Source organism: Epinephelus fuscoguttatus, linkage group LG6 (genome assembly GCF_011397635.1).
Source record: "Epinephelus fuscoguttatus linkage group LG6, E.fuscoguttatus.final_Chr_v1".
Taxonomy (NCBI): domain Eukaryota; kingdom Metazoa; phylum Chordata; class Actinopteri; order Perciformes; family Serranidae; genus Epinephelus; species Epinephelus fuscoguttatus.
Window position 1 is genome coordinate 23,580,181 of NC_064757.1, and position 109,418 is coordinate 23,689,598.

General features: G+C 41.4%; 4 protein-coding genes across 11 annotated transcripts; 1 reads left to right on the forward strand and 3 right to left on the reverse strand.

Annotated features, from left to right (window-relative positions):
- The first annotated feature begins 1,767 nt into the window (after positions 1-1,767).
- selenom (selenoprotein M) lies at positions 1,768-8,033 on the forward strand. The gene is made up of 5 exons (XM_049577771.1): positions 1,768-2,007; positions 4,709-4,744; positions 4,938-4,972; positions 5,093-5,171; positions 7,225-8,033. Exons 1-5 carry the CDS (start codon positions 1,912-1,914, stop codon positions 7,453-7,455), a joined length of 477 nt encoding a protein of 158 aa, XP_049433728.1. The 5' UTR covers positions 1,768-1,911; the 3' UTR covers positions 7,456-8,033.
- Positions 8,034-8,182: 149 nt separating this feature from the next.
- smtnb (smoothelin b) lies at positions 8,183-72,344 on the reverse strand. 7 transcript variants are annotated; one of them, XM_049577763.1, is made up of 21 exons: positions 71,967-72,344; positions 50,014-50,171; positions 47,706-47,784; positions 47,523-47,601; positions 45,618-45,697; positions 38,456-38,552; positions 31,752-32,458; positions 30,175-30,226; positions 27,638-28,243; positions 25,013-25,086; positions 16,956-17,141; positions 16,607-16,682; positions 16,347-16,388; positions 15,341-15,520; positions 15,037-15,099; positions 14,853-14,937; positions 14,585-14,761; positions 14,361-14,487; positions 14,030-14,181; positions 11,584-11,761; positions 9,708-9,846 (listed from the first exon to the last, which is right to left on the reverse strand). In XM_049577763.1, exons 1-20 carry the CDS (start codon positions 72,015-72,017, stop codon positions 11,614-11,616), a joined length of 3,219 nt encoding a protein of 1,072 aa, XP_049433720.1. In that variant the 5' UTR covers positions 72,018-72,344; the 3' UTR covers positions 9,708-9,846; positions 11,584-11,613. The 7 variants fall into 7 exon arrangements, with proteins under 7 accessions (XP_049433719.1, XP_049433721.1, XP_049433725.1 ...); XM_049577762.1 differs by lacking the exon at positions 11,584-11,761 and having other exon boundaries at positions 8,183-9,846; positions 71,967-72,343; XM_049577765.1 differs by lacking the exon at positions 16,347-16,388 and having other exon boundaries at positions 71,967-72,343.
- A 2,555-nt stretch (positions 72,345-74,899) lies between these two features.
- On the reverse strand, positions 74,900-87,490 carry trafd1 (TRAF-type zinc finger domain containing 1). The gene is made up of 12 exons (XM_049577770.1): positions 86,919-87,490; positions 85,703-85,751; positions 85,468-85,603; positions 84,526-84,579; positions 83,993-84,422; positions 82,684-82,980; positions 82,544-82,608; positions 80,261-80,521; positions 79,861-79,999; positions 77,705-77,921; positions 77,475-77,532; positions 74,900-76,029 (listed from the first exon to the last, which is right to left on the reverse strand). Exons 2-12 carry the CDS (start codon positions 85,735-85,737, stop codon positions 75,991-75,993), a joined length of 1,731 nt encoding a protein of 576 aa, XP_049433727.1. The 5' UTR covers positions 85,738-85,751; positions 86,919-87,490; the 3' UTR covers positions 74,900-75,990.
- A 5,092-nt stretch (positions 87,491-92,582) lies between these two features.
- Positions 92,583-104,355, reverse strand: mob1a (MOB kinase activator 1A). 2 transcript variants are annotated; one of them, XM_049579093.1, is made up of 6 exons: positions 104,161-104,355; positions 103,203-103,366; positions 102,797-102,890; positions 99,609-99,742; positions 97,980-98,143; positions 92,583-94,647 (listed from the first exon to the last, which is right to left on the reverse strand). In XM_049579093.1, exons 1-6 carry the CDS (start codon positions 104,172-104,174, stop codon positions 94,570-94,572), a joined length of 648 nt encoding a protein of 215 aa, XP_049435050.1. In that variant the 5' UTR covers positions 104,175-104,355; the 3' UTR covers positions 92,583-94,569. The 2 variants fall into 2 exon arrangements, with proteins under 2 accessions (XP_049435050.1, XP_049435049.1); XM_049579092.1 differs by having other exon boundaries at positions 103,203-103,369; positions 104,161-104,354.
- Between the last annotated feature and the right edge of the window lie 5,063 nt (positions 104,356-109,418).

Sequence of the window (109,418 nt, forward strand, 5' to 3'; positions counted from 1 at the left end):
GTCTCTGAAAAAAACATATAATGTCCAGTTTTTGTTTTAACTATGCCAGAGGTATTAGTTCAATTTTGTAGTAATTTATGAGGCATGCAGTGTTGCATATAGGCTTATTTATAAAGCACATTTCAGACAAAGGCAGTTTATACAGTGGCATGCAAAAGTTTGGGCACCCCTGGTCAAAATTGTGTTTACTGTTAATAGTTACATTAGTAGAACAACAAAAAAAGAGAAGGGCCTGAAGCAAAAGTTTGGGCACCCTGCATGGTCACTACTAAGTAGCGCCCCTTTTGACAGGTATCACAGCTTCAAAACACTTTTTGTAACCAGCTTGTGCCTCTTGAGGTCGTCCATTGTGGATTTGCTTACAAAATTTAACTGAATCCATTCTTTCCTCTACCCTTGAAAGTTTGCAACACAAGCCAAAAGCATAATTGATCCACCTCAGTGTTTAACTGTTAGACAGGTGTTTTTTTTCATGAAATTCTGCACCCCTTTTTCTCCAAACACACTTTTGCTCGTTGCTTCCAAAAAGTTCTATTTTAACTTCATCAGTCCACAGGACTTGTTTCCAAAGAGCATACAGCTTGTTTCGATGTTCTTTTGCAAACTTCTGACGCTGATTTTTGTGGTGAGGACACAGGAAAGGTTTTCCTTTGATGAGTCTTCCATGAAGGTCATGTTTGTGCAGGTATCACCGCACAGTAGAACAGTGCACCACCAGTCTGCTAAATCTTCCTGCAGGTCTTTTGCAGTCAAACGGGAGTTTTGATTTGCCTTCCTAACAATCCTAGAATCAGCTTTCTCAAAAAAATTGCTTGCAGACCTCAACTTGATGTCCACAGATCCTGTTACCTGACATTTCCAATTACATTACCAACTGAGGAAACAGCTACCTGAAAATGCTTTGCTTTTTTCTTGTAGTCTTCTCCTGCTTTGTGGGCATCAATTATTTTAGTTTTCAGAGTGCTAGACAGCTGTTTAGAGGAGCCCATGGCTGCTGATTGACAGGAAAAGGTTTCAGGAGTCAGAATATTTATAAAGCTTTGAAATTTGCATCACCTGGCCTTTCTTAGGGATAATTAAGGTCTGACACTGTTGTGAAAGTTGTCTGAGAGTGGTGCCCAAACTTTTGCATGGTCCCCCTTTACATTTTTTCCACTCAAACTTCGTGAAAAATAAAAAATAATACACTGATCTTGCTTAAAATCTTTAAAAGCATGTTTCATCTTTAACTGTGTGCCTTTTGGAGATCAGTTCATCTTCTACTTACTTAACTATTCACATTAAAATAAATTTTGAGCAGGGGTGCCCAAAACTTTTGCACACCACTGTAGATACAGTTTAAAAAAAGAAAAGAAAAATGCACATGTTCTGCTGCTATTTATGTATTTGAAACAGAATATAAATTTGAATATGATCATGTAGGATCTCATTAACCTCCAGATCATTTTACCATATTGTCTGCCACACATAGGCACTTGTGGTTATGCAGTAATGTTGTATGACCTTTATTACAGTAGCTATCAACATTATTTCTAAATATAAAACAACCCATCCGCCATCTTATGCTTGCAGCAACATAAGATAAATAAAGAGTTAAACAGGCGATATTTCATGTTAATGATTTTTATAAGGAGATTTCCTTGCGAGGATTAACCACAGATTGCACATCACATCTGAGGGACTGAATGTATCCTGATGGGGATCTCTCAGACAGCCAATGAGCGCCCTCTCCCCGCCTCCTTCTCTCTCCTCTGGGAGAAATATTTGACGTGGCAAGAGGTCCGGACGTGACATAGCTGCACATCATTTCTCCTCCTCTCCACAGCCGAGTTACGTTACTTACCTTCAGACGTCTGCAGGTACTGATACTGGAGCAGTCCTGGTCCACGATCTGAACCAGGAGGAGACGTAATGTGGCTGATCGTGTTGGCCAGTTTACTCCACTGTGCCTCGGCCTACGATGTGGATCTGAAGAAACTGGAGGGACTGGCGAAGGCGAGGGTGGAGGTAGGCTACAGTAACACGCTTCATATGTGATTGTATTTACAGTGACGGTGGGCCGAGGGTGTGTGTGTGCATTATCTGAGTCAGATTAGGATAAATATGTAAATGGATGCGTTTTATTCCTTTAATCTGCGTGCTGGGCGCGTGCGTGAGTGCTTTATCCAGGGGAGTATGTTGCTGTAAATTGGATGATCCATGCCTTTACAGTACACCCAACTAAACACACTTATTAAGACAATATTTCATGTAATAACCATCAAATCTGCAACAAAGTGACTCAGTTCTCACTCTTATATAAAGGGACAGAGGGCGTGTAACTGCAGGTCTGATTTCAGCACAAAAGTTTCTGTAACTCTACCCTCCTTTTTGTGAGATACTATGCACTCTCCCCCAGGGTGTCACCAAATCACCACCCTGAAGAAAAGCGTGTTATCTGTTGCTATTGTTGTGTTAGTCACACCTGCTACTCTATACCTGCGGCTCAGATTCCCACAAGAAGGAGGTTAGGCGTCCTTCCCAGGAGCCTATCTTGATTCTGTGCTCTCAGAGGATGCAACGCTACAGTGATACCAGGACATTAGAGAAACTTGCTGAAGTGGTTTTGAACAAGGAAACACTGCAGCCCCACAAGGAAAATATGCATAAAGACACATTTCAGTGGCCCAAATGTGTCAGTTATCTTATTCCTAATTCAGGTGATGTCCCATTTCTGAAGTATCAGTGGCGCCCCCAAGGCAGAGGGGGAAGGGGGCCCCAATGCAGTTGCTGCCTCCCCCTCGGCAAAAATAATTCAATCTGGAGAGACTTGTTCTGAGAGGAAATAATATTTATCTACATGTGCATATAAGTGTGAGAAATGTGAAAAGTCTTTGTCGATTAGACCCCATCGTGACGTCGTCTATTTCAGGAGGGTGGTAAAGACGTAGTAGATTAGGGATCCCCATGGAGTCTAGACACTGGTGGTGGTGATGACATGAGATGAAGAGGGAGCTGAGGATCTGGGTGTGAAGAGGAGTGGGATTTATGGAGCACATTCTGGGCTCTGGATAAGGTGACAGGAGCTGAATGTAGTAAATGAGGGTGTGACATGGAGATTGTGGCAAGTTTGATTGGCTAACCAGGAGAGGGAACACCCATAGTCAGCTGTTTAGTGGGAGTGGCAGGAGTGTGATAGAGAGAGAATTGTGGATGAATATGGCATAAAGAAAGTCTTCCTGACTGAACTTGCGCTGAACTTAATTTGGATTCCGATATTACTATCTTTAAGAGGCTGTGGCGCCCTCATTTCTGAAGCTATCGCAAAGTTAGTATCTTATGAAACTAGACAACCCAAGGCATCCATTGGTACCAACCACATTAGCATAGCTCATTGGAAAGAGGGCTAAACAGTGCTACAAATGTAGGCAAAATTTTGGCGAGGAAATAACTAGAATGACCATTTTCAAAGGGGTGCCTTGAACTCTCACCTCAAGATATCTGACTGAAAATAGGTACTGTGGGTATCCACGAGTGTCCTCTAAATCTAGTCCCTCAGATTGAAGCTGTTCGTCTTCTTAAGGAAAAGGACAACCAGCCTATATGATAAACAATTAATCACCAAACATGTACTTAAAGATACATAACTCATTAAATCAGGATTTTTGTGGAACTCAAAATGTTAACTGGGTTGGTATTAGTCTATGTACATCATATAATCTTACTATAATGATGAAAACTCTGTCTGTGGGTGTGTCTGTGTGTCTGTTCCACGTTTTTCTCCTCACTGACTTGGTCAATCCATGTGAAATTTGGCACAGTGGTAGAGGGTCATGGGAGGATGCGACTTAAGCAATATTACATCAACTGGCCAAAGGGGGGTGCTATAGCAACCGATTGAAATCGCAAACTTTGAATGGGCATATCTCATGCCCCATATGTCGTAGAGACATGAAACTTTGCAGAGAGATGCCTCTCCTCATGAGGAACTCATTTGCCTCAAGAACCCATAACTTCCGGTGATGCAGATTTCCCGCCATTTTGAATTTTTTGAAAAACACTAAAAATCAATCTGTCCTAGGAAGTTTGACCGATCTGCATGAAACTCGGTGAACATAATCTAGGGACCAATATCTAAAGTTCCCTCTTGGCAAGAGTTGGAAAACTTACTAAAACTGAGCTTCTATAAGGCAATGAATATTGCGGAGGGCGTGGCTCATCACATAAAGGTGTATAACATCTCAAGGGTTTCACCGATCACCACGCAACTTTGTAGGCAAATGACCACACATAATCTGAGGGGACCCCTCCATTATTGGCCCCATCACACAAAATGGGGGCGCTAGAGAGCTAATTTCTTATCTAGGTCGAACTGCCTAATGTTAATTTTTACTAAACTTGGACGATATGTAGAACAGGATGCCTCAACGTAACTGGAGAAATTTAACTCTAATTGTCAACTGGGTGGCGCTATAACAACAGAAAAATGCTTAAACATGGCTAAAATGCGACCAATCACTGTGGCTCCCCCTGTGGCCAGAAGTTTGGGGTTTTTTTTCTAATTTTTAGTATGACTAAGTCATGGTATGGTATGCTGTACTCAATGGGTATGGACTAGTTAGTAATATTAACTGTAAAATAATTCCTCTGTGAAACATTTCTGGGGCGCCACTGCAAAGTCTGAGAGCTGCTTGTAACAGTTTCCTCTATTTTATGTGTCTCCTCGCAGACCTGTGGTGGATGACAGCTGAACAGGCTCAGAGAGGTAAGTTCCCCTCTGCCATGTAATCAACAGGAACACGCTGAGAGCCAGTGTCAGCGGCAGACTGAAGCCTAATCCCTGTCAAAGTGTTCACTCAGACAGACATTTTACCTTTCATGTCTAGGGTTTCACACGATCCCCCACTGAATGCAGCCCTGAGTGAAATAACACTAATTCCCCCCTCCCCTGTCTGCAGGTCAAAGCCTTTGTGGTCCAGGACATTCCTCTTTAGTATCCTTTGACTCAAGCACACTGCTGCTGTTTGTTCTTAAATATGTCTCTTTTAAGTTGCACACTCTAAAAAGTTGAGTATTTTCTCTCCATGATATTCTTTGACCATGACTACCTCAGCCATAACCTGGTGATGAAACACATTCCTGGGGCCGACCCTGAGCTTGTCCTCCTGAACCACTACTTCGAAGAGCTGGATGTAAGTCTTCGTTTTGCAGTGTATTGTACTTGTTTTGCATTATATTCAAAAACCCATATGTAGACTTAGACTGTGATTATAGCATCTTTAATCTTTTTCAGGAATGTCTTAAATAACAAGAAAGTAGTGTACATCAGTAGAGAACAAACATACGTATCTGACAAGACAGTCCAGTTCAGGATATCTCTTACTCTCTTACCACCCAGACAGATGACAAAACTTTGCAAATCTATCTCTGTAATTCACAGAGCCATTACAAGATGGAGCTCAGTAAATAAACAAAATGTTGTTAATGTTGAAATCATGCCTCCTGAGTTTTGTCTGTAGTCATAGGCATATATTTTGGGGATAGGACACAGAGGACACGTCCTTCTCAGTATAATAGACCATGTACATTTGTCTGCCCGCAAATAAAAATATTAAGGCCTCAAAAGACTTTTATTTTGACAAAATTAAAGTGATTTGTGCTGTAAATTGATGCAGAAAAGGCACCAGAATGCAGGAAATTGAATGTTTGACACTCAAAAGTTCCTGCAGGACGACCCACAAACCCCCTGATTCATATGTGTATCTCTCAATGAAGAAACAAAACCTACACCCCTGTTAATTTTAGATAAAGATTTTTTTTGTGTGTGTGTGTAATGTGATGTTTGAAAGTATGTAATGTACAGAATTGTTTGTTAAACTTTGTGATAGGAAGGTTAGTTAACATCAGGTCATCAGCTAATGGGGATCCTAAAAAACTAAAGTAAATAATATGATATAATGAGACAACTGTGGTGTAAATCAGAGTCTGTGTTGTTTCAGCCATTCATTCCCAGAGTTATCATAGTGATCTGTAGAAGTCAGTGGGGTGAGGTCTTTCTAAACCAGTTATACAGTTAGCTTCATTTCACTTTGTTAAAAATTAAAGGCATAATAATGCTAACGGCATTCATTTTTTGGAGTCATGTATGTGTAGGACTCCATACTAAGCGGTAAACCCTCATCTGACTTTACATTTTAAAGCTGTTAATGGCAAATTTCTCATCAAATAGTTGCCAGTTCCGCCCCCAGACGCAGATTGGCCAATCATAACATAGCATTGGGCCGGCTCAGACCAGGGTCCAACAACAACACAGCTGTGCTCCATTGACTCTAATGCAATCTTTTTGAGATTTCCTTCATTTTCAGGCTGGTTTTGTGGATTTGGAGCTAAATGTTGTGCCTGGGGCACGTCGTTTATTAATGATACTCGTTACCTGGAGAGGCTGGAAAAAGATATACGTTTCTTCCCTGTTCCAAAACCACAATCAAACCCTGAAAAGTGTAGGGTTAGCTAGCTAGCTACTGAAGATATAACCTACTGAATGTATACACATGCTGCTTTTGCTTTTTAATGATTATAACAGTGAAACAAAGACCAACAGTGATCAGTGATATATCAATTACTCACCCTGTGTTACACTGACTTTGTGAAGAAAGTTTTTTTTTTTTTTTTGTATGTCTCCACAGTGAACAAGAAATCCAAAAACAGAAAAATCTTGATGAATTGAAGTTAGTTTAACTACAGTAAAACTATATCAAAACATCCATTTACAAACTCTTCAGCTCATGCAGTATTTATCCAAGTCTTATTTATGCAGCCGTATGCTCAGCACTTCCCAAACACATGCGTTTTCACTACAATCTTAGTATTAAAAACACAGTTTCATGCAAGGATTAGTAGTGTGCTTGGGTAAGCATGTTTGCCCAGGAGCACTACTCATATGGGACATTGATTAAAATAGAAAGGCTTCAGTAAAAATGCATGTTTGGGAAGGACTGAACATATGGCTGAATAAAAAAGACTTGGATTATACTGCACAAGCTGTGTGAGGGTTTGTAATGTAAATGTGGTCCCCTGCATCATTCATCAAGAATTTTCTGAGTGTCTGGATTCTTTATCGCAGAGAAGTTTTCTTTACGAATTCAACATAACACGGTGTCAGTAACTGATATACAATGATCTTTTTGTAGGTGAAGTATTCCCTTAAAATGGTATTATAATCTAACGTGCATGTGTCCTCCACAGCGGATTGCCCTGTCCGACATGACCCGCTCTGAGATCAACAAGTTGCTGGAGAAGCTCGGCTTCTACAAGAAGGCTGAACCTGAGGACGAGGTGCCCGAGGAGTTCCGCTTCTCCCCTGCCAAAGACAGCCCGTTTAAAGACGAGCCGCCATACAAATCCGCCACTGCCTCTGTTGCCACAGAAAACGCCTCTTCAGAGCCCAAAGCAGAAGCCAAGCATACTGATCTATAACCTGTCAGAGTGGAGAAAAGTAGGAATCTCACAGTACCATTAAAGCCCCAAAGCTGCTCCACGACCAGCTGGTTATTGCAGTTGATGACAGGAATGTTTGTCATTTCAAAATAAGACCAGCAGATCATGGATCAGTCCTTGGGCGAGGACACAATCTTAGCATCAGCAAAAGGCCTTTGAAAAGGTCCACAGTCTGAATTTGCACATATTGTTCTTGCTGTTTGTTCTTATTTTTTGCAGCGATAATAATCTAACAGGCTGCTTTGTGAGTGCTTTTCTACTCTCTGCGCAAAGACTGGACGTGTGTGTTTTATTTTGTGTTTTGGTCCATCATGTGTCAGCTGTCTTCAGAATGTTCGCTCCTCTTGAGTTCTCTTGTGTGTCTGATTGCTTCCTACCTACTGTGAAACTGAATGAAGCCTCAGACTGAAAACTGTGTGAATGGCCTGAGGCTGATGTTACATGTTCTGGTGGGTTGGACTGATGCACACAAGAGGACTCTAGTGGGAGCGTTGTAAAAAAAAAAGAAAAAAGAAAAAGAAGAATGAAATAATAAAAAAAAATCTCAAAATCTCATTCTTAGTCTTTGCTGTGTTGAATATTTATGTTCTCATGTTGTGTAAATCTGAGTATGAATGGAAGCATGTTTGACAGACTGAGTAATCTGATGTGGAAAATAAAATAGTGTTTCACAAGACAGTTCAGAGCAGTAATTCCAAACAAGCACTCATTTCTCAAATTTGTTTATTTTAATTCACATTTAACTGTGGTGCACAGAAACGTGAAATTATAACGTGTTTAAGCTCTTATGTACAGCACTCACTGCTCCATGGAAGATGTTTGTTTTTCAGCTGGCAGCGGTGGAATTATCCTCAAATAATTTCTCTAAATCTACTCAAACAGAGCTTTAAGAAATAAGTTTCATCAAGCTCATTCAGCTCTGGAACGATCTTAAAGGAATTTTAAATTTTTACAAGCGGAATAAACATTTTCATTTAAAAAATTTTCTTAGCTTCAAGTTGTAAAATATACAATTGGCGGTTACGTTCAGTCGTGATCATTCACGTTTAAAAGGAAAGCCGGCTTTCGCCGGGCCCGTTAACTCGACCAAAAAGTGACCCCAATTAGTTTGACAAAACATCGTGATAGCTTGAGCTTTAAAAAGCATCATGTACACACTAACAAAATAAAAAACAATATATTTTCAAAAAGAAAAAAAAAAATCTACTCAAGCATAAATAAGGAGCCCTCTAACAGAGCTGTGTGTGAGTGTGTTTGCAGGGCAAGTCAGTGATGCTGGCGGATGACGGTAGCTCTGTTATACATGTTATTTTGCACATATGCTGTCAGTCAAGCGCTAAGAAACATCAAGTATTGATACAATTCAGCTGTATGACATCAGACTACAACAAACTCCTCGTTTTCTTTCTACCTGAATAAAAAAGTGTTTTACTGCATGCATTTTTTGCTGCTAGAATAATATGATAATAATCTGAAACATGTTCTCAGTAGCACGGTAAAGTTCAGAAAGGTGACATTACTCATAACAACGTTGCATCCGTTTGAACAATTACGACAGAACATCCCTGTGCTCATGAATTAAATGGTAAATATGCTAACTGATAACATTAACATGAGAATAGTAATAACTTAATTAAAATACTTTAAGCAGCCAGAGTTTGGTAAAAATGAAAAAGTACCGAAATGAAAATCCATCTTAAGGTTGAGTGTATTTTTCTTCCTTTGTGGAATCACCCAAAGAAATGCGAGCAAATTACAGTACTTGTTACAAAAGTGTAGCAGAGAAATATGTAGGTATAAATAACTTAAAAAGGGGAAATACTATAAAAAATATTTCTTTTTTCTGTCTCGATGTGTTTTCAGTACACTAGCGTCGTGACACAATATCTGTGTGTTAAGTATGACCTGGCACAAACAGTACAAAAAATTAAGAGTAAAATTTTAAAGCTTATAAGGTTGTGTTATAAAAACTTTGGCGCTCTCTTGCTGGAGGAAGGTGGACTGTGTGTTAATGAAACAATGAATACACATCACCACTGCCAACACAGATAATAAGAAAACTGACACACACACACGCACACACACAATCCCCAACGTGTCCATCAGAGATGAGCAACTCTGTGACTCAGCCCGTCAGTGCGGAGGCAGTCATCAGGTGGCGATTGAGCTTAGGGAGAGGTTGGGAGAGGGAGGCGTCGAGGCTCACTGAGCACAGGTCAGAGGTCACAGGGCCGACCCATGGACATCTCGTATCGGCGCAGGTGGTTGACCAGAGACTGTACGTAGGTGAAGACGCATTTGGAGTCGGGTTTATTGCCCATGATCATCATGTCCTCCACTTCCAGCAGAGGCATGCAGTTGGCGTATGTCCTGAGGAACAGCATACAAGAGACAGTGTGTGTGAGAGAGAGAGCAGGATGAACAGACGGAAAGGTAGAGGACCAGAGATGGAAGAGAGAGGTGGATAATTCTCTTCAGATGTTCAGTCATTATTACTCAGATTTAATTGTCCATCAGGTGCTTTCGCATGGTTATTAACAAAAGTAATGGAGCAGCAATGGTAGATAAAAGCTAGCCTTATGCGCACACACACACACACACACACACACACACACACACACACACACACACACACACACACACTAGGGGTGTGCAATATTAATCGATCAAACTTTACTAGCCTCACTAGGCAGCTCCCGAAATATTAGTTGGTTGAATGTTACCCAGAGGACAATGGGAAGAGTTTAAATCGGTGAGACTAACTAGCAGCACAGTCATGAGTATAACCTGGACCTGTCTTTGTGTGTGTCAGTTTGCTCATGCATGACAGAGATACCGCATGAGTGTGCATTTTTGAATGAAAATTATTTGGGAGGTTAGATACACAGTAAATAAATAATATTATTAACGTGTATTTGGTGAGCTGCTGTCATGTTTTGTAGGCTAATGTGCAATGTTAATAATGCACAGTCCAAAATGCCACATTTTAGCGCATTTAAAATATGATTCAGTTATCGATAAATATAATGTATGATTTTAAATGGCTCTCATAATGTACACAATAATATTTTCTACCTATATTCAACCTTATAGATTAAATCAGGCTCAATTTGACTGTTTCTCGAAGTGTTTTCTTCCTTTTAGACGAGTCGACTAGTCTGTTTTTAAACTTCCAGAATGTCAGGAAAATTAGTTGTTAGGAACATCCCTAGTACGCACATACACACACCTCTGCACTGATGAACTCAAGCTCTTCCTTGTTGTGGTCATCTTCTACTTCTTTCATCCCTTCTTGTCTCTGTTTTCTCTAAAGCACTGTGTGTAAAACCCCTTAAAAGCTCTCTATAAATAAACTTCAGTAATGCAGCATGTTTCAATAAACACTTTTAGGAACAAAGACCTCACGTGTGAGCTATGCAAGGAGTGACCACAGGGTGGCATTACATCTCCACATACTGTAAACCCTCTGAGACATCCTACACAAAGAAAGTGTAAAGTAACAGGACAGCACACGGGTAAATCTCTCACACAATAAAGTAAATGTCAACGGCATCAACTTGTTTTTGTTATTTAACGAACTGTAGACTCGGGGTCATTGTGCACTTTACTATTACTTTGCCTCTAAAAGGCTTTACGAGCGTAAACAGCTGTAAATTCACACATGATAAAAAGTCAGTGGACGGTGCAGCCTTTTCCGTTCCCTGCTTTGTTTCCTAACTTCTCTGTTTGAAACATTGTGATGCAGCAGTTCCTTTTAAAGTGTTGAGCTGCAGATGGTCCTGGCTCTCCGCCTGGGCCATAGTCTCTGACTATGCAGAAATGCACACATGGACAGACAGACACACACATGCATACCATGTTTGGTACTTTGGACCTCGGTAGCTTCAGATTAACATGAAGGATCAAATGTCTAAAAGCAGCCAATAAAGGAGTTTTCTGACCCACCGCGTTTGATTTAAATCCTCACAGCTGCTTAAATCATGCAGTTACACACACACACACACACACACACACACACACGCACTCATACATACTCCCTTCACCCCATTAAGTCAGTCAGAACCAAAGTGAGGTTCCTTTGTACGGCAGGTTTGCCCCCTCTCTCACCATGGGTTCAGTTTTAGTTGCGGTGCAACTCTAGGAGGAGTTTTTGGTTTTAACCAGGCCCTTCGTCACCAGACCCCTGTAGAACTCCTGCAGGTACGTATACACACACTTCCAATCTGGCTCGCGCATCTTCACCATGTCGTCCACATCCAACAGCTGGGGACAGTCCACTAGTTTCCTGTGCCCGCACCCAGCAGGGGGAGGGGGTAGAGAGATGGGGGAGGATGAGGACAGGAAAGAAAGGCAGATCCAGACAGATAGAAACAAAGAAGAGGAGGAGGAGGAAGTACAGATAAGAAGAAGAGAGAACGAACAGGACAGAGATAGTGGACAAAGTATGGGAAAGAGAGGAAAGAAAAAAAACAGATAAAGCAGTGAGCAGCCAAATGAAAAAAGATTCAGGGTGAAGAGACAGAGGGAGAGAAATTACACAAAAATAAACAATAACATTACATTCTGTGTGTTCACAAACATATCCATGAGTTGACATGCTTCATGAACATCATGATACATACAATATGTGGCAAACACACACACAAGACAAAACAAAACGTCAAATGAGCAGGTGATGCTCATTTAGCCCTTTTGTTTGTTGTTGTTTTTTTCTGTGTGAATTTTGATCATTTCAATATGACTGGGTTCTGTCAGAGAAAATGAAAAAAACAACAAGGATTCTGCAAAAAACAAACAAACAAAAACACAACCATGTGGTGACTCTAAAAAACACACTGGTGAACAGGATGGAGTGTGTGTGGGTGTGTGTGTGTGTGTTGAGATTCCAGATAACAGCAAACTGCTGGGGAGTGCCTGGGGAAGTGAGTGATGGTGCAACACAAAGGTGGAAAGACGCGGGCTGTGGTTGGGTGACAGTCTGGTGTTGAGAGCATGAATAATATCAACATCATCAGCATGGACAGTAACCTACTGGGAGCATGTGAACACACACACACACACACACAAGTGGGTGGGGGGGCATCACAAGTGAGAATGGTGTGACGCAAGAGACATAAGAAAGAGAAGAAGGAGAGAGATTAGGAGTAAAAGAAGAAGGAGAATTGTTGGGGGCATAGCCGAAAGCTTGTCGTTTTTTTTTTTTTTAACCTGGTGGTTGTTTGGGAAGGGTTTGCTCATGGGTCTCTGGTTTAGAGCAGATGGAGTGTCACAGCAGTTACTCATAGTAGCGGACAGATGGAGAGTGGAGGTTTAGAGGTGGAGTAATTAGAGTAGTGGTAGCCTGGAGGTGGTTCGATACACCTGGGAGAGACAGGGACAGTTAACACTGGGACATCAGCTGAGGAACTTCCTCGAGTTTTCGGTCCGTCTCTGTGCTTTAGGTTCAAGTAGATGTCGACAAAGATTGGATTACAGAAGCGAATTTTCTCATAGGAACAAGAAAATGATGTGAAAAAGTCTGTTTGAAGTGAAGAAGGGGAATGTGTTGATTTGGAGAGCTGGCTTGGACTGTTTGAGTTTAATTGTGTATTCACTGCACAGCTGCCTTGGTCAGAAAATAGCGTCTGAGGAAAGCTCAGCCCGTAGTAGCTTCTGTTGGTTTCTTCACGTTCTTCACCAGGCTTAAAGAAGTATTTCACTACTGGAAACGAGGCTGTCTATGCAGCAGAAAGACACAAATACTTTGAACTTAATGCTACATGACCAAAGAAAAAGGGCTGTGACTAATAAAAGCTCCCGCAAGCTTGGCCATTTTTCCACAGGAAACAATATGGCAGTTGACTAGTAACAAAACTCAAATCACAGTTTAACGGTAAGCTAAAATAAGTTTCTATAAACCTCTGAGGGAAGACACAGGCCATGCAGTAAGAGAATCTAGTTTCACATTTTATCAGCACTGCTTAGCTGTACTGTTTGATCTCAGTATTTTCAGCCTTTGTTTTTACAATACAGGAAACAGTGACACCGCTTCTTGTTCACAGATTCTCATATACAGCCAAACAGTGCACTTAAATATGTGTCTGAAGTCATTTTAGGAAAGAAATAGGCAATACAGTCACAGAAACTTGGTTTATATTTGATTAGCACTGCCTAGTTTTACAGTTTGACTGGAGTTTGGTCTGAGTTTGAGTTTGAGAAAGAGAAAAAGGAGCAAGTCTCTCTCTCAAACCGCATCTACACTCTTTGTGGCTGTGGTGGCCGGCATAAGAAAATGCACAAGTACACTCTGTAGTTTGAGCGACAGCCCTAGAGTCAGTCAAGACGGGCAGGGAGATCTGGGCATTGGTAAGATCGAGGGAAATTTACCTCGGTTCCTTTACACATACTACCCACATTGTTATGATACAGTGTCCCTGTAACACAAATGAAGGCTCCTGCAGTCGATGTGGTCAGTTGATGCTCTGACTCGCAGTCAATCTTAACAACAATAACAGACCTGATGTGGTTAGTGGACATGTTACTGGGACAAACGTGTTTCCTCGAGTGTACTCACTCTGCAGTGCTGAAGGCCACCTCAAAGTTTTGCCTGCGGTTGCTCGGGCTCAGAGAGCTGTAGTCAAAGGATTCAGGGAAAAAGTTGTGCACCAGGGCACAAAATGCCATGCCGTTACTCCAGCTGGATGAAAAGTTCTGAATGTCGACGTGCTGAGAGAAGATAAACAGAACAGATATGGAGCCAGTGATGGATACATGATGGAAACATTTCCAAAGTAGGAAAATATTATCTCAGCCTATCTTGTCTTTATCATCAGGTACAACTTCACTGGCTGACATAAAAGATGAGCAGTAAACAAACGGTGGGTTGCTGTGGCTGCTTGGCTCACCTCATAAGAACGGGTCTTGGCACGGCACCAGTCGAGCAGCATCTGCTTGATGGAGTTCGCGTTGGGTACACCAAAGCTGGTGGAACGCTGGACCTTGTTTACCTTGGCCACCGCCTGATTTCCAGGGCTTAAAAAAGAAAAAAAAAAGTCAGGTTAATATTTACATGCTTTGACCTGCTCCTTTTTCCTTTCTTTGGTAGTAAGGCCTTGATGTTTATCCTTACCCGCCTCCCTCCTTCTCCAGCTTCTCTATCATGGCTTTGCGGGCCTGCATGGCAGAGGTCTTCGGCAGTGTCTGTGCCCTCATTAACTCCTTGCGCCGCTCTGCCTGCCTTCGCTCCACTGCGGCCAGCCCACTGCTGCCACTGCGAGACGATGTGTCGTCTTCCCGATCAAAAACACTGAGGCAGGGACACACAGAGCAAGTTAATTTGTGAAAGTGCAGGGATTTACAATTGAGTATAATTACTGTGCTGATGTTTCAGAACCTACCTGCCCACTTTTTTGCTTGTGTTGGAGGAGGAAGAGGATGATGTGGAAGAGCTGTAGCTGTATGACTTTGACTGGACTGTCCCTCCTAAGGTAGTAAACACATGGACACATGAAGGATGTTAGTGATGTAATGACTACACAGTATTGTAAGAGAGCCAGAGAGCAAATGAAAGTAATGACTCACTGTCGGTTTTCTGCACATAACTGGCCTCGACGACAGTGCTGCGTGTTGATCTGCTCCCATCATCTAAAAACACAAACACACATTTTAAATTATATACATATGGTACACATTCATTTAATGACTGTCAGTATCCTTATAATTAGATTTTCCATCTGCTTTTACTGTTTATTTCTTCCTTTTCCTCCCAAGGTGCCCTTTGTGCCGTCCAACTGTAAATAAGAACTGCCTCTTTGTTGACTTGAGTGATTAAATACAGGTTTAAACAAGGTTCAGAAATGCGTAGGAAAAGAACAGAAAAGACTACCAGATGAAGCGAAGCGGTCTGTCTTGGTGACTTGGCTGTGGCTGGAGCCATCCGCGGACTTCTCCACTTTCCTCATCACCACCTCTCCTGCTCCGACCCCAGTGCGGCCTTTCTGTGTTCGCTCTTCCCTCTGCTGCCGGAGCTCCTGCAGACGGGTCTCGCGCTCCTTTTCTCTTTGGTCTGGGGTGGAGGAGAGGAGAGGAGTTGAGAGGACAGAGGGGACAGAGAGGTGGAGAGATGATGTCAGTGGAAAAAGAGGAGGAGGAGGACAAAAGGTCCTAAACAAACTGACAGGACCTCATCTGACTGCCATAAAGATGGATTAAAACAGGGCTTCCAAATTTGAGGTGATACATTTCAGGATTTTTTCCACAGTACCGTAAAATTCCTCTGAACACACTAACACCCACAGGTGGGAGACTTGCAGGCGAGCCAGAGCTGTCAAGCAATATGTACTGCACAAACATGACAGATCAAAAAGAGCAAACGCACCCTGATCATCCCCTATGGAGGACTGTGCCAAGTTCAGCAATGTCCAGAACACTGATACCTGCAGCACTTCCTCCAGCTTTTACCTGAGAGTGTATTTAAACATACTGTGCAGACGTTTATTCTTAAACCCTCTGTTTTGCTCTGTCTGATATTTCTTTGCCTTTGTATGCCCCATGCCACTGAGTGCACTGAACTATTACAGATCTAGGAATCCAATTAGGAGGTTTAACTGTCAGCTCAATGCAACCAGATGCCTGGTGAAGACAAATGGTGGGTGCTCACTGCAAAACACAGAATACACTGAATGCAGCAAACGTCTCAGTAACACTGTTGCAGCATGTCGAGGTGAGTGTGAAACCAGGAGTCATGCACGTTAACAACAACTGTCAACATTATCCTTCATCATCCACCACAGAGATCTCACAGGTAAACTTGTTGTGGTTTGACAATGACAGGATGGTGCACACAAAAAGACAAACACAGGCAAGTATCAGTTGTTAATGCACACACCAACCTGCAATACCTATTTCCTCCTGAGTACATCCCAACATGGCCTCTGAGGGCAGAATGAATAGAAAGCATGTGGAAATTTCAAGTTTGTTTAAAGTTTGTAAAGTAAAAAAATCATAATCATAAGGGGAAAAAAGTAAATTAAAAGTCATCAGGCAGTTTGATGATATGAAAGACAGCAGTAGTCAAGACAAAATGAATGGAGCAAAAGCTTTCATGTGGTTGGGGTAACAGACAGGAGGTTGTTTATCTATCATCTGTTACCTCTCTTTCTCTTGCGAAGGTCTCTCATGGCTGCACGGATCATCTTCCTCTCCTCAAAGTCTTTTGACTCATCGAGCTGTGGACAGAAAAGAAAAAAAACACACAACGGAAACAATGAGATCATTCCTCACAAAAAGCCAAAGGGGCATGGCTCTAATTATGCACGCAGTTCTAACATAGCATTGTGAGAAACACACAACACAACCGGGCTGAGACTTTTCCAAATATTCTCTCACATAAGTGGTAAGATCTAGTGTTGATACATAAACCCTCTGAAGCTGCTGTATTTGTTACAAAGTGGTGCTTTCAAACCTAAATCACGCAGAATTAATACTTGGGTGTGAAGTACCATTTTATCGAGGAGCTCCTCATCCTCGATAGCAGCCAGCTGTTCGGCAGTCAGTTTTCCGGAGCGCTCATCTGTTTTGGTCTGAGTGCTGGAGCCGTTGGGGATGGCGGGGACATTACACACCACCTGGGCAGACGGTCCAGCTGAATACACCGGCTCAGAGGCCACGACGGGCTCTGTCTCCATCTGTGCACAACACATAACATAAAAGACACACAGCGACACACAGGGTTACATTAATTAGTTTCAATGCCTATTATTCATTGAAAAGAAAAGAAGTTGCGACCTTAGTTGGACATGTGCATCTCCATCTGAGAGCTCCTGCAGGAAGAATCCCCTAACCTGGAGCTCAGGCTTTTAAGTTGTACACTTATAAAACCAGGATGAGGGTTTAAAAAAACACAAGTAAACCTTGCTGACATTTAGGACGTAATAAGCGCAAGAGGATTTCGGTCAAACACACTGCAGCCATAATAGGCCTGAGTTTGTGCAGCAGGCTCCCTCTAATAATCTCTTTTTGTACCAGCTCACCACATCTCATCATTTCTTCCATCCCCTCCGCCTTCCAGCCGTGCCGGAGAGGGTGACAGTAAGCACATGAGAGCGAGAGCAGCCCTGCCAAGTTACTGTTAACGTAGTTCATGGAGTGTGACTGACACACTGAGTGTCTGAATGATACAGAGCTGCTGTGAAGCAAGAGTTTATGTGACAGGTACGGTACACCATTACGACTGGAAGATGGGAACAATGCATTAGCAGATATAAACTCTGAGGAGATGGTATGTGCACTACAGGAGGAGTGGTGAGCAAAGGAGCAAAAGGAAAGATTTAGGGAGCATGCTGTGGAGGAAGTGGAGCACCAACAGAGCAAACATGACATTATAGGTTGCTAAGGTAAACCTGGATATCTAGCAGCATATTTGCAGTGACCATAAACACCCCATAAATTTTTATTTCATGCAGTGTGAATGCCTGTGGCAGACTATGAGCACTAGCTGTGGCTTCACTGCTTTTGTTGTAACTGAGTCCAGGTCCACATATAGCTCAGACAGCTGGCACCGTCCCTATCCACAGTCGCCCAGTCCTCCTCCCCGCGGGCCGCAGCAGGAACAGGTCTCACTAGGGAGGGACAATGCCCAGCGCAGCCACAGTGCTGTGTGATCACGGGTGGTCACTAGTTTTAAGACTTTTCTGGACATGGGACAGACTGGACTGAGAGGCACTTGACCGACGAGGAATGTTTTTGGACACAACACAGCCAAACAAGGGCTCTGATTCAGGCAATGAGGGAATGTGAGTGGGGTGAGAAAATCCCAGATAACCTTAATGCTCGGGTTTAATTCAGCCTTAGGATACTTTTCAGCATCTGCGTCACTGTGGCATAAGCATGCTGTTTTGATTTAGCTGTTTGCTAATGAGAGAAGGGCTATTATCCGTCTGGAAACTGATTCATCACTTAGACCTGTAATACATTCTCCACCAGAAGAGCTCACATGAGAGAAACAGCTGATACTACACAAAGACATTGAGGAAAAACAGCCAGATAAGGTCACCCCTCATTATCACAATCATCAGGGCAACATTTAAGAGAAGTCCGTCACCTTTCCTGGAGCAGCTGATTGGCAGACCCAGCTGTCTGTGCAGGATTAGACAGGAATATGAACACTGGTCAGTTGAATAACCGGAGATAATGCCGCAAATACTCAATATCCCTCAAAATGTCAGCAGTGCACACAAACACACACAGGGCTTGTTGTGGGATTTCAAGAGCACGTAGAGCAAACACAGCCAAAGATGGTTATCCTGTCAGTCATGAAACTGTGCATTCATCTCTATAACGTTAATGTAAGTTTTATCACGAGTTAAATCTAAAGCCAGACAAGTTACTTCTCATTTATAGCTCCTTTTTCAAAAGCAACAATGCCAACTTCATGTCCCTGCCAAGGGGAACATTATGGATGATCTGAACATAGCAAACTACAGGCTAGGGACAGAGTTATTGTTATAAAGTGGTCATTTTTTCCTCCACAAGGAAGTTTAGCCACTCAACAGAGCACTTGCAGACACACATAAGAGCTAGCCAGGATCAGTAACACATGGTGTTAGAGGATTGGAATAGCTCTGTGACAGATTGCAATGGAGTAACACTATCTGTCAAAACTGACTGACAGCTGAGATGGTCCAATGTTTTTTTTAAAAAGAAGTGAGGACATAATGTGAGATGAAAATCAATGGAAAGCAAAGACAGATGGAACAGTGGGTCAACAAGTACGTGAGTGAGAACACAGAGTGTCACTGGCATGGCACGTAAAAGTGCTCATGGCCAGCTGATCCACGTGTGTTGTCAACACGGGAACAAAAGACATTCCTCACGCAGCTTATCTGAAGCAAAAAGGGTTCATTATCAGAACCAATAACAGGAGCAGTACCGTGCTGTCGCTGCAAGAAATGCTTGCCATCAAAGAGGGAGCAGAGAGGGAGCGGCAGATTGCAAAGGCTGGGGGGTGAGGGACAGGTGAAGGCTCTGGATTCTGAGGTGCGCTTGTCCCAGCAGATGCAGAGTCCGAGTCCTGGGGGCATGATGAAGGTTCCTGGGGTTCGCTTGATGGAATATCCGGGTGAATACTAGCTGGAGTGGACTGAGAGTCTTGGGGAGTGCTGGATGAAGTGTCATGTGGTGCTTCAAGTGCAGTGTCCTGGGGTGTGCAGGCTGCAGGATCACTGGATGATGTTTTGTTTTCACATATAGTTGGGCTTTCCTCAGTGGGCAGTTCGTGCAGTAAGGTATCAGATAGCCCCATGGCCTGGCACAAAGCTTCCACTTGCCTCACCAGCCTTTCTTGCTGAATCTTCAGCCTCAGGTTTTCCTCCTGCAGTCTGGCAAGGGCCTCTGCCAGAGGAGCCACCTGAGCTGCTGCCTCCTCCAGACGGGCATCTACTCTCTTACCGAAGGCCTGCAGGTCACAATGGATCTCCCCCACTGCACACTGTAATGTGTATTCAAATTCCCTTTTGCAAAACTGCTCCTCTTCATCCTCTGCCTCCTCCTGAGCAAACAGATCACCAATCACCTCCTCTAGGCCAGACTCAGCACAAGCACTATCTGGGCTGTCCAAAGCCTCTGGAGCCTGTGAGGCTGGGAGGAAGTCCAGGTCGACTCCAGGCATGACCAGACCAGCTACACTCAATGTCACACTTGCAAAAGTCCCTTTAAATCCACTTAAGTGTCCAAAAGACTCAAGTTGGGGTGTCAGATTGGAGAAATTAAAAGATTGTGGCCTCAGATGTGAGGGTGGAAGGTGTCCTCTCTGTCCGTCTGTCTACAGAGACCTTCCAAAACAATGCATGTTCTTTATACCCCCCAGCAAATCTCCCCTCTTCACTGGCCAACACCCTGACAGCCAATGAGCATGCAAGGAATCCTGTTTCCCAGGCAGCAGTAGCCCCACCCCCTTATTTCCAGGTGCCGTGGACATGTCTATTTATCTCCTACCCCACCCGTATTTCACTGAGCCAGTCAGTCCTGGGACACTGGTGGAGGCCTGGGGGGGAATGTTGGTGGCAACAATTTAGAAAACTCACCCCTCCCTCTTTCAGCTTTTTTTTTTTTTTATTTTGGAGCCGCTGTCCTTTACACCTCAGCTGGCAGGTGATGAAGGTTTAACGTGGCTCTCGGCCTGGACTGAGTGGAGTTCTCTCCCCATAAAATTGCTTTCTGACAAAACACAACTGCATCGTGACTACTAATAAGGTCAGTTATTTTGCATGACTGTGATTCAAGGCAGACATTTAGAGGGAAGATCACTCCATGAAGGACAAAGTGCCATGACACAGCAGACTGGGTGACCAGTTAGGGGGGAGTTCTCCGCAGCTCTGGGCGAGGATATCGCAGTCCTTACAAGATTTTGTTTTAGGCTTACTGACAAAGCTGCAGCTGCTGCTCATGTGAACGCTTCACATGCTTTTGTATTAAATTTAGAGCTCTCCAAGAGCTCTGACAGAAGATGCTGTTCATAGTGTAAGATGCTCAAGTACATCTTTTAAATGCTTGCTGAAGATTTAGTGGCATACTGCAGACTGCAGAGAAATCAAATGGTACTGTACATGCTGTAAAGCTGTAATTCTTGACAATACATCACAAGCATTAAACTGATTTTAAACAGTGCAGTGGGGAACACTGTGACAGAGACAGTGATCTCTCCTGGGATTTACAGGTAAGCAAAACTGTTCCCAAGAAGAATCTAGCCCTGAGTGAGAGTGGAGAGAAATGTGACTAGCAGCAGGGACAGTGGGTCAAAACCCAAGAAGGACATGGCTCCAGTCTTACCATGCACCGAAGCACGAACACACAAAGCAAAGTGATGTAGAAAGACATGGTGCATACACACACACACACACACACACAACAATGTTCTGCATGTATAAAGGTCTGTGCTTATCATTATTGTGGCACAAATGGATGTAGTAAAAATGTTATATCCTCTCACACTTGTATGTGACAGCGTCTGTGACCATTGTGAACCCCCTGCTGCTGTTTACAAGTTTCCAAAAATAATGTAGTGTAGCTTCCATCAGAGGTCAAAGATAAGCAATGCTGAGATTTCAGGCTGAAGACAACATCGCAATGTGGAGAATAAATAAATCTAAGTTGGCAATAAAACATTATGTAGACATTACGCTCACATCTTTTTCTCCCCACTTTGCACAGAGGTCTGCAGACCAGGCTTAAATCACATTCGACACATGTGAACTGATTATGTAACCAGCATGTGTCATGGATCGGCAGTATGTTAACAATGGAGTCCTTCTCCCTCTGTGTGACAGTGAGACAATCTGTCACTGACTACGAGTCCAGCAGCACTGTACCAGTGTGACCCAGAGCTCAGCAGTAATCTCTGTGACCACGGGAAAGAGACTGTCCTGTCATCACCCCGGTAATAAAGCTAAGGCATTATCTGTATTTGTATTCAAGGCCAAGGGACGGACGGTGAAGATGAGCAGGAACAGCTGCAATCACTCGGAGCAGGAGAGATCAATGATCAGCTGCTGGTCTCACCTGTCTGAAATGAAGTCTCATCACGACGCTGAAACACAACAAGCATCTTGACCTTGCCGTTAACTTAATATTACCTTAATAATAAATAACAAGGAGCAGCTCTATTGCTTTTACTCACATTTGTCCTTCATTGGTTTAGAGCCTTTCCACTGTTTATGTGATCTAAAATGTTTCTTTCCGTTGACTCTCCAATAGACTGTAATTTATAGGTATCCAGTGCAAGAGCTGATGCTATCAGCATCAACATGTTTTATTGGAATAATAAAAAAAAAAAACACTCCCAGACCACCCAAACACGCCCAGACCACCCAAACAGATCAGAGTCCCAGACAGGAACCACTGTGGTCAATAAACAACAATCAACAACACCAAACAGGAAGAGCTTATTAAAACTGACGTTACACCGCCTTCATATCTGCACACTTGTCTTCTTAATGAATACATTCACTAATGTGGAAAGGGTACTGATAAAAGCTACTTTAACATGAATCCTCCCCTGACATCACCTCCTCTCACATAACTGAACCAGAGAAAGTTCGACAGCAGGTGGTGTCTGGATCAGTCAGAAGGTAACTCAGTCACTCAGGCTAAATGTTTGGATGGTAAAACCAGAAATATCAGCTGAGTGACTAAATGTGTCCTTGTGGTTCATTAATAAAGACATTCATGTTGAGCCCTATACAATGATGATGCAGTTGTTTGGATGGCCATGTATGTGAGTCACAGCCTGGTGGTGCCATCATGACATCAGCAGGATAGTAACAGTTTAAAGGTATACTATACAGGATTGTTGGTGACTGTTCGGGAAACACACTCACAAGTGAGGGTTAAAGCCAGCACCAGATTTACTCTCATTTGGCGTTTTGCCTCACTATGTCTGCTTTTTTGGTACTGTGTCTCTTAAATGCCTGCTGCTTATGGTCTGGCATCTGCCCCAACCTCACCTGAGCACTGAACGTCCCGAACAGAGATAAGAAGAATATAAGAAAATACAGGCAGAAATACACCTCCACACACTTCCAGTGGGTCATAAGTGATGATGGAGAGGGGTTACTTCTGTATGAGTCTATACATTGTTTTGTTTTTTAGGACAGTCCTGCACAGTATATCTTTACGACTGAATTAATGATGGTGATACATTCCAAATTACACTGGTGGGTTGCTCCTAAACTGCATACATCTTTTTTAGAATATTTTAAATACATCATGTTTATTAATATCATACTTTAGTAGGGCTGTACCGAAAAGTCCGAAGCTCTATTCATAACATTGACATTCAAATTTTAAATTAACATTTGAAGGCTGAGCAGGATGACTTTTTTCTTCTTCTTTTTTTTTTTTTTTTTTTTTACATATCTGTTCTTTCTGTGTAAACCTGGTATATCTGCACTGTTGTAGATAAGGAATAGGGTCCGCTAATATTATTAGTTTCATACTATTTGCATTATTAGTTTCCAGTGGTGGCTGCGTAGGACTGTTACCAACTCACAATCCAAACATTTCCAATTACCTCAGAGCCCTGTACTGTCCAAAAGTCAACATTTATTACAAACATATTTTAATCTAACAAAATATTCTGCTTCAATACATCTTTGTTGGCGTTTAGCCTTTCAAAAACAACATTTTTCACTGCATTCAAAAAACTACCTGCTCATCGGATTGCTGCACACAAACACAGCATGCTCCTGTATCAACAGGGAGGTCTACAGGCAATTTACCAGCACCATAAATTACATTTATCTTTATTTATTAAAAAAAGTTGATTTAATAAAACCAAACTAACCCATTTAGTCTGATAAGTCACTTTTTTCAAATTGAAGATGTTGTTTGAGAATTTTTATGTGACGACTGACATTCTAGCTTCATTCAAAGACCTTAATAAAAACTTCAAATGTGAAAAGAAAGAAAGAAAAAAAAAAAAGACACCCAGTACAGCCCCATGTGTCAGCACACACACTAAGACATTACCTGCATGCCGCTATGGTAGTGTTGTACCAGCACTCAGTTCAGACACGTAAAAACCTCATCTCCTGCAGAATCTTTGTCCTCCTCCTGCAAAATCCTTTTTCTACTAGAAAGACTCTGCCATGGTGTCTTCATTCGTACCTGCCCCTGTGTTTGTGTGTCTCAAGGAGCGCCTAACTGTTGGTGACAGTCTCACCCCAACACCTTAAATTCCACCCCCAGCCTTGTGGAGCCTCCTCCAAACCCTAATTAACCAGATCCCTGATCCCATAACCAGATTACAGCTGCGTTCCACACGGGGTGAAATACACAGCCATTAAAAAAGTAAACAGGACACCCCATCTCCCCTCCTCACCCTCTCAATCCCCCACTCTCCATTCATGAGGACACTTCCTTTCATGGAGGAGTGAGGAGGTTAAGGAATGAGGCAACTGGGAGTCTGGCTGTTCTCTCTAACCCCAGAGGTCACTGTGCACAAATTAAGAGGCAAGAGTCAGATCCTAAGAAAAGACGCGATGAAGAACGTAAATCAACATGTGTTTCAATGCAGCCGGACAGTAATCAGTGCGCATGAAGACAGACAGGTGTGAATTGGGAAACATTTCCCAGATAAATCTCAGTAGGCACGGCCTGCGGAGAGAAAACGAGGAATGCCCCGAGCACCTCCCTCTCCCTCTCTCTCCTTCACATACCCTACAAGGACAGATGTGACTGGCTACCCACTCTGTGTTTGATAAACACTGTTCTTCCCTCCTCTCCCTCCTTTTCTCACACTCTGTCTGTCTTTCACTGTCCCGGCTCACTTGCTTTTCAGGCCTTTATAGGTGATTGCAGCGACAGGGACGCAGCGAAATCACAACGGAATTCAATTAAGTCAGCTGGGAATGAAATAGATGAAAACAAAACATTAATCTTTAATTGGAAGGAGCTGGGAATGTGGACTGGATGCATGTTTGGCAGGTTCTGTCCTCAGATTCTGCAAAGCCTCAATGTTGTAATCATTTCTCAGAAAATAATTTGCAAAAGCAGACTGTACCTTGATGGAGGATCCAGAGGAGAAGCTGGATGAGGAGATCTTGAACGGTGTAGCTCTGAGGCCAAGAGTCAGCTCTGAAACAGACACCGTAAAGGCACAAATTTATATAGATTTTAAGTATAAAATATTCAAATTCATGCAGATATAGTCGACAGCTGTGTGTTGAATAAGAACAAAGAAAGATCCTGGCGGGGCGTCGGTGGCTTAGTAGTAGAGCAGGCGCCCCATGTACAAGGCTGTTGCCGCAGCAGCCCGGGTTCGACTCCAGCCTGTGGCCCTTTGCTGCATGTCACTCCCTCTCTCTCTCCCCCTTTCACACTTGTCTATCCTATCAAATAAAGGCTAAAAATGCCCAAAAAATATCTTTAAAAAAAAAAAAAAAAAAAAAAAAGAAAGAAAGAAAGATCCTGGTATCCATATGCATATGTACGTGGTGGTCTTGCACTGTGTTGGTAATAGTCATTAGTCAGTTACATAAGCTGCCATAGTGTCATAAACAACACGGTCTCATGTCTAATGAAAGAAGATGTAGATGACGCCACCTATAACATAAACACCCCTCTTCATCTGCCTGTAAGAGTATGCACATGCACGCACCTTGTGACCTGTGGTAGACCCTCCCCCTCCCCACCCCTTCATTCCTCACACACGCGCGCACAAAAGCTATATCATAAAATACAGGATTGATGCACACCAGCGCAGCACAGTGTACATTTAAGAATCTGGGTAGGTGCTTTTGAGAGAAACTGGAGACACGATCCCAGCCTGCCTTCGCCGAGTGCGAGACAGGCCGGTTCCCAAAAAAGGAGCCCAAAACCATTAAAGCAAATTGAGCTGAAATTGGGCTGCCAGAATATGACTGGGGGGTTGTAAGAGGTGTAATCACACAGGTCCAGCTTGAGTCTTAAATAAACTGTTTGGTTTGGAGGTCCCGGTTGCTGGGAAGAGCTGAAACCTAAGATGTCTTGTTTGGACAGACAGTAACAGCAGCTGTAGCAGCTTTGCCTCTAAAACACACTGACATTTAAGCTATTATTGTTTTTCTTTCGTGCTATTAATTTATCCCTGCTGGTACTGTTTGCACAATGTACTGTGCTGAGTACGTACATGTACAGGAACAATGTGTTTTTAAACAAGACTGTCCCGCTGCTTAACGTGCCTATTAATTACCTGACAATACAGAAACTCACACCATCTAAGTATGCCTCGTTGAACACTTGCTGCGGTTCTCTTACACCGACAGTATGCCACATATTTTAGTAATTAAAAGTTACACGTACAGCAGATACTGTCAGTTTAACACAGACAGCCATGCATTAAACTATTTCAGGGGAGCGACCATGTTTTGATCAGCTGCAAAGTGACATTTATATATTTTCGTCTTCCAACAGCATCTGCTTAAAAATCAAGGGAAACTGTCTTGTTATTTTTAACTGGCGCCCTCGGGGCTGGCTTAGAGATTAAGGTACAGGGATGGGCACGAGTTATGTTTTCCCAGATTGAGTGATTGAATGAATTATTGGGGGGAGATCAATTCCTTGTGGAGGGATATCTATTTTCAATATGCATCTTAAAGAGCATGGAAGCAGTGATACTAACGCACAGGACAATATCTGACGCCTATTTTCAAAACAGTCAAAGTTACCATTTGATAGGTTATAAAGAATTTACTCACAATTTACAAAATTTTGTGACAAAAAGCATTAAATATTAGGTCTATAAGGTGTTGATCAAGAGGTGCAACATCCCTGGTTTGCGTCCGGCCCCTCAAGTCCTGTCATCTTTCTGCTGTTGACTCACTAATGTAGACATAAAATGCATGAGCACCTTTTTTGATAGTTCACAGCAGACAGAGACAGAAAACATGGAGGCAAAAGAGGGGAATGACGTGACGGCAGGTGACAGCTTCATTCACACAGGGGGATCTGACAGTGTCTAAAACTGGTAAAAAATAAAATTAAAAAAAAAAAAAAAAAGAAAAGATATTTGTCATTTAAATGACAAATTGAATGATGGGAAAAATTGTCATTTCAGATGAAAGAAGGGACAGAAAAAAATCTACATCATGGAACAAACCAAACACTGTCCTGTGTGGGCGAGCAGGCTCATTCAAATGCACTGTAACAGTATTACTATTCAGTCTGGCCTGAGACAGCCAATTATTGTTTCCTTTGTCCCAATATACTCGCTACTGTTGACTACTGACCTCACCCCCTCCACACTGCAGCAGCTTGCCCACTCTATAACAAATACCCTTTAGTACAATCACACTGCTTCATATTCAGCCCCAACATCTATCTCAACTCATCCACGCGCTTTGCTTGTCATCCTCCCACTTGTGACCGAGTCGTTGGTGCCGGTCACCTCCCACAGCGACTAGGATGCCATTGTGATCTAAGGGTTGATATTAAAGGAAAGTCATACAGTCTCTAAATTAAGATTAATGCTGCCTGAACACAGTGCGTACTGCATACTGTACTAACACCAGTCAATATAATCACCCTAAAAGCATGGTGTATTAAACAAATGCAGTCCTTAATTCATACTTTGTGAAATGCTGCATCATGTTAAAGTGAGTTATTTGACAGAGCTAGAGAGTGAGTGCTGTGCTGTTGGTGCTCCTACCTGTTCGCTGTCCCAGAGCATTAGTGGTGATGCGTGGTGCCATGTTGGTGATGGGTACGATGTTGCCCCGAGTGGAGGATGTGGAGGAGGTGGTGGTGCGCCCATCCTTGATCTCGATGGTGAGGAAAGTCTTCATGTCCGGGTCTGCCTCTCCCTGGGTGACCTGCTGTCCGGCTGCTCTCACTGGGGTCCCGTCTTCCTTTGAGTTGCTGGAGGCATGCTCATCTTTTTCAGCTGGATGCCTCGTCCCACCCATGGAGTTCTCCCATTGGCCAGCTGAGGACAGAGGTTTGTTAGGCCCGCCTCCCGGTTGAGGTGTGGCCTGACTTTGGGATGCGGCAGAGGTGTGAAATGTGGACTCCACACGTGGCCTTGCTGGCCTGTCTCCAGATGTGCTGAGGGATGCTGTTGTGTGTGTAAACAGCTCAGCCGCTCTGGAGAGATTCGTCTGGCCACTGCTGCTGGAGGTGGTCCCGTTCCTCAGAGGAGTTTTCTTCAAGCTTGGGACATTTGGGCTCTGGCTGGGCTCTGTGAACTTGCGCATTCGATCCCGCACAGAGTTGGTGCGGTTGAACTGTTCCAATATTACATCCTTCTTCTCAGGTGCTGTGAGGATGTAAAGCAGGAGGGGAGTTAATATCACAGAAAACACTAAACACAGCAGAGACACAGAGCCTAGATCTCTTCCAACATCCAGGCTGAATTTAGCACACTTAAAGTCTTGCTCTCATCATCTCCCCCTCCACCTCAAAAGCCCTCTACAAATCCCATTCCTCTTTTCCTCCTCTTTCTAGGTTTTGTTCCAGCCCCTTCATTTTGCTTGACTTAACCTCCCCCGTTTCACTGCCTTTCAGTTTCTAGTTTTTGGACTTTTCAGGACATGTTTCTCCCACTCATGGATATTTTTTCATTCTCTGATCCCTAATACTGTCAGATAAAGTGTACAAAGCTCAAGATTTGGCACGGACCCTCCAATGGAAAAAAACCCACCAGTGATTAGAGTAGAAGATATTCACTGAGGTCATCTTTACAAAGAAAAGAAGGATGTGCTCCTCGGTAGGAAAACCACAGTTTATAGTGGAGTGGACACAGAAAAGAGCACTGTCTGGCAGAAAGAGAGGAAATAGTGTACATTATAACAAACTCTCTTCCCAGCACTCTCTCCTGTGAGTGGTCCAATACAGTCATACTTATGGCTGTCTCCATATACTGCAGAACTGCAGCCTATGAACCGTCTGGTGTAGTATTATTACACACTTTCAAAGGTCCAGTGTGAAGGATTTCGGGGAATATATTGAAATAAATTAGTTTATAATCACCTGAAAATAAGAATTGGTGTGTTTTTATTACCTTAGAATGAGCCGTTTCTACATACATAGGGAGCGGATCCTCCTCCATGGAGTCTGCCATTATGCATTGCCATGTTTTTATAGTAGCCCAGAATGGACAAACCTAACACTGGCTCTAGATAGGGCCATTCGTATTTTCACGTCAGCCACCGTAGTTAGCAGCTCCTCTGTGAAACTGTTTTATTCAGTATTTTTTACAGTTTTAATCTCCTGGTATGTTTGTTTGAAGAGAAGGAGACCTCTGCTGACAATTCAGCTCCCAGTAAAACCTCCTGAACAATGAACACTAAAGGAATTCTAACCAGGAGAAGTTTCAGCTGGTTGCAGTCTGCAACCCTCACCACTAGATGTTACTAAATCCCCCTAAATCTTACACACTGTTCATTTAATGAACATGTCCATAAACTAAACTAAATGTATATATGGATATATTTGTAAAAGCATATAAGAGCTGCAAGTTATGGTAACTTATTAAAAATCAATTTAGTCAGTAAAAAATGCCCGTTGCAATTTTTTCAGAGCCAAGAGTACTGAAAATTGTCTCTTGTCTACCAAACAACAGTACTGACTCCAAACACATTAAATTGACAATGATTTGTAAGACAGAGAGGCAGCAAATCCTCCCATTTGAGAAGGTAGAACAGATGAAAGTTTGGATTTTTCTCTTAATCAATTGCAGATTGCAACCAGCTCAAACGTCTCCTGTGTACCAGCCCTGTTATCCCGGTTACAATTCCTTCAGTGTAAATTTTTAGGAGTTTTTTACAGATGTCTCTTTTTCTCCAAAACAAGAGGACTATGTAAAAACACTGAAAAAAGCAGTATCACTTTACAAATCAGTTTTTTTCCAACACTGTTCAGCTCTTTGCAGATGGGCCACTTGCCCAGCACTTGCTAATGTGAGCTCACCTTTTTTCTCTAATAACTGAATTACCCGCAGAGGTCTCCTCCTCTCCAAAACAAGCAGAGCTGGTGATTTAAACCATTAAAAACACTGAATAAAGCTGTTCTAAGTTAAAAAATGTGTTTTTCTGAAGCTGTTCCATATACGAGGACCCTCTCCCTATGTTAATTTCTGCAAATACAGCCCTGTAAATCCTAAAAACACACTGGACCTTTAAAAGATGATCAGAATCAATGTTGATTGATTTTCTCTTGATGAATGAGTGAGTTGGACTAGTTTCTTACCAGAGTCCTTTCCTTTGCCATGAGTAAGGGGCAGGGCACTGTTACCTGTCATCTAAAAAGAGGAAAAAATAAGAGACACGAGTGAACAATCAGCAGAGGAAATACAGGAGATTGAGGGTTAACGTGCACTGTGTCTAGATTGACAACCACAGAGCTGCTATACTGAACAGCTCCGTGTTTGACTGGGCAGCAATGCGCATTTATGACAGACTAGAGTCCGCATGGATGGCTGTGGTGACAACCACACACACACACACACACAATTCTAAATACAGAATCAACGGGTGGTGTTTTCATTATGTAACATTTGTGTTTGGAGTGAAGCACTGGGCCTCTGTTCTTTTTTTGGCAGTGGGGCCATGATGGGCCCCAGAGTGTTTACATTACTCTCAGGAGACTGAGCATCAGCGTATCTTGCAGGGAACAATAAAAGAAGTCCGGGGCCAGCCTTGGGTAAACACATTTAGAACAGGGACACGATGGCGTCACGGTGACCTGAGCCCCCTGAGACGGGAAACATTGCTCAACAGTTAATAGTCAGTGCAGAAACAGCTGCTGTATGTGTGTGTTTGTGTGTTCCCTGCACTGCGGGCTGAGGAGAGACAGAACCTCTGGCCCGTAACGCTGTCTATAGCTCTCTGACAGCAGGTGAGCCTGACACGCCGCTGAGGTGAAGCAGAGACACTCAGGTGCACGGTTTGTTTGTGTAGCCCAGTAACAAAAGTTAAACAGCATCCACCACGAGCTCAGCACGGAGTGTTTATGGATGCCGATGTGACCTGGGTGTCACTGAGGAATGGAGTGTCGGGGTTTCTTGTCAGGGATAATGAAACAAAAAAAAGGGAGAGCTTTAACTGTTGGTGCATGTGATCATGGCTCTGTGGCTCAACACCACACTCTAGTGGTGCTGTTGTTGCTGTTCAGCTGGCTCTAACTGATACAGATGGGGGACAAATTAAAAGGAAAAACCAACATGAGGTGTGTTACCAAAAGACTGGGGCTGAACAATATTAGCGGGAAAGATCAGTTTTACATACACCAACATACTTTTTTAATTCTCTGCAATGGAAGCGTAGCATATTTACGCAAATCTACAAACACCAGCAGTGTGAAAAGGTGCTGAGCGCCGCCACTTTTTACCCAGCTGACCAATCACAGTGGAGAATGAGTGCGACAAATAGCCTACCACAAAGACCCACAGTCACATCTTACAAGTACAGGTGCTGAACAACAACAATGGAGAAGACATATGTTAATATACTGTATACACACTGGTGTTTTCAGCTAAGAAAAACATGCTTCATGGACACAGACCCATATAAAATGATCATGGTGAGGTTTTTGTGGGGACCTGTACCAATCACAAAGTATTTTCTTAAGTATTTTCTGTGGAATTATGGTGTGTACGTCGTTTTCATACTCATCAAACAAGTCAGTGACCCCTCCTGCCCTGTCTGGAAGCTGCATTATGTTCCTCCACTCTTTGACTCTGGTTTTTCCTTTAATTTGTCACTTGCCTTTGTGCTCAGGGCTCAAATAAAACATCATTCATCTGATACAAAGACTGTATACATTACCGTTTGTTTCTGGAAGTCGTTCTTTCCCTTGGCGCTGCCGTTGAGCAGTCCATTTGCAGGATCTCTCCGGGATAAAAAGGCCCCATCTGGCTGCTCCTGGTCAATGATGCGGTCCTGGTTGGACTGAGCCTGAGTGTTGGCTGGACCTTGGTTTCTGCTCTCGGATTCTGAATCTGTGCTGCAAGTTGACCCACTTGTAGCGACCTCCGCCTCCTCAGCTGGACCTCTCTCCTCAGAGGACATACTTACACTTTGGTCAGATGTCCCAGAGTCAGTCCGTTTCCTTGACAACACACCAACGCTGTCTGAAGCCCCGGAGCCCAAACGGGGCCTGGCGCCAGAATCGGAGACATCTGAACCCAGTCTCTGTCTGACATGGGTCAGGGAGCTGACGCTTCGTTCTGATGCCCCAGAGCCTCGCCGACTGCGCTGAGAGGGACTCTGGCTTCTGTCTGAAGCTCCAGAGTCCAGCCGGGCTCTGTAGGCTGAGCCCACGCTCTTCTCTGAGGCCGCAGAATCCAGATTGGACCTAGAACGCACAGAGGCCCCACTGCGGTCTGAAGCTGAGGAGTCAGACCTTTGACGATGAGACAGGACCAGGTCCGGCTCCGTGGTCACAGCCTCTCTCTGAGGCTGGATCAGCAGAGGTCCGGGGCCATCGTCCTTCACCAGGTGATCAAGAACCAACACCATGCCTGAGTTGGAACCTGCGGCAGAAAACACAAATGACAGATGAGCAATAAATGCCTTTCTTGATAAAAATTCATTCTCATATTGATTCTGTTTTTCCTCTCACATCCGTAAAGTGAAGAGGGTGTTACTGTGTGTGAGCAAGTGAAACAGTAAGTGGTGACGTTTGAGATTGAAGTGATGGAAATGAAATACTTCTGGAGGCACGGAGGCCCCAATGGGAGGCCCGGCTCGAGAAATATCACTCAGGATCACAGAGGAGGCACGTGGAGACATGAGGGGATGTAGGCATTTCCTCCAGACTGGCCTCAGTTCCTGAGCAAGATTTGTGAGATTGAGTTGGTGGATGTGCGTCACACAGGGGTCACAGCTAAAGAGAGGGAGCATGTGGCTTAACCATAGGCGGTAAGCACTACTACAAGAAGTCGAGGAGGAAGTGGGGGTGAAATAGAGACTAGGACAAGTACTTCCCCTCCCCTCATCCAAGCTCCTTCACTGCTCCTTCTCTCCTCAGGAAACCACACTCCAAACAACACAGCGCAGCCCACATCCTCCCTCTGTGATAGTCTCTACCTCTCGCACCCCATGGTGCTCCTGGTGATGGAATATCTGAGGTTGTGAATGTACCGCAGATAAGGAAAACAGAGAAAACCAAGAGTGTATCAGTTTCCCACATCCCATATACACAGTAAGGCATGAAAACACTTCTGTATGCACCAACTCTACAACCAAATGGGGTTCACCAAGTATGCGTGTCTGTCATTTACAAACCAAATCAAAGAGTCTGACCGGCAGCCGCAGAAATCTCTTTCAACTTCTGACGAGGCAGGATCAAGGCGGACATTCGCTGCTTCATTTAAAGCAGCTCCTTTTTTTTTTTTTTTTTTTTTACACTTTCCCTATAGATTAGATTTCCAAGAAACAAAAATGAAACCTAGCTATATCAATATACGAACATGCACAAGACAAATAAAAATACATTAAAAATTAAATTACAAACGTGAAAAAAACATACATAAAAATAAGATATTTAAAAAAAAAAGAAAGTTTCTCCTGCAGCTAGTAATCACAGATATCCAATTTCATCCCATCACAATCATCTCCAAATTATCTGTCTCAGTATATTCTTTGCTAAACCTGCAAGCTCAAGATTATACTTTCTTTAGTAGTTGTTTCCACTTAATAGCACAGGTAATATTCCTGTAACACCATTCAATAACCATCATTAATAAATCTTAAATTGATAGTTAATAAAACTTATTTTACTGTTAAAAAAACAATAAAATGGTAAATGATAATGTTAACTATACTGCTATAATTTATGTTATTTTAACAGTTTATTGTTGCACACATTATAAAATGTTATGTACCACATTAAGTTTTGGTTGATGGTTAATCATTAGTTTGCAAACTGTCTATAAACATTATTTGAGTGGCCATTATACAATTGTAGTGTTTATAGATGTCGACACAGTACTTAATAAGCATTTAACCACAGCTGCAACTTTATAAAAGCCATCCAAATAATGTTTATGGACAGTTTATGAGCTAATTATTGATCACTAACAAATACATTGTATGGTATTTAAAATGTTAAAATGTGTGCAAGAAGAAACTGTTGACGTAACATAAATATCAACATTACTAATAATAAGTAAACAATTAATAAGAATTTTCTTGTTTTTTTTTTAGTTTTCTTTTAACTTAAGTTTAGTTTACTATCAATTTAGTATTTATTAATGGTGGTTATTGTTAAGTGTTACCATTGTTTTCTAGGAACATACTGTACATGCAGACAGTTTTTTTTAACCATTTATCAATACTTGGCCTACTTATATTTTTCCATGGTAGTGCCAGATCCAAAAAAAATGTTCTTTGGTTCTTTTGGAAAACAATAAGAAAAGTTTGGGCTTCATATTTCATCACGTTGATGAAATCTCTTACACTGTTCCCTTAGATTGTCCACATTTAAACAGCAGATCTTTTTTTACTGCACAACAGCTCCTAAAAAAAGATGCGGGTGAAACTGTGCACAATCACTTTATAAATGGCATCAACTTGTTGGTTAAACAGATGAGATGATTATGTAATGCCCTCTGAACAGAAAACGTGGTTATGATAATTAGGACAATAAATGGCTGCCACTCTCACATGTGACACTATGAACGGTCCACTACACAGCAGTGTCTATATCTAATGATGCACTCAGCCCAAACTCAATTACTGCTCAGCTGTAGTGAAAGCCAAAACACACCGCGTCTTCTACAAACGCTCACGATATTGTTCGTGTTGTTGCCTTCGGGGAGCTGTCATGTCCATTGTGTAGAGATTTCTGGGAAAATCCCTGTTGCTGCAGGGTAATGAGAGGCTTGCTTCTTTTAGACCTGAAATAGCTACAAAAGCAGCTTGTGCACTTTGCTGCCGGTCAATATATAGAGCACAAACAAAGGCCAGCCAAGGGTTTTCTTTATACTTCTTTCACACCAGAGCAATGACCCAAGGACAGCTCGTGTTTGTTGTCGCTGTGAACGGGTCAACACAGGTTTTAAGCATTCTGCTTGGCCTGCTGATGACCTGGGATTAACATGGGCTCATCGCATCTCTGCTTTGGTGTAACAGGTAGATAGAGAGGTTTCTACAGAGAAAAAATACTGTTAGTATAAAATCAAGTGCCTCATTCAAGCCGTTGGAGTAGCTTTTTCAAAATGTTACTATATAAGGAAAAGAAATATACACTAAGATGTAAATTTCAATAACTAGTTAATGCAATCAAAAAGGGGAATCTGGTTAAGCAAATTATTTTTAGATCATATGCCAGTGATTCCCAACCTTTCTGGGTTGTGACTAGGCTTGCAACGGTATACTGTTAAACCACATACCATGGTTTAAAAATTGATGGTTATGTTACTGTGTACATTTGCTTGTCTACAGTATTGGACAGAGAATCTTTCTTGTGCATCTCTTTTCCTCCTCAACTGCCTCTCAGACTTTTTATATATACTTTCATTCTGAAAAGTGGTATCAAGTTTCAATTATATATATGGTTTATTCAACCATAAATAACTTTCTGGTCATTGTTGCTGATAATACTGCGAAACCATGATGTTTTCTGAGACTGTTACCATATTGTAAAAATCTCATGCTGTTGCAAACCTACTAGTGACCCTTTTTAGTGGAGTGATGCCTGCTCTTGACCCTTTAGCCCCTTTTCCACCAAACACTTTCGGTATGGTACCTTTGGAACCAAAAGTAACCCTTCAGACATGGTACCTAGACCCGAGCGTTTCCACTGCAAACCGTCGCGGAGCATCGTTCCTTTGGGCTACGGCAACACTAAACCCCCGAGCTAGCCTTAGAAGGACTAAAGGACAGAGCAGTGAGTGACAACAACCTTGAATGTGGGCAGGGTTGTTGTCACTCATTGCTCTGTCCTTCTGTCCTTTAGTGTTGCCGTAGCCCAAAGGAACGATGCTCCGCGACGCTTTTTTTTTTTGAGGAGTGTGTGAGGATTAGAATATATGCAGTTCACATAACCAGGCTGTAAATAATACATATATATAAACGCTTGAAGATCCACTCATTACTAAAAGTGTATGTTATATAAAAACTAAAGTAATGATCAAAGGTGTACTGATGGATTCACATTGTCACCGCCGGCATTGAGTAACATTACGTTCCAAAAGTTGCCGGCAGTCAGCCCAGTAAATTAAGTCGTTTTTTTCTCCGACTACAGCTGCTGCAAGAGGCAGCAAAATATACTTTCATTTTATAGTTACAGTTTACTAATATATGTAAAAATCTCCTCGGTATGAACAGTGGTTACATGAGCCTCAACTCCAGCCACAACTCAGCCCTGAGCAGAGTGACAGTCCGCTACTAACCATTCAACAGACTGCAGTGTTCACAGCTCCACTTTTTAGTACCAGATCTGTGTGCTAGGTACCCCAACAGAGGAGGGACCAAAAATGGGGACGGTACAGAACGGTTCCATTGGTACCATCCACAACTTTTCACAGTGGAAACAGCAAAGGCAAAGGCAAAGGCGTACCGAACTGAACTGTATCGTACCATATTGCTCGGTGGAAACAGGGCTTTTGTTTCAGGTTACACATGTCTTTGAGCTGTGAGCAGTTCATGCAGTGTTATGTTTCCTGATCTGATTACATTACCTCCGCCATGGTTTTCGTATTGGTTTGTTTGATTGTTTGTTCGTCAGCAGGATTACAGAAAACCTCGATTATCGTGAAACTTGATGGAAGGGTGTGGGATGTGCCAAAGAGGAACCCAATAACTTTTGGAGCAGATGCAAATCATGGAGTGGATACACAAATTATTTTTCACTTTCATTAACACTGTGAGACAGGGTGTTGAGGTCTGTGCTTTCTGGGTGCCCTTCTAGTTTTAGTCATTTTTAGAGTCTTGAAGATGTAAAATTCTCTCACGACCCCTCCGATGTTTCTCATGATGTGAACTTCTGTGGTTCAGCAGTGACTTGGTGCCACAGTTGCAATCCAAGGTCTTGTGTGAATAACAACAACCTGCTATGCATGACTAGTGGCCTGGCATTAATAGTAATAAATGCTCTTGTGTTCAGTCCTTCATGTCCTTGTTGAAACTGGCATTAGTCTCAAACTTGAAGTTGAACAAGTTTCACTCTTCTGGGAACTCAAGGCACACAACACATTCCACTGAGAGTCTCTACAAACATTTCATTTCCTAAATCACAGCCTTACAAGGTACAGTTTGCGCTACAATACAGCTAGACACATGGTCATTGAGTTAAAGCTTGTAAATACAAGCTTTTTTGTGAGGTAGATGCATGTGTTTGTGCTGTGTTCAAAGACCAAAAAACCCGCCACTGACGGCCCAAGTCAATCTCTTATTTTCTGCCACTTTCACTCTGCTGAAGAGACAAACGGCCCTTCAAGAACTACCGGCCCACCCTGTCCTTTCCCAACCCTAAACGTCCGTTTCTTTCTTGATTGGTGTCCACTTTAAAGGCGTCTTCCTCCTTTGCTTTTCTTTATGGTGGTCTTTTTTTGTTCACCCGAGCTTCACCCTGGTTTAAATTGTAAGGCAGGGATAAATGAGGAACAGTGGGGAGTTTCTCCGCCAAGCCAACTGGTTCTGTTCTGGTATCAGCTTTATTTAGCAGAGGTGTGGCTGTTGGGTTTCCCTCTGTTGCTTCCCATAACCCCACCACCAACCCTAGGTCCATGAGAAGGACACTGTGAGCCAAGTCCAGGGCAGACCAGGCCACACAGAATGACACTGTTATGGCCGTTTGCCTCAGGGCCAAGTTTAGGTCAGCCAGGCTTAAATAAAAGAAGAAAAACACTTTAATCTCCAGCTAAGGATGGTCCAAGTTAAATTTGGTGTCCTATCTGAAGAGGATTGTCCAATTAAAAGTTTGTCCTGAAGGGGTTGAATCAGACAAGCTGTAGGTAGGTTTGTAACAGACTTGTCAATAATACACTTTTGTCATTTTACAAGCTATTCATGTGCAGCTCTGTGCCTGCAAAGCTTCAAGGATTTAACTGAACGAAGCACATTCATCCCCTCCTGAATGCCTGCATTCATACTGCTTTATTAATGGTTGGGCTAACAGAGTGGTTAATGAAATTACTTCACACTTAACCAAAAGTCATTGAGTCTATGGTTGTGGACTCCAAACAGTTAATAAAGTTAGACGAAGGCGCCTAAGCTGATATGACCTCCTGACCGCCATCTCAGGAGAACGGCTCCTTCAGCTGACTATTTTAACAGGCAGCGTAGAGGAAATTGCATCAAGACGGATGTTTGCTGTCACCTAAACGCAACAGAGGTGGTCAGTGTTGGCTCTGAGTTATAAGTTCTCCCCCAAACTTGACCTTTAGTTGAATGTTTACAGCATATAAAAGATTGTGTGTTTTAGAGATTCAAGAAAGGTATTGCTTAACATGATGTAAGTGTGTGTACACAGCATACAGTTGGTTACAAGACAGCAGCAGTTTGACTGAATGAATGTTTCTCACCTATTCTCTGCAGCTCTCTGCTTTGTTGTGTCTGCTGGCCGCTAAACTCCCGGATCTGAGATCTGATACGCTCACTGTGACTCTCTCGCTCTGTCTCCTGTAAGAAAGAAAAGAATGACACATGCTCAGTGCATTTCAATAAAGCTCCAGCTCTTTAATTTCTTAGATCACAATGACTTCATGTTTTTTGAGACAAACTGCTGACCCGTTCCTCTGATCAAAACCAGAGAGAAAACATCACTCCTTAGATCATGTGTTTGAGGTCAGCTGCTGATCACTACAGTGGTTTGTTGAAGGTTGAGGTCAAGTGCTCCAGCCATGATGAGCAACATGTTTGGCCAGCTGGAAAAGTAAAGATCTGTTATTTTTCCATTGTATGCATCTAAGAGCCCCGACACAGCAAGCCAACAGTTGGCCATTGGTAAGGGTTGGGTCATTGGTGAGCATCTGTTGGCCTAGTTTTTGCAGTGTGTACTGCACCATTGGCCTTCGTCAGCCCTTATCAGCTTTTATTCATCTGGTTCGGCACACTGAATTGGCGTCGAAGGTGGTAAAGCTCACTCTGATTCCCAGTTCAGCTCAGTGCACAAGGAAAGTAAACAAACAGCTTCAGTGAAGATGGAGTGATTGCAACAGATTTATTTGGCAAGATATTTTTTTTAGACAATGAGCTCTTTAGCAGAAATTGTTTGCACCTGTTTGTGTTATTGTTCACTAGCACATGTTACATGTCATTTGATCTTTCAACATCAGATTGTGTTGTTAATGTGCTAACTGTCAATCTAGCGTGTTGAATCCGTCCTGACTGTTTTCCGGTTTCCTCTCCCGCAAGTGAAGAACATTGGCTATGGTCTTTGTGGTGTGGTCAGTGCAACTTTTTGGCGGAGACATAGGCAATGTCGGGCAACACAACAGTCCATGTCTGGTTCAGGACTGTGTTATATCTCTGCTTTACAGTCTGACTTGACTTGGGCAGCTCCCACTTCTTCAAAACTACCCACAGCACAAAAACAGCTCTTTCTGCAGCACTCCAACTCAAACCTGCACGATAAGAGGAAAGTCGCAGCAGGGGGGAGATCTTGGAGGACAGGCAGGAGTATTTTGGCATATGGAGAGGAAATGGGAGAGGTGTAGAGGGGAGGACAGAGGGGGGAAAGATGAAGATGCCGGCACTACTGTTGGGCCTCTGGTGCCTGACCTTGAGCTGCTTCACGGGAGAATCAGCTGCACAAATAAGGCTCCTTGGAGCACGTGTGCACACACTTTAAATCACTCCCACACATATTTGTAATCCGCAACACTCTTTTCACAAACTTTTCTATTAAAGGGCAAAAACCTCGTATGTGTGGAGCTTTAGGTAGATTGCGTCATTCCAAAAGATGAACTGTATCATGGTACAAGATCTCTTTAAAGGTGTTTTATAAGAGACATCTGGATAAAGAACAGTCCAACAAAAGATTTGGGCGGATCCTGAAAAAACATACATGATGTGACCTTACAACTGAAAATATAATACCAGATTTACAGCCTACTATTACGGCAAAAAGCTCCTGAAAACACATTCACAGGCTTTCAAGCAAGCAAAGAAAGCACACACACCCAACCACACAATCGCACGCCACAATCAGTTGTCCATGTGTAAACTATGTTATCCAACTCAAGAGACGGACACAGTTGTCAGCAGCAGTTACTGAGTGAAAATCTTTTAAGTCACACCTTTTGTGTTTTGAGAAAAGGCTTTTAATCAATGCAGTGTGTGATCAGAGAAAGACCGAGCACAAAAGCCTGCTCAAGTTTAAACACAAGCTAGAGGTAGAGGTGAGAAAGGACTCAGAGCTTTCTGCTCTGTTGACTGTGACCTTCCCCACCTTGAGCAGATTACAGGGCAGAGCGACTCAATCACTGAGGAGAAAATGTAATCAGACACTGTCGCAGGAGACGGAAACACAAACAGAAAAGGTGAATCTGGAGTGGCACTGCTTAGGTTTTAAACAAAGACACCTTGCCATTAAACGGATCACGTAATGAAGTGATTAAAATACAAAGTAAAATACGAGAAGTTCTGTTGCTAAGTTAATGTGAATACCATTACTGCATTTCAACATACATTTGGAGCACGTGGTAACTTAAACAAAATCCGGGAAACAATTAAGTTGCTCATCATGCTAAATCCATCATGAATAGTACAACATATGCTAAATATGATACTCCTCTGTGGCATTTTTTTGGAGAGTATCGGAGCAAAATCAGCAGCTCAGTTCACATTCTCAGACAGAATCTGACGGCTGGCCAAACAGTAGCATAGTAAGCATAATTTTTGTGGTTTAAAATCAACACATTCTTGAAAGTCAGGGGGACACAAATAGGATTTTGAAATGTCACCCCTGTCCCCAGTGGAGATTACACCTCAGTTAAAATCCTCCAGGAAAGACAAAGAAGACTTTCAAAAAGGAGCTAGATAGCTGAAATAGTTGATGTGACATCATAGCAGTGTAAATCTACATAGAAGGTGCTCCAATGTCATTTTTTCCAAGCTTTCCACTCTTTCCATATGAGGCAAAAAACCCTGATGGCAGCACAAATTCTGGGACATAAAAAAAAGATTCTTCTCAGCTTTTCAAGCCAACCCTAAATGTTGCTCACAAATGCCCTTTTAATGAGTCATCAACGCGTCTGATGAGTTTGGAGGCCACAAACAGTCTCCTGCATCATCACAAAAGACTTGAAGGCACTATAGTGTAATAATGTGAGAGGTTACACACAAAGGCCACTCTCCTTCTGAGTGGAGTCACTCAATCAAAGAGTCACAGGGGGAGATAATTGTGTTTGAGCTATAAACACAATTAGAGAGGACAAGTCTTTCCTCACCCACCCCTCCTCTCCGTCCGCCGCTTCTACCAAGAGTCAGACAGACAGCCGTCATTTCACACAGCTCCCACTAAACCACAGGGAACATATTTCTCACAGACAGTGCGGCAGAGGGGAAAAAAGGGAAGATAAAGTGGAACTGGAGACGCAGAGCAGAGCTGCGGACCTTCTGCCAGCCACCATGCTGTCATTAGCGGCTTTCCTTTGGCCCTGACAGTGAGGACCTGACAGAGTGGAACCAACACTGACACCGTCCCACTCAGAACCACTCAACCCATGTGGCCTCAGGAGCCTGCTCGCCTTGGACTATAATTGCAAAAGCTCAGCTCCGTAAAAACACAAAAACAACTGTCCTGTCTTGTGACCACAGCGAGGCGTCGGCCATCTGGATTCCTCTGAACCCTCAACTCCACAAAAAACAACAACAATGAGGCTGAGGCACACACACCTCCTTCACCGACAGCTGACATCAGCTACAGATTAGCACGCCGGGTTTCAACGCTCCAGTTTTTCCATGGAAGTTAAATCCATCACTACGCTGGTAAGGTCAGACCATCTGAGGGTCTCCACGTGGACAAGAGAAAGAAACCTGGTGGCTCTTTTTCCATTACTGCAGCCTGAGGAACCACACACACTCGGCTTACCTCCAACAACTGAAATACAGTAGCTGGAATGAAGTAGCAATCATCTCGGTATCACACACACACACACACACACACACACACACACACACACACACTCAGTCAGTCTGGAGTGAGGCAACCCACAAAAAACTCTGCCCTGAGCCTCATTCCCATTTCCACTTACTGCACATCATCACATGCCAATCTAAGCCTGCTGCTGAGCTTTTTTTTTGTCTTTCAAAAAAGATCTACTGTACTTTTTTCTTTCAACATAACTCCTCTCCAAAGTCTGCAAAACCCTCTCTATTGCAAACGCCCGGCCCGATTTAAGACATTAAAACTCCTCTTTCCTCAGGTCTCTTCTTGCAACATGTTAATGATGAGATCAGAGAGCAAACAAAACTCTGTCTGGGCTGTAACACCCACCCACCAACAACAACAGCCTACCTGAGCTCTACCAACACACCTGGACGGCATGCAAACCTGCAGCCACAATTAGACAACTGACTGAGGTAAATCACTACATACATTCAAAGTGGTAAATCATCAAGAGAAGTCTTTAACTTTAAGTTATTTTGCTGCATTAGTTTCAGAATTTATCAACGCCCCTGTTTAACTTCAAGCTTCATTAAGGTGTCATCTACGTCCTCAGAGTTAGACTGTCAACTTAAATGAAAAAAAAAAGATAGCACACAGCAATAAAGCATTATGCACACAAACCTGAAAGGTAAACAGAGAGGCAGGTACGTCCCATTCTTCAGTCACACAGAAACAAGACAGAACTGATGATGAAAAATTGTTTAAATGGCCTCTCGGATTAAAAAGTATAAAGACAGTCAGAGAGGAGAGATTGGTCTGTGACACACGACAGCAGAGAAAATCTGAATGACATTTACCTTCTTTTCACTGACCCGACTGCCTCCTTCTCTCGCTCTCTCTCCCTCTCTCTCTCTCTGTCAGCAGTCACCCTCAAGGAGTCAGGACATCCGCTACTCTGACGCTTTACTCCCTCAGCCACATCACACACACTCACACACCCCACTGCCACCAACACCACATACACACACACACACACATAACACCGACAAGCCACTCCCTTGACTTCCCCTCCCTCCCATTCTGTCTCCAGTGGGATCTGACCCCCACCACACACACACACACACACACACACACACACACACACTTCTTACAGGTTAAAGGGCTGCCTGGTTGACACATTAACTTCTGACATACTCACTTTGTTTTGACCTATTTTTTCAGTCCTCTAACTGCTGTATTACTTTAGACAAGAGGGCGTATTTTACTGTAAGAAGCTCATTTAAATTATTGAATATTTTTTATCCTTTTTCCGACAGGCACACTCTCTGCTACATACATGTAATTAAAGTTTTTTTTTTAATAAACTGTTACAGTATGGTTTCCCTCAAATCACCAAAGGGAAACTTTTACTGTACGCCAGCTATCCTCGCGTGTCATTAAAACACGGCCATTAAACACAGTCATTGCCTCCTAATGGGTGTCGGACTCTGGTAAAAATTACGGCTTAAAATTCCATTTTAAGTTTTCGTTACTCGATTTCTGGAGCTGGTGTTTGTTTCAAGCTGCTGGCAGTGTACACATATTGCGTGTGTGTGTGTATACGTGTGTGTTTGGCTGCTGTGGAGGCCTATCTAGGACCTCCATCTGCCACGGGACAATCGCACGCAGCTCAAAGAGATCCGCTGCTGTGATGTGTGTGGAAGGAGCCCTGCTGCTGCTGGCTGATGTTGTTTTTGGCCACGTCCCCATTCCAGTGCAGACTATGGGCTGCTGAGGCACAGCTGGTGGGCTGCCTGACTGTCTGTCCCAATTCCCCCCCCCCCCACCCCCACCTCATCCTTACACCACCTGTACTGTAGCTCACAAGTTCACCGCCGTACAGCTCAGCTGTCTTACAGGAAGTGAGGTTAAAAAGGCTTGAATGTTAGAGCATCCTGTGACGCTTCCTATCTGAGGAGAACACACACACACCAACAGCACACAAGCAAAGCACAGGCTGCAACAGACAATGGAACAGATGCTTACAACCATTCATTTCTCCCACTTTAAGGCCCTCACACACCAAGCTGACCATCGGTCAATGGTCAACGTTGGGCCATCGGTGAGCATCCGTCGCCCTAGTCTGTAGGGTGTGTCCTGCACCATTGCCTATTGTCTACTTTTTTTGGCTGATTCAGCATGTTGAGTCAGCGACAGCAGAGCCCATTGGCGAATAAAGTTATTGTGATTGACAGTTCAGGTCAGTGCACAAGAATAGAAACAGAAGTGAGGAAAGTAAACAAAGAGCTAAAGTCAGGAGGGAGTGAGACCAACACAAACTTGTTACATAAGGTAATTATTTTTCTTTAACCACAAGCTCTTAAGCAAAAGCCTTTCACAATGTTTTGTGTTATCGTTCACTGGTGCACTGAAATATACTCTGTTTCGTCAACATTGTTGTTGATGTGCTAACTGGCTAACTAGCCGTGAAACACTCTTCTGGTTTCCCTTTTTGATTGATGATTATGGACTACTACTGTCTGCTGCTGTCACGCAGGCGCAGAACATATGTGCTGGGTGGCCATTACGCCATTAGGGCCTCTACGTCACAGGCAGGCTTTAACAGAAACCACCAAAACTCTGATAAGGCCACTGATTGTATTTTTCCTTAAAAGCATAGATAGCTGTTCCTCCATTCTTCATCACTCAAAAGGCTTGAGTTACAACAACCTTGACCACATACAGTAAGAATTAACTTTGTTTTCATCCACAGAAATTTCATCCACTGTAAACAGAGCATTTATAAAAAAAACAAAAAACAAAAAACCTGTGATCAAACACAGCTGATAAGATAACATCTGGCTCCTGGCAGGCTCTCCCAAACAGTTAAGCCTCATGTCATGTCTTCAGATCCTGTTCACTGCAACTACCATATAATTCAATCAGTTATGCTCAAAAAGATAAAAGTTTAGTTCAACTCTGAAAACACAGTCTGTTATCATCCACCAGAGGGCCGGCCAGCTGAGAGGAGACTGAAGTCTGGAGGTTTAGAGAGTGACTGAGGAGGGAGTCAGAAACATATGATGCTGGCCATCAGAACTATTTGATCAAATCAGATCAGATTAAATTTAAAGTCTTTAAGTTCTTTGAACCTTTCATCTCTTCACTCTAAATTTTAAATATCAGCATGCAACTGTCTCAAAGTGTTAAAGGCCGGACAGATAGACGTGCAAAATGACAGTGTCTGCGAGACAGCCCCTGTCAAAAACTATTTACTGCCTTCACTAAACACCAGGCTCAAAGTAAATTTTATCTTTCTGCTCATACTTGGCCAAACCTGAATGAGGATGTAAGAAACAAAAGCACATTCTTTGCTCCGTGGCAGCCAAAGCATGTGTTTTGTGTGTGTACGTGTGGTGTAGCCACATTCATGACACAGTGTGTGTGTGTGACTCAAGTCACAATGCTTCTTGTTGTTGTTTGCTGCATTCTTCATTGTGGCCGCAGAGAAACCTCAGTGGTCAATGTTGCCATGCAAACAAACTCCTCAAATTGGTCTGTGCTCGGGTTAATTTTTGCAAATGGAAGCTGACAGGAGTGAGTATTAGACTAGAGACAAGTTTTCCCATCAGCTGTAATGTCTATTTACTCACCCCGGTTCCCATGGTGCTCTGAGGCTCCACGCTCTCAGGCTCCCCGCAGCGACCCAGAGCTTTACCCCGCTCCACAGTCCCTAGAAATACAGGAGTGGTACGGTAATTAGAATGAAGTAAGCGACTCATTATCCCATCTGATGTCAAACATGTGGTCATTTGTGAAATTAGGAAAAGATCAAACACAGATGGGAGACAAGCTCAGGCGACAGAGGACAAGATTATTTGAGGTGTCCTGACATGGCCCCACAGGAGGAGGCTGCACCACAGAGTGACAGGGTCTTCACGCAGACCAGACAGCACTAAGGAATGACAGGAATCCACTATCTGATCCAGCATCATAGGTAGATCTGCCACAGCAACTATGGTGACCACAGATAGTCTGCTATCTCTCTCACCTGATTCCTGCATACACATTAACACTATGTATTCCTCCCCCAAAGTTCCCTTAAAAACTAGGTGGTAAATGAAAATGAAACTGGCAGCAATGGCCTTCACAGTAATTTTTTACCTGTAATTTGAGCGCCCTCATCAGGCCAATCAGTGCTGTCATTTTTTAACTGCCAGAATTTGAGGCCAAAACACATAATTTCTCTAAATGTCATCCAGATTGGAGTGGTGGTGTCCAGGATGTAACATCATACTTAAAATACAGAGTTACATTTTTTAAATTTTTTGGCTTACAGTGTCTTAATCTAATAAAGTCATGCCTTTAAGGACTGAGAGATGTGTGTTGCAAGTTTTCTCTCAATTAAAACATAATTACGGCCTCTAAAATTCTGATATTTTGACCTCTAAAGGAATACTTCACCCCCCAATGATCATTTGTATATCAGTTACTAACCCAGTGATACGGTGAATTTCTTAAGAAAACGAAAAATCCAAAAAGAGGAAATTCTTGATAAATTCAAGTCATAGGGGTACGTGGTTAAAGGCATTTGCACGCTGAGGCTGTTTTTTTATGGATGTGTTTTTTACATGTCATCCAAAAAGAATCATCACTCATAGAAACCTTGTACACTGATTCTGATGCGTTTTATTGTTCTATTTATTGTGAACATTTGCAATACGTGACAAAATGAAAAGACACATTTCCTCCTTTGCCTCTCTCCACTTGAGTATCTGTCTGTCATCACTCCCTCCCTGTCTTTTCTTTGACACCGCAGCTGCGTGAAGAGGCGGATCTGTCCTCCCTTTCTGTCTCCACATTCTGTGTGCGGTCCACATACTCCTCTTCATCATCATCCACCTGAATATTACTATCTGACCTGTTAAAAGTAGCTATCTGAGTTATGAGATGAGTCACATGCATCTTTGCTAAAACCTCAGCAAAAACAGTGCAGTGCAGCAGAAACACTACTGATACACATTCTCATGCATGGAAGAGTAAAGTTTCAGTGAAAACACATTCATTCGGGAGGTACTGAGCATACGACTGGATAAATGAGACTTAGACTACACTGCACAAGTTGTGTGAGATAATGACAGATGTTTTGATCTAGTTGTTAAACGCAGAGGCCCTTTGACTTTAATTCATCAAGAATTTTCTCCTTTTTTGGATTCTTCATTCACCGTGGAGACAGTCAGCATAACACAAGATGAGTTACTGATATACAAATAATCATTTGGGGTTAGCAGTATTCCTTTAAGAATTAATAAATGTGTGTCGCAAGTTTTCTGTCATCCATAACATAATGATGGCTTTTCAAATTCTGACATTTAGACCTTTAACTATGTCTTTACAGCACTGTCTTCACACTTATCACTTTAAGTCACAACTATGCCAGAACACAGTGACAAAAATCATAATCCTTAATGTTTTGGTACAGTCACACAGCTGGTGTCACATATGTGTTTTTCCAAGTTTCATGTGGTCTTATATTAAACAGACACAGCTGGACTCACCTTGCTGCTGTTCATCTCGGACTTGACGGATGGCTGCTCTGATCATCTTCCTCTCCTCGTACTCACTGGCAGCACGGAGCTTCACACAAAAACACACACACACACACACACACATTTTCAGTGCACACAGGATAAGCATGCAGCATAACCATATTTCATGATTTTTTGGCCGTTACTACTCACCATTTTCGTGAGCTCATCGATGTCCTGGATTGATTGCAGTTTTCGTGACAGCACGTCCAAGTTGTCACTGGATTCAGACCTGAGAGAAAGAGAGAGAGAGAGACAGTGAAGTTAATATATAATTGTCATTATGACTGACCATCAACTTGTCCTCATGCAGCAAGAGACAAACTGGGAAATTACGGCATCTTGAAATACCCAAATACAAATTGAGGACTTCGCTGACTTCACCCTGAGGCCTCTCTGTGCGTGTGAAAGGCAGCAGAAGACAATTCCAAGATAATTCATCAGAGAAATCGCTCCCAAATCGAGCGTGGAAAAAATGATACTCATAACAGATTTGACGGCAATGACACACAGTGCCTAAAAAAGGCAGCTCTCATCCTCCCCTCTTTTCAGCCTCATTTTTCTCCATTCACTGCTCACTCTTATGTTGGTTTCTATTACTCATACGCTCCTCCAGTGCTCTCATTATCTTCGCCTCCTCCAGTCGTTGGTATTAAAGGATGTGTGGCACGTCGGAATGGAATATTTCACATTCCACCACTGAGAGGCACGGGATAATGCAACTTTCAGACCGCTTCTGTGTGTGTGTGTGTGTGTGTGTGTGCATGTGTGTGTGTCTTTCTAGGTATGCTTTCTCTAGCAGCGTCAGTGAGGCCTTATTATTGTAACCAAAGTCTTCTGAGAGCAGCAGTGAATGGAAATGATTAGGCCCGGCCACTGGTATTAATGGGATCCGGTGACAGAGAGAGAGAGAACGACAGCAGGAGGTTGAGTATTCGCTTCACATCCAATCATGTTAAATCTTTGCTGTGCTCCAATCCAAGCATTAATTAATTAACACCTGTTACAAGGCTCAGTCCATCCTGACCTGCAGAGCTTATCTCATCCACACGGAGAATGAACTTAAGACCATCAAAGCCTTAAAGGTATATGACACAGGTTTTCATAAAAACGCATACACTCATACAAAAGTAATGTCTCTAAATCTTCACTTATGACCCACTAGAAGTGTGTGGCGTATTTATCTGCAGAGACTCTGCCCTCTGCCTGTATATTCTTATTTTTTTTATCATTTCGCTGTGTTCAGGATGTTTATGTGCGTGTAGCTTCCAGCCTAAACAGTGCACAGGTGAGGTGGGGACTTGGTGGCAACAAGATACCAGACGGTAAGCAGCATGCATCCAAGAGGAAACTACAAAAATCTCACACATAGCACAGAAAAAACACAAATATAGTGAGGCAAAATGGCAAGCAGACAGAGCAAGTTCTAAAATGAGAGTGAATCTGAGGTTGGCTTTCACTTTCACTGGTGAGCACTGAAGAAGAGGATGAAGAGTGACACAGAGTTGGCCCGTTTTCTGTGAGACAGTCAGGTGCTGGGAAATTAATATACATAAACTCTTGAAGATCTACTCATTACTAAAAGTCTATGTCATATAAAAACTAAAGTGATGGTCAAAGTTGTCACAGAAATTTAAGGTGAGTGGACTGATTCATGTCATCACTTCATGCATTGAGTAACATTACAAGTAAACATTCCACCTTAAAAGTTGCCGGCGAATCTTGTTGGTAAAACCTGCTCGATGTAAGTTTTGAAGGTTATATGTTGCAAATTGGAGCCAGAGCCAATCAGTTGTGATATGTTTGCCCAAGTTCATTAGAAAAAGCCTGTATTGATGACCCAAATTACATAAAACACCCCTAAAAATAGTTTAATATCTTTATCTAACAGTATTAGTAAAAGTAACATGAGGTTTGATGACGACTTACAGTCCACTAAGCCTCTTTAAAATACAGATCACATTGTTTACAGTAACACCAAGATGATCTACCATGATAACTACAGTCTGTCTGTCCGGTTTCTCACCCAGCCAGCAAAAAACATGTTTATTGACAAAATGGTGAAGGTGGCATTAGAGCCAAGTTATCAGATTGTCCTCAGCTGAATGACAGGAGTTGGGATTGTGTTACTGAACTGGAAAAACACTTAGAAGGCTCTGAGTGAGACAAACACATGAGCAAAGAAAAACTCCTTCAGTCTGACTCTCATTTGAGGGAATGTGACATAAGGACACATTTTTAAAGCGAAAGCATTTACTGTGAAATGTGCATGCACATTGGAAAATGGAAAATTTACTGTGGTTGCAGTTTTCTGACTTTTCCAGACTTTTCTTTTTTCCCCACTGGAGTTGAGGAATGCTGCATCTGGGTTTTGTTTTGTCAGCATCTCCAGTTCACCTGGACTGACGCAGTTTGTCATGAGGACAGGTCTCTGTGTGTGTATGTGTGTGTGTGGGCCCACCTGTGCTGGTTCTCCTTGTCTTCCTGCTGTTTGAGGCGTGTGGGTCGAAATCTCTTGCTGGCCAGAGCGGCCTCCATGTCCTCAATCTCCCTCCTCCTCAACTCCCGGATGGCTGAACGGATGAGGCGTCTCTCGTCCAGATCCACGGTTCCATCCAGCTGCACATAAAAAGACAAAAGAGACCGTGAAGGCAAAAGCAAGTGCTAGAAGCACGCTAACACAGCAGGACACCACACATTTGTCTTGCAAAGAATATCCACTTGTCACATATATTTGCATCTATGAGCCAGTACCCTGCGGGAGCATGGTCAGAAAATGGCCACACAGTTATATAAGCATCGGCTGCTACAGCAAAGGGTCACAGGCTTGTTTTGAGTGTAAGTACAGGGCGGTGAATAAGCAGAACTGTAGGGCTCATAGCGTGGAGTCGTAGCTCAGTCACTGAGTTTTGCCCCCTGTAATTAACGCTGTCAAACAAGGACAATAATGTATTTGTTTACAAGAAGCGGCAGACTGTGAGCGAACTTGCCCTAACACACAGATGTCCAGCCAGAGTATCATAAAAAGTTTTATGATTTTTAGCCATGGTAGCAGCTTGGCTCTGGGGATAGCAATGTTGGTCTGTCGGCTGAAATATAACAACTGTTGGAGAGATTGCTGTGAAATTCAGTCATGTTCTCAAGCAGATGATCCCTACCAGGGCTCCTACAGCTTACGGCAAGATAGAGTTTTAAACTTTTTAAACTTTTATTGCCACTTCAAGTGAAATCTGACAAATTTTACAAAACGCAAAATTAAAAGGAAAAGACATGGACAGACATCAATTACTTAGAGAAAGGACAATTTTAGCCAAAAGTTTCTTTTAACATAAACATGACTTTTTTTGTCCCGTGGTGGAGACGAGGGTAGAACAGAACTGGGAGATACCTGATGTTTGCTGGCGAGTTTTCTTTGCAATTTTGTGTTTCTTACTCTACATGTGGGATTCCACTGCCTTGATTCCCATTGTACTGACTGAGTTTAAACTTATCCATAAAATACACCAAACATTGTACACATTACCCTTTACAGGTTTCAGCCATGCTGTCAAATGTGGCCGATCTCCCAGCCAGAAACAAAATATGAGTGTTACTTGTGTTTGCTATCCTGATCATGCGAGAGGCATTTGGTAAATTATTTTTTAAAAATTAAATGTTCTTGATTATGTTGAGATTTTAAAACGCAATATTGGGGAAAAAAATGAAAAAAACCCACTTCCGATGTCTTAGCATTTTTAAGACTTTTGAAAGACTGACTTAAGACATTTAAATATCAATTAAGGCCTTATTTTTAGATCTACAGATCTCTATAAGGATCTGAGGGTACCCTTCCTACTGGCTTTGTTCATCTCAAGACTTTTACTCTACCACACACAGCAGGTTGACATCTGTGGTTCATCACAAAGTTAGCATTGTCACTGAGAGCATCTAAGTATGTGAGCTCAAAGTCATGCAGTGCCTCAATTCAGCCTCACAGAGGCGCTAGCATGGCTGCATGCTCAGCCTGACCAGAGTCACAGCTGCCAGATAATAAACATAGTACCATCAGGTGTGTGACATGCAGACAGTGTTTGACTAAACAGCCCTGGCTTAGTTTTAAATGTGTGTTAGGGAGTTACAGGGGCAGCAGGGCCGATGAGCAGCTTATCGATTGGTGATGACAAGTGATCTGACTTCACTAATGTGAAAGGACAGAACCACCTGAGCAAGGAGCGGAGGATGAAAAACAGGTACGCCAACAGCTGGTGCTCAGCTATAAGAAAGAAGTGCGTTCAGCTCTGCGGGTCAACCTATCGCCCAGGTGTCTTCTTCGTTGGTTGTAATTCATCTTGGTTGAACAGTAGCCGGGCCGCAGGAGGCCCCGGGCACTCAGAAGTGGCTCACTTTAAACACTCACTGAGTCATTTCATCACTCCGAGTGGGTATTAGTTAAAGGGTTTATTTTTCAAGCAAAAGAGGAGTAATTAAGGTGTGCGAGTGTGTGTATAAAAGCACGCCTGCAGACAGATGAGCCAGTCAGCGAGCTGGGTGCTTTCATGTTAGCGACAGCCATGAGCATGGGAGGGTGGAGGGAGCCCTCTCCTGTCATATAAGAGACAGATCTCTCTTCTGGTCGACAGCGGGAACCTGTCAACACATGCAGAGATGAGCGGCTCCTGCTCCACTGGCAGGCCTTTCTGATACACTTCACGCACAAACACACACTTGAAGGCTTCCTGCTGCACCAGTTAAAACCTGCAGAGTTGAGACACAAACCTTTGTATGCCAACTGGTTTCTGCTAGAGGGAGCTGGATGTGTTTGTTAAGCTAAGCCCTGCACCCTGGTGGGATGAAAGGGGGTTGATGCTGCTGGGCCTGGAGGAGGAGAAGGAAGAAGGGGGGGGGTCTCATGAGAGATGAAGAGGCCAGTGGTTTTGAGGTCTCACTGTGGTCTGTTGAAATATGTGGCCCGAGCTGCACTAGCTCAGAGGGGCTCTCCTATATACTGTAATTTGTGGAAATCTAAAGTGCTGAGCTGGCTGAAAATAACTGGTAAGAGGAGAAAGTGCTCTGAAAAGTTCAGAAGAAAGCCCGGGGGGGGGTAAGGATAAGAGGGGAAAGTAAAGCGGCAACAGGGAGAAAGGATGACAAAGTGAAAAGGAGAAAAATGAGAGAGAAGCTGGACTCGGCTATGACTAAAAATGGGCAGATGAGAGCTGGGTGGGAAAGGGCCAGGCCTCGCACGGGTCATTCCTCACATTCCTGCTGACTCACTAGGAAAGAGATGGAAGTGAAATCTGACGATCACGAACTGGAGCTGGGTCCAGCCCAGCAGTGAGATGATACAATGACCGGGAGTGTCAGAATTTTTGAGGAAATGAGAACGCGCTTGCTTATTTCTATTACTGCCCAGTGTGTGTCTCTCTCTCACATGACTACACACACACACACACACACACACACACACACACTAACCAAACACTCAAGGGAGTACTCCGTTACCACACTGTCAAGCTTACTGCTGAATGAATGTCATGATATGATTATACAGCAGATACGCTGCCAAGTTTTAGGGGATGACTGATTTATTTATTCATTATTGAGATATAACAGAACAGCCTCAGGCCTGGGCCTCTAATCTAAAACAATAACTTCTCATCAGCATTTAAAAACAGACTGCATACTTTGGCCTTTTTCTGTGCGTATCAGTTTAAAGATAAAGCAAGATGAACACTGGAAAATGCTCGACAGACAAGAGCAACTCCTAAAGTCAGAGCATGTGACAGGCTGCAGAACTATCAAAATCAGTTACAGTAATCTTTTTAAATACAAGCCTGAATCCTGATGTGAGGAAAAGAGATGAAAAACAATGCCTGCATGTAAATAGATAACCTTTATTTAATCAGGGGAAGCCAATTTGAAAGCAAATCTCTCCTTTGAAATGGTGTCCTGCAGATACACATCCAGCCCAATTTGATCTCGGATGGGCCGGACCATCCGCTCAATAACTTTTCAGTACCATCAGCTCCAATATTTTCCCTTCTTTGTGTAAAGAGTTACAAGAATTCTGTAGACTTTCATCATTTTACAAAGAAGATTAATAGCCTGAGACATCTTAAGAAAATTAAGTGCAATTTCAACAGTATGTCTCAGTTTCTCCACATCCAGTCAGTCGACTTCTCACTGTCATTACATGTGCATTTATCAACACATTTCCTGATACTGATTCTTTTGAACTGAAGCTGCTGACTTACAATATGTTGCACAATGTTCAATATCTTTAAACATGGTCACAGTAAGTATTCATTGTTATATCAGAGGACTGTACACTGGTCAGGGTGGGAAAGCCTCTGAAGCAGAATTTTACATAAAGTAGGCAACGCATTGTTTAACTTGCTCCTGAAACCTGGCACCTCTTAGTCTAGTTATCTAATGGGCCGGATTGGACCCTTTGGCGGGCCTGTTCTGGCCCATGGGTTGTATGTTTAACACCCTTGATGTAAAGCATCGCTTAATAGAAGCTTAAACTGTTGTGAGGTCTAAAATTTGTCCATTTTGAGGGAGTCTTGAAGATTATTCCACCAAAGAGGAGCATAATAGGTGAATGGAGTTTCCCCCTAGTTATGTATTCACATATGGGATCTCCAAGGTAATGCAGTCTTGTGAATGGTATCCCACATTTCTAAGTCTTAAAAGCAATGATAAATAAGCTCAGTAAGAATAGCTTTGTAAACTAAATAAAATAGTGTTGTTCACTTCAAGTGGTAAATGATGGACGCCCTACCTCCTCACAGAGGATACAATGAAGGATCCTTAAACTGTGACCTTTAATAAACCTAAGAGCACCATACTAAACACATCAAGGGGCTTGATGGTATGGGCAGAGCCATGCATGTAAATTACATCTGAATAGTCACGTACTGTTGCCTGAACAATCTGCAACCTCCTGCTAAAAGTGAGGGACCGCCTATTTCTGAAAAAGAAATCTATTTTAAGCTTCATCATGACTTCTACCTGCTCTAACACAAGCAGGTTTAAACAGACCAATCACTGCACAGGTGGCTGCGTGTATCAGTTTGGATTGGTTGCAACATTTGTCAACTAAATTCAACTGGCTAATCCAGTTGGCACAAATCCAGCAGCTGTAACTGACTTTTCTTTTACGTTTGAAAAGAGGAAAAAAGAAAAACAAGAGCCGACCAATAACTTCCCTTCGCAGGCGAGTAATGAGTGGGCGTAACCCAAGCAAATAAAACACACCTAAAACTTGGACGCCTGCCAAAGACAGCAGAGTGACCGTTAAAGCACCAGAGACGGAAACACACTCTCATGCAGAAACAGAGTCTGTTTGACAAAACCTTCACGTGACAGTGGTCAACTGTGTCAGTGGGAGTAGAGAGGGGGGAAAATCAATGTATTTACACAGTGACAGCACCTTCAACCACTGACTATCCCCACAGGCATTTTTTAACCCAAGCGACAGGCCAACTGTCACCGTGGCTCCAAACAACAACAACTCTGTGACCCAGCAGAGAGCAGCCGTTTTACCCAGACAGAAGGCTTTTCTACTGCTAACAGACGTATGAGTCAGAAATAACACATAACAAATAGGTCACGCAGAGAAATATGTTTTACTGAAAACTATGCCATCATCGAGACGTCACCGAGCTGTCAGCACCTTTAATGACGGCAGGGAGGAAAGTCACGCTACAGTCTGGTCTACTGTACAAATGTGAGGACTCATCACCGGATCTGGAAGCTGCTGTAACACCTTTTGGCCTCAGTGGAGTCACCTGACTCAGACAGTGATACACAATATGAGGAAAAGGATGGAGGAGGTGACTGACAGGGTGAGGAAAGAAAGGAAAGTCATGTAGTAACTTTGAGGCAGTGCTCACAGATGTGTCTTCCCACCTCTTTTATACTCACTGACATAAACCACAAAATGATTACCTTATTTGGCAGGAGTCACACTGTGGTGAGCAGCGAGATACAGAAAAATATTTTAATGTTTCACAAGGGGGCCTGCTACAGCTTGCACTGCACTGTTGGTCGCTTTGAGTCACTTCCTGCAGAGCAGCAGCTTTCTATGGAGTCAAAAACCTCAAACCTATCCAAAGACATGCGCCTGAAGCAGCTCAATCAATCACAGTCAATTAGAGAGTTCATGGTTTAGCGGTAATCCCGACCAGCTGGTGACACACTCCTGAGGACAGCAACACCCTCTGAAACTCATCTGCTACACATGAAACCCATTTAAATGTGATTTTTAACTTTGTGAGGTTGGTTTTATTTATTGTGACACACATGGACCACAGCCGGAGAAGTGGTCAAACATGGCAACAACTCAAGGTTATACTGAGCTACTATTTAGTGGGTCTGCCATCCATAGCACATGCTGGAACAGCCACCTGTGGGTGCAGCACTGAAATGGGATTACGGTAAATCTGAAGTGAAAAGAGTGAGACCACTCGGAAATTACTGTGCAAATACAAAGAAAATGTTGTACATGTTCAGATTTGTCTTGATTACACCCTTCTATTGAAACGTTTATCCATAGCAACTGAGACTTAGTTTAAATAGGTCTCTGTAAACTGGGTGTAACTCATACTGTATCTGCATCATTTGCTATTTGGATCTTTTCTGCTCATGTTGTTTAACTGTATTGTATGCTTAACGTACAGTAAACTGAACTGCATGTCTTTTTACCCATGCCTATTAACATCTGGCAAAGGGAATGATGATGAAAACTGGCTTTTCAGCTAACTTGGGTGCATTTACATTTCTTTGAATGTGGATTAATGTACACAGTCTATTCTCAAATAAAACATACATTAAATTGAAGCATGTTAGTTTACATATTATTATATATGGGAAAACTATAGTACACACTTTTTTGTTGAAGAGGATGAGAGCCTGGTCAGGTCTGCAGTCATAATTTTGCTTTTAAAAAGGTATACGATACAAAACAATGTACTGACTCCAAGTTGTAAATTCGAATCATCAGTCGGAAACCCCTTCGTCAACTGAGATTCCTCAAGTTGAGCAGTCGTTTTTTTGTTTTTTCTTTTGGTCAGTCAGTGTGCAGTGTACTTCGGGGGTCGTTTTGGTCCCAAGATTTAACTATGAAGTGAGCGCTTGTTGCTTTCATGCTGATTTTTGAAAGAGGCAGCAGCAGACACAGACCCAGGTTAAGTCTGAGTAGGACGGAGGCAGCTGCCCAGAGGAGGAGAGGCTGAGAGATGTTAACTTCTGCCTTCTGCTGAGAAGTGGTGAATTTACAGCTCACAGCAACTTAAACCAATACAGTCTCTGGCCTGTGTTTGATATCTAGTGTTGGCAATTGCACATTTCTGATCCCTCGTTAGTGTAGTTCGCATGCATGAACTCAGAGGGCTTGTTTACATAGGGTTTGTTGAGGGTCACCCTGAACGTCCTGCCAAAACCTGTTCAAACTCTCAAACTCTATTTGGAAAAAAGGAACAAATAGTCGAATATTCGTAATCAACAGCCAAGTCTGGTTTGACTGAGTCAGGTACAGCCCTAAAAAACTCATTCAAAAGTAATCAATATCTGTCACTTATGATCCACGAGAAGTGTGTGGCGGTGTATTTATCTCTAGGCATTCTGCCCTCTGCCCGTATTTTCTTATATTCTTTTTATTTTGCTGTGTTAGGGATGTTGTCACAGCACTGAAAACAACACCAGCAAATTTTGCAAGGCGAAACGCCCAGCAGACAAAGCTCATTCCAAAACCAGAGTAAATCTAGGGTTGGCTTTCACTTGCGCTGGCGAGCACTGAAGGAGAGGATAGGGATGAAGAGCAATGCAGAGTTGGCCTGTTTTCTGTTGGAAAGGTAGGTGTCAGTGGTTTATTAGTTTGCCAAAGTAATTTCCAACACAACAATTGTAACCTTGCTACAATAGAAGCTTACAGCAAACAGGGAGGGAGGAGGGGCCAATTTTAAATGTTGTGTTTACAAACATTAACAGACAATTCCTGCATAGCATACCTTTAATGCTGTAATTTCAGACTGTGTAGAAAAATGTGAATATGCCACAAAGAAAGGTGCAGAAATTTTTTTTTTTTTTAAATTTTTCAAATACTCAGCCCTTCCTACTGTGTGTGTCTCTCTAGTTGTGTTGTGTGCTGTGGTTTACAAAGGTCAGGTCAAACAGCACAGCCTGGTGTATGGACAACAGCTACCTTCACCCTCCCACACACACCCATCCGCCCAGCCCTGTGTGGGAGCACAGCGACCCCTCAGGCCGAGCCCTGACCTTTTGACTCCTGGTGCATGTGCTCCTCTCATCTGCTGTTTTTGTACTTAACACTTTCTACTTTGTGATCTATGACGTGGCGAGCAAAGTCCCTGACACAAAGGAGTATGTATACTTTCTGCATGCGTGTGGGCCCACGTGCATGGGTATGAGTGAGAGGTAGGGGGGCACTGTGTGTGTCTGTGCATGAAACGAGGGCTACAGTAATAATTTCCAGAGCAGGCTGAAGGTTAGAGTGCAGCCAGGCAGCAGATCGGATCAGTGCTTTATACTTACTTGTGTCAAGCCCACAAGTGAGTTTGCCCTTATAAGGACAGACGGGACACTCCTGGTAGCAGAGCTCAAGTCGATTACCAGCTGCCACTGAGAAAGTCGGACTGCTGCAGACATTGAGACAGACGCAAATAAACAATCGAGAGAGACTGAAAGGGTGAGGAAGTTCAAAAATACTTTTATCACCCTGAAATCTCTTTATTGCCTCGCTTTGGGGCAAAACTCCAATTTGGATCAGGTGAAAGCCTATAAATCATTTCTCGTCGCCTCAGGAAAACAATGCCTGCATACAGTAGGCCAGCACACCACACCCACTGAAAAATAGGAATATAATCAGGATACATGAGAGCCCTGCAAGGCATGGGATTCCTGGTTTCTCAGAAGAGGGAGTTTCAGTCACCTCTCAGCTGAAATATTAACAAAGAAACGAACCAGATTCAAGGCTAGACCTCGTTGTGCTACACTGAGCCCTCATTGTCTCGAAAACAGAGGAAGTACCTGTGAAGTATACAAGCAGGGGAGAGAAACAGATTACAGCACATGTGGCAATGTGCTCTTTGTGAGCGCAGCTACACGTGTGGTGAGGCTTAAACTTCATCAATAAGTGGATGGTAGGACAGAGGCCCACAGCAGACTGAAGAAAACAGCGTCCTCTTTACACTTGAGGTAGCAGGCATAAAGAACGGATGCATGGAGGAATGCATGTGGGTCAGAGGGGGGTACAGGCATCAGCTATGTTCTGTAATGATGCACTGAAGACAGATCTGAACTCACACGTGTTGCGCAGAGTCTTACATTAGTGCAGTGGACTCCACAAGCTGATGAATTAATAACACTTGATTGTGCACACGTGGTCGAAACATCTGATCTAAACTGCAAAACACTGACCTTTCAGCTCTGTGCAGGACCTCAAAGTCATTTCCAATCTTGCAGCACTTTTGCATATCTAACCATCTCATTATCGTCCACAGTAGAACATATTTCATTTGGGCTTTATCCGCCACCCCCGTGAGAAGTTTTGGCGCATTTCTGCTGTCTGGCTCCACACACACACACACACACACACACACACACACACTCTGTCCCCTCTGAATGTGTCTGCTTCAGAGCTGCAGGTCAGGTCACAGAGAGGGATCCAGGTCAGCTGCGGTCTGATCGGGACAACCATGCCCTACATTTGGGAGTTGGCATCATCGAAAGGGTTTCATGTCAGCCAATGTGGACAAAAAAGCTTCCTCATTAGTCTGCTGTCAGAGCTGCACAGAAAAACCTACGCAGCACATGAAGTGTGAACATGATCTGAGCATCCATTCACTTTGACATTTCTTTGTTTGCGGGCATTTCAGTCTGTGATCTTGGGTCAAATGTTGGATTTATCTGACACTGACTGCATTTATATTCCTACATAGCTCTTTTTATGTTTAATGAAAATAAATATTCCAAAAATATTTCCATTTTCATGCAGTCGTGCATGCGGTTAACGTGCCTTAACATGTTGCTTATCATGTTAAAATATAGAAAAGTGAAACAGCAGGAGCTGCTTGCGCCATTTCGCTTCTTTGCGTCAAGATAGGATTTTTGAAAAATTTTTCTCCAGTGCAAACACAGCCTGCCTCTTATCTTCCTTCAACCATCGTCTTGAGAAGGTCGGTGTAGCGACATTTGCACATATTCAAAAACCTGTTGATAACCAGGTCTTTCATAATGTTTAAAAGTAGATGTGTTTCTCCATCCGACCATTAATGTGGGCTTTCTTTACCCCACAGTCTTGCAAACAGTTGGCTAATTGGTTTGTGAACAATGCACAGACCTGGCCGTAAATGGGCAAGAGGAAATGTGTCACAAACTGCTGTAAAAACTCCAGCTGAGACACAGAGTCTGAACGTGCTGTATAAAATGTCCAAAGAATTCTTCTAAAACCCGAAAAATATCAGCATATCCCACGTGTCTTAATCAAAACCCTTAACAGCAGATTGTTATAGCAATTGGTGCACTGGTTCTTCAAATTGAGCTTTCTCCTACATCACACCAAAACTTATTTGTCTTCAAAAGCAGGATCTTTTTTTCACAGCTTCATTGTTCAGTGTTCTGATTCATCAAACCTAATCATAGGAAACCCACAGAGGAAGGGAGCTGTCCACAAATTGTGAGTACATCAGTGATCATAAGCAAAAGATCTGATACATGATAACAGAGTTCAGCAGGAGGAAGCCTCCATAAATACAGAGATAAGAAGGACGGCATTGAATCTTGCACTGCAGCCACCCTCATCCTGCAAGTGGATGATGAATCTTCTCCAAATATGGGACATCACCGGTCAAACCGAAGCCCTGAGTGACCAGCTCTTTTGGTTTAATTAGGAAAGAGCCGGGAGGTGAGAGGGGATGTCCCACAGGAGGAAACAGAGGGGGAGTTAAAGCACGCGGAGCACAAACTGTTTGTTCTAATAGATCCGCGAGAGCCAGCCATGCTGACTCTGAAGCTCCACAGCACCTACAACAACGGGAGCGAGTCGCACGCTGACAGACAGACAAAACCAAACAGACTTTAACAGATCAGCTGTTATTATCTCAAGAATGCCACAACATTAACAACATTGGGCTGGGAAGCAAAACATCAACATCCGCTGGACGATTTTGAGTAGATCTCAGGAAATGGCTCTTTCCTCAGGGAGTCAATATACAAAAGGCCAAAACCACAGAGTTTCTTCATTTCTCTCTGCCTCACTCTTTATCTCCCATCTCTTTCATCTGTTTTAGTTCCAATTTAAAAGGCACCATCTTTACTAAACTTGTGAAATGTGATACATGTGACCTTTTATTTCTGCCGGTGTAATTCACTATGTGACTTGGCAGAAAACCGAAAACATTTCTGATCCTGCAGAGTGCTGCGTGCTGTTTCCTGTGCGCTATTTTCCCCTATAAAACACAGCCACACCTTTATTCCAATATAAATCCAAACAGTGAAGCCCTAATATGGCACCTTACAACTGAGAATTGGTGTTTGGGGCAAAGCAAATGGGTGCTGAACGTCAAAAGCATTTTAATAGCATCTCGGCAATTACGTGAGTCACAGTGTTCTTTCCCCCTGAAAGAAACACAGTTCCTCATTTTACCTAAAGTGGCCATTAACCGAGTTTCAGGTTAAAGTGCTGTCATTTTCCACAAATTAAACACACAGAATCTTCAATTTGACCTTCAAACCCTCTTCATTTGATGAGCTGTTACAAAAAAAAGTTTAAAAAAAAAAAAAAAAGGTGGAAAAGTCTGTGTGTATTGGGACATTTTAGAGTCAGCATTCAGATCACTGAAACAACAGCCATGAAAAAGACTGTACACATCTGGTAAGTGTTTCTAAAACACCTGGACAACAGTCTAAACAGCAACTTGGGGTGTTTGTCACAAACAAACAAAAGCATTCGAACTCAAGCAGGGATTCCTCTGCAAAGAGACGCCTGGTGGTAGTAAAGGAGACCACCTTCAATCCCTTATCCAGACCTTTTCCATTTGGCATAATGATGATCCACACAGATGGCGCTCCGTGATAGAAACCCTCTCTGCTGGATCACTTAACACACAAACGAAAAATAGCAAAGCCTACAAGAACTGTCTCACCCCTTGGTTGACTCCCCCATTTATCAAGGCTGAATAGACTGTATTAATTCAGTGAGTCCATGCTGCACATATCATATGATTGGGGTCAGATTTCCACAGCAGACGGTGTCGCCTCCATCAAGCTGCAACTCTTTGGCCTCCCTCAGTAACCACAGGTTGGTTCTGCTGTTTCATCAATGCTCAATACATCATCATGGACTGTGTTTTGACTAAAATTTAAAGGTTTAGTGTGTAGGATTAAGTAGCATCTAGCGGTGAGGCTGTAAAAGGATCTGCTTCATATGTAGCTCATTCTAAGGTGACAAAAACACAAAGGTTCTTATTTTCAGGTAACTATCCAGGGATTGAATACTAAGATTGTGATAAGGTACGAATAGCTGGGTGTTAACCTCACCAATAAATTGAACTGGTCAAACAACACGGATGTCGTATACAAAAAGGGCCAAAGCCTTTACTTGCTGAGGAGACTGAGGTCCTTTGGAGTGTGCAGGACACTGCTGAGGTCATTTTGAGACACAGTGGTTGCATCTGCCAGCTCTGTCTGACTTGTCTCTTGATTCCATAGAGGTGGTGGGTGAGAGGAATATGTTCGCCAAGCTGACGTCAATCAAGCACACCACCTCTCACCTCCTGCATGAGACTGTGGGGGCCTTAACCAGCTCCTTCAGCAACACACTACAGACACCCACAGTGCAAGAAAGAGCGCTACCACAGGTACTTCATTTAAACAGCAGACTTGTTAACAAGACAACGTAACATCATGTAATACTGTTGTCTCTGTTTCCATCACCAACCACCTACAACATTACAGCTAATATGCACAATTTCAGTCTTAATCTTCCATATTTCTTATGTTTCTTCTCTTACCTTATAAAGTAATGAATGCATAGTTATGAATATTATATACCATTTCTGTCAATAGATGCCCCTAAATCCTACAAAAGGGACCTTTAAAGGGACACTGTTGAGGTTTCGACCCCTAGGAGCGCTATGGAACAATATTTTTACCAACATGCCCCTTTTTGGTTTGTATCATGCACACCAACGCTGACAAATGTGGAGTGGGGCGATGCGCCTCACATCCTACCGCTGGTTTCACGCTGTTTCACTGATCAACAGTCAGAGATGGTAAAGTGCCAAAAAACAGATAGATGCACCAACGAAGTCAATGAACTGTCGCGGATCATTTCCAACGTCAGAATAAAATCACAAGTTTTACTGCGGGTGCATCACAGGCATCATCACAATACCATATTATATCGATTCTTTGAACTATATAATATTTGCTGATATTACAAGTCTTCCGCAGTATGATTTTGATTCAGTTTAATTTAGGGGCCTGCAATTTGAGATGATATCAGTAAATATTCTCTTTGTCTTTTTCTTGGCTGCTTGTCACTACCTGTGCGACATTAGGCTGCTAGCACTGTGTAAATATGAACCAAATGAAAGAGGTGTGCTTGGGTGGAAATGGTGACATGGATGTGCCATGGAAATTTCAAAATAAAGGCATATCTTAAAGATGACAATGATCTTGATTGTTTGATGTAAGCTGGTCATAACACTCAGTCCGAGCTGACTTCAGCCAGTCTTTTTCTCGTCTTGATGTTCCAAGAAAATAAAACATGTTAACATCATTGTGAGTTTTTAGTCTTGGCTTGTGCACATAAGGAAGTTCAATGTTTTGAACACTGTCAACAACCAACAGGTGGGCTTTTTCCTGCAGACCAGGTAGACAGTAAACATCTAGGAGACTCCTGGGAGTCGCAAGAACATGAACAAGCCTCGGTTCTCTTTGACTGTGGAAAAGAAGGAACTGGTGGAGCTGTGGAGTGAAGAAGAGGGCCTCTTTGACGATTCCTCCCTGTTGTACCACAATAAAGAGGAGAAGGGAAAAAAGTGTGACATCTAAAGACAAAGATTAGTCTTTTAAAAGTATTTTCGAAGTCGTCTGGTGTTTGGTAAGCATAAAGGGTGTTAGCACATTTGTTTTATATTCTACATCATAAAATATGACTTATGATATTTTCAGTGTATACCCTCTCTACAGAACTGCATAATTCATGACAAGGAGCACAAACAGTCATAAATTTCTTACACATTGAAACACTCATACAGTCACAAACTGTCATCTCACACACTGTAAGAATGTAATCACATTACTGCGCTGACACGAGCCGAATCAACCTCTGTGAGATTTGTTTGTTATAGTGAGAATTAAACTGCCATATTACTCTTTCTTATGACTTTCAAGATGACAAAAAGCGCCTGGTATCCTGTTTATTAATGAAATACAGCTCTTTATATTTAAATGCCAGCTTATGTTTATACAGTATCATACATTTCAAAATGACAAAACAATACAAAGTATCCTGTTTAATAAAGAAATACAACACTGAACTCAGTTTCAACTTCAAACGTGGAGTAAATGTTTGCTCCACTCTCTCAGAATTACTGCTCCAGAGAAATAAACTACTTAAAGGCCACGGACCAAAAATAGAAGTTGGTGGAGTTGATATGAACATCTTCCCAAGTTCACCACTTTTCTTTTCTCATCCTCTCAGAGCCAAAAGAGGAAGGCTATTTATAGCAGTATCCACTAACAAGTTTCCTGTTTTATCAAACAAACAAGGGACTTTTTATCTCTCTGCTCCCTGGTCAAGTATTTGGATATTCATTGTCAGCGGCTCAAGTCTGCACGCTGTGACTAAACTGTTGCGATGGGCTGTCACTGCAACAGTGTAGATAACTCATGTCAGCAGAAGGAAAAACTGCCCCAAACTGTGAGCTGCTCACAGCCCCATTCTTCGTTACCACCTCGCTAACACTAGTGAAACTCTATCATAGGGGAAAGACTCTGTGAGAATCTGGAGGGCGTAAATACCTGTGAGAATGATGACTGACTCAGCAGGAAGAAAACAGGTGTACACTGTGAACTCTGTGTTTGTAGTTTAAAGCCTGAGTGACTTTATTTTACACTCCAGGGGAGAAAAACACTTTCAGAAACTCCCACTGGGGTCAAAGGGAACGACGTTCACCAACTGGCAGCATAAACCCTGAGGAGCAGCAGGTGTTATCAATGGTCAGGAGCATAAAACACTTGAGACTCTTTTCTTGTTTTGTGCAGCAGGGAGTGCGGGGGCTGTATTCAAAGGAGGATCTGCTGCATGCAACAGCTTGTATCTGAAACACTCTGCAGACTCTTTGAAGACAGAAAAATGGTTTAATGATTGTAGACGAGGTTCAAGTTAAGTCTTGCAGTGTCGTGCTCCTGCAAAGGACTTTCTCTTGAAATTTCACTTTTAAAAAGGTGCAGTGTGGCGGATTTGGGGGGGATCTATTGCCAGAAATCAAATATAACATAATAAGTATATTATCTTTACTGTATAATCACCTGAAAATAAGGACGCATTCACACTGGTGCTATTTGGTCCACTTTAAACAAACTCTAGTCCGCTTCCACCGACAGTTCGGTTTGTTTGGAGTGGTGTGAATGCTCATTCGAACTCTGGACCAAACGAGTGAACCCTGATCTGCTTGAAAACTGGGGGTCTCGGTTCACTTGCAAGTGAACCCTGGTGTAATTTGCGTAGTGAGGAGGTGCAGGCGCTTATTGATATATGGTCAGAGGACTATATATCGCAGTTGCTGACTGCTGGCTGAAGGGGATGGATTTCCGTTTTCAGTCCTGGCCAATCGATGAGCCAGGTTTTCTTCTTCCTCATCCCTTTTCTCTTCCTGGTCAGTGGTTGTTTTGGGAAATACCGCCCCCAAACGACTGCGTGACATTGTCCACGTGGTTTGGTCCCCTTTGAAAACTACAGTGTGAAAGTGAACCGAATCAAATGAAGGTGTGAAATTTTTCAGCATTCCCTGCCCAATAGAATTGGGTCCCCTGGACTATCCTGGTGTGAATGTGCCCTTAAACTCATTGGTTTTTTTGTTACCTAAAAATGAGTTTTTTATATCTACATAGGAGCAGATCCTCATCTACGCAGTCCGATATGTCACACCACAATGTTTCTACAGTAGCCCAGAATGGACAAACCAAACTCTAGCTTTAGGGCCATTTGCATTTTCACATCAGCTACTATAGTTAGCACCTCCTCTGCGATGAGACAAACAGCATCCGAAAAACATAGATTTTTAAAGTAAAACTGTGTTATCCAGCGTTTAAAGCGGTTTAAATCACCTGGTCCACTTGTGTTGGAGGAGAGGAGACCTCTGTGGGTAATTCACCTCCCAGTAAAAATCTCCTGAATAATGAACGCTGTTGAACCCTAACCAGGAGTTCACGCTTAGCACACAGAAGAAGCTTCAGCTTGTTGCAATCTGCCCTCCTCACCCCTAGATGCCACTAAACCCTACACACTGCTCCTTTTAAGGCCTGTTACAATTTCCCACAGCTCCAGATAATGTTTTCAAATGTTCTCTTTTATCTGACACACTGTCCAAAATCAAAACATACTGCTATCATGCATAATGAAGAAAAGCCTCCAATCTTCACATCTAAGAAGCCAAACACAACAAAGGTTGGACATTTTTTGGCCTGCAAGATGACAAAAGCACAGATTATCGTAATAATTAAAAATGATATTTTAAAACAAATACGACCCCTGATAATATTCGCTTCTAGCGTGACAACATGAAAAAGCTGCACATCTATCTGAAAATGTCCCAGACAACAGTTATATAATGCGGAGTAATTTTTCCGATTTATTCGTTCCTGATGATGAGGCTGACATTTTGGACCTGTCTCCAGGGGCCGAGGAGAACCTGGGACTTTGCTGAGAGCCCACAAAACAAACCCATTCTTCCTCTCCAACTGTAACCGTTGAGCCCTTGTCAATGCACAAAGGGTCCAGAGAGCCATAAAACGAAGGCCCAGGGGTCCCATATATCAACAAGGCCGGACCACAGAGTGAAACTGCCCTATTTTAAACATGTGCGAATGCTTCTTGCTCACCAGGGAGAAAGGACGGTCACATGGCTGGCAAGACAAGTTACAAATCATTATGTGAGACATTCTGCATGTGAAATCAGCCCAGCAGGCGCCACTGACGGAAATGTCTCCAACTGGAGACCACAAGCTGTTACACGCAATATTTCATGTGTATATTGACATTTCACTCATCTGGGAGCTTGTAGGATGTCACATTTTGACTTTTCCTGCATTCTTCCAGTGATGCAGCACAGTTAAAGGGATTTCAGAGATAATTAGAAGGGAGATCCTGGAGTGGCTGACAGGTGCTTAAGTTGAACCTTATTCTTAGCTAAGTAGGCAGGTGCACAGGTGCCACAACAACAGACAACAGTAGACATGGCTTGTCCAGCAGGTTTGTCACACGCACAAAGGAAACTATTGCCACATGTCAGATTCAGGGCTGCAACAACTGATAATCATCATCCTCCGAGCTACCAACAAGCTGATAAAATCTATTTTTAAGTGATAGTGGTTGGAGTAGTTTGGTTGGAAGGAGCTTTTCTCCAACTGGCCCTTTTTTGTCTTTTTGTGTCCACAGATCTTGAGTACCATTCAGACAGATGACCCGCAACAAACCCCCTCTCTAAAAGAAACTGGGACACCAACTGATTATTTTTTGCGGATATTTAAATAATTGTGGTGGCCAGGAGAGAAGAAAAATGCTTTTCCTGGTTGCCATGGAGGGGATTAAATGAGCAATATACAAGGCAGCCAGGGCTTTGAATAGAAGAGTAGAGAAGGGATTAGTGGCGTTAGAGAGGCCGCCATATGACCTTCTGACTGTTTAGTTCATTAAGTGCAACACAGGCCTGGAGTTTGTGTTCGTTAACAGAAGCTCCTCCACCCAACTTTACTACCACTTTAATTACACCTCGGCATCTGAATGTCCATCATCTTTTACGAGAGTCCTGAAAAACTTAATTTACAAACTCCTCGACAATATAAAACGCCACAGAAAGGGTGCTAGATTTAATAAAACCTAAACACAACAAGGCTCCACTCAGGTGAAGCTGAGTTTAAACTCCATCGTACAATCTTCTCTGAGCTTAATCAGAGTTTGTTTCCTTTGAGTTCACTGTGGAAAACCCTGACACTTGAGTCACTGCAAACATCATCAGTGAAAATGTGGGATCTGGGTGACCTTATGGCTGGTGGTTACATGTGAGGGAGGGAAGCTGTGGGGAAGACGCTCAGCACATGAACACAGCCCTGAAGACGAGATCTAGCTCAGTCAGTAACGGGTTACACATCAGCGTCACATGAAGATAAACTCCATGAATTCCAATGTCTGCATGATGTGTGTTTTCTTCTGCTGCTGCAGCTCTCGCAGACAATGGCAGCATTTTAAAGCAGCCTCTCACAGGAAACATGCCACACGGGAGAGTTCAGACAGCGCTTGATTTCTTATATTGATTTTATCAGAAATAAAATCTTACTGAGTGGAAATGAGTCCTCTGACACAGATATACCTGTAAATCTGAAGCTCTACTCTATTAAATATAAAACTACAACCAACACAGCAGCCTATTAGAAAAGTAAAGAGGCCCAGCAGCCTGAAATGTCCTCGATCTTTCCACTGCCAAACAGGGATGGAGCCAGACGTTGTAAACATTCAGGGATCAGCCCAAACCTAGGTGGGTCCGAGGGCATGCCCCCCGGGAGATTTGTTTCCCATTTACAGCGGCTATGTGCACTTTTTTAAGCCATTTGAGGCAATAGCATGCCTCAATATTGGAACATCATCTAGGAAAAACATGATAGCTGACAAGCAAAAAAACGCTAAGGGCGTTTTTATATTAGGTACAATTAAGTCGTACCATGCCTGAGTATGATTGCCGCCCCTCTCCACTCCCCTGCGGCTCAGTTCAAACATTAATTATGTTGTTCCATACCAAAGAACATTTGCATCATCATGTACACAATTGTTTTGTTTTGAGGCGAGGCTCTGCTCCTGGCTTGAGGAGGAGCTGCTGCTGTCATGCACAGAGTCGAAAGTGGCAAGAAAACCGGATCTGGGTCCGTCCGCAGCGGGATGTGGTGTGGTCTGATACAGATGCATCAGTATTAAACAAAGACTGTTTCACAACCTTGTAGTCACGTTAAATAGCTGTTCACTTCTGTGTTTTGGTACAGTTGGTGTTCACACTTAAGATGTACTGTACTGGAGTACGCATGAACCATACCTAAGACCAAGTACGGATCAGTGTATCATACTAGGGTACTGAACACAGTCAGAGATATTGGATAAAGCGAGATACCCCACTCAGCTCACTTCCTGATTCAGCGACGTCAGCGCCACGCCCCCGTAGGAGACTTGTGGCAGCTCTGAATGTATTGTCGTCAATGAGGAAAATGAACGTGATCACAATTTATGGTCAATTCTTTCGCCCTATAGTCACTAAAGTAAATATTGGGTTCGTTTTCCACAAGCCACACATCTTACCAACATTCTGACACTAAAGCTGCATTTTTCATCCACACAGATCAAGAGAAAATTAACTTTGTTTGAGCCCTGTCCGCCTCAGAAAACAAATTCTCACGAGATTTTGTGATCTTGATAAACAGGTGGTAAAATCACAGTTAGCTTACAAAAAGTTATTTACCGCTAGTAATAAATAAAAAATGCCCAAGCTTTGTGCAGCAATAGGCTGCGGTTATAGGAAGAATGTATTTTCATTCCACCTGCTTCTCGATCCGCATACACAGACATCCACAGAGCCTCTGTTCAACACGGTGGTGGGCACTGGGGGGGGTTGAGGGAGAACAGGCTCTGATTGGAGGGAAAGCTAACCACGCCCACTTAGGAGACAGGAAGATTAACCGTTTTCTTAACATTGGATAAGCCTACGGTGGGGTATCTTCTTTATCCAATATCTCTGACACAGTGTTCACACTAATCAAACGAGCTGGACTTTGGGGTCAAGTGTGCTCGGATGCAGGCTCACGTCCCTGATGTGAAAACCCCCTACTTGTTTTCCAACCAGCTCCCTTCCACCCCCGCCACTGCTGCCATAATTTGTAGTGACCATTCTGACTCCCTTATCCTTTATATTAATCTTATCACCCCTTTTCCTGCTTTGTTCCCGTATAAATGACATCATAATTTTACTGATCAAAGCAACCGACACTCTAAGTTAATCACTCACTGTAAGAGAAATATGATTTCCTCAGTATGCTCCTGTTGTCCTGCTATTATAATAATGTCGCTTCTGATAAAAGTTTGGCCTTTAAGTGATTTATGAGAGGAAGGCTCTCAGCCAGATGATTCCAGACTACAGGGCAATAATAGTTTAGTCTCAGACAGGTCAACAAAACATTACATTTAGTCGCCGCCTTGTTCCAAAGTAAACAGCCTTTTCTTGTCTAGTTTACTGATCTATAAGAACAGAAATCAAAATGTTTTTCTAAGATGACCTCTTCTTAAAGTGCACAGTCTTGGGAAAGCAGCTGTTGGGGATAATGACTTTAGAAGTCAAGTGAAAATCAGATACTGTAGTTTACACACAGTGATCTGACAGGCGCTCAACACATCACCCCAAGTTAAATTAGTTTTGCCCAGATGTTTCATGTACAACTGTTGCGTATGTGTAACTGTGATTCAGACAAACCCAGCGTAACTTTGTCTAAACAGGGACAGACTGACTCATGCGCCCTTGTAAATGTGTCTGAGTTACAGGTGTCATGATATATGTCTGCTGTCTCACCTTCCTCTGCCTCGGGAAATGATCAGGACGTGACTAATGTGACTGTGAACCAGGAAGTCTAATGTTTGTACACGCTTATTTTATCAATACTGGTTTGCTGCTTACACTTGTGACATCATGTCTGCTTCAGTAACAACCGAAACGCAATATATCAGAGTGAATCTGTGAATCACACACACATATGAAATAAACATTACTGTCTTCCACTGTTCTGTATGTGTCAGATATGTCTGATTTGTGTCATTGTACACATTGTCACACATCAACGTTTACCTGAGTCAGTTCTGGCTACTGTTACTGTCTTCGTGCATCAATCTGTCAAGTATTCATTTGATTTATTGTTTAGTGTATAAAGTGTCTGGGACCAAGGTGACATCATCAAATTTCTTGATTCTTTTCCCATCACCAAACCAGATGCAGAGATTTTAAATTTAAAATGATATAAAACAACAAATCTTTACATTTTACAAATCCGAACAAGCGAGCATTGAGCATTTTTGCTTTATAAATGACTTAATGGTTAAGCGATTATCAAAATTCTTGGCAACTTGATTAATGATCGACCAGCTTCGGGTTTTAAAACAAGTTTCTATTTGACTGACAGCTGCAATGATAACACACTGAAATTCACCATTTACCTGACTTATTTTTATTCCCTGAATGTTATTTTCATAATTCATTGATTGTTTAATCTAAAAATGCCAAAGCAGTGGTGACATAATGGCTATTAAAAGTCCTTAAATTCAAGTTGACCTCTTCAAATGTCTTGTTTTGTCCAATCAAGAGTCAGAATGATATAAAAGTGATGGAAAGAATTAAGAGTTATGACACAAAGCAACAAGAAGCACTGCATGTATGCACTAGAGCTGCAACGATTAATCCATGAGTTGTCAACTATTAGGCTAAATGAACTGCCAACTAATTTAAAAATCGATTCATCTGTCGGAGTAATTTTTAAGGGGAAAAAAATGGTACTACTACTACTATTTTCTGGTTCATTTACTCCTCTGTGACTGTAAACTGAGTATCTTTGGGGTGGGTTGACAAAACAATACATTTGACGACATCATTTTGAGTTTTGGGAGACACTGCTGGACATTTTTCACCATTTTCTGACATTTTTTAGACCAAAAACTCATTGATTAATCAAGAAAATAACAGATTAATGGACAAGCAAATCATCCCTTAGTTACAGCCCTAGTGTGCAAACCACCTGTCTGAGATGTATGAGTTCTCAAAAAGACACACTGGCAAAAACAGTGCATGTAGGATGTTAAATTATGTGACAGTATAATGGTTCAACATGTGAATCAAGGTGTTATGTTGCACTACAGTAACAGTACCAGACCTACAGCAGCACAATGAGACATAAAGCCTACATTACTTCTCCATGTACAGGAACTGACCACATTGACACAGCTTCATATGATGTATGCAAACTATAGATAAAGACTGCTGAATGACATACTAATATTAAAGTCTTCCCTGACACCAGGCAGGTAGCAGTTTAACCCACAGTGGTCCATTTCCCATGGCAGCATATAACTCCAGTTCAGAGCATCTCCATGCATGTACTCACCAGGGCTCGGAGGGAGGACTCGTCCAGCGCCGAGTAACTCTCCACGGACATGTTTAGTCTTTCTCGTCGGGTTCAGGTGAGACTGGAAGGTCTGGGTGGTGAGTCTTGATGTGGTCTGGTTCCTCCGGTCAGCGTGTGCTCTACCACCTGCACGACTTGTTGCTGTTTTGTGTCTTTTCCTTTAGTTTGTTTCAAACTTCAGCGCAGTCAAAATCACAAACCTCCTGTAAGTTAACGGAAATAAGCCCGAGTTCCGTGTCTGGAGAGCATATTTCGGTCCTCTTCTGTCGTCTCTTGAGTGGCACTGAAAGCAGAAACAGGACTACACACTTTCAAAAGGGGACGTTGGCAGGTTTTTGAACCGAGGATTCCCACTGAAAGGTGTAAGCCCGCCCCTCTCTGTCGCCGGCTTCTCCCGGCGTTCATTCAAAGCGCGCCGCTCTGTGGGAACGTGCGAAACAGCCTCTATATATGAAGGGTGATTAGTGCCACTGTTAAAGCCCTACATGTGTGGAACTTCAGATACAGGCATTATCATCCTTAACACAAAACACCTTAAGTTAAGATTTTCCTTAAAGTCTTAACTAAGGTTTAGTCATAATAAAATCTCCTTAAGGTTTCCTTAAATGTTCACCTAAGTATTTTTGGTGTTCTCCTTGTGTTGGTCCTATACTTAAGGAATCCCTAGACAATTACACAAAAGACCTTAGCAACCACAGCAGGATGAAAAAACACTTAAGGTGTATTTATGGTGATAAATGAAAAAACATAACACCCTGAGAAGTTTTTTATGTGACTAAGACATTTTAAAGGATTCTGTGCAACACCCTTAAGTCCCCTTAAGTCCCTCGACTTGGGGTCCGTCCCAAGACTCACACTTCTCCTCAGAATTGGCACTGTCCCGCGAAGGGCTTGGGTGTCCCAAATTTTGGGAAAGTGCTTTTCAGCCCTTAAAATCCCCACTTAATTTGAAGGGCTGTGCAATGCACACTTACTAACCCATATCAACTGATTTGAATTTCCCAGGATGCATTGTGAAACTCTCCAGCCAGGCAAGTTTTCCAGGAAGATGGCAGGAGAAGATGGCAGGAGAAGAAGGCAGGAGAAGAAGGCAGCGAAGGCGTCTTCTATTTGCTGAGTTTCTTCTCTGTTGATTTGTGAAATGAAGAAGGATGAAGACAGCCAACAAAATAGACAATACAACCACTGGAGCCGGCATTTTGGAAATGAGTGACGTAGGTGAACACGTCTGTTACGCTAATTTGCATGAAGTGGCATCCCAATTCATAGGTAAAATTCCCTACCACTCAACACTAATCTTTCGTTGTTGAGGGGAATCTATCTGGCGAGTGCACTTGAAACCAAGGGGAAAGGTTAAGGGAAGAGAAATGCGACTGGCCCTTCAGTCTTAAGTGTCATACTGAAGGAGAAAACTTGAGGTGTTTTATGCTACTGACTCCAGAGCTCATTTGGTGGAAAAGGGGTTATCAGCAGAGCGCAGATAACTGGCAGGCACCTGCAGCTGCTTGGTCCCTCCTGGCTCCGTTACAAGGACTTTTTTCATTTCATATTGTGCCAAACTCCAGTGGATAACATATAGGTTATGGAATTATACTGCTCACACAAGGCCTTGAGTAACTGGGTCATGATTTCTGGACAGATTTTCCTTAAAGTCTTGATTAAGGTTTACTCATAATAAAATATCCTTAAGGTTTCCTTAAATGTTCACCTAAGTATTTATGGTTTTCTCCCTGTGTTGGTTTTATACTTAAGGAATCCTTAGACAGTTACACAAAAGACCTTAGCAACCACAGCAGGATGAAAAAAAATTGTGTTTTTTACTTGACTAAGGAAATCTAAAGGATTTTGTGCAACACCCCTAAGTAAGTCCCTCAGCTGAGGAAAAATTAGGTTATGTGTCATACTTAAGGAGAAAAATTAAGGTGTTTTGTGCAACTGACTCCACACTCAACAACTCACACCAAAACAAACTAGATTGATAAGTGGCACTACAGGTAAGAGAAAATATGTGTTTTTAATTTGAGGGTAAACTGTCCCTTTAAAAGACTTGACTGTATTTCCTGTCATACTTTCCTCAAGACTTTACATCAGTGTAGATTGTTCACTTTGGGCTGTTTGGATGTAACATTAGTACTGTTATCGTTATTACAGGGCTCCTGCACATTTTCATGCACAAAACTTCAAAACTTTTCCATGTCTTTTCAAGGACCCATAATAAATCTTGCCAAACATACAAGACAGTAAACAAAATATTGTTGCACATCGACGTGTATTAGAGCTACAGTACGTCGACAGCTACAGGGAATACATTTGAGGTTATATTACATAATGTGGAAGGTTATCCACCAAAAGATTACTGTAACAATTTCATTACACAGAACAAGATTCCTTCACTTCTCAAAAACTTGCAGTGATTTTTGTTAATTCCATGACTTCTCCAGGGCTGGAAAATGTTACTGTGAAATCCCATGACTTTTCCAGGTTTTCCATGACATTTGGGACCCTGTTAATATGCAAAATCATTCCTCATTCACTATTTGACATTGGTAGTGACAGAAAAACAACTTTGTGGTCCAAAACATTTAATGGGGCTTTTTATGTCTGATTTATGGTTCATTAAGATTCAGTTTTCTTTCAATCATCTTTAAATTGAGTCATTTAAAGATGTAATAACACAACAAATCTATGCTCAGTACTAGTGTGACTGAAAAAAGTGTGCCTATTGCCACATAAAATACATTGAAAAAGCACTTCTGTGGCAGTAATCACCCCTCATAAAGGACACCAGATTTAACAGAACGTTTAAAAATGATATTTTAGCCTTCTATGCAGAGTTTTGGTACAGTAAGCTGAGGTGAGCTCAATGTATTAAGAGGTACTGAACAACACTGACAGAATTCAAACTGAAGCCATTGAATCTCCTCATTAAACATTTAATAGCCGCAACACAAGGAGCACAAGGAGCACAGGAATAGTCAGCCGTGTGCCGTGAGCGTTTACAGTCCAACCAAACACCACACCAGGAGATATCACTCACTATTTGCTCCTCACTGGTTGAGCCTGATGATCAGATGTTAATCAGGAAAATGTTCTTGCGACATCTTTAGTTAAAAGGACTCAACCACCTGTGGCACGAGGTTGCCTAATGTATATGTATTGCTAAAGTGGACCCTATGTTAAACACAAAATACATCTTATCAATCTTAAATCCTATTCAGAGGAGCAGCACACAACATTTTTCATACTATTTAAAAGAAGATTGGACAGGAGACACTGCTTCAAAAGCCATCTCATCGTAACACCATGTATATACTTCTATAGTTATGATTTTAAAAATCAAAATATTACTGAAGAGTATTAAAGACAAACGTTCAACAGTATAAAAAGACAAATGTTCAATTATACAGTTTTTTTTTCCATGGTCAAAGATGCATAAATTTATCAAATCTGTTCCTCAAGCCCTTTTTTAAACAAAATAATCTATCAAAGTGCTTCAGGTTACATACAGATGCAGAAACCAACAGGAACACTGTGAAGGACCCTGAAAGAACAGGCAAACAGGGGTGAAAACGAAATGTCCTTGGCTGAAGTAACAAGGTAAAGATTAAGTTAGACTAATGCACACTGACAAAGTCATGTGTCTGTGTTTGATGTTCTCAGTGGTCCTAATGAGCCATGACACAACTTGTACAGTAACAAAAAAGAAATCAGGAATCAAATCAAATTCAGCGTAAATACAATTCATTGTATAATTTATCTGTTAAGGCTAAATGTTAGACAAACAAACATTTGAAACAAATCCTGAAATAAAGCAGAATATGAATTAATGAACCAAATTACTTATTTAGAATTATATAGCGAAACTCATCAAAATATAAACTGCAGGATAACTAACACTCACACAGGCACTTATCAGATAGGTATATATATGTCTCATTTTCAAAAGAGTGCAGGCAGATAAATGAGAAGTAGAGAAGGAGATTTGGTTTTTGGATTCCTGCTCTCACTCTTCCTGCTGCTCTTCATTCTGCTTCTTGGGCAACTGCAAATGGAAAACATACAACTGAGGATCTTTTTACAGACACAAAAATGTGTTTAGTGGTCGTAAAGGAAAATACACCTTTAGGCAGACTTAACACCATGATACTTAAATTATTGTGTGAAGAATCTGCAATGTTACATAAATATTAGCTTAAGCTCTATTCCAGGGTTTTGCCCTTAAAAGTCTATTTGCTTTTTATTTTATTTTACATTACAGTAAGTATTGTCCTCTTCAACGTTATATTTTTCATGTAAATGTATGAATATATTTCATATACTGTGTGTATTACTTGTATTTGTTATAATAGTAGATTGCTCCTATGATAAATAAGTGTTAAAACATCCACTTCTTTTTTTTTTTTTCAAGATATTTTTTGGGGGCATTTTTAGCATTTAATGGATAGCACAGACAAGTGTGAAAGGGGGAGAGAGAGAGGGAGTAACATGCAGCAAAGGGCCGCAGGCTGGAGTCGAACCCAGGCCACTGCGGCAACAGCCTTGTACATGGGGCGCCTGCTCTACCACTAAGCCACCGACGCCCCTAAAACATCCACTTCTTTCCCATTTTATAAACCTTTGTGGTTGTACATCAGGATAGATTGTACATTGTGTAATTAGAAAAATATTAAACTTTATTTGTCTCCCATGCCCCCACGGTAAATCCAAAAACAGAGAACATACTGAATTGAAGTCACAGGCCGTCGCTTTAAACAACGGCAAATGTCTCATGTCTCATTTTTCCAGTCATATGCTCAGTACTTCCCAAACAGGTGCATTTTCACTAAATTGTTAAAATATAAAACACCTCCGCCTTCTAGTTACACACCTAAAGCCAGCAGATTTCACACATGTGCCCAGGCACGCTACTCAGCTGTGCATAACACTGTTTGTCTTAAATTGTAATGTTTTCACAAAAATGCATGTATTAAAGAAGTACTGAGCATACAACTGGATAAAGGAGACATGGTTATACTGAGAGTTTGTAAACAAATGTTTTTATATAGTTTTGTTGTTGTTAAACGCAGCCTGTTTACTTCAATTCATTAAGAATGTTTGCTTTTTTCAGATTCTCCGTTCACCGTGGAGACATGGGTAAAAATGGTTTTCTTCACAAATTCAACTTAACACCAGCAAGTAATTGATATACACATAGTCATTTTGTGGTACTCTCAATGTTAAGGTACAAACCATACACAAACTCGGGCTTCTTATTGATAATGCTGGAATGCCCTCTAGTGGACAAAATGTATAACAACCACGTGCTAAGAGGCGCTGGCAGTACTGCATAAGTCTGTGTATGAAGTGTACAGCTACATAGTAAATAGCAATAATGTGCTAATTTTGAGCAGCAAATACACTTTGACTAGGTTGACAGCTCTAATAAAAACAAAGCATAAACATCACCATTGCCCACCTACACAACGTGATTTGAAACTTGAAGTGTACCTTTGTCAATGAATTTCTTCTGTTCCCTCTCCCTTCTTTATTTTCTGGTAGATGTACTCTGCCGGACAAACACATTTAAATTAGAATTTGTAAAACATACTCTAACATTCTATTTACAAAAAACACAAATCGTTATGTAATTAAGAAATTATAAATTGGTCAAGTGGAGCGAAAGCAATTCAAATTGAATTCAAAAATGAGTCTACATAAAACTTGATGAATGTTTTTACCCCTTTAGAAAAGCAGAGGAAGACTTCTCAGAGTCACTGAAAGATGAATGAGCCCCTTCTGCGTCTCTGCCCTGCTGAGGTCTGGTTTTTACAGAAGCATCACAGTTGGACATCTTCCTTTGACTTGGTAGTCCTATGTAGCCTCTCTGCCAGTCCCTTGGGTTTTGTCCCGGTAGGGTGTCTCTGTCGAATCCAAAGTCCTCATCCGCGTAGTCAGCTATTTGTGGAACAGGAAACACAATATGTGTAAATAAACTCAAATGTACAAAGTGACCAGAGAAAAACCCTGTAAACATCAACAAGTCCTCCAAAGAAAATAGCCATGCAAACTAGCTTTGTATATGAAACGTTTCTTCAAGGAATACTTTATCCCTCAAATGACCATTTGTATATCAATTACTTAAACTGTGTTATGCTGAATTTGAATTCTGAATTTTCTTGCATGCCTCCACAGTGAACGAAGAATCCAAAAACGGAGAAAATTCTCGATAAAGAGAAGTCATAGGCGGCCATGTTAACAGCAGCATAACTATATCAAAACATCTGTTAGCAAACTCTCACAACTCGTGCAGTATAATCCAAGTCTCATTTATCCAGTTGTATGTTCAGTACTTTCTAAACAAACAGCCGCTTCTGCTGGTGAACTAAACTAAAAGTGAAACTTATCTATGCTCTCTTTAAAGCAGAGTCCTGCACGGGTCCAGTTTTCAAGATCCGCCCCGACCCGGCAACTTGCAAACCCGCACCCGAACCGCAAACCCGCGCATCAGGCCAATTAGTACCGCAACCCGGTCCAACCCATTGAAACACGACCCGCAGCCAGACCCGTAACCTGGATTTAAAGTAATCATTTTGGGTCATATTGGCTGAATATTGAACAGCATATCGCCACAGTTAAGGTGCCAGTAAGTAAACAACGACCTGAATGAAGCAGCTCTCACAATAAAAACCTGACTTCAGCTCCATCATCAACCCTCTGTGTTCTTCTCCCATACGAGTGTAAAAGCGCTCGTTTGTTACGTTTAATGCTTTTAAACTTTTAATCTATGTAAAGGAACTTTACATGTGTAATAATAGACTTACTTTCTGTCCAGAGCTACGTTCAGCAGTTACGAGCCGTCACGTGTTTTTAGAATCCATCGAGGAGAGAAGTAATCCATCATGGAAACACTTCAGAAACATTATAAAGTGATAGTTGTACGTTTTATCCACTTATTTGTCAAATTCCGAAATAATTATTTACTGTTTTGGAAGCGGCACTTGTTAGATGGTGGCAGCCATGTTGATTCTGTCGTCCAATCACAAATTGTGTTATTAGATGGTGAAACGCGTGTAAACAGCTGAACCAATGACCGTTGCGAAATAGCGGAGGCGATCCTCAGAGAGTAAATAATGACCAAGATAGTTATCTGTAGTTTTACCAACGGGTTTTACCAACGAGTACCAGTACGGGAGCTGCTGGTCTCGATCTGTAGTTTGTGATATTGTGTGACTGTGCTGAGTCTGAACGAACCATTTTTTAACACCACAGTTGCACAGAAAAACACAAAAAATCTGACTGATTAAGGCAGTGGTAGACCAGCAGCGCCTGTATTCAGCAAGGTAAGATTAAGTTTGACTTTTTATTGTTCTCTGTCTTAAAGGACTGTCTCTTAGGGAAGTGCTGAACATAGGACTGGATAATTCAGCCTTGGGTTATACTACACTAGTTGTGGGAGAGTTGGTAAACTAATGTTTTGATTAAGGGTTGCAGTTGTTTTATGCAGACCCTTCTCACTTTGATCAAGAATTTTCTCCTTTTTTGGATTCTTTGTTCACCAGAGGCATGTCCGAAACATGTTATGGGGTGAGTAACTGATATACAAATGATCATTTGGGGGTGAAGTCTTTCTTTCTCTCTTTTCATCTCTTTAGCAGAGATGTTGACTTTATTCTTTATTCAGATCCCCATTAGCAACCACTGGGGCAGCGGCTACTCTTCCTGGGATCCGAACACAACAAAACAAACATAAAACAAGACATATACACACTGTTGTACTCTTATGTCAGAGTTTGTGGTGGTGTTGAAATGGATGCTAAACACTTTGTTGTTTTTTCTCCAATCAGATTTTTTTTTAGCATTTTTAAAAATATCTATAATAAATTCTATACATTACCTTGGTGCTTCACTGTCCTCTGGAAATCTGGAGACATCCGACCAAAGGCGTCTTTACCTGGGCTCACTGGTTTTTTAACAGATGTTTTTGTTAGATTATTCAGTGGGTGGGCAGTCTGAGGACGCATGTCACATTTGTCCTAGGAATAAAAACACACATGAAATTGTTTGAATATTAACATTCATTCACACCCATCAGAAATTATCCTTTCAGGCTGGTCGTTTGGATCATAATGTGGAAATCTCTACAGAAGATATATTTGTAATTATACTGACACATTTTTAAGAAATCCTACAGCAGTTTTAAAATATTTTTTCTTTCCTCATATGTAATAAAATAATGTACTTATCAGTAATAACAATCATTTTAGACCGGCTATCTAACTTGATTATTGACATACCTGATGGTGGAAGACGACAGCCTCCTCCAGAGCAACGCCACAGAACTCACATGGAATGACCACGTCGCCCTCTAGTGGACTGGCTGGAGGACTGTAGGAAGCCGGGGACACTGACCGAGGGAAAGTGGGGATGTTTGAAGCGAGTGTGTCGGGGAGGCTGTGCATCAGCCCTGAGGGGTTTCTGCCCATCCTGTCCTCTTTAGGTGGAGACAAGGGCTGCTTGCTGTAAGACGCAAAGGCGGAGGCAGGGCTGCAGCCAGTCTGAAACAAATTGAAGAAGGTGTACAAACAGGTTGGAATATCTGCTATAAATCAAGTCATCACGTCCCTTGACAGATGGAGATGACGGCCTCATGTTCAAACAGGCAAAGGTTGTTAAGTGTCTGGAACAAAGATAAAGAGCGGTATGCAAATGTTTGCGTGCCATGTGATATCTGTCTGGATCTGAGCATTTTACACTGATAAGGTTTGTGCATACACATATATTTCTGAAGCATTTGACAAGGTAGGTGGGAAGGGAGGCAGCGTGTGGACAGGTTTCAGAAGAAATACAGAATGCACCATAACAAAGTAAGTAGGTCAGAGCCAGTCCTTCCAACAGTATGATAACTTAAATCTGAAAGTGGGGCTGAAAACAGGTTGAAATATGTCAGCAAGTAGTCCTGAATTCAGAAGGCAAGGTAACTGGTTATATCCGTCAGTCAGGTTCTGGGTGTGCTTTTTTGCTTTGTTGTGCCGTCATGCAGATATGATGCATTGACCTGTAATTACAAACTCCCTGCCCTCTTTTTCTCCAGTGATGTGTTACAGAATGTGTCAGCTGGACAGGTTTTTACTCAGACATTATGTGTCTGAATAAAGAAGCATGAAAGAGTACTTAAATGTATATAGACAATCCAGTTACTCTGGAGGATGATCACTAGCACATTTGAGTTCTCTCCCTGTTATTTTGAACTCACTTCCTATTGCTGAAGTATCTCCTGGGCTGCCTTCATGACAAGAAAACCTTGTTTTCTGACAGCTGGACGCACAACAGCCTTTGGTAGCATGGAGACATGACGTCCAGGGGCCAAAAGAGGATGCATACGCACAAAAAGAATGTGTATGCCTTTTCCTCACATACACTTGTATTTACAAATGAAGAATGTGTGATGAGAATGTGCGCACCTCACACATACTTCAGACCAGGCATAGACAAGCGCAGATGGTATGATAAGGAGGAGACTGAATAAAAGTTGGGAGAGGGGTAACATCGTTTTTAGGTTGTTTGCCAGTTTCACTGCAATCTACACAGCTTTCTGTAAAATGTCAACCATAAGAGCATTTGTAAACTGAATTGTGAGGCACTTTGTGAAGTCAATTTCAACATGAGTGCTATGAATTAATCATTGATCATCCTGATGATGTTTCATGATACTGATGATTTGATTTTACCACCATGATTGTTTGCAGAAACTTAATGTATTAGTGGTACAGATGCTACAAATATCCACAGCCATGTGTAATGACGGCTGCTCTGGCACAGTTGGAGAACCTCACGATGCAACACAGTTGCTGAAATTGCACGTTTTCTTTGTTGTATTTCTTACTGACAGGTCTAATGAGTGTTGGAGTCAATTTCATTTATAACGCCCAATATCACAAATCACAATTTGCCTCAGAGGGCTATGTAAAGGTATGTTTAAGGGTACTTCAACATCTATATACGGTGAACTGTGGGAGTGGAGGCTCATGCACGTGTGCCCTGTTCTGCAATGATTAAAACTTATAAAACAGAAATGTGCAAATGTGCAGCTTTATAAATCTGATGAAAAGACGGCGTATTCACATTTCTGTCTTTGTGCATAGTACACACAGTTTTAGTCATGAATCCATACACAGTTTTATTCATCTGGCCCCGGGTGACCGTAAAAATGAGCAAAAAACTAAATTGAAGAGCCTTATTATCACTGAAACCCATGAGTCTACCAGTCTATAAATGTGACACAAGGCAGCCAATGTGTTATCAATGTAGTGATTTTGTCCCCATCAGGATCCTGTGAGCACAGTGACCCAGTTTTCTTAAGGGATGATGGGTTTGTAGGCATGCTGTTAGTATGTTGAGACCCCATCGTGCCTATGTGACAATTTAATCCCCAAATTTAAGGGATCCTTGCCAATTTTTTGTCAAAATCCTTATCAGCCAGGGTTGAGTGTTAATTCAGCTGACTGACACAAAAATCTAGCATCATGAGTCAAACCTTAGCAGCAGTGAATCCAAAAGAACATAATCACATTTCTAACCTGATGCAAAATAAGGTCCTCTTCAGGAAACAGCTCTTCGCAAAACTCACAAGGCAGCATGGTATCTGTAAGAATAATTTAAAATCATCAACAAATGCACAACACAATAACTCAAAGTATTCAAATCAACACCAATTTACCTGCTTGATCATGTTCCTGGACTGCACTTGTGCTTGTGCCTGTGGAGAAGGTTGGGTAGTTGTTGTTGGGTGGATAGAGTGGAGAGTTTGTATAGGTGTTAGACGTCTTCCCAATCTTATGGTCCCAGATACCACTCCACAGGTTTCCCTCTACGCCTCCAGCCACTGGTTCTCCATCACTCTGCAGGCTGAGAGCTAACATGTAGTCCAGCCCTGATGAATCCTCATCCAGTCTGAGCTCACTGTGTGGCCACGCACTGCTGCTGCCACTATTCAGGAAATCACTCTGCCCCAGCACTACAAGAAAAAAAAATTACAATTATTTCAGAAACAATTTTAGCTGCAACTACAACTACAGTCATGGGTAAAAAAAAATATTTATAGGTTTTAGGATTTTGTTTATCAGGCAAACCCTCAAAATTTGAATACGTACACACAAGGTTAGAAACATATGCAATGTGCTCTTTGGCCCTCTGTTAGGACCCACCTACCTTATGTCGAGCCAGCAAAATCTCTCTAATTTTATTAATATAAGATATTTTCCAGGGGCATCTACTGCATGTCCTCAGCCTGTAAAACTAATTTATAAATACTTACATCAGGGTAAAAGTCATCTTTGTGTAACAGACTCAAACTTTGAGTAACCAGATATAAAGATCATGTCAAATTTAGTGATACTCTAAAAGAGTTGGAAGTTTAAAAGGTGTTCTGTGGGGGTTTTGACCACTAGTATGGAGCTATGTTTTTACATGTGGGTCCCTGTTGTGTTTGCATTGTCCGCATTTTAGGACATCAGTGCGATATACATTCTTGCTGCTGGTTTCACGTTATTCCTCTGATTGACAGTCGGAGGCAGTAACATGCAGATAAGCGTAACAATGTGCTCTCACAGTCAGTAAGGAAGCAACAAAAGACGTATGGAAACAATGCACTGGTGTTGTCACGTAACTGGAATTTCTAACTTTGGTACAATGCCTTAAAAATCTTGATATTCTATACCATTTTGATACCACAGGGAAAAACTGACATTAAGGGCATACAATTTTACCTTTTATAAAAGATGAATATAGAAAGGCTACAAAATGACAGCAATGGTTTTTCTTTTCTTGGTTAGTAGCAGAGAACAGCAGAATTAAACATTAACAATAAGAGAGAAAGAGTAAGCGCAGCTGGTACCAGAGCATTGATACTGCAGAAAATGAGTACTGAAGCCATTAAATCAATATTTTTGACAACACTAAAATGCAATTGGTGGGCACATCCTTCCCCACAGGAAATGTAATAATAAAAAGGTCAGTGACAAACTCACAGTCACTAAATGTATTTCTTGAGGCAGTATTCTTCCAGTCGCCTTGAGATCCCCTTGATGTGTTATATACCCTGGAATCAAATGGCCGGGGAAAGGCCTGTTGTTCTGCTGCACTTATGTTGTTATTTTTTGGGCCTCTCTCTTGTTCTCTGAGGAGGTTTCGGATGGAGTGGGCTTCCAACCATGCCCCCGGAGGCTGTGGTTCCCCTGGACTGCGACTAGTCCGGCTGTTGTTCCTCTCTTGGGGAGGTGTGAGGCTTCCGCATAAGACCGGATGCACAGCTTGTTCCCTCAACATTACATTGCACTTGCAGTGTGCGCAGGGTTCAGTGCGTGTGCCGCAATAATCCTCATGCTCTTTGGACTGACTGAAAACAATCTCCAGTTCACAGTATTGGCACGGGACCAGCCGCTGAGAACATTCAGAGCTCTGAAAGAAACAACAATTGTGAAAAACCACAGTTTGAGGATTTGATAAAGGTGACTAAATGTTTGAGTTATAAATAGGGAAAAGAAAGGTTCTTCAGAAATACCTGGTGAACATCAATATGCTTCTTCTCAATCTTCAAACCACACTTGCATGTAATCTGAAATGAGATAAAATATTTGTTTATTAGTTGCTCAGCAGGGAAATTTGCAGTGTTGCAACAGCAAAGGGGATATAGCAATAACAAAGACCATCACAAAGATATAATCAGTAAACAGAAAGCAAAACATAATTAGCAGACAGCTTAAAATGAAAGTGAAAATGCTTTCAAAGTTGCAGTGATTGCGGTATGTGGTCGCTCTGATGTGATTTTCCATTGGAGTGGAGGGCAGCGTTAGTCAGTTTATACACAACACATTTCAGTGGTGTTTTACTGTGACCAGCCCAAGGCACACTTATGTAATAATCATGCTGTTTAATCAACATCTTGTATATGCCACGCCTGTCGGACAGATGGATTATCTTGGCAAAAGAAAAGTTTTCACCCACTCAGATTTTAACAAACTTGTGCCCAAACTTTGAGAGAAATTAGCTTTCTGTTTGACTAGAAAAAATCCTTAAAAATACCACTTAGATACTAGATGAAAAACAGGAAAAACCTATGTTGCATTTATATCACCATTCAGTGTAGTTTGCAAAAGTTACAAACAACATCAGTAACTACTGACAGTGCATGTACTTTCTGTGAAAACAAGTGGCTTGTTCAACAAGCACGACAGCTCAATGAGGTATCCCAATGTAGTAAATCAACATAAGGTAAAACATTTCCACAACATACAAGAGATCCCTCCACAGATTCTGATGTTTTCCTGTCCTGCTACATTATCGTATGAATCTGATCTGATCTTCACACATATTGATGATGAGATTATCCAGGCTGTGCAGATGATAGATTTTTTCACTTTTTGGTATCACAACTGTCCTTTGAAGCAGCATATCTACTGCAGAAATTATTTTGAAATCTCCAGTATTGCTGTTCAGATTTTACCTGAATATGCTCCTGCTGTTTGTGCTCCTGCAGATCTGATCGGGGCACTGGCTCCTGGCAAACATCACACAGTGCGATGTTTCTTCTGCAGTGGATCTCATGGGTAGTAAAATTAGCCTCTGGAATGTCATGTTTGCTAAAAATAAGAGATAAAGAACATTATGAAACCATATTTTCACCACCATATGACACTGACTGATCATTTGTAGGTTTAATGTACCTTAGTCATACTTACCAATTGCCACAGAACTGTGTATTTTCATCTGCCATGGCTTAACAGTAACCTATGGACAAACTGTATTGTTATTATCAGTGACACAAAACAAGTCAATAACATGTCAGGAGAAAGTGACACTTAAAGAAATAGTTCAGATTATTTAAGCAGGGTTGTATGGGGTACTTATCCATAGACAGCACATTACATGCAGTAGATGTCAGTCACCACGCCCCCAGTTTGGAAAAGCAGGCTGGAGTCTGTCATGGAAGCAAAGCAATCTACTGCTGTGGAGGGGTCCACAACAAACCATACTTTAGCCACCTAAAAGAACGTTCCACCTCGAATATTTTTACTGCTTTACCTTGCTAACAGACAGTGATTTCCAATGGTAAAATGGAGCTGTTACTTTACTCTCTTCAAAGCCAGACTCCATTAAAGAAAAACAGTAATTTAATATTGCTGCACACAGTGCAGTCTATCACTGCATCAAACAGTTATTTTGTTAGCGTAATTGCGTGACTTTGGCCTTTACAAGGGTTAGTTTGACTTTATCAATGTCACACAATAACACTAACTAACTAACTAACTGATCAAGGCAGCGTTACACCAGCAGCTCATGTGTTCAGGTATCTTAAATTACTGCTTTTCTCAATGGAGTCTGGTGGCTTTGATGAGAGCAACGATGGGGAACTAAAGATGTTAATGCTTCCCCATTGAAGCTGACTATCCGTGCTAAAAAAATACTCTCTATATAGTGTACACTTAAATTAATATTGATTTTTTTTAGGTGGGGCTTTTTTAGGTGACATTTTGTTGCTGACCCCATCCACAGCAGTGCATTGCTCAGCTTCTGTGTCAGACTCCAGCCTGCTTCTCCAAACTAGGGGTGTGCCAAATGACATCTACTGTACGTAACACATTGTCTATGGATAAGTACCTCATACAACCCCACTTCAAAATAGCCAAACTATCCCTTTAACCTAGCCCTGTTTTGGTGATCTTTGCTAATGTCTGTAGTATTGTTTGTAGCTATGCAATGGAATTTGTGATTATTTAGTTCAACAAGTTACAGTTAGAGTTTAGCTAAGGTCTAGATAATTGAACTGGTGCTAAAATCTGTAGACTGAATTAATTTGAATATAGCCAAATGAATACGCAGGGCTAGTGTAAAGAGCACAGATAGCTAGTGCTGTTAGCATATGAGGCTGGTTGACAGCTCTGTCGGTTTGCTCACCCAGTGCCTCCAGGCTGGTAGCTAACGTTAGCTGACAACGATGGCCTGGATTAACAAGGAGACTCCTCGCCAACGTTAGTCAACAAGCATCTCGAAACCACCTCGAAAAAGTTGGACGATGTTTACCGTGTTGCCTCTGGCTAGTCGCTTAGCTCAACATTAAATACCCCGTTAGCAACCACCACGTAGCGCTAATTTAGCTAACCTAACTAACTTTATACGCTCTTCACGGAATAGCTACCGAGCCGAGAAGCTAACGTGCCGCCCGATCGGAGCAAAACGAGGACTGTCGTTGTGAGGTTACCGTTTTTTAGCGAATACACTGGTGCAGAAAAATGTAACCAACAATAAACCCGTAAACGAAAGCTAGCTAACTATTTGATGATATCTTGGAAACAGTTGGTTATTTCCTCCTTGATCCGTGCGTATACAGAGAAGATAGATGCCCCGAGTACAGCCTCTCAGGTTGTCTACGTACACATTATTGCCTCCTCCTTTAACACCGGCACAACCTAACTATTTCCTACCATAATAATTTATAATACTGCATTTAATCTAAACGCGTTAGAGCAGTGATCTGAATGTGTACGGGGCGTAGATGTTTTAGAGGTTAATGCTTAAAACCAACTGTAAGTCATAGTTCAGGGCACAATACTCTCTGTCTCTACAGGCTGGATTCTGATTGGTCGAATGAACATGGTGCGCTTCTGAAAAGCTCTCGGGTACCAAGGAAGGGTGGTTGCTTGTATAATGATGTATGTATGTATACTATGATTGTAAAGAGAAGTATATTATTCTTGTCTCCCAACGCTGTTACTTTTTTAGAGTTGCTTTGTAAAATTAAACAAAGATGTTACCCAGTGAATTCTGTTATTTAAAGTTACATTCCTGATATGTCTGACAAATGCACCTTCTGTAATGATACGGTAGAAACATTTGAACACTTATTCTTTCAATGTGTACTTGTGACTGTCTTCTGGACTCATTTTCAACTGGATCTCTGAAGAACATTTCACTCAAAGAACCTGATTTGTTAATTATTATTCAAAATTTCTCAAAAACTGAACAATATATAATTATTTTTTGCTTATTATTCTAGCTAAATTTTATATTCATAAAACAAACCACTTATAGAAATTGCTCCCGTATCCCTCCTTCAAGAATTCAGATCTAGATGTATATCTTAAAACAATATCAAATTTCAAAATCTTCATCTTCTAACCGCTTCATCCTCTTGAGGGTCGCGGGGGGGCTGGAGCCTATCCCAGCTGACATCGGGCGAGAGGCAGTTAATACAAGGTTTTACCAAAAAAAAAAACACAAGGGGGGCGCTGCAGCTTCTGAGATCTGGGATTTAATCACTGACACATCTAATAGAGGTTCAAATGTTGAAGGACTAAATATTAATAATAACAAGTTGATTATAAGTCAGCTAGCTGACGATACAACTATGTTCTTAAAAAATAGAGAACAAATACCACTAGCTTTAGAAGTTATAGAGCAATTTTCACAAGCATCTGGTCTGAGATTGAATCTGAGTAAATGTGAACTTATGAGTATCCACAACTGCCCTGATTCTTCAATATATAATATACCAGTCAAGGCTGATGTAAAGTATCTAGGTATTTGGATCTCTAAAGAGTTAGACACCAGTATAAAAAAGAATATTCAGAACAATGTTGATAAATGCAGTAAAATATTAAACCATTGGCTGCAAAGGGATTTAACGTTATTCGGTAGAACAATGTTAACTAAAATTGAATCGCTCTCTAGATTAATCTACCCTGCGTATTCTCTCGCTATTTCTCAGAGACAAATTAAGGAGATTAATAGAATTAATTTTAACTTTATTTGGAAGAATAAACATCATTATATCAAAAAAGGGGATTTGTTGAAAGATTATGGAGATGGTGGACTTAAGGCAATTGATTTTGAAATCATGAATGGGGTGTTAAAACTTAAATGGCTCCAGTCTTTTTTAAAGAATGGAAATGATATATGGTTCTCATTACCCTCATTTATATTCAATAAAGTAGGAGGTATTAAGTTCTTACTTACATGTGATTTTGAAATTACAAAATTGCCTATTAAACTATCTACTTTTCATCAACAGGTATTGTTACAATGGAAAATGATCTTCAAACACAATTTTAGCCCTCATAATGTTCCATTATGGAATAACAGAGTTATATTGAGCAGGAGGAAATCTATTTTTATGGGAAACTGGATGGAGAAAGGTATTTGGTCCATTGCACATTTAATGGACAATCATGGTAATGTTCTTGAACTGGAGGAATTTAATAATAGACATAATATTGAATGCTCCATTGAAGAATATAAAAAAGTAACGAATAACATTCCAAGTGCCTTTATTCAAATAGCGAAGAATAGTTTAAGGACCATAGGAACACTAAGACTGCCCAAAATTAATATTGATGATGTAGATTTCATGAATGACAAATGTCATAATAAATTCCTTAGACAGTTCTTTGTAAACTCCATATATCCGGGAAAAACAAGGAGCACTCTTATTCTCCAAAATTACAACAAATCTGACAGATCAGCGATCAGAACAAAATTTTTAAAATTTCCACTTCCTCCGAAATATAAGGAGATCCACTTTAAAATGATAAATGACATATATCCATCCAATGAATTCTTGAAAAAAAGATTTAAATTCGAGGTTGAAAATTGTCAAATGTGTGGTGTAAATCTGGAAACAACAGAACATCTATTTTTCGGATGTGAAACTGTCCAGAATATATGGAGATGTCTCTATGGTTTGCTGTCTTCCAAGTCCATAGAGATCAATTCTTCTCTTATCAGAATATTCAAATGGGTGTAATCCTCAAAGTTAAGAAAACTGAATTCTTGGTTAACAATCTCATCATAGTAACAAAATTTTATATACATAAATGCAGATGCTCCAAAACTCCCCCCTCATGGTCTGCACTTAAGAATGAACTTCTTTTGTTTCAAAAATGTCTGAAAACAATCGATAACGCCCAAGCTGAGAAATTATACACACTCATAGACAATCTTCAATTGAATTGAACCCCCGTTTAATTTTTTTTATTTTTTTTATTTTTTTTTTTGTATTTTATTTTACATCATTCATTACATTTTTTCATTTCAATGGCATTTAACAGTTATTAAGCTGTTTTTTGATTCTATATGTAGGAGGTGTGATTTTCCTTTTAATGTAATCTGCACATGTGGTCAGTAATGAGTATGTCTTTTTTTGTATTTGTATTTGTTCAATAAAAAAAAACAAAAACATCTAATAGAGGTTCATTTCTCGTAGAGGTAGGTGTCACCAAGAATATATATATTTTAATAAGTACATCAGGAATAAGATACATGCTGTGACTCTACGCCAATAAGATTCACTTGGGCTTTGCTTTTTTTAATTAATTGGCAGAAAATTTGTCTAGTTGGGGATAAAGTGTGCCTGAATAATTAAGTTAAAGAGGTATCCTTTAAAACAGGGGTGTCAAACTCATTTTGGTTCAGGGGCCACATACAGCTCAAAGTGGGCAGGGCCAGTAAAATCATTACATAATAACCTTTATACAACAGTTAGTTCCGGCCCTGCAATCTGATTGGTCGAGAGACAGTAAAACCGTGATGATGTTGGAGTATAACATCACGGTTATTTCACTGTGTATGTATCACTCCGCCTCACAGCTGATTACAATCAACAATCAAATCAAAACTGACGGTTAGTGTCAGTTAGGTCAGCAGTTGCATTGTAGGCTAGTTAATTCATCCACTGTCAAACAGCCAAAAATATGGATTTATTTCCTAAAATAAGTTTTGAATTGAACTATGAATGGTCATCAGAGGAAGATGAGGGAGAGGAGAAGCTGAATCCATCTGGGCACACATACAGGTTTGTCAGTGTTTCATCAGCGGAGCTCAGTGACTTGGAGAAAAGCAACATACTGTCAGATCAAAAGGCAGAGTTGGCTGTGCCTGTGAAGCGACAGTCCACCATGCAGTCACCACAGACTTATTTCACCGGCTGCACAATTAATGGAAACATGCAGATAAATGTGTATAAAGAGTAAGTGCCTGGTGCACAATGTCTGCGTTACATAGCAACGGTGACAGTCCTGAGGGAACTATTTTTGTTGGCGGAAGACAAATAAAATGCTTAAATTGATGTCTTCGGATGATTGATGTCTTCGGCACTCGGCCTGCGGCCTCGTGCCTATGACCGAATCACAGCCGTGACAATATCACAGTACAACATCACTCCCTCTCGTGTGATATTGCTTAAATAGATAACAGCCCCTTCAATTTTTTCCCTTTTTTAGTGTAAAGAAGCACATTCTGAAAATGTTCATCCATTTACAAAGCAAATGATGAACAGTCCGCAATATCATAAAATAAATAAATGCAAATTCAACAGTATGTCTCAGTTTTTCCACATTCTGTCAATTTGTTGAAGAAGCAGGTTAAATCATCCCCTGCCTTACAAACCATTTACAATCTCAAGTTTTGTCAGTGCCTCAGCAGCAGGGTTCCACTAATATTGTTTTAAGATGTAAGTCTGATACAGATTCTTTTCTACTTAAACTGCTGACTGATGATATTTTGCACAATGTTTAATATATTTAAATCTGACCACAGACAGAATTCATTGTTATTTAATTTGCTCCTGAAACCTCTCAGCCTTCACATGTGCATCAACATCAGTAGTGCAAAGTCATCTAGTGGGCCAGATAGGACCCTTCGGCGTGCCATTTCCAGCCCCCGGACTGTATGTTTGACACCCCTGCCTTAAAATATTGCATCCAATATATCCAGCAAAAAGACACTGGAGAGATTTAGACTTGGAAAGAAGGCTTGCCCGCACACTGACTTGCACTTACACAGCAATGGTTTTTAATGAAGCAACATCCTCTGGACCTTTATCAAGCATGAATCAGTGACAGTCACAGATTTAGATTTGTAGATTTAGACTTGACATTGAATATTCGTGGACTTTCTATGAATTAATGGAAACAATCTGCCATTTGTATTATCATTGTATGTAAACCAGAATGTTTTTGGTTAGATGTTCAAACTTTACGTAGAAGAAAGAAAGAAAAACGGGCAAAAAATTCACTTGCAGGATAAATACATTTTAGTGTGTTTTAAAAGTAGTGAGGTTGAAAAAACATTATTTGTACAATTAGCTTAATTTTATTATTGAGAAACTTCCATATCCACAAGAAGTGGGTGGACTCCAAACCAAATTTTGAACTTCATTAACAAGAGCTACAACATTATGGCACCACAATAACAGGCCATTAGAATAAATAGGCAATAAAAACTGTGTTTGATAAATTCCATATGAGCTGATGATACAGTAGTATTTATTTATATTACCTTTTCTTTGTGTTTTCTTCTCTGTGTATATGTATCCCCAGTATGGACAGTTATGTGTATATAAAATATGAATTTACTTTTATTAGTTTAATAAAGAATTTTAATATAATAGCAAATATCTCACCGTTTTATAACCTTAAAACATAAAGTGTGAAGGACTGTCAGACTGCTTTATATGAATATCAATAATTCTAAATTACATCATCATTAAAATATATATTACATAGCTGTTTCTATGGCATGAGTCTGCAGACATTCAGTTTACACAAAGTCAAAATCAACAAAACATTGTCCTTTCAGGGTTTATTGAGTTTTTGATCCACCAATACTGTCATGTCAGACATTTTCCTTTCTGTAAGGCACAGTTTTGTTCAGATAAAACACTGATCTTATTTACAGCAAATGTTTGGACGCAGGACGTACATCCTGGCACCTCCACCTTGACAAAATGACCCTTCAATTATTGGACCATTATTGTAAATATAGAAAACTTTTAATTCATTTCAAAGCCCTTGTTCCTCATTTGAAAATGTAAAGTCAACAATTTATTTTACAATGTAATATGAAATGTAACTTCATGCCGAGGGTTTATAACACAACTGTGAGAGAAACGCAATACATTTTTAAAAATATGTGACTTAATGAAAAGAAAGGACTAATTATATATTCAAATAAAATCTTTGAAATAACTCGGTCTTGTAAAATATATCAATAAGCCTATAGGTGATTAACTTAATGGGTGCTGGCTTGTTTTTTTTCCCCAAGCAGCTAGAGGGCGTAAAAGTGGATACATCGCATTTTAAATGTAAAAACATGTTTCTCACAATGTTAAAATGCATTCAACTTCTTAAAAAGCAGTACATTATAAAATGAACACTCGACTGCACCCAATTACAGTGGCTGGTTCCCGGTGATGCGTTCAGTCATCTAACAGCTCGTCATTGCTTACGTGATTGTCTGATATGAATTTAGCTCCAACATGAAGGTGGTTATGGACCAATTCCCTTGCTCAAAGATCACCAAATAAAACATTCATGAGAAATACTAGCTGCATTAGTAAATGGCAGTACAAACAGCCCTGCTGCTGCTGCCAGAGTTTAGCACAGCAAATGACCCTAATACATGCACCAAGACTAATAAAGATATCTATGGAAAAACGACATAAACCTCAGGTCATTCATCTTTATCGTGCACAGGTGCAACAGTTATTGCTCTATTCTACAATCGGGGTTAACTTTAAAAAGTACCAGCATTGAAAGATCAAATATGAAAAGTTCCGTAAAAATGAACTAAAATGACAGTACAACAAAACAAAAAATTCACATTAGACTATTTTTGCTGTTGACAGGATGATGTACAACTCCTTTATCGGTCGTGATTACAAAAGCTTCAAGTGGCTGTTAATAACTATCAAGCAATGTAAAAGCGTCCCTGTAAGCATCGTATTTTTCATTATATTATTTTAATTCAGAAATAGCTGAAAAATGTGCAAGGCACAATATTTTATGACCAAATGGAAATCGCTATAATGCAGTCCATGGTGGTGTTTTTCAAAGGTATCTCAAAATCGTCTTATCACTGCATCTCTTCACATGTAAGCATTACAGAACATGTCAACAAAAGGCATGTTGGCATACATGGGATATCAAATACACAAACAACATGTGAGAGAGAGCTACTGCACCGTATGCCTGTGCCAGTCTTCATGTTAAACTGAAAATACCTTCAACACATCTGTACTGTCATGTGTCACTACTTCTCTCGCCATCTCTACTCTCCGCTTCACACTAATGACATTTTAAAAGCTAAACCTGGGATATTTGGTCAGTCACTGTAATAACAATAGCTAAAAGTTACTAAAAAAGACCTATCAATACTTAAAACGTGTTGAGACAATCAAAAAACTGTACACCAGCTTCTGAAGGAAACAAGCTGGTTTTCACTTAACTTCCAAATGTCCTTGGTCCGATATAAAATTCAATCTGTCGCTCCGTGAGAGTCGTTAACCACAGTCCTGTGAAAAAATATTCTTTCTACACTACACTATTTTATATGATCTAGAGTGGCAAAATGGAAGAAAAGGGCTCAAAGACAGCATAAAAGATAAGAGAGGGAATAAAAGGAAAGGTACAGTACAAACATTTATGAAATGGAAAGAGGAAGGCACATACTTTTAAGAGTTGAGACTAGAAGTCGTAGAGGTAGCAGAGGTCACAGAGAGGGACAAAGGAGAAAGAGAGTCCGTTTTAAAAAGAGGTGACGTGTGAGGAAATGTCTATCTGTCCTTGGATCCAAGCTTCTCGATCAAGTCCTGCAGGGGAGCGAGCTCTCGCCTGTCAATGAGGTTGAACTCCTGCAAGAAAAGAACATTTAACATCAATTAAAACACTTTTTTTTTTGCTGCCCATTCACTATGTACGAGTGTTGTGGTCCTGTATAAAAATTAGGACAGAAGCTGCAGTGGTACATGTTAAGAGGCCAAATTTAACACTCAACGGAGTTCACTGACAATTTGTTTTTGTTACTAGGCACTTTGTATGAAGTCTTTTATCACTGTACACATGCAACAGTCCTCCTGCTATGTCCAATTCTCTTAAACCCTGCTTAGACAGATAATCTGGAAAATTGCTCGGTCATCTGCTTGTTAAAGTCACAGCTTTTAGGCTGTCATGCAAAGGTCTCTGTTGTGGATCCATGTTGGCTTTGTCCAAATGTGACAGGACTGTGCAGATACGATGCTTGCACAATAGTTTGCATCTGGCAAAGACAAAACAGGCGTTACAGGGCGTTATGTACAAGTTATGAAACGAGAGATTATTTATGGCCACTTGTCATGAAGATGTCTTGTTATCTTGTTCTTAGTCAGGAGGGAGAGCAGTTATTTCATATTAGTGTTGAATCAAGGTTGAGCAATATAACTAAAGTAGAAGCATGTATGCTTTGAAACTGATAAATGAGGTGATCAAGAGAGATTTAAAGATTAATTCCTAGTCCTGGGGCAAGTCATGCATTGCACATAGCAGTTTAGTTCTTGAATATCTTAAGCAGTACAACAGTACAACAGTACAATGAGTTATGGGTTAATTAAAGTAAAAAGTAAAAAACAAACTGCAGTTTGAATAACCGCATCCAAGTTGTTGCAACAGTAAACAGCGTTAATCAGACTGCTGACAAGAACATCAAAGACGTGCAAATAAGATATAAACACACGATATATGACGCAAAGAAAGAAATGTTCACAACAGGACCACAGGAAAGGCGTATAGACACTGCAGATACGTTGCTGAAGATATATACTGTATGGTGGGTAGTCAACAGTAGACGTGAGAGCGGAGTATGTGGGGTCAACACTGATGTGACTAGCTGGGCTCCCCCAGGCCCACCGCCTAGTGATGGTGCTGACAGCCCACCAAGTCAAGAGGGAAAGACAGGCCACTGACAGCTAAGATGAGAACACTAGTAAAATTAGGTCAATAATGTCTCTTGTGATTGTTTTGATTACTTCAGTCAAAAAAAGGAAAAGGTTTTACTTTGGGATAGTGGTTTTGGTACACCAATACTGAGCAAGTAGCTAGCTAGCTGATAATTTAACGATACAGCCTATGAGAAAGTTACCGGCAAGTTGCATGCCAACATACACGATAACGTGGGCTTCAGGGTTCAGTAGTGCTTTTGGTGCTTATTTTTCTTAGCGACTCCATTTTTGAATGGCCTGAATTAAACGGCAGAGGCGGAGAGACAGGGAGCCAGGTAATCAGAGAGCGGAGAGGACGGTAGATGGGAAGACAAGGTCAGGGACAGCTGTTTGAGCCGAGAGGTCTGCCCGTCAGTGTCAGAGAAAACTACTGCAACTCTGTCCATGGTGCTAAATAAACAAAACCAAAATCTCCAACTTGAAGAAAGGAAATTTCTGTTTAAAGCCCCTACAAGGAACTTTCATTTTGAGTTGATTTTGGTGACCCTGTGGACAAAAGCAGGTAGTGTTTTGCTGGAATGAAGCCTACATTTCCCATGAGCTCTAGCACGTATTGTCGTAAAGACGCTTACCTGGCTCGGGCATGTGTTTGTTTTGGGGATGAATGAAACAACAAGACGGGAAAACTTTGCCCAAGCTCCTATCGGGGATCCCAGCTCACCTCTGCTGCGCCCCAGCTCCACCTCTCCGGCGTAAGCGCCACCGCCGCCGGGGTAAACGCAGCAGTTGGCTGATAAGGCTGAAGGCCTGTTTGGTGAGCACTTCCACAGCTTCTTGGACTGAGTATGGAGCGGTGCCTCGCCTCTTTATTTCTCGGCACTCGCTGGACCCTGTCGACACCTGGCTGGTACCTGTCGTCGGCCCGAATGAGGTGTTCCAGCCCCGCGGCCCCTGCCCTCCTCGTCCCCGCTGGCGCGGGGTGAATCTGCGCAACCTGCAGCCTGTGTGTGTGGCTCCCCGGACAGCTAACGCCGTGGACCCGCCAGCTCCTGCCAGGATTGGGCTGGTAAATGTTAGATCGCTAGCGAACAAAACATTTATCCTGAAGGATTTCCTGACTTCCCGAGGATTGGATTTTCTCTGTGTGACTGAGACATGGCTGACTGTTGGTGAGTTCAGTGCCTTCACAGAACTTTTACCCGATGATTGCTGCTATTTTAACTCCCTGCGGACGTCGGGTCGAGGAGGAGGAATAGTGACTATTTAAGCAGCCAGGTAAGATGACGTGCGCCGTCTGAGTGCCGAAAATCGTTTCATCCTGGAAGCGACCTGGGGCGGACCCGGAGACAGTTTCCTAAAGGTATGGATATACACTATATAGAAATAGCTTATCTTCACACCGATGGTCTCATTTGTTGTTGTAGGTCACGCACAGACATCAGCAGAAACGAGAGACTTCTGCATATCCAGTTAAAAGTTCCTTGTAGCGGCTTTAAAACTGAAATCTAAAAGCTTCAGCAAGATAAATTAAAGTTGAATATGCAGTTAACTGAAGAGTAAATATGCTAGTACCTCTAATACCTTTAAGTTTCTGTAATGGAGATTAAATTTTAACATGAATTTACTGAGACTGCGGCGCTATATTTCTTTTAGTCACGGTATTTAAAGAGTTTCATCTGCTAGTTCTCAACTGCTCATTGTTATTGGGGTTTTAATTGAGTATATCACCAGAATAATTTGTTAAATAAATGTTACTACATTACATTACTTATTTAATTTCTTTAGGTAACAGAATGGACAAACGAGGTGGGAAACACAGTGGCTCAGTTTCATGTGATTTTTAGTTGTGATTTCAGACAGAGAAAAGGATCCCAAGTATCCAATCCTTAAGTGTCTAATATTATGGTCTTAAAATGAGACAGTCTTTATTTCTGTGAAACGCTGTGACTTGCATTAGACTAGTCTATGAACAAAATTAAGACTGGCCTAGACTGCAGACCAGTCTGAAACATACATGTGATACCAGACCCTCTTTGATTAGTTTGCATGCTAATATGCGCATCACACATAAAGTTGTTGTTGTATTACTAGTTCCTCAGCAGGCAGATTGCAAATGTTACTTCCATGGAAAAAAATTGTTTGGGACTCCTTTTCAAACATGTAACAACATGTAAAACAGACAGAGCATATATGGATTACAGTGCATGTCTGAATGGGCTTTAGATCCACAGCAGTGATCAAACCCTACACTGTAGCTTGGATAATCTCACCTGAACAAAGAAAATGAAGTGCTTGAAGGAGGTGTTGAGGTGGGCCTCCTCCTGCAGCTGCATCACAGAGTCAAAATGTTGGTGGTAAATGTGAGCATAAACCCTGAAAAGGCGCTTCAGGATGGTTTTGGCCACAGACATGAAGTTCTTGGGAAAGGGAACTCCTGTGGGACAGAAGGTAGGGGAAGATGCTGATGTCAAGAAAAGAGCATGTGATGTTTCTACCTAACATCTAACATTATGTGAGATTAAAGTTTATGAAGTTGTTGTGTATTCAGGTTGTTTGCCTGAGTATGGACAGTTGCAGAGAAATCTCTCCATCTACACAAAATTACAAATCAAATATTTACACAGACTGCAGAGTGGAGATAGAGCACAGTCAGACGGTATCAGGACAGCGACACATTTCTGTTGCATTTCGTCTGCACTCCATCACACTGGGTTGAAATTAAATAGTAATAAAGAGCTTTTTTTATTTCAAAGGCAAATTTGAGCTTGAAATTGAACAATATCTTAACTTTTAACAGTTTAAATTACAGTTGAATATGAACAAATACAAAATGCTATGAACAAATTAACTTAACAAATTCACATATTAAATACACAGTACTAATAAGAGCAAAGCCAATTTTGAATTAGAATCAATAATTGTCTCCCTAATTCAGTGGAGACTCAGCAGCCACACATTTAGGAGAGTGTCTCTACAATGAGAATAGCTGGTTGTAAAGGAACTGGTACCATACTTCTGTTTGGGTTCACAATCCTATTTTTTTTTTGTGGTAGACCACCCAGCAGTGCGTGCATGATAGTACATGTGAGTCCCTATGTGTGTATCCCACTGGCTAGCTAACTGCTGCCACTCTACACTGTGCTCATACGGCAGTTACTGCTAATACAGGATAGCCACGGGTTGTTAAAAAGTCTAAAAATGTCTTTAATACACATTTACTTATAAAACGCCTTAAAAAGCATGAAATTGTCTGAAATTCAGATTGAATGGTTTTTAGTCACATCACTGATGTAATGTTTGGCGTTGGTGCTGTAGGAAACATAATTTTAACAGGAAAGAAACACTTTTCGATGATGACCTGGGTGTTCGACACACCTATATGTGTGCAATGCCCCTATTTTTTCCCCTCAATGCACTTCGATCATGCAATGAGTCTGCATTGGTAAACTCAGACCTTGCTAACTATGAAAAATGGGAAAATGTGAGTGGATGGACAAATAACTTAAAAGAATAACAGCAATTACTTGTGATTAAAGTCAGTGCCTGGAACTGTTCACAAAGCAAACTGCACTGTTTGTCAAAGGTGGTTCAGACGTGGTAAAATGTGTATCTGGGCCGTGGAATAGCACATGCATTTGCTGGCAGCCACTGGCTCAGCAACCTTCATGTTAAGAGCCCTGTGCAGGCAGTCCCAGACTCTGAATCATAGATGTGCTCTCAATGTTGCATTAAAAAAACAGATACGTTTGAATTACATCACACACAGAGGTAGCCTGACTTCACTCTGTGCTCAGGACACTAATACTCCACTATATCTTTACATGGCAAATTGTTTGCTGCTCTGAATGTCATATACATAGAAGTTAAAGCACTACCTTTCTGTTTGAATCAAAACTCACCGATCTTGGAGGGAAAAAGTGTCTCATCATCCAGCTGATCCTGCACCCAGGTCATCAGGTAGTCGATGTACTTGGGCGCAGAGCATTTGATGGGCTTCTTAATATTGGTGCCATCAGCCCAGTGATACTCGTATCTACAGAAAAACAAGAAATGAGAAATAAACATAAAACTTAAACACGAAACAAGCGCTCGTTCTGCCTTTCTGTCAGAACATATAAACATTATTTGTTAGTACACAGGCTAAAAAAAGAGCAGGAGGGGGAAACGCTAAAGTATCTACAATTATATTCTTGATGGCGGCTATGTCAACAGGAAGTGATCCGCGGTTTCTTCCCCCTGATTACAGACTGAACACAGACAGTCTTGGCAGGAGAGAGGATAGAGGAAGTGCCGAATCTAGATTCTGACAAAACAGCCTCTGCAGGGGCCACATGCAAAGTTTCATTCCTGTTTTCTTCATGTGACATTCAGATGATATACTTCAATTTCACTTTAACTCTATCAGCCATTCAAAATCTGAATCCATGGTCGGGTTCTCTTATATACAAAGCACGTTAATTCCCAATTCTGGACAAAATAATGTTTCTTTATTTTAACTATACTACAAAGGTGATATTGACTTAGATGTAGCATCATAAAAAAAACATATAGAAGAAGAAGTAGAAGAAGAAAAAAAAGAAGAAGACGGCGACATACTTTTTTAATCCCCAAGGGGAAATTACATTTTTTTCATTCTGATGTCATATACACACAGGCCCGATACACACACACACACACGCACAAACAGGACTTATACATGCATTAAATGGAGAGACGTCAGAGCAAGGGGGCTGCCTTGGACAGGAGCCCCGAGCAGTTGGGGGTATACCCAATTAAGTTCAATTCACCAGGCTTTAATTCAGTTGTTATTGTACATATTGGTTGAGTCTTTTTTTTTTCAACATTGATTCACCACGTGGTAGCTTATTACATCTGGGAGCAAAATCACCTCCTCTTAAAACTGACCCAGTTAAACCTAACATTTAATCATGGTGCTCTTCTGCTGTAAGATAATGTTTAACTGCCTTTAGCAGTGTGTTTTTTTGCTTTCCATAGCAAATCTTAGAAACATTTTTCGATTTTTATCAAAATACTGCACCCTTGTGAACTCTTTAAGGTTCTGTGGAGCTGTTAGGGCCCTCTGGGATGTATTCAGAGATACATTTTCAAAGATCTTGAACATAGACGTAGTGTTATGTCCTGCTACATGCTTGGTAGGTATTCATACTGATGGCTTGAATTGAACATGTGCTCAAGAAAAACATGGCATTAGCATGCCCTGAGCTTAATTCTAATAGGCCAGTTGTTAAATAAATGGCTGGAGGAGTTTCTGATCCTTATAAAAATGGAAGAAGCGGCATGATCCCTGTCATATCAGGATAGGAGAGAGAATGGCAATGGGACACAAAAAGGTCATTCCTAAACTCACAACATCATGACCTTCTTTCTCTGTAATTTCACTAATAATCTGATTCACTGCTCATTTCAATCATCCAGTCTGTTTTGTAAAGTAATGTTGATGTAAAAACAGAAGGGGAAAAAGAAGAAGAACAGATATATTTATATGTTGAAGCAAAGCATGCCTTGATGTGAGATCATGTGCATGCATGTGTTCCTATGGTCACACTGTATGTCAAATAGACACGCATGCATAAAAATAATTTTACACTGACCCTCCCCCTCTCCTCGCCACACTGGTGTGTCTTGTCTTTGCTACTAGCCAGACCCTTGTGATGTCAACTTGTCATACAAGAAAATCCATAATAAAATCTAAATGTGAAAAAAGCAAATCTTTTATAAAATCATATTCCTGTAGGTGTGTTACGAAGCCCCGATCACTGTGCTGTACAGTCACAAATCTGTCATCAATAGTGTTTTGTAAGCTTCTTCAAACTTTGTGTGACACATCTTGTGCCTCAGCCAACCCATGTGAAGTTCCTTTTTTCCTAAAATTACGTAAATGCATACGTCTGCCAAAATGTTTCCCTTATTTCAATGGAATTTGCCAAATGACATTTAGTCCATTTAGAGCTTTCGTAAGTGTGTCATGCAGTGTGGTACTTGCACTGGTCTGGTCTTGGTCATGACTTGGGCTACCTTCACATTACAGGGGCTTAAAGCTCAATTATGATTATTTCTCAGATCTGATCTTTCTGCAGAGACCGCTCACAGTCATGTTTTAAGTGAGCCTTCTGTGAAATCAGTGTGAATGGATCTCTGCATGGGAACGCCTCATATGCAACCAATAATGTCACTCACATGCATGTTGGACTAACAATAAAAAAACATTACATCTGCAAGACAGGCATTTGGGGAGTGCAAAGTTCATCTCATTATTCAGAGGTCAGATGACGTCATCCTGCAAACTAATTAGCCGTGTGCTAAAGGGAGCAAAAGCTGTTGGGGTTACACTCACTGCTGTTGTGCAAATGAGCGTTCAGTCCACCAGCTCTATTAGCAGCTACTGCTGGTAGTTCTGTGGAGGCAGAGGTGTGGGAGAGGCCAAGTGAGAAGTCAGGGGTGGTGGAGCATGACGTAGATGGTTTCACAGAGGAACAGTTCCTGCAAAGCTTAGGATGTCCCAGGCTACATTCTTATATTTCACACGACAACGCTGTCACAGCATGTACGCAGAATGTCCCTGTCAGAAAGCATCTGGCTAGTGACTGGGGCAGCCTACCACAGCAGCAGTACAGCTATGGCACCCTCTGTAGTTTCATCCGACCACATCAACACTGTATAAAGAGTAATCTCCACTTGCGCAACGATGTATGACGTGGAAAAATAATGGACATATGGGGAAAAAACACATGAGTATCGATATGACTGTTCTCACAGCGGTTACATAGCCAGTGATTAGATATGTATTGGATTTAGGACCACATATTAAAGTGGCCCAGATCTGATTGGAGGAAAGCAGATTTCTCTGTCCACAGTGTGAAAAAAATTAAATCTGTTTCGCGAGAGAAAAAAAAAAGTATTTGGGCCACATTTGCTTCTTGGTCTCGGTTTAAATGGTCTTGACTACGACTCTACTATTTACACCTGTGCTTTTCCTGCTAGGACATGTCAGAGTGTCTTGTGTTAAAAAGGCCTATCAGAAGCCTGTTCTCAAAGGGTACATAAAAGGGACACTGTTTGCTGTTACCTTGGTCCTGCAGACATCACAGAGCAGCTGGTCTCAGTACAGAACTCGGTGATGGTGCCGTACAGCATGTTAATTTGGTTGAAGAAATCCACCGCTGAAAGAAAAGGTCCATTATTTTTCTGTTCTCTAGGAATGGTCATGCTCGTCACAACAATAAACTTAATAGTGTCAGCTTTGTAAAATGTAAAAGAAACCTGCTGCCTCTACCTCTGCATACTTAGTGAACAAACTAAATTATGTGACGAATAATTTACCAGATTGGTTGTGTTTGACCTCACTTTTCTTTTTTACCATTTATTAGAAATGCAACTGTTCAATCTCTGTTCAAGGATCATCAATGTTTAGAAAGTCAAAATGGTAATTTGTGGACTGAGTGATGTTTTTTGTAAATAAGTCATCTACTCACTGTTGACAGCAATCCACTCATTGAGATCCTCTCCCTCAGGCAACATGACAGCCTGCCTCAAATTCCCACTGCCCAGAGTTGCCTCGGCGTGTTTCAGCAGCTCATACTGGTGGGAGCCCTCTGGGATGTTCTTCTTCGGCCTGAACGTCTTGGATGCGCGATTGCTACTGCAAAGAAATAAACGTGCACCTGAGCAACTGTCTAACAGGACAGGGACATGTTTAAAAGGCAAGTGTAGGAGAAGATGCTCCAACTGGGCCTTCACATGTGAGGATCCTTCCTGTCTGGTTCGTGCAACCAGCAGCTGCAGCAAGAGGACATTATGGTGGACATCTGGACATCTATCAAATTAAAACCATGCCCGTGATGCCACATTTGTCAGCTGGTTTTCAGTGTGACAGAAGCATCAGTGTACAATCTGTGTCGTGTAAACTGAGTTACAGTGATCTCATTTAATAACCCACTTAGTGCAACAGACAGGAAATGTGACTGTGTCACTGTAAACAACGGAACAGTTAACCACATTGCTCGACGTCTGGCAACCTCCTAACGAGGTCAAGACAGACAAGGTGTGAATGATGACTAATGTTTCCTCTTATGTTAATAGACGGGATAAGTCAAGCTAAGTTAGCTAACCAACTGTAAGCTAGCTAACAACATGCTAGCTAAGTCAGAGCGTAAGTGGTTAAAAAAAGTTAGTGAGTGCTGTGAACCTATAAATAAACACAGCTCACAGACAATGTTACGACGACGAATGTTTTCTGTAAACAGGAATAAGTGGTTTAAGTTTAACCCAAACTCGTTAATATTACAGTACAGTTAGCTGGCTTGTTTTCTGTAACGGTGTCTTACTTCAACACTAGTTACTTCCCTTGGTTAACTTCGTAGAAGAGGAGCTAACGTTAACCGCAAGCTCCGTCTGTAACTTAGCGAGCGACTAACTGCTGACTTTACTTACAACAGGAAGCTCATCTTGGCGAAGCAGTCGTCGGAGAGCCTCGATTATAACTCCTGAAGCTGCTTTATTGGACAGAATTTTGTTTTACAGTAAGATAAGAGGAGAGACTTGTCAGCGATGCCTGCTAACAGTAACGTTCAGGCTAACATGAGCTGCTGCACCCACAGTGGCTCTTCCTCTATCTGCTGTCTGCAGAGCACCCGGCAGGCAGACTGTCGCCCCCTGCCGGCCGCATTTAGCTACTACTACTCTCCACGCAGACATACTAAACGTCTCACCACTTTAATTAATTAGTTATTAAATGAAATGAAATGAAATGAAATGAAATTAAATTATTCAATAACTGTTTAATTAATTTTACAGCTTTATTCACGCTCTAGACTTTAGCTTAATGGTTTAACTAATCTAACATAGAAACATTCAGACACAGAAGCCCACATTTCTCTGATGCCCAACTTTTGTCGCCCAATAGTGAGTTTTACATATAAGCAGTGGTGGTGGAAACATTTAGATATTTTACTTAAGTTAAAGTACTAATACCACACTGAAAAAAATACTGCTGCTAGTAAAACTCCTGCACTGAAAATTTTGCTTAAGTAAAAGTATGTAAGCACAATGAGGAACATGTTTTACCACTAAAACTGCCATAGACCAGTGGTAGTGGTAGTTGATGAGGTGGGTGTACTACTAGGTAGATAGGTAGGTTACCGATGAGGAAGTGGGCATACTCTCCTATATATTACAATGGCTGTTTTGCTGATAGGCGGGTATACTGTCACTGGATAGAAAAAGAAGTGGGTATACCCCATATACCTGAGTATACCCTCCACTACACCACTGCCAAAGACTATATATAAAGTTAAAAGACTATAAAAAACACATTTAAAAACAATATCTAATAATATATAACATTTCTGAATAATAATGCTAATAATAATATATTCATACTGGTTTAAATAAGCAATTTGATTGTATTTCCCATCTTTGCTGAGCAACAGTTTTGTGTGAAAGGAATTCAAGGCTTTTTCCATAGGCCCCTCTCCCAAATATAGGCCTGTTGATTTCAGTGATTTAAGCAAAGTTTTACGGTATGCATTAAAAGAAAAAAGTACTCAGTGCAGAACATGTTAAATCAGTTTAATAAATCCAAGTTATTTTAAGGAAAAACAGTAAGTCCTTGTATTTAAAAAGCTGGACCTATGAAATGTTGCATGAAAAATGACTAATGATTATCAAAACAGTTGCAGGTTAATTTTCCAATCAATCAACTACTCATTTCAGCTGCAATTGTATATTTTCATATGATTTCAATCTGTAAAGTAACTAACTACAATTATCAAATAATTATAGTGGAGTAAAAAGTACCGTGTTTCCCCCTGAAGTGTAGTGGAGGACAAGTAGAAAGTGCTTGGCATTAAAATACTCAGATAAATTAAAAGTAGCTCAAATCTGAACTGAAGTGCAGTACTTGAGCACCACTGTACGTGCATCTAAGTGCATCTGAGCCAAAATGTAAGTCTATTCATAGACCGAAAGCAACTCGATACATAGATTGGCAGATAGTCTGATAGATATATAGCAGTGGTGGATGTACTGGGGTGCCAATGGGGCAAGTGTACATGGGCATGTGTACTTTACTTCAGGGGCAGAGCCAGATGTTGTAAAATTTGGGGATGAGCCCAAACCTAGGGAGGTCTGGGGGCATGCTCCCCCAGAGAGTTCTCTTTCCCACTTACAGCAGCTATATGCACTTTCTTTCAAGCCATTTGAGATATTAGAATGCCTAAAAATCTGGACATCGTGGAAAAAAACATGGTAGTTTCAAAGGAAAAAAGTCAGTTCTCACACACACTCATCAGCTCTGCATTGATTTACTTATAAATTGTGGATGTTGCAGTGACAAGGACCTTTCTCAAGACATATTCAAGTCTCCAAACTTTTTTCTTTAAAACTGGATCTTTGGGGGAATTAATTCCTAGCACCGCAGAGGAGACAAAACAAGTGGCATGTTTTGCCTTCTGCTCACAGAAGTAGAGCCCATGTCCTGTTTTGTATTTGATTGTTCTCCAACTGTCTTTATCATTCTGAAATCACAAATAATGAGGATGACTCCTTTTGACTCCTGATGTTGCTAAAATGTAACATAGCATAGCATAGCATAGCAACATAATATAACATAACATAGCAACATAGCATAGCAGCATAACAGCAACATAGCAGAACAAAGCATAGCATTACAAAACATAGCAACATAACATTACATAACACAACATAACAGCAACATAGCAGCATAGCAACATAACATAACAGCAACATAGCATTACAAAACATAGCAACATAACATAACACAACATAAAAGCAACATAGCAACAAAGCATAGCATTACAAAAAATAGCAACATAATATAACACAACATAACAGCAACATAGCAGCATGGCAACATAACAACATAACAGCAACATAGCATAACAAACATAGCAATACAAAACATAGCAACATAACATAAAATCACATAACACAACATAACATAGCAACATAACAGTAACATAGCAACAAAGCATAGCATTACAAAACATAGCAACATAACATAACATAACATAGCAACATAGCATAACAAAGCAGCATTACAAAACAGCAACATAACAGCAACTTAGCATAACAAAGCATAGCATTACAAAACATAGCAACATAACATAACAGCAACATAGCATAACAAAGCATAGCATTACAAAACATAGCAACATAGCATAACATAGCACAGCATTACAAAACATACCAACATAACATAACATAACATAACAACAGCAACATAGCATAACAAAGCATACCATTACAAAACATAGCAACATAGCATAACAAAGCATAGCAATACAAAACATAGCAACATAACGTAACATAACAGCAACATAGCAACATAGCATAACAAAGCAGAGCATTACAAAACATAGCAACATACCATAAAATCACATAACAGAACATAGTATAGCAACATAGCAGCATGACATAACAGCAACATAGCAACAAAGCATAGCATTACAAAACATAGCAATATAACATAACACAACATAACATAGCAATATAGCAACATAGCATAACAAAGCAGCATTACAAAACATAGTAACATAACAGCAACATAGCATAACAAAGCATAGCATTACAAAACATAGCAACATAGCATAGCATTACAAAACATAGCAACATAACATAACACAACATAACATAGCAACATAGCAACAAAGCATAGTATTACAAAACAGAGCAACATAACATAACACAACATAAGAGCAACATAGCAGCATAGCAACATAACAACATAACAGCAACATAGCATAACAAAGCATAGCAATACAAAACATAGCAACATAACGTAACATAATAGCAACATAGCAACATAGCATAACAAAGCACAGCATTACAAAACATAGCAACATAACATAAAATCACATAACACAACATAACATAGCAACATAACAGTAACATAGCAACAAAGCATAGCATTACAAAACATAGCAACATAACATAACATAACATAACATAACATAGCAACATAGCATAACAAAGCAGCATTACAAAACATAGCAACATAACAGCAACTTAGCATAACAAAGCATAGCATTACAAAACATAGCAACATAACATAAGAGCAACATAGCATAACAAAGCATAGCATTACAAAACATAGCAACATAGCATAACATAGCATAGCACTACAAAACATAGCAACATAGCATAGCATTACAAAACATAGCAACATAACATAACGTAACACAACATAACATAGCAACATAGCAACAGCGGATAACAAATCAAAAAGCTGCGGTGTGCTCACCTGTGTCCGTGTGTGTGTGTGTGTGTGTGTGTGTGTGTGTGTGTGCGCGCGCGCGCGCATTAGGGCGGAGGGCGGAACTCTGCCGTGCGCGATACAGAGAGCAGACGAGAATTGTGAAGGCGCGACCATGTAGAGACGGAAATGACATGCCGTGGTGTAAATAAGATAAATAACAGCTATTTAGTTTGTTTAATAAAAGTAAAGTATAGTATAGATCTATTCTATAGGAAAGGTAACCTTAAATGACTTCTGTTGTAAGATCTCAAGACAGATTCTGCAATTTACATTGTAGAATCTATCGGCAGCCCTGTGTGAAAGACGGGGCTTTGAGTTTGAACTGCTGCTCTTTAGCCAATCACAATGGAGGGGGCGTGGCCGAGACGTGCGGGTGTCCCCAGGAAATGTGTACCTACAGAAACAGCAAGCTCCGCGTCCATAGCGACCGCTCCACCCAAAACACCGTCTCGTCAACGTGAAAAAAATATATTTTCCAGCGGATGTCTTAGTTACAACATGATTGAGCTAATGGGAGTAGTTTCATGTCGTATCCGACAACGGGAGGCTTTTAACAGATAACGTCCTGATGTTAGCTTTGCTAACTGTCAGCTGCAGCCACTGATACTTTCTAGACATCGTGATTTCCCATAACTGAATAAATACCACACATAGCAACACAAAACTGCTTTGCTAGCTCAATTATATTGTAACTAAGATATCCGCTGGAAAAAAATATTTTATTCACGGACCATTTTTCGAGTTATTACGTTATTTTTATACAGTCTATGGTTATTACAGTTAACCGCTAACAGCTAACGTTAACAGCTAAAGGTTAGCCCCGCTAATCTACGATGTTATTATTGTTATTATTTACAAAACGTGCACACAGAAATAGTAATGTTTGTTCAATCATTGTGTTTATAGACTTTACAAACATCAGATTAGTCTAAACGGTGATATAGTGACGTGAAAAATGTGATATATAGCTAAAAACTCCGGGCTGTGCCTCCAGAGGTAAAGGAAGAAAAATAAAAAAGGGGGGTTTTTTTTATTTTTTTTTTTATTTTTTTATTTATTTATTTTTTTTACCGATGGATTTCCAGATTGCTTCTGTTGTGATCTGGTGCTATATAGAAAATTAAATAGAGGAGAGCATAGCATAACATAACAACATAGCAACATAACAACATAACAGCAACAGAACATAACAAAGCATAGCATTACAAAACATAGCAACATAACATAGCACCATAACACAACATAACACAGCAACATGGGGGGGTATTCCATCAAGCAGGCTAAAGGCAAATCCAGACTTAAATGGCCAAGTCTGGCTAATGTGAGCCAGAGTTCTGTTCCATCAAAGTGGTTAAGATTAGCCTCACATCGGTAACATGGAAACATAGAACATGGAAACCATGGTTCTGGCTAA

What these genes read in the sequence shown, in the direction of transcription:
- trafd1 (XM_049577770.1), bottom strand. Translation starts at nt 85,737, where the DNA reads ATGGCAGATGAAAATACACAGTTCTGTGGCAATTG. An exon ending in AACAGCAGGAGCATATTCAG is followed by an intron (nt 84,580 to 85,467) that starts GTAAAATCTGAA and finishes ATCTCATTTCAG; the next exon opens with ATTACATGCAAGTGTGGTTT. An exon ending in GAAGAAATTCATTGACAAAG is followed by an intron (nt 76,030 to 77,474) that starts GTACACTTCAAG and finishes TTCCATTTGCAG; the next exon opens with TTGCCCAAGAAGCAGAATGA.
- smtnb (XM_049577762.1), bottom strand. Translation starts at nt 72,017, where the DNA reads ATGTCCGTGGAGAGTTACTCGGCGCTGGACGAGTCCTCCCTCCGAGCC. An exon ending in AGAGCACCATGGGAACCGGG is followed by an intron (nt 38,553 to 45,617) that starts GTGAGTAAATAG and finishes TCTTTCTTACAG; the next exon opens with GAGACAGAGCGAGAGAGTCA. An exon ending in TGGCAAAGGAAAGGACTCTG is followed by an intron (nt 28,244 to 30,174) that starts GTAAGAAACTAG and finishes ACATCCTCACAG; the next exon opens with CACCTGAGAAGAAGGATGTA.
- mob1a (XM_049579092.1), bottom strand. An exon ending in GTGATGTCTGCAGGACCAAG is followed by an intron (nt 99,743 to 102,796) that starts GTAACAGCAAAC and finishes GTTTTTCTGTAG; the next exon opens with ATACGAGTATCACTGGGCTG. An exon ending in ACTTTTTCCCTCCAAGATCG is followed by an intron (nt 98,144 to 99,608) that starts GTGAGTTTTGAT and finishes TCTGTCCCACAG; the next exon opens with GAGTTCCCTTTCCCAAGAAC.